This window comes from Rhea americana, unplaced genomic scaffold, assembly GCF_003343005.1.
Source record: "Rhea americana isolate MKP2758 unplaced genomic scaffold, rheAme1 scaffold_53, whole genome shotgun sequence".
Classification (NCBI taxonomy): Eukaryota; Metazoa; Chordata; class Aves; order Rheiformes; family Rheidae; genus Rhea; species Rhea americana.
In genome coordinates this window covers 1,252,723-1,396,901 of record NW_028186679.1, presented here as the reverse complement: position 1 = coordinate 1,396,901, position 144,179 = coordinate 1,252,723, and the positions used below count along the sequence as shown (strand labels likewise).

The 144,179-nt window shown below is 40.5% G+C and overlaps 2 protein-coding genes and 1 long non-coding RNA gene across 4 annotated transcripts in view; 1 reads left to right on the top strand and 2 right to left on the bottom strand.

Moving 5' to 3' along the window:
• The window catches only part of PTCHD3 (patched domain containing 3), a 9,456-nt gene extending 8,076 nt beyond the window's left edge, over window positions 1-1,380 (bottom strand). Inside the window, exons 1-2 of the mRNA XM_085318296.1 lie at window positions 573-1,380; window positions 233-354 (exon numbers count right to left, since the gene is read on the bottom strand). Coding sequence (XP_085174422.1) covers window positions 233-354; window positions 573-1,304 — 854 coding nt within the window. The 5' untranslated portion in view covers window positions 1,305-1,380. The remainder of the gene's footprint in view (window positions 1-232; window positions 355-572) is intronic.
• Window positions 1,381-65,695: 64,315 nt separating this feature from the next.
• On the bottom strand, window positions 65,696-102,706 carry LOC146588235 (uncharacterized). Of its 2 annotated transcripts, none has more exons than XR_014897455.1 (2): window positions 102,622-102,706; window positions 65,696-69,065 (listed from the first exon to the last, which is right to left on the bottom strand). It is a non-coding gene; the product is annotated as an uncharacterized LOC146588235 (long non-coding RNA). The 2 variants fall into 2 exon arrangements; XR_014897456.1 differs by lacking the exon at window positions 102,622-102,706 and adding an exon at window positions 98,714-98,790.
• RAB18 (RAB18, member RAS oncogene family) lies at window positions 102,667-121,392 on the top strand. The gene is made up of 7 exons (XM_085318294.1): window positions 102,667-102,840; window positions 105,524-105,579; window positions 113,369-113,430; window positions 115,436-115,508; window positions 117,588-117,706; window positions 117,787-117,853; window positions 119,502-121,392. The coding sequence occupies exons 1-7, from the start codon at window positions 102,773-102,775 to the stop codon at window positions 119,675-119,677; spliced, it is 621 nt and encodes a 206-aa protein (XP_085174420.1). The 5' UTR covers window positions 102,667-102,772; the 3' UTR covers window positions 119,678-121,392.
• The last annotated feature ends 22,787 nt before the right edge of the window (window positions 121,393-144,179 follow it).

The following is a 144,179-nucleotide window of genomic DNA, read 5'->3' as shown; positions in this document are numbered from 1 at the left end:
CTTTAGTGACAGAGTAGCAGAAAAAAGATGCCCCATTTAAGCAGATAGGGAACATACACAAGTAGAAGGTAAGTAGCAAAAGAAYACCTTTTGCCTATTATTAAATTTTGTGTGAAGCCTGCAGCTTCAAGARATGATCTCACTTGACAAGAAAAGAAACTAATTTAAAGATTTAAGGTAAAGAAGTTTGGAGGTTGTTATTCAAAGGTCCATAGCTTAGAAGAAATTTTACCTTAGGCAAGAGACAATTGAAAAGGTTATTGTCAAAAAATATGTTATGGAAAACAGCGGGATCACGCTCTTGGAGTTTCCTTCAAACTCCTCCTGTCTGGACAGTGAGGTAAAGTAAGTCACCTGCCATGAAAATAGAAAAAAAGTTTTTTTTTTCTTTCCCCTCGCCCCAGAGGCGCACACGCGCGGCGCTCACCGTTATTTGGGCGCGCACGCCCCTCGGCCAGGCCCCCGCCCGGGCCGCCCTCACCCCCCGCGGCGGCGGCAGCTTCCCGAGAGCGGCCCGGCGGCACCGCCGGCCGAGCCGCCGCCGCTCGCCCCCGCCACGACGGGTTCGCTACCTCGATGGCGGTGAAGTTGTAGGCGCGCAGGACGTCGGGGAAGAGCCTGACGAAGCCCTGCAGCCAGCGGCGGCCGGGCGCCGCGGCGGGGCCGTCCTCCCGCAGGTGGTACACCAGCCTCACGGCCCGCGCCGCCAGCAGCCGCCCGCCGCCGCCCGTCCGCACGCCGCCCAGCGCGGCCCCCAGGAAGGTGCCGTTGCTGAGCGGGAAGCTGAGGCTGCTCGCGGCGGCGCCGCCGCCCAGCAGCGGCAGCAGCGGGTTGGCGGCGGCGCAGGCGGCGCCGCGGCGGGCGCAGAGCTCCTCGTAGCCGTCCAGGGCGCGCACGGCCGCGTCCAGCCGCCGCACCTCGCCCAGCGCCGCGTCGCTGAGCACCGAGCCCCCCGCCGTCGCCACGGCGATGAGGGCGGCGTAGGCGCCCTCCGTGGGCAGCCGCGGCGCGGAGAAGCGCGCCGAGTCGTTGGTGGGGAAGTGGCGCCGCACGAAGTCCCGCTCGGCCTTGGCGGGGCCCTGCGTCGGCGTGAACTGCTCCTCGATGTCGTTCGCCTGCAGCTGCCGCAGGCGGAGGAAGCCGGAGCCCAGCCCGGCCGACAGCAGCAGCGGCACCAGCAGGAAGGGCCAGGGGCAGGCGGCCACCAGCCGCCCCAGCCCCTGGAAAAGCCGCGTCAGCGGCCCCTCCACACAGTTCGTGTTGCAGCAGGAGCAGCCGCCCGCGGGGCGCTGCGGCGTCTCCATGTGTCCGCCACCTCCGTTCACGCTCAACCCGGCACGGCGGCGGGGAGCGAGCGCGCCTCCATTAGACGGCGGAGCCGGGGCCGCCCCGCCCCGCCGGGCCGCGCGGGCCGCCCGCCGCGCCCACCCGCCGTCACTCACGGCGCCGCCGGGCTCACAACGGCGCCCCGCGGCCGCTCTCTGCGGGGGCTCCGCCCCCCGGCGCTTCCCGCGCGGGGCGAGGCCGCGGCCTGTGGGATGCCACCGCCGGCGCCGCCCGCTAGCGGCGCGCTGAGGGGAGGCGCGCGGCTCCGGCCGCGGGGCGGTCAGCCTCGGCGCGGAGCGGCAGCGGCGGGGCGCGCTCGCCTTGGGCCCGTTATCCAGTCCGGGATCCCTTATCTTTCCAGGTCTTGAATTGAGTATTGGGCTCCATAACCGAAGGGATTTTGTTAGACACGTTTGAGGTCTCGAATGAGGAATAATAGCGAAAAGATCTGTGGACCAGAGAGAGGGCGAGTCAGAGTAAATTTTTAAGAACCATTTCACCTTAGAATGTATCGCTCTGTAACCTTTTCTACCTAAGGGTCGTCTTAAAGGAAAAGTGAAGCTTCATGAAAAATCSATTAGCTTAATTGAAAATCTCACTATTGACAGGAAGTAAAGGAAAGACGAGCTTTTAGGTATATTGCAAGTTAGAATGAATTTATATTCTTGGCTGAGTGGGTCCTTATCTATTCCTGAATGAGAGGAACAAAACCCCAAGCAAGTTTTGAGATTGTCGTTCTGTGTATGTACAACAGCAAGTAATAATCACACCTCTGTTGAAGGTATATAGCAACTATGACTACCATTCTTTGGCATTGCTACACAGCTGCCTGCTTTAAATTCATTATTAAAAATCAGCTTGAAAGCAAATGTAACAATAAATACTTTTTATTTTATTAAAGAGTTTGCCTAAATTCTCACTTGCCTGCAGTTTCGGCACTGTGTGGTGGGAGCAGCTTTGCAAGGCTTAAAACAGTAACCACTGTTAAGAAGCCTGACTCAACTCCTGGAAACGCTCATTTGCCCATGGGGACTAACTGGGAATTCAATCCCTGCTGACAGAGAGGTTTGTACTGCCCTTATTCGCTGTTMCGTTTTCCAGCTGCCAAATACAAACAAGCTGCATAGTCCTCTGTCTTTCATGCAAAGTCTAATCAGTGAACTTGCCTGATGTCACCAGTCCTAAAGCAAAGAGCTAGTCCAGGCTGCACAGAGGGGACTGTATCTGCCCTGGGAAGGACATGTAGGCTTCCCCCACTAAGCTAAAGTGCATCGGTGGGCACTCTTATGGTTACATTCCTGAATGTCCCTTTGTTTATTCCTGCTGCTTCCCCTGCTGAATAAGACAAACGTCCTGTCGGTACAACATTATTTCCTTGCAAGGGAAAACTCAGATTTCTGTGGATGCCAGTGCATCAGCAGCTGACCTGTGACAAGCTTATGGTTCCCTGTTGCCCTGTTGCTTTCCCCAGTTGTTTATCCACTTGTGTGATAAGCACTGTTTACTCACCGTATAGATGAGTAAAATGTGATATAATTGCAGTAGATTTTATCTCTATAAGCCATAAAATGGTACCATGAATTCTACTGAATAGTTCATGAAGAAAGTTTTGTAACACACAAATATTTGACCTTGTTGCCTTTGCAAGATACAGTCTAATTCTTTTCCTTAACTGTTGTATTGAGACAAGTTCAACACTTCTGTAAAGTCTGGGAATGAAAGCGTCTCCAGGACTGATGTAGAATCTCTACATATGTAACTTGACATTTTAAATAGAAACTAAAATTACAGATTTACTTTCCAGCCTCCAGATCAAGATGATGGTAGTCACAATGTGGTAGGCCTAAAAGCCATAAAATCTACAAGAACAATGGTAGTGTTGCTTAGCTTATTAACTTTAAGCTTATTTTAGCTTAATGTTTAGCTTATAGAACTGTTTACTCATAACACTAGCCTGAGTGATCATAACAATGCTTTCTCTTTAGTGTGATTAAGGAAGCTTCAGTATAGATACTAATATTTACAGAGAGTTGTAAAGTTTTGACAGTAACAGGCAGAAATCATATTTTGAAAGTTGTTTCCTGCTACAACACCGTCTCCATGTCTGCTCAATTGTCAGTGGATCATTCATGAAGTAGTCCTGTGCCAGTTTATCCTAGCAATCTTCTTGGAGTCTGGGTATGGAGATACATGAACCTCTAAAGTTTATATGCAGATACAGATCTATTTTTCTCTGGACTTACCTACACATTAGAAAGATTATCCTTTCCAGCTGAATAACTTTTTGACAATAATTTACAGTGTGCTTACAAGGCATCGTATGACTTACCCCTTTTCCTGAAGACAGATTCTGTCAGTGTGAAGATCCTTTATTCTAACATGATACATCAGTTTAAGGAAACTGAGAACAGAAGGTTGAAAAAGTTATCAGTTTGGGTCTGGATTCCTTAAAAGACCAAAATTTCTACAAGTTAGGAGCTACAGCAAATAGGTTTTTAATGCCTGTCTTCCAGAAAGAAATTCAGAACTCAATTAGCTGCTTCAAGCCACCTGTAAATGGAAAAAGGAATCACCAGGATCAAAAGAGCAAAATGCTCTATGTTGTGGGAGATCTATAATGCTACTCAGAGCTGGGATGGCTATTTTATGTCTGTAGTTGGAAACCCTTTCTCCTTAGGATAACGGAGAAGACATGATCTACAACTTTTCTGTGCAAGTACTAGTAGAAAAGGAGATAGTTACTTCTTCTGAAAAATGGCAAGAAGAGGTGCCTTTCACATATTAGCTAATTGGCTAATGTTTATTCAGGAAATGGCCCGTCTATGTTTAATTTTCTCACCAGCCAGAGGGCATTCAGATCACTGTCACTTAACAACATGAAGAATACCAGGCTGCAGGATATTTTTTTGAGTTTAACACTGGGACTTTTGTTGCTTGCCCATTTTGATGTCTAAACCTTGTTTTGAAGTCTTCTGAATTTTTTCCTTCAGCTCATAATTCCCTGTTTTGTAAATTTATATTGAGAGAGCAAATATAGTAAGAAGTACATAATCAGTTTATATGCTTTGCTGCCAGGCAGAATAGTAGTTAGTGCTGGAGTAGTAAATACAGCATATAAATACAGCAGATGTAGGGAAAACAGTTGAGAAGGATGAAATCTAGTGTTCTCTGATCCTTGCTCCCATGTCTTCTTGTACGTCCTCCATTTTGTTATTTGATTAAAAAAAAAGTGCAGTAAATTTACAGTTTTCTGGCTTTTTGAGGTCTGTTTTCTACTTTCTTTACCACATCAGAGTAGTTAATACCTTTCTATTGAGGGCATGCTCATGGAAAGCAGAAGATGGAAATCTGAAGATCCTTTAGTAAAAAAGATTGAACGCGAGTCTCCCAGTTCCCAGTGTGTGCTCTCTCTGCTACTGTATGAAAAGAGGATTGTAGCCATCAGTGCAGGCAGGTATGTTTAAAAGGAGAAAGAAGGCAACTCTCTGATACTCCTGTAAGAAGCTGATGCTTTCTCTCTGTGTTAGGCTTGCTCCAAGCTCTCTCTTTGCTGGCTTACGTTCTGGGGCTGAGGGAAGAAAGTGGTGCTAGATCCTGAGAAAGGAGCAGGTTTGCTCTGTGGTGAATCTGGGGAGCAGATATTTCAGGCTACAGAGGAGCTGCACAGGGGCATAGGCTCTCTCAGAGTGAGGTAACCACTGCGCTTTCTAAAGATGGATAATTCATTTTTAACCTATATGCCTGAATATGTCTGTTGTCCTGTTGCTAAGAAAAACATAGTGACATACGTCCTTGATGCAAATTTGCCTACTACCAAGGTAAATACTTCCTTGAAACTCTGACATGAGATGTTGGAGTTGAGAGGGCTTCTGGGATCACTGACTGATCTCATGCAACTGTAGAGAAGAAATTAATATAATTCTTTTCTTAATGAAAACTACTTTAAAACTGGCTATATTTGTTTCTCCCTTTYCCCATCGCTGCAGAACTTTGCTGTTCTTGTGATATCCATAAGAACACTTATCCTCCACTTATCTGCCCTAAGCTACTAACTGTGACAACATTATTCTTTAGACAAGATTTTTTCCTCATCCAGCATCTTCAGCAGTCAGCTCTCCTTGGACCTTCACTAAGATGAGCAAGCTCTTTTTTTCTCCTTTGCAAACAAAAGTTAAAGAAGTCGAGAGAAAAAGCATTGGSAGCCAAGACTGCATGAGGAAACTAACTCCTTTGCCTGCCATGAACTCTGGGGCCCTGCTCAGTTCRTCTCTTTAGGGGTGGACTCAGTCTCTCACATAAAAGCTAGTGCTTTTATGATACTTCTTTTTGAGGGAAGAGCTCYACTCAGTAGCAATGAGTAAGCATAGCAGGGTCTTTATTGCCAGACCTAGACCTACATTTTTTATGTGGCTTTAAGCTCTTAAAAGAAGTACCTTTGTAGTTTAAATTTGTGCATAATTGTACGTTAGAGAGTGACCAAAGCTGACAAACTCTGAAACCATCTTTGAATTTGTTTTCAAGCTCACGAGTTAAAATTCTCAACATGTCTGAGACCAAGAACTTCCTCATATTCCTGTATGTCTTGCACATTAAGGCAGTGACATATGTTATTATTATAGACTRACTTTACAGACTATGATACAGTATTTGTACTCTGACCTTTCAGAATATTTGACACTATTTATAGCTTGTCATTTTATTTGTTTCCGTTGTTTCCATTACATTTAGGAAAAAAAAWGTGAATATCATCTTTCACATTCAACCTCTCTGTGAAGTTATAAATGCAATAGGGAAGATTSCAGGAAGTGTTTGTTTTTACACAATTTCTGATTAAATTCATAGTCATTCATCTAATTTTGGAAAAAGTTTGGGGAATATTAGCTACATAGCAGTATATACAGCAAAAACAGATGAATTAATTCTTCCCCAAGTTACCACTCTCAGCCCCTTTGTTTTCTCTTTGCCTTTAAAATGTCTTGAAATGATGTACCTTTACTCAGCAGTGTAAGGAATTCTAGTCTCAAAGCATTGAAGCAGATGTAACCTACAACAGTTGTGGATTTGTAGATTTTATGTTCGAGGCTGTCTCAACCTCTCCGCTAGCTCAGAGTCTGCACTGTGCAAAAAGCCTCCTATACACCCTGGCTCCTTTRTGGACTGTGTTTTGTAATGTGTCGTGCAGAGTTAATGGCCAGCTCTGACTCTCTGATATTGCCTTCCACAGTCATCTCTTGGGAAAATGTTATTCCCTGCTTCTGCTGCTAAGGAGAATTGAGCTCAAGTCTTTCAGTGCTGAGCAGACAGGGGTGCAACTCGTTCTACTCTGATCAAACATGCTTTGGCTGAGGAGAAGGGCTAACAGGGCTTGAACAGCCCTGCTATTATCTTGTTTCCGATCCCTTGTCATGGCTTTAAGAGTTCATGAATTCCCAGAGAAGTGCTGAATTTTGTTTCTGCCTTCTCAGGAGTTGGAGACAACCTCTGATAAAGATCAGGAGGCAGGAAACAATCTGATTACATGTCCAACCCACTCAGGGTACCCAGTATGTTGGACATGGGTAGGTGTCTATAATGTCACCCTTTCTGAGGCTCAAGGGCCTGACTTGTCACTGTGGCTAGATGCCTTCATCAACTCTCAATTCAGAGCAGACTTCAAACAGAAGCTTTGAAGACACTCCTCTGTATAGGAGGATCTGGGTTCTTGTCCTTATTTCCTGGATAATTCATGCATTTTACATTAACTTCTAATAGGATAAAATCTGAAATATTCATTGAGGCAAGACAAGAAACTGAACTTCAGRATTTTCTGCTCTTGGCACATCGTGCCTTTTTTATCTTTGTGGGTGAAGGGAAACCTCTCTCCTGATGGTCATGTTGCATTTGCTAGATCTAACACCACTTGAACTGAAGAGGAACTGAAGAGGAAACTGAGCACAGATCTCCCCTCAAATAGGCAAATGTTCTTTCTGTTAAGCTAGTATATAAAAAACCAGTTACATTGCCAGCTCTTGCTGCCAGGCTTTGCAAAGAAAGCAACTATTGTTTTCTTCTTTTCTTGATACAGATTGTCTGTGTTGGGTGTGCACTATGATTAATACTGATGAATAGCTTTGCACACCTCCTGTTTACCAGTGGGGCTTGGAGGAGATTTGCAAGCCGGATGTGAAGTCAGTTCTGTGTATCTGCAGAACTGTGATATTTGGATCTAGAGATTTTAAAGATGAACAGATAGGAAATAAAGGAATTTTGACTTCCCAGTTAGGTCCCTGCCTTTGAACTTCATTGTTTAAACTCATTCAAGTTTTATGTTGGATATCTGAGATCTTTTTTGATTTGACTCTTTACCTTCTGTATTAACAGTAGAAAACATAAGCAAAAGTGTTTTTTCTGTGAATACTGCCTTTTGTATGAGGTTTAAAGGCCCTTCCCCATAAAACTAGAAAACATACCTTGAGATGTTTATCTCCCATCTAACCAGTTTTGAGGAGGATCCTTTAGACTATCCCTTTTCATTGCTTAAAAGAGGTATGGTATGTCTCAAATTTGGGTCCTAGATGTAATTCTGCTGTTTTTATCTTTTAGTTTGGTTTCAAATTAGCTTTTGTATTTGAAAGCTCTTTTTATGTTTGTCTTTTCACCTTCAATTTTCCTTTACTTACGATAGGATCCACCTTCTGCTGTATCTATGCCTACCTATCTTTTTTTRCTCAGAGTCTCAGTGTAGAATAATTATTTTCTTTGAAGGATAGGCTGTGCTTAATAATGCAAAAGCAAAAGTGTTCTGATCTTTCTCTGAATTAGTGCATTTTTGTGTATTCTGAACATTTAATAAGAATAGACCTGAGTCATACAACTTAACAGAATCACAGAATAATTTTGGTTGGGAAGGACCTCTGCCAGCCATYTCATCAAACCCCTGCTCAAACAAAAGCTACCTTTGACATTAGATCATGTTGCTCAGGACTCTGTCCAGTCGAGTTTTGAGTATCTCCAAGGACGCAGATTCCAGAGCCTCAGTGTAACTGGTTCCAGTGTCTGACTACCTTTGTTCTGATTTTTTTTTTCCTGTGTATCTTGTTGGATGCAGCTGGCAACTATTGGCCCTTGTCCTGTTCTGTACACCTCTGAGAAATGTTTGGCTTTGTCTTCCCTACACCCTCACATTAATATAGCTGAGGACAGCAAGGAGATTCYCCCTCAGCCTTTTTCTCTCCAGGCTGGAACCAGCTCTTTCAGCTGCTCGTGGTATTTTGTGTGCTCCAGGCCTTAACCGCCATGGTGGCCCTTTGCTCATCTCACTTCAGTATGTTGATTTTCTGCCCCATACTGTGGACCTCAACTTTGGACACTGTACTGCTGATGAAATCTCATATGTGTTGAGCGAAGAAGAGAGACCTGGACAAGCTGGAGAGTTGGGCAGAAAGGAATTTCATGAGGTTTGACAAGGGCAAGTGAAGAGAAATAACCCCATGCACCAGTACAAGCTGGGGGCTGACCTGCTGGAAAGCAGCTCTGCAGAGAAGGACCTGGGAGTGCTGGTGGATGTCAAGTTGACCACGAGCCAGCAATGTGCCCTTGTGGCCAGGAAGGCCAATGGTCTCCTGGGGTGCACTGGGAAGAGTGTTGCCAGCAGGTGGAGGGAGGTGATCCTGCCCCTCTACTCAGCCCTGCTGAGGCCTCGTCTTGATTACTGTGTCCAGTTCTGGGCTCCCCAGTACAAGGGAGACGTGGAGCTACTGGAGAGAGTCCAGCGTAGGGCTACAAAGATGATCAGAGGGCTGGAGCACCTGCCCTATGAGGAACGGCTGCGAGAGCTGGTCCTCTTCAGCCTGGGGAAGAGAAGCCTGAGGGGGGATCTTATCAATGTGTAGAAGTACCTTAAGGGAGGGTGTCAAGGGGACGGGGACAAACTCTTTTCAGTTGTCCTGTGTGACAGGACAAGAGGCAATGGGCAGAAATTGAAGCACAGGAAGTTCCGCCTGAACGTGAGGGGGAATTTCTTCACTGTGAGAGTGACGAGCACTGGCACAGGTTGCCCAGAGAGGTGGTGGAGTCTCCTTCTCTGGAGATAGTCAAGGCCYGCCTGGATGCAACCCTGTCTAACATGCTCTAGGTGACCTGGCTTGAGCAGGGGGTTTGGACTAGATGATCTCCAGAGGTCCCTTCCAACCTTACCGATTCTGTGATTGTGTGATTGTGTAATTCTGTGAATAGTCACTTCCTTCTGTCATGCTGGCCACACTGTTGCTAATATGGCCCACTGTGTGGTTGGCCTTCTCTGCTACCAGGTCATGCTGCTGATTCATGTTCAAACTCAGCTGACTCATACTCRATTGTCTGGGTAACCAGCACAGATATAAAACAAAATTAACATGTATATTCTTGTGAAATAAGGTGTTAGAGATGTCAGCAAACTCAGTGCTCTTTCTTCTCAGCTCTGTTTCCAAGCCTGCACTAATGAATATCCTTACCTATTCTGTTTCACCGGCAGAAGATATCTCTGTGATTTCTGTCCTTTCATAAAATCCCATAGCCTGAAGTAATTCCTATATACGATTACAAAGATCTTCTAGAATAAAGCCCTTTGAAACAGAGTGCCATGAGACAGCATTTCATATGAGTTTTCCACTTTCTTGAAAACACTGCAGGAAAAGTTCWATTTTTTCATTTTTTTCCCATTCCATTGTTTGGAACAGAATCACACAATGGTCGAGGTTGGAAGGGACCTCTGGAGATGATCTAGTCCAACCCTCCCCCCACCCCCTGCTGTTCAAGCAGGATCACCTAGAGCACATTTCCAAGGATGGTGTCCAGGCGGCTTTAGAATATCTCCAAGGAAGGAGACTCTACAATGTCTCCGGGCAACCTGTTCCAGTGCTCTGTGACTCTCACAGTAAAGAAGTTTTTCCTCATGTTCAGACAGAACGTTTTGTGTTTCAACTTSTGAGAAATGATAGTATATCTTTGCTTTATTTATGTTAGTATCATTCTTTACCTACCTTTATTCCTAACTGTCTGCTTTCATAAAGGCTTAGGGAAACTTTATTTTGTAAAGTAAAATTGTTCCAATAAATTTGATTTTTTTAACTATAGTAGTAGTCTAGAAAAGGTGTGAAGTCTTATGAGCAATCCAGTATTGCCTGAATTGCCTACTGAAGCTCAGGACTGAATTTCCTGTATTTGTCTATTGCAATAAAGTCCTTGAGCTCAGTAGCTGACCGCTGCTCGGTGGTGTTAGAGTTAGAAGTGAATAACATGGTTGCTACACAGCTGAGTATCAGGGTGTGCTGTGGTTTTTAATTTAAAACTGTAGAGCTTTGTGCTCACACTAGGGATAGATATTTGCACTTTCAAATTCKCAGTAAGGGCAGAGAAGGCTCATTTTTGCCCCCTCTTTGAAAGTGCAGGATAGGGGGGATATTTCTTTATCAAGTCTGCCCACGAGAAGAGCTCTGAAAATTGTGGCAGTTGCTGTGGACCCTGGCATAGAAAGAAAAAGGGGCCTCAAGAAGACAGTGGTCTTGTTCCTTCTGCCACAAAGTAGAGTGAGGTGCTATGTCATTTCTGAAAGAGGTATGACTGCCTTGTTCTTCAAAGTGTTCACCACAGTACTCCACAGTGGCAAGAAATTTGCCTTCTATCCTATCCTTTCSTCTCCACTTGGGTGCAACAGGACTGCCCAGCTACTGCTTATTGCGTGCGTGAATGGGTAAAGCACTTTGCCTCCTGTGCCAGGTGGTGACAGTCCAGGAGCGTGAGGGATGCTCCTAGCTCATCTGGGGGCAGTTACAAGCAGTCTGCATTCTGAAGGAAGGTCTTCAAGACTTTGAAATAGGGCCTGCCTGGGCACCAGGACCTTGAGAAAACAAAGCCTCCTCTCACTGCTGCAGAGGTGTTGTTGCAGACTGGAATTAACTCCTTCTTACCTGAGCTATAGGATCTCTCCTTGGGAGYGTCACTGCAAAAGTAAAGCAGTCATTTGCCGTTACTCAGACTCCTTTCTTCAGTGCTACTCAGGGCAGCTGACCTGCCGTTGGGGGTGTTCGGCCACCCTCCCCCCCAATCCCATGACTGTGGGTGCGATCGTCATAACAACGATGGAGAGAGTTGGACCCCATGGCAGCCAAGAGCTGGGGACTGTGAYTGCATGAAGAGAACTGCAACTGGTCTCACAACTCCACCTCCACCTTTCCCTGAAGGGTATAGATAGGTTGGCCCTGGAGGCTATCTTGCACTCTTCGCAGGTACAGTGGGTCTGCAACCTGCAGAGCCCCTCGGGACGGGAATGCCCTCCCACAGTGACTTCCTTGGGATTGAGTGTACGTTGGCTGCTGAGGCAACAGTGGGTAAGATCAATCAGAATTGGTTTGCCTAGTTCATTCACTTGGGTAGTTACAGTTAGTGTAAATTAGCTAGCTTTGTCTGTCTACCAGGTGTTTACCACTACCATAACTTTTAGTGTAATTAGAAAAGAAGTGTTCTAGTTGAGCTCAGTTTCTGTTAATCAGAATTGTTGCTTTGTACTGTTGTAACTTGTGTATTACATTTTGATCTTTAAAACAAGCTGTGGAGTCATGCAGTACATCTCCTTCTCCCCGTCCTCGCTCCCTCATGCTCCTTAAGGGCCCCTGATTTGTGATTTTTTTCTTGCATACTGGTTAGCACAGGCACAGAGGGCATGCATCTCCCAGCAGATAGCCTCTGGTTCAACAATTAAGGTGCTCACTGGGGATATATGAAGTGCTGGATTTTCCCTATCGCTTGCAGCTGTATAACCACAGGCCCCTTGCTGCGGGATGATCAACTGTCCTTACAGTCCTGCACCACGTGGGTTTCATGTAGCATGAGGGGCCCTTAAGGAGAATACAGACACAGCAATGATAGGAGGTGACCAGGAGGTGAGGACAGGCAGATGGGAGATAAGTTCCTGGTTTCTTCTAAGGCAATTTATCTTTCTATACTATATCATGTAGGAAAAAAAAAAAAAACTTAAATTTTTTCTGGCAACAGGGCCCAGGACGAACAGATGTGTATTTGTATTGAAGGTCTGCTGTGCCTGGCTTTGGAGTGTGCAGCAACTCTGCAATCAGCATTCCCAGAGCAGTGGTGCAATGGACGGCCTGTACCTCTCTGCTTGATGGTGAGTTTGGTGCTTGCTGTGAATAGAGTAACCTGAGGCAGGACTTGAGAGGAGGCAATGCCAACACACAGGCAGCCATAGTTTATAGAAAAGCTGTGATTGCCTTATGTGATGTCTCAAAATTGTCAGTATGTGATAGACACATTCTGAGGCAATGTATGTATAAGGCTCTTTAGGAATTTTTACATTTATTTGAGTTTTCTTTTTTACATTTAGAAAGAATGAAATTGTATAAACTGCTTCACTGACTAGGTGAGCTGATTTTTTTGCTGTACATTATAATGAACATTTCAGCTTGTTAATACATGATACTAAAAGGCAAGGTGAGCAGATAGATTTCATTGCTTAAGCTCCATGAATATTTCTTCTCAAGTTTACATGAACAAAAATGTGATTATCCTGTGATTTTGGAATCATGAGGCTTTCATGTACAGCTGCTTTAAATTATACTTTTAAAACTCTGAAGTGATATGAGTACCGTGTAACATGAAGATACTGAAGAAGCAATCTACTTTTGCACTTATTCATTATTAAAGGGCCATAAAATGGAATTTCACTTAACACATTGAACTTATTTCAAAACTTACTTGAGAACTTTAATCAGAACTTATTAATTAGGAGAATGTTATCTCTATAGGCTGCTGTTTTATTAAATGTTTATAAGCTTCCTTTTAAAATGCTTACTTAGGTCTTTGACTTCAAACACCAAATACCAAATTCATGGTGTTTATGGAGTAAAATTTTGCAGAATAAAACCTAAGTGCTTCTCTTTTACCCTTGTTTTGGTCAGTCAATGTCTGTTTTGGCTTTGTCACTTTTTTAGTTTTTGGAAACAATAACTTTTATTATGAACATATTTGCATATGTGAGAATATGGATCTGGAGACAACCTTGAATTCTGTAGAGCTCAAATACACAGTGAAGATACTTCAAGGAATAACTTGAGYGCTTACTATGTTTATCCATGCAGATAGCATCTCTGTAGAATTTTATTTGTAATGTTATCAGATATATTATCTGTAGATAATATTCTACAGAATGTAGAGAGACCTTTCATGCCTCTCCCTGTTCTGTCTAAGGGAAGGTTATATTTTACATCCTTATGATGGAGAATTTCTGCTAACCACGCCAGGTGTAATCATTGCCATTCTTCCTGTGCCAACAGGGCATTTGAGAAGTAGTCACCTTCTGCTCAGGTCCATGCAGGCTCTCCTGACTTCTTTAATTGTGAGTGTGCCTGTCAGAGCAGTGTGTTCTATTGCTGATACACACACGTGTTCATGAAGTGTGTCTGCTCAGATCTGTCTAGGTCTGTATGCATTTATCCGTATGTGGATCTGAATTTCCTGGGGGAGCCAGGTGGTCTGCAGGAATGACAGTTCTCAGGTACCCTGCTTTCCCTGCAGTGCAATAGAGACCTGGTGAAAATCCAGCTTCCTGTAAGCTTGGAGAGCACTTTTGAGAGTCCTTACAAGTCAAACCTCTCTTTGAACTCATCCTCTGGACTATTGCTTTTTAAATTTAGGTGAAGGAAAATCCCTAGGCTGTTGGTTACTCTCTATGGGTGATGTGTTTGCATGCATGTAGGATCTTCAGCTCAAGGGGATGGTACCTCAGCAGGTAGGATGAGTACATCAAGTACAAACCTAGTTTACAAATTTCAGCGTTTGACCTTTTGTTTTTCTCATGTTAGCTGTTTTCTCCCCATATTGTCTGCCTTGCATCTCCTAAAAGCCTCTGCTAATTAAGTAGTTACAGGTATTTGGGTGTTTTAGGTCAAGGATCCCTATTTGATGTTCTGTGCATTTTCTCTCTAAGAGAGGAGGTAGGATTTCTAGATATATTTCACTATTAACTTTGTTCGGTGTTTAGGAAAGCAGTGGTACATTGAGAATGAAGAGGTTTAGCAATGTTTCTGCTTGTCAAATAACTGTCTCACTGGAGCACTCTAAGAACTGGACAGTTTATATTTTTAAATTAGCTAAAGTTTCAGTTGTAAGGTAAAGTTCCTGTGCAATTTTTTCCTGATTGGTGGTGATGGAGAGAGGGAAGGGCTGAAGCTAAGCTGACCTCTAGAGTGTCCCATCCCTGTCCCTGTCCCCACAACAGACACTGCCGTGGGGAGGCCCTGGCAGCCCGGCGTGGCGTGCACCATGGCACCATAGGAATGCACAGGAGAACTCCTAAACGTGCCCTACTGGTGAATAGTGGAAGGGTTGCACGATGCCTCCTCCCCCCCCATCCTCAGATGAGAAGTAAAAATAAGAATTTACTAAACACCAAACTATTTTCATATGTAGAACGGGTTAGACCAAAATTTAGTTCCGTATTTTCTTCCGTTACCACATGCTTTGCAATGTGGCTTTAACTAGTGAATTCCCAGCAGCCTGCCTGGAAGGCTTTTACCGGTGTCACCCTGCTGGAGAAAACAAACTTGACAAAGCACATAGCAAGCAAAATACCCATACTTCTGTTTTAAAATTTCTTGTAATTCTTTTTTTTTCTTTAATTTTTTAAAGACCTATCCTTACCTGATGGCCAGTTGAAAACTTTCAAAAARACACTTTCTATGGAAGAGAAATGCATTTCCCAGTCAGCTCAATTCCTGAGCATTTTCTCCAGTTCCCATACTGAATTTTTTCTGGCATTAGCCACGTCACTTTGGTTTGCCCCTCCAGAAAGAAAGGGAAAGATTTCACCTCTGGAGGAGCATTAGTAGTGTTTGTGATTTACTAATGGCTGAAAAATATGAGACCAAAGGCTAGTATTATGGCCATGGTGTCTTGGCTGGCACAGCCAAGCTGAACCTTTTCTGAAAGCTGAACTACCACGAAGCTAGTGCCAGCACTGAAACCTGCTCAGAGTGCCAGAAGAGAGCAAGCAGCAGCCTCCTATTGCAAGGCAAGCCCTCAGTCGGCTTCGTGTCTTGGAAAGGTGATGCTCTATCTTCTTATCTTACTTTAGTGTCGCTCTGTCTGCTTCCTTATAGACAGACTACTGAGGAGTTCTCTGCAAGCATATCTGCATTTCCAAACTCATGCCTTGTTGTTCTGGAAATAGGATGGCCTTCCCTGGGAGCTGCAGCACACTGGTTCCCAGCTGCTGGTTTTGTTAGTGGTGTTGACTGTTTTTTAACAGGGTTGAGAGCTCAACATGTGCTGCAGGTGTTGGCATTTTCTGCCTCTTTTATTGTCTGTCAAAACAGCTATGAAGCTCACAGAATTTTTAATGGATGTTAAAAAGCGTGAACAAATCAACAAACCAGAAAAGGAATGGGAAAATTTTTCCCAGGGGGTGCTTGGGAAGGAGCCCAGTTCCTAGTTCCTGTGGTTCATATGGTACCAGGGTGGCTAATAACCTATTACAGAATTCAGTTGTTTTATGCAGATAAAGCTAATACCTTGCCTAACATGTATTAAGCAAAAAYTTTCCCTTTCTTTTCCTAACTGCAGAGCATAGCAGAGATACCAAATGACAAAATTGTTTTGTGGATTATTAGAGAGATTGTGACTCATGATACTGGTATTTAGCTGGCTTTTCAGAATTCACAGCTGTTTCGTTTGCTTATGTAATGTGAAAAAAACAGACGAAAAAATAAAGTAATTGTTTCTGCTGACTGGCTGAATTTCTCGTAAAAAGTGCTACAGTCTGAATTCAGAAACATGGAGCAACGTTGCACGACATGGTTTCTGCAGTAACCACTGTTGTGTATTGAGAAACTTCATTTCTAGGGAAAATTGAAGGGAAATTCCACATTTCAGAAATGTGAAGTTTGCTGTTTTAGATAAAAATAGCGCTTGACTCAGTACATCAGACCTAAAAAAAGTGAGATCTAGTTTTCATTTTGATTTGAAAGTTGCTCTACGTCATTTAGTTCATCACTTTTAGAAGACTTTATGATTACTAAATTTAATATTTGCTTATTTAATATGCATCTTAAGGTAGTCTTTGCTTCTCATTCAGTTCAGAGGGCAGATTCATGATCTCTGCATTGATTCATTTTTCCTTTTTCTGGGGTAAGATTTTCCTGGCTTGGAGCTGAAGAAATATGAGTTATAGGTAGCTTCTTATGAAACAAGGTGTTGGTGGTGTCAGCAAATGCAGCTCTTTCTATTTTCTTAGCTCCATGACTATTGAAATGTTGTACTACAGAAAATGTCTATGGATTGTGTGTTTCATAGGCAGAAGATACTTTTGTGGTTTCTGTTCGTTTGACGTCAGCTCCAAAAAGTAGCCATAGTTTTGTTTTAAGTTCTGAAATCTTTTAGAAATCTACCTTGTTGGTAAGCTCTCTTGCATTTTCTTTCCAAATCTGGTCCTCTCCATCCCTGCACAAACTTTCTGGACTCTCCAGCACTGGTCTCATCCCCACACAATTACTCCTCTGACATATTTGCTTCTTTTAGCCAATGCTTCCCGTGTATTATCTCCTGAGCATTAAAATTCGGGTAATGCCCCACAGCTCCTGGAGTCTTTGCTTGAGGCCAAGTCTAGAAGATACTATAGAGGGAAAACAGTGATTTTTGTGAAATTTTATTGCTGGGTCTGAACTTCAGAGCGGAGACTCATACCAACCTACTAATACAGGTGCTGAAATACCTTCCTAGATGGATTTCTTTTAAATGATAAGCTTTTAAATGCTGTTGCAGCTGATGCCTTTGGCATTTTGCACAGCTGACATGACAAGTTATGAATATTTCGCTACTTGGAGATTACATTTAAAAAGTGATAGCATTTCTATTTAGGAGGGCATTTTGTCTCATGGTGGAATTCACTGTCAGCTGTTAGATTTCATTAGGATTTGGGAACATCTTAACTTCATGGATTTTTATAGACTAAAATCAGGCACAGTAATATGTAGTTTGATGTGCATATGTTAATAAACATTACTTGAAACAGTGTATATGGTAGCTTTTGTTGTGCTGGTCTCATTTATGAAAACTTCAGTATCTTTTAAGAAGAGCTTTAAGTAAGCTTTTAAGGAGAATCTTCTTAGATACTGTAGCCTTTTTTTTTCTATTGATACATGATGAGATTCTTATGGCTTGCTATCATGGACAACAAGGTCTTCCTAATGGAAAGCCTGGCATTTTTCGTCTAGCCAGCAGAGCTAGCTGTCTAGTACACTAGATCCTTGTGTTCAGTTGCAGTCATGGTCTAGGATGGAGTGCTTTGTCTGRGTGGAGAGTAGAATCTGTATGGAATTGTTCCTATCTTGAGGCAGCTGTTGCCATGTAATCCTCTGGTATTATTTTATTCCATTGCAAATGAGATTTTCTGTATGTCCTCAGTAATGGTCTAATACTGCTGTACTCAAGTGCATGTTGAGGTTCCTGCTGCACATGAGAATCGTTCACCTAAGTCTGAAAGCACTGGAGGCTAAGTCTGAAAGCTGTGGCCTCGGTGTTTTTGTCATTCTAAAATTGTGCCCTAAAGTATACTTCTACAACAATAAAATCTCTAAAACTTAGAAATGGGAGTGAAATGATTCCTTGGAGGCTAGATCCATTCATAGCCTTTGGTTAGTCTCCTGTAAGCTGCTCTCTGATGGCAATACACCCCAGGATGTCCTACAACCCACACTCTTTTCTTGTGAGATTACAGATTTCCTGATATTCTCAGCACTGGCCTAGCTCTGCTGAGTCAGAATGAACAATGAAGTTTCTTCTCTCTCCCATAGAAACAGTAAGCCCGCCACTGAGACATTCTGGCACCTCAGCCTTCTGTTCTCATGGAGAAATCTGCCAATTTTAACATCACATAATGGAAACTGTCTGCAAAGCTGTAGGAAATTACAGAACAAGGGATGAACCTTCAGGTTAGATGCGGTTCACTTGAATTGCAGGTCCTCAGTGGCTAGATTAGAAGGCAGATCTGAGTGCTAGGCAACTAGTCTCTACTCAGAATAGTCACAGGCCTGAAAACAGCAAGCAAAAAACACACAGTAAGAGGGCTGTATGTAGAATTAGTTCTGAGGAAATCTAAATTTTTGACCTATCAATAATTGTGGGGTTTCAGACTTTGGGCTATGGCTTGGCACATTCAACCATCTACAATCCTTGCCTAGAAGCACAAGTACCTCCAGTGACTCTGGAGAAGAGTGGATGAAGTCCTGCCTTTGGAAGTAAGTGAAGGAAGATAAGTTGATCTGTTCCGCTATAGATCTGTGGAAGGGCACTTCCTGTGACTAGTATGAAATTCCTTTAATAGCTAAGATTCAAGTGTACATGTCCTATGAAAACCTGAACATCACATTATGGGCTAGCTGTTAGGCTCTTCCATGTTCACTTGTAAAGATGGGCTAGTGGGCAAGGATGAAAGATTCATGAAGTCAAGAGAGAACAAACAGAAAACTTTTGTGGCCTACTAAGTAGGGTGTGCAGATAAGAGCAGCAATTCCTGGGTTTCTCACTCAGATCTACTTATGCTTTTACATTGAACTATGTGAATAAAACCCAGAAAGTCTTTTTGGCCAAGGAGGGAAGCCACAGATTTGCTTTTTCTAGCTGAGAGTTGTTCTTCCTTGCTTCATTGAGAAGGTGTCTTCACTCCCAATAACCCTCTGCAGCACAGTTAGGCAGCTCTTGTGGGAGATGGAGGAGTGATTCCTCTGGCTGAAGATGGAACTTAGAGAATCGGACATCTGGACTAAGTCTCCTCTAAACACTGCACTGTTTTACTAAAGGTAGGCTGACTGACAAACAGGAAAATCACGTTCCTAGGAGAAAMCAGTTCCAGTTGCCTTTTAGTATGGGCTGCAGCTGTTTGACTGTGTTAGGTGTATTCTGAGGCTATTTACAGCTCACACACACCAACATTGGTAAGTGTATACTTTGTCCAGCACTGAAAGGAGCCGAGGATTTTTTTGTCGAGGTCCTCTGTCAGGTTTTACCATTTGCAAGCTTAGGTGACTGCTCAGTATGAGTTTGGGAGTCAATGTTCTCCATTTTGTTGCCTAGCAGCCTCTTTGCTTTTGTTTTAGGCACTTATTTTGGATCTGAATGTTTGTTATCATCTTGATAGTTCCAGGAAACAGAGTAGCTATTTAACTATGAATATTTACAGTGTAACAATATTGATCTACACATGCAGCAATATTTCAGGGGAACTCAGATACAGATCATGAATTGTCCTACAGGTTGTTACCACTCTTTCTACCCTAATGATCACATCAGCAGTTACCTTTCAGAGGTTAAATATTATCTGCAAACTAATTAAGTTGTTTATCTTCCGATTCTGGGGAACCTCTCTCAGGAAGTTAGTTGTGGCCTCACCACAACCGTTATCATTTGCTTACGCAAATTTTAAATCAGAAAACTAGCGTTCGTGCTTTCGAGCCAAGTGTTTGTACTTCTGTTACCTTTGTCTCTCACTATGGAAGTGTCTGTCTAGTAATATAATGCAATCTTTCTGTTGTTAGTTATGAACACGTTAAATGAATGTGCTTAGATCTGTCTGCTTCTGATTATTTATATATAGATACAAACCCTGATAGAACCATCATGTATCCAAAAATTACAGCCAGTTGGTAACTTGTTTTACTTATAGTGCAACAGAAACACAAAGAGAGTATCACACTCTGGCTGCAGATGCCCACTTTATCTTCTRTGTTTTTGAATTGAATTCAAAATGAATAGGCAGGGAAAATGGGGCAAGAAATTCTCATTAGGTATAAGGAAAACCTTTTTCATCAAGAAGGTTGTCATGTACTGCAGCAGATTGCCTAGAGAAGTGATGGAATCTCCATCCTTGAAGATATTCAAGACTCGACAGAACAAGGCCCTGAGCAACCTAGTCTAGCTTGCCCTTCTTTGATAGATGGGGTTGGGCTAGCTAATCACAAGAGATCCCTTCTAATCTAATTTCTCCAGCAATTTTCTCATACTTTCGGCTTATTTCAYGGTCTACATGACAAATCATAACCAGTTTGCTACCCTGTGTATTTYTCCACTTAGGCAATGTAGAATTACTCATTCATGGGTGATGGACTTTGATTTAAAAACAAGTCTATTTAGTTCCTTATAGCCCCAAATCAATTTATTTTTCTTTCTTCAAGAAAAGGCAGGTTACATTGCATCCACTCATTTGAATTGACCAGAACACTTGCTGATATGTCTTTGTGCAAACATGAACAGATTCTCAGGTTTGTAAATTCTAGTAAAATAGGCTGTTAAAGGAGTCAGTTTAGTGGATGAACTCTGAAAGAACTGTTTGTGCTGACTTGAATGAGTATTTCTGCCTATTTTCTAATTGTAGAGACTGAAGTTTCTGTGTCTCTTACAAATAGAAGTAACCTTTGGATAACACAGATTATACTGTTCCTGTAATTTGGACCTTTTCTGGCACTTTTATGTCTGATTAAGATTCGGATGTGTTTCTCTGTTCAGCTGTGAACTTGGCCACTCCCCAAATCTAGATACCTACAATGATTCTTCAAGAGAATGGGCTCTATCTATCCCACTGTCAACCTTTGGAAAAGCGGCCAGAGGGACAGGTGCTAATTTTTGTATTAATTTAGAGAGTAGTGCATGTCTCATACCTATATGATTACAATTGCATTCCCTTCGTGAGCAGCCAGAATTGCATCTCCCAGGAGTCTGCCCTCTCAGRTGAGGGGGTTGCTTGCTGGTGAGTGGGCATCCTCCAAGCCTGCTGTTAAACATAGGCAAGTCTGCAAAAAGAKCAAAACATTCACAGGGTCAGAAAGAACCTGGAAAAAGTAATTTGAACTTTTGACCTCTTGAGGGCACTTCAGCAGAAAGGGTATCCCTGGGTTCCGGTCCTTAGTTCCAGAACTGCCTATCCTTTTATGTTAAACTGACTTTAGATAGAAAACAGAAGTTAAACCTCCCCTGCTAAATACCYTTCTTCTGAGAACAGGTGTAAGTGGTAAAGCTGAACTGTATGCCTAAGAATAGGTCACTGATGTGATACCTAGGGAGTAGCTGTTGAGTGATGACAGTCACACCAGTATTTGCCTTTCTTTAATAGCTCAAGTTTTGTTTAAAAATAGAACTTTTCTCTCCTCTCTCCTTTTCCAGGCAACCTTTGTATTTCATTCTAGAGTAAAACAATTCTTTTGATCAGAAATTTTTCTCTACTGGCTGAAATTTAATTCTGGAAAATATTTGTATGTCCTGTTTTCTGATAACAATGTCATTCATTATCTCAGCAATTTCTCTCTCTGTTTCCCCAGCCCAGCTCCTTACACTCCACTGCCTCCGATGAGAGGATTGCTCACTTCTCACTTCTGTGGTTCCCTGTATTTCTGACTAAGGTAGGGGAAAATTTTTGTGTTGAYAAATGGGTAACATTCAGCAATGCTAAAGCAAGCTTGTATGAATTACTTATGAGGATGAGTTTTAGATCAAAGTTAGTTTTGTTTGTTTTTTTTYGGAGAATCGAATTGTATTAACGCTTTTATGGAGTAAACTGCTGTCCAACATAAACAGGATACCACCTTGTTAAATTCCTATGAAATAAAGCATTGGAAGGTCTGAGCTGACCGAGTCCATTATCTCAGCTCCATAAGGATTTGTTTTTAGTAGACATGAATGAAAAGCCTGCTTTCTCTTTTCTCAGAAACTTAAGACTTTTCCTTGGGATTTCTGTAAGATCTGGTTCCTTTTGAACTAATATTCCACAAGATCACACGCCATGAAATACCATTTCACATGGCACTTTCAATTCACAAAAGAAACACAAAGCATTCCCCTTTATTTTTCCACTGTGTTGGAAATTATCCATCTTCTCTATAAGGAGTTACTTTGTTTTCTGTTTCTGATCTTTTTGCCATCCAACCCAGCCTTCACCCTAGGATGTCTGTATGTTGTTCCATGGCTAGGTGGGATGGATGCACCTCAGGAGAGGGATGCTTCACTGTGTACAGAAGCAGTCCAGTGAGAGTCCTCCTCAGAAGACCTTATGTGGGCAATTTCCAGCAGGCAATTTCCAGCTGATTGCAAAGTGGGGAGTTTCACCAGCCAGGCACATGTGTTTTCTTAGCTTCAAAGTGCTATGCAGAAAATTCCACATTAGGAACTGCATTTGCATTTGCAGTTCCTAACGTTCCCTGCTATCTCTTCAGCTAGGAGCTAATTCATTCCTGGAACCACTGTAATGTTTAAGCCATGACAAAGCCCTGCATGCCTCTGAGAGTCTTGCTGGGCTATGCATCAGGAGTTCTGGGCTGAAATCTCTATCCTTTCTCCTCACTTCTAGCAAGGTACAGATGCCTCAGTGCTGGTTGGTGGGCCACTATGGAGAACATAAGCTTCTTTCACCTTTATTTGAGAGTGGATTTCAACCTACATCACCTGTTCTCTGGGAAAATGCTGTGACCACGGGTCTTGTGTTRCAGGAAGGCATCTCAGCCACCTGAATGAGTCCTCCTTTTCTGTTTGTTTGCTTGTTTCTTAATGCTGTTCTGGCTGCCTTATGTGGACCTGAAGTTGGTGATATATGTATGCTAGGCACATTCTGACACCATATACASATGAGGCCGTTCAGGATATTAGAACTGAACAAATGTTATTTCTTGATGCACACAGATTATACTGAGAGGCAGTAACAAGCTGTTCAGCTTGGGAGCACTGGGTATCCCTCTGTCTTCTGTTTTAGGCACATTTACTTGTCATCATTTTATAAATATTAAGAAACACAAAGAAATCTGTTTTTGTGAATATTTACACATGTAGCAATCTTTCAGAATGCTAATTCGCTGGAAATTCTGTTTGGAATGCAGAAATGTCCGTGGGCATTTCTTGTCCCTGGGCAACAATGCTTTGCACGAAAGCTTCCTGTAAGCTTGGAGAGCACTTTTGAGAGTCCTTATGAGTCAAACGTCTCTTTGAACTCATCCTCTGGACTATTGCTTTTTAAATTTAGGTGAAGGAAAATCCCTAGGCTGTATGTGATTTCAACACCTGAGGTCTTCCTGCATCTTTTGTGCCCACTGCTCCTTTGTGGCCTCAATTTATATGCATATGTGACTGTCTAGGAGCTGAAGTCTCCTTCCGGATTCATTTCTTATAAAAAATTAGCCTGTGAATGTTGTTTCAACTGATGCTTTCAAAAGGAAAGAATATACATATTTTGTTATCTTGTTCAGCATTTTGAGATTGTATCTGAAAAGTGCTAGCATTTTCATTTAAGAAAACATTTTCTAGAAAAACTTCACTGATTGTTGTTTGATATCATKAAGACTTGTGGGAATTTTCCTGCTTTTGTAGGTATAGAATTTGTGAATGTAAAAATCCTTTATCATTCATTCAAGCTAAATTCTTTGCTTTTTATGCATTTCATATTAAAATATAATTAATTAAAATCCACATATGAACACTGGTGCCGCAACTGAAACCTAGAGCTTTCCGTTCCAGGCTGAGATAGTGCCTACCATGCAGTCTGTAGGTTTATGGTATGACAGTTAATATACTGGGAGTGACACCTAGTTGGTTGAGGAGTCCATTTTCGAAAAAATAAAAGCATTTTAACTGCTCTGTTACTACATAAGAAATACATAGCAAACTTATAAACAGTCATATTTTTAAAGAAGGTAGCTCAGATTAACCGAGAGGGGCAGAGTGGTTGGCATTCTGGATGGGCCCCACAAAATCTTACTCTTTTTATTCCTGGAACTTGCAGGGTTCAGAAGCCAGAGCTAATACAAGRGAGCAGTCCCAGACTGCACAGAACTGCAATCACAGGTGAGCAGGAGTTTTAGTTTTGAAAAAGAACTTCTCCCCTCCCCCCCACTACCCTTAAACTGTTAGGGATAGTTTCGTTCTGAGCAATGAATGGCTTTTTTTCAGTTGAAATTTTGAAATTTAAGGTCAACATCTAGATACCTGTAACATCTGAAAGATGTCTGAAAGAGTGAGTCAGTCTGTATTCCTTTTCGAAGTCAATGGAGACTGAGCAGATATTGTCAGTGGTGTCTAGTGTGCAGTTTGTCTCACCCTAAAGGAGACATTCAGAAATACATATTTCTGTCCATTTACTAGCCTGTATTCAGTTTAAGTACATGCTTATATTGTTGGTATCTAGGATAGGATACAATTTAGGTAAAGATACTTCAATTTGCATGTGCTATGTTCAGATATTTAAACCTGGAGCTGACTCCCACCCTTATGGTCCATGTGCTTGGCCACCAGTTCCATAAGGTCAGTTTAAAAGAGTAATTTCTTATTAAGGGCTAGCCTGAGAGTTAAGCAGAAGTTAGGCTGTCCAGATTCTTCTAGCTCATTATAYGATTATGAGATTATAGAAACAAACTTTTAGGAAGAATCAAATTGCCAGGAAACACTGCAAATCACTTTGAGATTTTATAAGCATTTTTGTGAGTAGACTGAATTAAAAAACAAGAACAACAAAACAGTTCATTCTGTTTTAGTAGGAGAACTGTATATTGCTCTGGAAAWGATCCTCAGCAAGCTGGTGAAGGAACAGTTAGTCTTAGCACAGCAGCCTCTTATTGTTCCCCTCCTAAAGCCTCCTTGAGCATCTATAATCATCTTCCTTTATCAGCTTTGTGATTGCCTTCTCAGAGGGTTTCCGCATGCAAGATAGCCTATCCTGGTGGGGAATGCCCTGCTGGAGGGGTAAGTAAGGTAACTGTCCCTTAGAGGAATACCAGGGCATGTGCTTACCATCTTCCTTGTKCTTTCACTTGGAATAACCTTATGATATCTGTCTCTGAACGGAATGACATCTATGACATGAAGTGATGAGGAATGCCATTTCACTTGGCACTTTGAACTTATTCTATAACTTTCAGGAGAAAATCATAAATTGTTTGCATCTTGATCAATACTTCAGTATAACTGGAAAAAATAATTAACTACCTTTACAGGAAACTGTTCTATTTTATGTGATTTCAGTATCAGGTCTGCAATTAAGGTCATGGGCAGTTGTAAGTTCATGGCATTTTACACATAAAACTAACTCAATACTGAATGTAATAAATATCATGGAAAAGTATGCCACATAAAATTGTAAACAAAAATATGCTATGACTTTGTTTTATCTGTAAGGATAAACTTYTACTTAGAGCAGATGCAGGTCTTCAAAGGGGCATAATGTAATTTCTGACTGTTTTCTGAAAGCAGTAGGCAGAGTCATTGTCCTCAGTCCAGCTTCTGTCACAGCCAGTACTGTACCTTAATCCAGCAAACAACCTCAGCAGACAGAGAGAGAAAATTGCCAGTGAATGTTTGGCAATGTGGGAAACCCTAGACTCTCTTCTTTTGCAGAGTATCCTATGGTAAGTGGATCTGTGGAAAAACACTGGTATTGGCTGAGATGTGAGCCTTAAGAAGATTCATGGTTACAGGCAGCATCTGAGGTAGAACTTGCAGAACTGCTGCATCTTTTGCTGGAGACCCTTTGACCACTCACTTGCTGGGCTGCATATAGAAATGCCGAGGGCCCTATACTATGTATGCAAGGTTGCATGCAGTGTTTTGCTCACCCATCTTTCTTCTGTCCAAAAGTCTTTATGTTCTGTGGCAGACCCCTGTGCTGCACTGGTGCACTCCACATACAGTGTCAGGCTGTACTGAGTTAAAATCCAAAATAACAGCCTGGCTGTGCTCTTGCAGCAGRAATTGAGCTTTGTAGTTTCAAATTATGAGGGCAGAGATTAGCCACTTCTGCTSTGCTGCCTGCTCTGGAATTCTAGCACAGAGATATTTCTTGATCATGGTCCACTCCTGCAAAATGTGGAGTTTCTTTTCAGAGGCACAGAGACCTCTGTCATATATTCATAGCATCAGAAGGGACTTGGAGAGATCAGTATCTGTTCCTCCATCACAGAGTGGGATGAACTGTGCCCATATCCTTTCTGAAAAAAGTTCTACAGGCATTTTTTTTTTAATTTCTGTGGGGCAGATGGGTACTTCTCTTTCAGCTTCTTTCTGGGGTATACCAGAAATTCTTGGAGGAATTACTCCATAACTATACTTGCTCAGCGTCTTCTGTCCATTCCCCCAATAGGAAGAGGGGACAGGTTCCTCAGAAGACTGAACAACGAATGCAGAGATTAAGGGAAGGGAGGAGGTTGCACCTACTAGTAAACAAGAGGAAATGACAACTGTGTGTGGCACCTGTAATCTCACACCATGCCCGCCTAACTTCAGAGTGCACGTGGATACTTTTTTCTGCTTAGGATCAAAAAGAAGTGAACAGCAACCAGATGAAGAGGTGCCCACTTCCTCAGTAAAATCCTACCAGATAAAGCCCCTATCCAGGGATAGTAGAGCATGGGTTTGAGTCCAGGTAAGTTGGGTGTCTGTGTGAGAAAAACGAAGAGGGCAAGCACAAAGGAGCTTCACTCTGCAGCCTAGAGGACAGGGCACTCAGCTGGGAGGTGGAAATGATTCATTCTGGTTCCTAGTCAAGACCATGGGCTTTATCTGAAGTAGTTACTGCATAAAATATAAATACAATTTAGTAAAGAAGGTACAAAACCTCCCCAGTGGTGACTAGAAAAGCATTGCAGCCTCATCAGGCTGAACAAGTTATTAACTCAGGCTAATGACTGAAAATGGGTAGTACCATCTTTAGCAACAACAAGAACATAGCTAAATGTATGTCATTAGAGCTGTGTTTTGAAATGGCCTATACCTCTTGTTTAGGGTAGGTATATTTTGCATCTGATAACTAGACAGACCTCAGGAGGCCACAGATTCTGGTGTGCCCTGTCTGGTATCTCATAGGCTTGTCTAGAATGTATTGCTTGCTTTTTCAGCCTGCAGCACTTTCAGGTGTGCACCAGACAGCAACAACAGGAGCTCAGGAATCTTTTATGCTGAAGACAGAGGCACCCACTTGGTTCACTTCCTGGAATCAACGGTAGGTGAACAAGTTTTTTTTTTTTCTTTTTAATTCGGTTTCTCTTTTTAGTGCTTAACATCCATTGAAATCTTGGTGTAGGTACTGAAATCTTTATCTGGGTCTGTTCCATGTTGTCTTCTGGTTGATAATGGCAGATAAATACAGGGTTTGTAAGATGTTTTTGATCTGAAAACAAAAATAGTCTTTGTTGGAGCTTCAGCGTGAGGTATAGAAGATAAAAGGGTTACTGAATGCAGGCAACTATAGCATGTAAAGCCATTTCAAAGATGAAAGATTCATCCTACTCCCATTAGTATGTGTTCTGGAGTCTCATTTCAATTTTTCTTTTCTTTTCTTTTTGTAGAGTTCTGCTGACTTTATGCATACTTTTGTCTTTTTTCTTTTTGTTTTCCTTTTCTTTTTTTAAATTAATTAAGCTCTCCATGCTTTCCAGTATCATCTTTTTCCTTTGTGGACACTGGCACAGTTGCCACATTCCCTAGTCTTCTGAAATTTCTGTGATTTTTCCAAAGTTTATTAAAAATGAACAATAAGTATCTAGAGATTCCTCCGCTAATCCTTTTAGGGAGGAGTAAGTGGGAATTGTTAAAGGCGTACGGAGATAAAATGTTTGCAGCTAGTAGATGTTGTTTAACAATCTCCATTAGCTTTCCTAATGGAGTGGAAAGTCTTTCATTATCTTCAGATCATACAAGCACGTTTTTTCTGCTTCTTTACAAGTGCAATCAACAAATATTTCACTTTTTAAAAAACTTTTCTCATTATAATAGATATACTCCACCTAATAACAGGCCAGTGACACTCATAGGTTTGCTTATGTATTTTAAAAACCTCTTCTTATAATTTTAAACTAGCCAGCTGTGGATTTTTCCTCACTATCTTGATTTTCCTTGCATTTCATAGTTACTAGTTTATTTTGCTGCCTACTTGCTTCATATCTTCAATTATTAATTAACTATTTTGTTTAATTGTTTGAAATTCCTACCTAAAGCTTGCTGTGAAGCAGAAAGGGTTTTGGCTTTTTGGCTTATATTTCACTGCGCTATTTTCCTTCAGTGACAAATTTGAGAAAGATCATATATTACAAAGTTAAAGCAGAACTGTAGTGTAATTTATCTTCCGGTTCTCCTCCAGCTTCAAGGACAGAGTTATTAGTGATGCTTACCTCCTACACATATCACATAAGCTTCAGCGTCCTGTGATGAAGGCCGATGAGCTCGTTGCTGGACATGGTCACTGGATATGAGTGTTAGGKAGCCTTGCTGCCTCCTTAGCCTGGTATCCCACTTACTTCCCTCATCTCACAGATTTGGAGGGTGCTTGCAATTTTTCTTATGTCTTTGCAAATGAATTTTTGTTTGGAGATCAAGAATCTGACACATGATAGTTGACCAGCCTTAGGTTGTCCATACGGGGTTAGTTGCGTTCATCCATTTGGTTAAAAAAATGCTGCTGGAATAGTCCAGAAACTTCTTTTCCATGTGGATATGTTTTCTCCTCACTCTTTCTCTCCTATGTTTTTGGTTACCATGTGAAAATAAGGAATAAGGGATACTACCAGGTTGAGTTTGAATGAGCTGAGACTCTCATAAAACTTGCATGTCCTGCAGCTTTTGTTGACCTACCGCTTGGTTATGTTTCTGGGAAAGTTAGAAACTGCAGACAAGCCACAGGTGAGCAGAATCACCATCAGTGGTCATTCACCTGGGCTATTTTTCATCTGTTTGTTCCTTCTGTTGGACATCGTGTAGTTAAGAATTCTAAAGAAATGCTGGAAGTGTACTTTTGGACTACAAAAGTATGAGATACGCCTTGCTTAGTTTACTTTGCTGGGAGCTAAAGTAATTATAACATCTTGGGAAATCTTTTATCAGCCAGAAGCTCTGTCTCTCTCTTGGTGTCCCTGTACCTTAGTCTCAGAGCTATCTCTACAGGAGAGTGTCTGTCTTCATGTGTAGCTATGTATTCACTGAATACTTCTTGAAATGGTAAATATAAATGTGTGTTGATAGTGTATATGAGTTCCTTCAAGTGGCTTCTTATGTAATTTCTTGAAAAGTTTATGTCTCTCTGTTGCCTAATAGTAGTCATCTGCGTGTCATGAGCTGGTGGATATTTTGGGAGTGTGTGTGTGTGTGTACAGGCATGTCTGTGTGAATGTAAGTGAAGTTTCCTAAACTACTGAAATATTATAGAGATTGATAAAGCAACCTGTATATTTGTCCAGTTAGAAACTCTGTATTATAGCTAATATGTATATTTTAACAAAATGAAATGATTGTCTCACTGCATGCATAAGACCTTTACGAATTGACAGAACACAGCAATTGCTGTGAGAGCTTGCTCGGTGGCTGTAACCCTGTAACAGCTTTCCAGGCTGAAAAGGCTGATACACGCTTTTGAGATGAGGGTTGCTAACAGGTGTATAGGAACCGGGAAGGAAAAAGCTTTTCCTGAAGAAACCTGTTTGAGCTGTTAGTTCAGACATGATTCGTTAACTGTCAAATAGAAAGCTTCTGCTCTGCTTTCACTATGAATGTTTTAGTTTACAAAGTACAGGCTAGATTTGAATGTACGTGATTTATTTTTTGCATTAAAAACTTGAATTATACAATGATTTAACACTGGGAAAAATGTATAAACTACATGGTGTTGTGTATTAAGGAAAATGCCTGTTTGCATTTACCACAAAGGCTGTCCATGGCTCTTACCAACAGTTCAAGGCTAGCCTTACTTAAATTTCTCTTAAAAATTTAACTATGTATGTAGTAGCAAAACTACTTTCTAATTCTTTAAAATTAACTATTTAAAAATGTCTATGCAAGCCTCGATACCAGACGCTATTACTCAATAGGAGAATTTCAGGAATATATCTTAATATAGCTATATGCAAAGTTGTGAGTCAGAAATAGGAAAGGTTGTGGATTTTGACAGGATGTGGTAATTCGTTCTGAGGAACTGTAATTCTGAATAGGAACCTGTTTGTCTTGTTAGATAATCAGCTCTTTGGTGATCTCAGAACAATTCTATGGTACAAAGAACTAATAGCATCCATGCACATACAGATAAGAATGTGTAGGGAAATTATTGTACTACTATATTAAATGAAAGTGGATTAGTCTGACCTCATTTTAATCATATAAATTGGTCTGAATGTCCCTCTGCATGCTTTTAGTCTCTTTTCTTAGAAGTGAAGCCTAGATAGCCTACATGTGTAGCATTTAGATTGCTCAAGTTAAATGAAATGGATCCTATTCCTTTTGACAGTCTTGGAATAACATCTTCAGTTTCAGTATCCTTAGTTCAGGGAGGATGTTGAGCTATTCTTTCAAGATCTGGGAAACAGTAGATGTATAAGACATAAGGCAAAGATTCTTTCTTAATTTTTTTTCTGCTGCTTAGTTTGTAGTGCTTCATATTCCCATTCCCTATGATTCCCTGTGTGCTGTCATATTGTACTGTTATTAGATATATTGATTTCATATGGTTGGGGAAGCTACATAATGGAACTGCTTCTGTGACCTGAAGCAACAGAGGTCTTTGATGAACAAAACCTGTGCAATCTGAAGGACCGTTTTTACTCTAATATGGCTATTTCTATTAATGCAGCTCTGTGACCTTCTGATTTCAGTTTATTTATTGCATATAGCTGAAGGGAATCAGTAGGAGGAGCTGTAACCAGCCCAAGAAAAGAACTTTTTCCTTTTTGTTTTCTGGAAGCATTAACCGTTGTAGGACTACTATATTTCTGCATTTCTCTGTGTGTGTCTTCTTTTTATGTGTGTAAGTGGCAGATTTTCTCTGCCCTCAAATGTATATGATGCTTTCTGAATGTGCTAGACACATTGTGCTCAACACATTCTGCACACTATGTCCAGCAGGTCTCAGAAGGAAAATACTGCATCCTCAATCCATTCAAAGCTTTTCTTTTCTATAATGAAAAGCTGGAGAATGCAAAAGTTGATGGGATATTCTCTAGGACAGTCTCTCATTTTTTTTAGGTCAGATTTTGCCTTGAGGGAATGAATACAAAGCCTCTTGTGATCCTGCTTGTCCTTACTATCCACATTTTAGGATAATGCTGGCAAATGTCTATGTACTATGATCTTGTGTCTTCTCCTGTTGATCATAAGGAAAATAGTTGCTTTTGTTGGCATTTAAGCTATCAGCAATGGCACCTGAGTTCTCACAATTAGAGCAAAAGGGGCAGATGGTATCTAAGAACTCAGGTTCTAAAGACCCTCTTGTTTCAGGCTCTCAGCAAATTTAGGCAGAGGGCTTTGCATCATTTGCTATCATGTGGAAGGATTTCTTTTGCAAGGCATGTAGTCTATGCTGGCCACCTAGGCTTCATCTTCTAAGAAAATAAACTAAAAGCATGCAGAGGGAAATTCAAATGAGTTTATATGACTAAAACGAGGTCAGATTCCTCTTTTGTATAGAGTTATATTAAAAAGAACATCAAGACCCACACCAGGTAATCTAGAAGCCAGGGGCTGCTTTTCCTCTTCCTTCTACTCCTGATTAGCCCCATAGAGCACAGCACTGGAAACTAATAAAAGGAGGAACTAGGGGTGCCATACAGATTACTGTTTGTGGTGAGGAGCTTCTTCTCATTACAGATTAGTATAGCTCCTGGCATAGCAGGTCCCTGCTGTATGCCTGCGGTCACTACCATCTATAACAACAGCAGTGAAAATAATAATGTCTTGGAAAACTCTAGATGTAGCATGAGAAAGGTCTACCCCTCCCTCCCATTCACTGACACATCTTTCAAAATATTTTGTAATGATCAATATATAATCAATTAATTTGGGGAATGTGATTTATTAAAAAAAAAGGTTTATCCAAGAGCTATTTGACTTTCTCAGTGCCTTTTCTTACTAGACTTTCATGATAATGCAGAATGAGATATTTATGTCCCCAGCTCCTAGCTGGTCAGAGCAGTGCTTCAACGGAGCAACAAGCTCCAGTGATTTGTACAGTGAATCCTTGTTGTGTCTGGATAGAAGCGGAGAGTCTGCAGGTATTGCTGTCCTAATGTCTACTTAGAACTTAAAAAAAAGACTACCTTTTTTGCTTGTTCTTACAGTTTTATTAGCTCCCCCAGCCCATTCTTGCATTGTCCCTGAAGTAAACCCAGCCCCCCAGGCACTTCACACATGCATGCTCCTCCACTGGAAGACAGGAAGATGGCTGAAAATCATCATGATTAGGCAAGTGAATAACTATACCCGAATATGAGTCTTGATAGGATGGTTCCCCAGCTTTGTTTGTAAACCTGCTGGGAAAAGACTTAAATATTTTATTTGTCCCTTTGGATTTATCAGACAGATTTGGTTATAATAAGAGCTGTTCAGAGGTGGGTACTATAATTACATGGGAGATAAGTTAAATGTGGTACTCCCGACATGGCAGAACTTAATTGTTGCAATTCTGAACTTCCAGGTAAAATGTCTAATAAGCTTGATGAATTCCTAAATCAATTCTAATTTCTGATGATTCAGTTGTAAATAGGCATCCTATGTCAGTAATAACAGACACAATCCTTTGTTGCTATTTATGCTTACATACTTAGCTTTTATTTCTGTTACTGGCATTGCTCAGAAGGATTGAGCAATTATTGCGTTAGTTGTGTTTAAAAATATACTTCAACTGTGATGAGACTAGTGCAAGTCATCAACACCCATGTAACACACTGATAACTGCACAAATCAGTATTAGGCTTTGAACCATGACACTAACAGCACTTTCTTAGTTACTATTGCACTAGTGTTCATATTTTCTGTATTATGTTCAGGTCACTAGTGTTCGGATAGGTTAAACGTGCCTTGAAATGAATGGCCATGGTAGTGCAAGATTCATTTCATTATTCCTTCCAACACCTAACACTGGAAATAGGGCTTAGTGTTTGTTGCTTTCAACTGGTAATTGTGAAAATTTAATAGAAATTCTGAAGTGCATTAGCAGATAAGCCGATAAATCCACCTTCTGCTCTGCCGGGGATGTTAATGCCACTATCATTGACAGGATTGCTCTTTATATACATGTAAGATACTGGAATACTCAAGTTAGCTTCAGATTTGGCAGTTTGTGTATCAGCCTAGTAATGACATAGTGGAAGCAGTGTAGATCCTTAGTAAATTTTAATTTAATTTAATTTTTAAATTAATTAAAGAAATCAATAAAAAAGTCACAATAACTTCAAAATTCGGAAAAGTGATTGAAAGAGCTATGAAATGGAGAGCAGAATTTGAGCTAGCAGATTTCAAAGCTATTCAGTGACAGTATAAATTATTTCTTTGCAGGACAGTGTTATTTTTTTCTCTTTTTAGTAATATTTGGATCAACATTACATACTAGAGTCAACATTAACAATATATGAACTCTCCTGGCTACATCCAAAATTATATTTCCATTACAAAGTAAGAAGAGGCTGAAGATGAGTTTGGTAGTTGGGGTGAATAAAGATAAGGAAGAGTTAAAAGGAGAGGAGTGGAATTGGTCTCTTCCAAATTTACTTTGGGATATTCAAATGTTTGTTTTTTCTTTTAGGATTGCAGTTTAAAGAAAGGATGAACAGTATTGCTTTTGATTTCATGGTGGACTCATAAGTATTCTCAGACTATTTTTCTTTTACAAGGCTTTTGTACTTGCATATTTAAACAAACAATTCTGCAGTGTAAAGAACTGAGGCTGTATAATGAAATCTGATACAAAGTTTAAGTTAATACACAGTTTGTGCTTAAGTGTCATAAATCATGCCTACAGCAAATACATGGGGCTTTAAATGTTATTTTAGATTTGTAAATATAGAAAAAAATGAGTTTGATTTGTTACTTTAGAAAGAAAATTCTTTTAAATTAGATTCCTAAGATCCTAAGATTCTTACGGGCTATTTCATGACAAGCATAGTATCTCCAATTTATTATTTGCCTATCTATAAGAAGTTAGATAAGACAGGGATTTTACTCTTGTCCTTGTGTAAAGCTTGATTTCATCAAGAATTTACCACTTCAGGGAAGTAGTTTTGACCTTTAGTCAAGGCCACTGACGAGTTAAATGACTCATTTGCATTTTCTTCTTTAAAAGGCGTTAACATTTTCCCCCTATTTTAGCATGAGTATTTAAATAAGAAATCTCATAGAACACTATAAAAAGGACTTCCTCAGCATACTAGTACACCCTACTGGGGATGATATAAGGTAAGAGTTACTTATCTCACTTGATAGTTCTGTAGATGCTGTAGACATATTTGATGTTAAAATTGGAATACTCTTATTTTTCTATTATATGCTATTTAAGAGGTAACTTAAGAACAATGTTTAAAAGCACCTTTGTGACAGAGTATCTTCTATCTTGGTCTTTGCAACGTTGGGTTAGCAATGAAATTAAATTCTGAAACAGAAATTAAAATAGAAATGAGTAGAAATAAAAATTAAAATCTGAGTACATTTCCTGAGGAATAAAATGCCAGGACGCAAACACATCTACAGACTTTTAAAATGTTTTTCTTTCTGACTCCTTCAAATGGATTTTCAGTCTTCAAATTGGAGACAATTTTGAAAGAGACAAAGAAAAAAAATGACAGCGTTATTTATTATTATTATTATTATTAGTGAAAACAGAACTTACTTTTAGAAAGCCAGATTCTGGTCTCCTTATTTGTGCCAGATGGCCCATTAACTTTCTCTGTATTAGTTAATGGAATTGTGAAGTAAAATTTTCAGAGTATGAATCTGGTGTTTTTTCATTTCATATTTCAGAAATAACCCGCTGGAAATCATAACCGCGTATGATCTCTGGGGTTATGAAATAGCCTTATCTCTCCAATCACTGTGGTCAGSGAGTGACTCAGGAGGGCTCTTTGGGACTTCCTGTGGTATCACTTAGATGAGCATCTGCCACCATTGCCAAGCGTCCCAGAGAATCCCTTCCAGCATGAGTCTCCTCTGCTTTGTGGGCTGGTGAAAGTCCAGGAGGACTGAGTGGCTCTGAAGTGGGCCTCCCAGAGAATTCCCATTAATTGAATTGAACTGATTTTTATCTTACAACTTCCCTTTATGTAATTAAAAAAAAAAAAAAAAAACACAAGTTTTAAAATCTCTGAATCTATGCTGAGATATTTCACTTGATCCAAAACAAATTTTTCTTTGCTCTTTCATTTGCAGAGAAATTTCACACATTTTCATTTTGAGTTGCTTCAAAACTTAAAGCTTTCCTCTTCGAAACTGCAAGTGAGCTAAAAGGTCAGTTATTCATATGGCTGTTTTGGCACTATTGGGAGGCTGCGCACTGTCCAGAGGACAGGCACCTTCTTCATTTCTCATCATAACCAATAAATCATTCAAGATAATCAAACTTTGTACAAGCATGTGTGTTTGGAAGTTCACTTTTTAAACTAATGTTTATCTAATGATAAATGCGTAATTGTTTCAGCTGGCTGATAGTTATACCTGTATTGTGCCTCTCAAGAAAAACATTAAAATGGACATTGAGACTGGAGATGAAATTGCTATTGTGGGAATAGGATGCAACTTCCCTGGAGGTAAGTTTTGGGTAAATGCGAAGCAGAATACTGAGTGAATACTGAAAAGCACAGTTACTCATTAATTTTGATATGGAGTAAAAAAACCACCTTTCTCCCTTGCTATTGTAGAAATCCTTGCTTTCCTACTTGTAGAATATTCATAAAAAGGTCACCCTATGGTGGTTGAAATTTGTCAGCTGATATACAGCTCTTTTGTGCTGATTGTGCACAGAGCGTTGAACTGCACACAGGCAGCTCACGCGAATGAACCAGATGTGTGGGATGATAGGAGCTCGCTGCGCGTGCACTGGCCAGCTGACCATTGCTAGCTGCAGGACCATGCATCCACAGAGACAGGGCACACAGGGGGCCTGTCAATATCACCAGATCTACCTCTAATATAAATAGGTTGGCTTTTACTAGCAGAAAGCTTCCTGATTTATTATAGTAGTCCCCTTAAAAGGTCCTGGAAAAGAGCAGAACTAGGTAAGTACAGCTGTCTCTGTGGATTARAGTCAGATTCCACCCTTTATAAATATACACCTAAATACTGCCTTTTATACAAGAAGGGAAGCTGATCTCAGAAAAGAACTGATACTGTATATTGTTAAAAAAGGCAACAATCCCTATTGCAGTAATTTCATATTTATGATCTTAGTTATAATTAGGCCCTCTAAAAAGTGACAGTAGACTTTATCTTTTGAGATTAAATGGATAGAGGTATTTAGCTAAATGGAGAGAGTTCTAGATTCTGGCTTCGGCTCTCAAACCTTCAGTACGCTTTACATGAGATGGACATTGGTTTAAAAAAAAATCCAGAAATAATCCAGCCAGTAGAATACAGTTCTACCCCTGTGAGTCAATGTTGAGCCCTAAAGGCCGCAGTGCTAGTCTCTCTCTTCTTTATTTTCTTCCTGCCCCCGCCACATTTCAGCTCCTAGCTTCACTTTGTCCCAGATTCAGTATTTTGTTTTATGTACGAGGGTAGACATACATCAGTGCCTGCATCTCAAATGGTGAGGATAGGCTTCCTTACAATCCAGGACTGAGCTGGGCTTTGTCAGTGTTGAGTATCCACATACTTTTACMTTTGAGTTGAGATCCCCTTCTAGTGCTGAGCTGTGTTAGGGACAAAGGATAATGTCTCTGGCATTTTGCTGGTATTTGCAAGATCAGTCTCTTTTCAAAGAGCTAATGTCCAGAGATACCCCTTTGCAGCCAGTGSAGCTTCCTGAGGGGTGGTGGTATGCAGATACAGAGAGACCTGATCATACCATACAGTGACGTGGTAGGGAAATGGGGACAGCACAGTATGCCCTTTGCTGTAGTCAGCTATTGGAAGGGTGACAAGGAGGGGTGACTAATCTTTTACATTTGTTAGGACTGCAAATGTGAATGCCTTTGATGGCCAACATGCTAAAGTTGTTTTATTTGTTCRGAAAATCATATTAAAACTTCTCAAGAGTTTACAAAGGTTTGAGATTTTGTGGGATTTCTTTTGCTTTTAAGCATGCAGTGAAAGGAGCACTCATTCATTTCCATTTCCCTCTCACCGAAGAATTATCTTTTCTTTATTTCTGGTGATTCTACTTAGCAAACTAAGTAGAGTTTTTATGTGAAAGTTGCTTGTAAATGAATGTGCATTTCTGAATATGCATGAGAGGGAGCACATAATTTAATCTTTAAAATATTCATGCAACAGGTGAAGGAATTGACAACTTCTGGAAGGTCCTGGAAGAAGGCAAAAACTGTGTAGTAGAAATACCACCRGAGAGATTTAATACCAAAGAGTGGTATGATCCAGATGATAACAAGCCAGGAAAAATATGTACGACACGAGCTGCTCTTCTCAATGAGTAAGTGTGTACAGTGCTGTGCCATAGATTTTTTTTTTKKTTTTTTTTTACAGTAAYGTGTCCAGCCTTTCACAGAGACCAAGACAAATGGGGACCTTATAACTGAACCTTGTAACAGGGTTTTTTTTAATCTCACGTGACTAAAAACACATCAAATTGCAGAAATTCCTATTACATGATATCTATGAGCACATTCAGTTGCCAGCCATGTTAGGCATGTACATATATGGCTAGAAACATATCTGATCGTGATTACATAATCCAGTATGAATATACATACTCGGGTGTTGAGATGCTCACCTGCCACATGATGGGGATATTTGCATCTGGGGTGTGCATAGGTGCATGTGTTATGTATGGGGCTATAAGACAGACTGAAGYGGGCTACAGCCTGCCAAACAGTTCACACTGCCCACTTAGGGACAGCAGAAGAGGGTGGCAGAGTACAGACTTGGAGCCGTAAGAACTGCCCTGTAAGCCTCCTCCAGTTTCATCTCGAAGGTTGGCCTGCTTTGTTGGATCTCAGGACTTAATCCTGTGCTTGTGGGGTTGAATAGCTGTGATTAAAATGAGGCTGTGACAATTTAGAGACAAAGTAAGAAAGTCTATCTATGCTAGCTGGTCAAGAAGGGGATCTTATCCTTTTTTTGAGTACTATGCTTGCCTGTAAGCCTGAACTAGTAATAATACACTGATAATCCTGCTTTGCTCTGGGCTCATACTGTCATTTATTAAAAACTAACTTCTCCCTTATTCTTGCTTTTTATTTGAGTATTTCTTTATAATAATGAGGAATTATGTATGTGTAAACATTAGATAATGATACTAGTGTAAAGGGAAACTGTGGAGAAGCAAAATATGTTTTCCTTCACCTGCATTCTGGTATGACATGTCAAATTAGCTGAGAGATATGGTTATAGTTGTACAAGGGCTATAACTAATACTAAGAGCAGCAAATCAGCACTGTTTGTAGTGGAGTACACTATTTGTTGCAGAGTAGTAGAATCAACACAAGTGTCTTCGATTTTAAATCCACATTTATTTTAAATCCTCATGCTGTAAGCCTTCATTCAAGTGAAAAGTTAACATGCACAAAAGTAATCTTATTGCTTCATAAGAATAACAGTTTACAGTAGGACTCAGAATTACTTAAGTAATTAATCCCATGTCAGGTATTTGGTTTCCCACTAAAACCAAGACATGACACAAGGCCATACAAATCTGAGCTTAGAATATGTGATTAAATCTGGGCTTGATCATTTCTAAGTGTAGGCCTATTTTAGATATATTTTAAAGGTAAATGTATACACTCACATACACGTATTTTAAATTTATTATTCTTATGGAAGCACCTGAGTTGATCCCCTACTTACTGATTTTTATATTGCAAAGGCATTGGTCAGTATTGCCTTAAAATTATTTAGAAGACAATATTTGTTTAAAACGTGTTGACTAAAACCRCATTATAGTAGACGGAGTCTCATTGTGCAAATTTTTATAATGACAGAAGTCTTGTTGAAATTAATGGGCTAATCATGTTAATAAAAATTTCTAGGATTGGGCTTAATAACTCTCCAATACCAAACAATTAGTAAAAATGCATATCCTGTGGGGGAAATAAAACATCCTTGGCCTATAAATATTTGCTTCTGGACTCCAGAAATGGGAACTGCAGTGTAGATACCAGCTATTACTTTGCTTGTCATGAAATTGCAAAAGAYGTGTACTTTGAGTCTAGAAGTAAGTGCATATTGTGTATTTACTGAATTTTCTGGTTTGTATATTTTAGATTCAATTCATTTGACAACTACCTCTTTGGAATTAATGATCTGGAAGCTGAGCGCATGGATCCACAACAAAAGTTGCTGATAGAATGCACGTACAAAGCACTGGAGGATTCAGGAGTCCCTGTAGAAGCCATCAGTGGCACCAAAACAGGTGTTTTTATTGGTAAGATAACAATTTAGTGGTGAAAAATGTCCATTTTAACCTCACAAAGAATGTAATACTCTTCACAAACTTCACACCTATCTAGCATCAGAGAACTTAGGGCTACTGTGCTATGATAGTGTTGTTTTTTTTTTTTAGGTAAAGATTACTAGGTTATTGTAGAAATTCCTTGTGCTATTAATCTGTCCACTCTTAGTTGTTTGTTTTAGTGTCTTCGAACACTGAAACTGAAGCACAAAACAGCTAAACTGTCTACCCAGCCCTGTCCAGAAATGATACTCTCAAGCCAGGTCTACACTTAGATATTTCTCAGTGTAATAGTATTGGTTCAGTTAGCATGGGCTTTTAAGTCCCTTTTAAACCAGCAGAAATCCTCATGTAGATATTAATATACTACCTAAATGCATTTGTTTAACTTATTTTGTTAAGGAGATAGAAAAACAACACATTTTGCTAGTACAATATGTGTTTGCTTTAAGAGGAGTTTACTGGGTTAGTTTGATAATGGCAAACTGTTTAGATTACCTCTTTGTCTGAGACGTGCTATCCTTACACAAAGGAGATTATTCCTTGCTCTCCGAATGGATATGCTGCATTTTCCACACATGCCTGTGCTATCAAGGATCTGCTGTATTCCAAGCACATGTTCTCATGGAGAGGGKGCAACTCTTCTGACAGGCCCAGCTCTTCTCTTCTATTTCTGTCTTGCTCACTGGATCACAGCAAGCAAAGCAAAGCTAATAAAAAGTATATGATGCAGCCTACACTGTGACATTCAGCTTGGAACATCTGAGGGGCTAGAGCTTGTTCTGTGCATTTATGTCTCAGCCATTCTCATTGTTACTTCTTAATATGTATTCCCTTAGCTAAACGCAATCAACTCTTAAACCGAGATAAAACTGTCTAAATAGTCTATGCATAGCTTAACTACATCACATAGCTACTAAGCCAGCAGATAAGACTTGTCATTTACTGACCAAGGACAAACTTCAAGTGTTGGGAATGTCTGTGTAAGTTGGGTCTTGTGAAAACTGCTGGGAGTTTCATCTTTGACTTGAGAAGAAACAAAGTTTCACCACAGGAGCACTAATGATATGTAATTTAATATTAAAACAGAAAAACAGAGCACGCTATCGGTTTGAGAGCTGTAAATCCCTTTTGTTCTCTCTGGTTAATGTGACATGTTTGATATTTTTTACAGGTCTAATGAATCGAGATTATGAAATCATAACAAGCAGAGCAGTGAGTGAAATAAATCATTATGATGGTACTGGAACAGCAATGAGCATAGCTGCTAACAGGGTCTCRTACACATTTAATCTGACTGGACCATCAATGGCTGTTGACACTGCATGTTCGTCATTCTTTTTTGCTTTGCACTATGCCTTGAGAGCAATTAAAGCAGGTAATGGGACTGAAGAGATGCTAGGCAAAAAAATAGGATTGATCCTGTAAGAGAGAGCTGGGATATTAAGATTTCAGTGTTTTTCATATCACAGCTAGCAAGAACTATCCTTAAACTTTATACTTTAGWATTACTGAAGTGAATTAAATAAAGCTTTTTGTATCCTCAACTTCACCAGTAGGGAACTAATAAGTTCCAATGTCTCAGAAATACCCACCATATCTATTGGAGAAAGAAACCTTTCATTATAAGGAATAATGTTACTCCCTCAACCACATCCTGATATAGTTCTAGAGAGCTGTGTTGGGTGCTCTTTCAAAGACCTGTCTCAGTAATTGGTTCCAATCTTGAAAGTATGAACATTTCRAATAATTTTCAATGTCATTAATACAATCTCTCTGAAATACCTGCCTTTTCAATCGTTTTATATAACTAAAATATTTCTGTCTATAATGTCGTGGACACCTCAATATGAGTATGTTTCTATTTTAATGCAGGAGATTGTGAGGCAGCCATCTGTGGTGGCGTGAACTGCATAATAGATCCCCGTACCTTTGTGTCTCTCAGTAAAGCAAAAATGATCTCTCCAGAGGGAGTAAGCAAACCCTTTTCCAAAAGGGCAGATGGCTATGGAAGAGGAGAAGGCTGTGGTGTTGTTTTCCTGAAACCACTCGAAAAGGTAATCCTGTTTTTGAAGTAGCTTAAAATAAGACTACTTATTTATCTAGGTTTTGTCTCCCCAATTCTAGTATATTCCTTTAGAATAAAACTCTTCTAACTATTCTAATTCAAGCCAAATATTAATAAGGCATTTGTATACTTCTCCTAATAAAGGAATCATTCATTTAAAAGCTAATATTATACTCTGTCTGTTCTTGATTTTTTTTTTCCTTATAGAGAAAAAGCACAAGTTTATTAAAGATACTGATTTCTTTTTATGAAACAGGCAAAGGAAGACTACAACAAAATCTGGGGTGTTATAAGAAGTAGTGCAGTAGGTCAGAATGGTAGATCCATAACTCCGATCACAAGACCATCTCAAATAGAGCAAGAGAAGTTGCTACGCAGCATTTATCAAACTCACGTTGATCCATCAGTTGTGCAGTACATTGAAGCACATGGTACAGGAACTGCTGCTGGAGATCCCACGGAAGCTGAAAGCCTAGGCAGCGCCATTTGTAAAAACAGGTCTTCACAAGTTCCTATTCTGAAAATTGGTTCAGTGAAAGGAAATATTGGTCATACTGAATCAGCTGCTGGGGCAGCAGGGTTAATCAAAGTGCTTCTGATGATGCATCATGGAAAGATTGTTCCATCTTTGCACTACTCAAAGGAGATGAGTAGCATTGATGCAGAGAAGTTAAACCTTGCAATTCCCACAACTGTAGAACCTTGGGAAGAGCTGGGTGAGTGTGGAAGAGTAGCTGGTATCAACTGCTTTGGATTTGGGGGAACCAATGCCCATGTTGTCGTCAGGCAAGTTAAGCAATCAGAGCCCGTTCCTGCCTTTAAGAGGCCCATTGAATTAGTTCTGCTGGCTGCAGCATCATGGAAGTCCCTTCAGATGACAATGGCAGATACAGCCGAGCAGCTGAGCACAAGCAATTCTGTGACCCTCCCAAGCCTAGCCTATACATCTGCCTGCAGAAGAAGTAATGCCAACTACAGATATCGAAAAGCATTTGTCACAAACTCTCTCCAGCATTTGCAGCAAGAGATTATGTCAGCAGTGAGCACTGAACATGCCCTATCAAAGGTGCCACCAGAGCTGGTGTTTGTATTCTGTGGCAATGGTGTAATGCTGAAGGAATTCTGCCAGATACTGCTGAGCTCAGAGCCAGTGTTCAGAGAGAAGTGTAAGGAAATAGAGATGCTCTTTCAGAGACATGCTCCCATCAGTCTCCTGCCAGCAGAAGACTACAACCCAAAAGACTTCTCCAGTCCAGAGCTTACCCAGCCCTTGCTTTTTACCCTGCAGGTTGCCTTAGCTTCTCTTCTGAAATACTGGGGCGTTAAACCAGTCACTGTTGTTGGCCACTCAGTAGGGGAAGTTGCTGCTGCCCACTTTGCTGGGTACCTTTCCCTGGCAGATGCAGTCAAAGTGATTTATCACCGGAGCAAGCTTCAGGCAAAGGTCGTTGGGGGCAGAATGTTGGTGGTTGGAAACATCCCAGTTAAAGAGATTGCTGAATGTCTGCATCTGTACTCAGGAAAGGTGTGCATTGCTGCTCTCAACAGCCCTGTTTCCTGCACCTTGTCTGGGGAGTCAGAATCTGTGGATGCTATCCACAAAGATTTAGCTCAAGCTTTCAGCAGCAGAAACATCTTTCTTCATGTTTTAAAGGTCCCAGCTGCGTACCACAGCCCCAGCATGGATGCGATACTCACGGAATTTGAAGAGAACATACAGCATTTAGAAAAACAGAAAGGGGAAATTGAATTAATTTCAACACTAACTGGGATGGCTGCTTCTGAAAATGACTTAACTCAGGGCAAATTCTGGGCCCGGCATATTCGTGAGCCTGTTGTTTTCACTCAAGCTATAGAAACAGCAGCTAGAAACAAGGAAAATGTGGTATTTGTGGAAATAGGTCCTCACCGGGCATTGCGAAGAAACATAATAGAAACTCTAGGAAAGGGCACAAAGGTGTTCTCATCTTTACAAAYTGGTGCAGAGTATCAGACACTCCTTACCCTGTTAGGAAATTTGTTTGAATTGGGATATAATCCCAACTGGCAACACTTTTATAATGGGTATCAAAGTGTTCCAGCAGCTATTCCACGGTATCAATTTGATCGCAAAAAATTGATGGCCTTTCTGGACATTCATCAACAAGCAAACCAAAGGGCTGTCAGCTCCAGCCATCCTTTGGTTTACAGTATGAACAGTTCCAACATGGAGTTTGGCTGCTTGGTGTCTCAGGGCACAACACCCTACTTATACGAGCACAAGAACARTGGTCTGGCTTTAGTCCCTGGTGCTTTTTATGTGGAGCTTGGTCTGGCCTCTGTGATGAGCAGTTCAATGCCTAAAGTTCCTCTGGGCACTTGCCAGATGAGTATCAGTTTTTCTATGCCATGTGTTCTCAGCCAGAGTTCCCAAGTTTTGCATATCAAGCTGAGTCCACAAAAAGCAACGACAGCCTTTGAAATACTCTCTCCCTCCAATGCAGTTTTTGCTGCAGGCCAAGTTGTAAAGGTGCCTGAAGCTGTAGTGGAAGAAAGCACCATCTCCTTCCAAGACATCTATCAAAGGTGCAGATCAGTGGTTAACAGAGAGGAAATTTATGAAACATTGTCTCAGATTGGCTTTCAGTATGGCTCCATRTTCAGGCAGCTCAGTGATGTTCATTACTGCCAGGAACTAAAGGAAGCTATAACAAGCATAAAAGTAAACAAGCAGACTGTTGGAGAGATGTATAGCTACTATATCCATCCAGTGCTGCTAGACTGTTTTCTGCAGATGACAGCTGTCATGACCTCAAAAACCTTTCAGTCCACAGCAGGCTTTCCGTCAGGGATAGGCAGCCTGGTGGTGCTCCGACCACTGGAGGAAGAAATGATGATCTATATGAGAACAAGCAAATCCATTGGGAACTGCTTAGAGGTCTGTGGATGCTTTATGGACAAACGTGGCTCTATTTTGGCTGAACTCAAGCGTGTTGCCATCACTTTCATGAAGCAAGCATCTTCCAGAGAAAATGAGTTCATGTTTGAGAACAAGTGGAAAGAAATCTCTCCTTCACAGACAATTGGACACCTGGGGGAAATGCCCAGAGTCCTAGTGTTTGCTGACAAATTTGGTATAGCTGAGCAGCTCAGAAAATATTTGCATCATGAGTCCAGGTATGTTATGTACGAAGACTGGGAGACCTTCTTGGAAATCCACAGAGAGAATAAAATGAAAACAGAGGTTGAGGATTATAATGAAATTCTGTTCATGTGGGGAATTCAAAAGTTAAATGAAGAGTTCCCAAGCAAAGTGGTGGACCAGTTGGCAAAGTGTTGTGAGGCTTATCGCCAAGTTATTGTGGCATTAAGAGAGAAAACATCCCACTGTTCTATCAGAGTGATCACCTACAGAACAACAGGAAGAAATGTAGACCACATTAACAGTGGTTTTACTTTGTGTGGCATGACCAGAACTTGTGTCCTTGAAGTTCCTGAAGTCACATTTCAGCTGATTGACCTTAGCTCTTCCAGTTCCCTGGACATCTCAGCATTAGCAGATGTTCTTGTCAAATACAAAGGTATGGACTATCCAGAGGTTTGGATCAGCCAGGGAAGAATTTTTATGTCTGAAATCAGGCGCACACCTTTTATAGATGCGGGTTCTAGCCAACCCATAAGATCTCTCCAGAAATCAGAAACATTCACTTTGTACACTTCTGATCCATACATAGCAAAAGACTTATCTGCTGAAGTATCCACCAGAGCTGCTACTGTGCTTGAAAAACAGAGCATTGAAATTCAAGTGGATAAAATATGTCTCCACTCAGAAGATTATTTTCCTATTAGTGTTTCTAGTCGTAGCTTTGGTAATGCACTGTACTGGAATTCACAATCAGTAGACAAATATGGACTTTTAGCCCTTGATTTCAGTGGTACAGTAATAGCAACAGGTACTGATGTAAAGAAAGTTAAAGTGGGAGACCACGTGGTTTCCTGTTATCCAGCTGCTGCATCATCCAAAATTCAGATTCCATGGAGAGTTTGTTTCAATGTAAAGAAATTTCCGTGCTTTCAAAATGTCCCTTGTATGTCATACTTTATCATTGCATGGGAAATACTAAATCAGAGGTTACCCAAGAGGAAAAACGGAAGAACATTAGGTATTATTTCTACAGAGCCATCATCAGTTTTGTGTCATGTTCTCTCTGTGGCAGCAGAAGAGATGGGTTGGAGAACAGTACTTGCAAGGCCCACTCCTGATAAGTTTCAATACATAAACTTATGCAATGCCCTTGTTGTTCTTCCTCCAGTACATAGACTGTCTCAGGAAGATCTGTCCCACATGTACTTCCTTAAAGATGTGGTGATAGTAGGTGGCAATCAGTCTGAATGTATCCAAAATGCCACTGAAATYGATCATGAAAATATCTGCTTTCATTTCCTTGCCCTCAGCAGCATTTTCCAGAAAGCATCTCTAAAGGAATTGCAAAAGACTGTGCATGCATGGATCAGTTCAATGGATATGAAACAGTTTAAAAATCTATCAGGTTTTGTTTTTCAGCAAACTGAGAACTTAGAAAGGATGAACTCTGAGATGTCCTATTTTACCTGCAAATCTGTCCCACTTGCTGTACTGAGAAGGCAGAGAAGGGACATCACCATGATTTCAGAAATACCATTGTATGAACCCCAGAAGAAAATGTTAAAACAGAATGCTGTTTACATAGTAGTAGGGGGRCTTACTGGACTTGGCTTTGAAACTGTGAAATTCATAGCCCAGAATGGAGGTGGGTGTATTGCGATACTCTCCAGGAAAATTCCAAGCAATGAGAAACAAGAAGAGCTCAAGGCTTTGCAGCAGCAGTATAAAGGCAGCAGAGTGGTGTTTGTGCAGTGTGATGTTACTTCAACCAAGGAAGTCGAGAAAGCTTTCCAGTCTGTAGCRCAAATCTTTTTAGGGAGTCCAATCAAAGGTGTATTTCAAAGTGCTGTGGCTTTACACGATGGCCGTCTTGAAGTTCTGAACTTGGCTGACTTTCGGAAAGTGCTAAGCCCGAAAGTGGCAGGGGTCATAAATCTTCATTGGGCTACTAGAGGCCTGGAGCTTGACTACTTTGTGTGCTACTCGTCTGTTACTTCCTTTCTGGGAAATTCCACACAGGCAAACTATGCAGCTGCAAACTCTTTCTTAGATGTCTTCTGCCACTACAGGAGAAACTGTGGGCTTTCAGGCCAATCCATTAACTGGGGTGCTTTGAACCTTGGCATACTGCTCAATCAAAACAAGATTCAGAACATTCTGGGATCCAGGGGCATAGATATTCTGCAAGTGCATGAAATTCATGACTATCTCAGAAAGAGCTTACTTATGAATAACCCTCAGCAAGCTGTCATCAAATTAAATTTTCAAACTTTACTTCATCATGTTCTTTCTCGGATTACATCACTCAAAAGTCGCTTCATATCACTYATGTCAGAAGAATTCAGTATCAAGCTTGAAGTACCTGAGGAATCTCAAGTCCAGGATGCTGCTTTAATCAAACCTGAGAAGTATATCACCTCACTGGTGAGTGACCTCACCAGATCGAACCCAAGCGAACTAACCATGAATACAACACTTCTATCATTGGGTATAGACTCTATGTTAGCTATGACAATTCAGAACCGCATCTTTCATGAAAGAAAGGTGGACATACCTCTTTTGAAACTGCTTGATCCTCTGACAACTCTGTCAAGTTTAGTAGTAGTTTTAGAAGAAACAGCCAATGCAAATGGAATAGCTGAGAAAGGAAATTATGCAATTGAAAGTGCAGAACATGAGAGCTGGTTATAGCAGTCTTCCTCATTCAGGAATTATGTAACTCTTTAAGATAACTGGACCTTTTCTAGTATCCCAGAATATCTCATTGCAAAGTCTGGGTAGAACATCTGCCCCAGAAAAGCCCATACCGAGTTCTTCTGCTATTGCACCAGGTTTGTTACTTTCAGTGAATTGTTTGACATGTTACTTTCATTATTTTTTTACTTTCATTTTGCAGTATTTTTTAACTCAAAATAGATAGATTAATACATTATATTTTAATTTTGTATATTTGTATCTTAAATGTACGTTTTTTTACCATTTAAAAGTTTTGATGAAAATGATGTGACTGCAGTTCTGTATGAYGAATGTATGTATAAAGTAGCATACTATAACAAATTTTTATTGTCATGTTCTTAATATATTATTTTTGACTATTACGTGTATAAATATAGACATCTTTTGAAAGAATTTTTCATATGCTGTGAATTTAAGTTTTTTTCTCAAAAAACTTAATTTTTCCATATGCTATGTCTGCAAAAATGTTAAAAATTGCTCAGTAGAAAAACAGTAAAACAACTKTGTGCTGTTTAATTATCCTTCTTTTACTAAAGACCAAATAAACAAGAAATTTCAAAAATAAAACCTAAACCCTTTATCTTAATTTTTTGTAYCTCCTCCATTCTCCAAGTTTAAATTTTCCTGATGTTAACAATTGCCCTTATTTTACTCCAGGAAGAAAATACAGACTTTTTTTCAAAGAAACTGAAGGAAACTGTCTATTAAAATGCAAACAGGGCCCTTGTAGTGTTGCTCCATTTTATACCTAATTACACCATTCACCCCCAGATAYCTGTTGCAGCTCTGCTGTATTCTCCAGTTCATGGACTGTCCAGTCCTACACTAATACAGGAYGACACAGAACTTGGCTGGAGGGGAAGGTACCAGTTAATGAAACAAGACAAGTCTTCAGTCATGAGGACAACATATCAGGATCAAATGGGTGGGAAAGATGGGCATTATTCATAGAATCAGAGAATAGTTCAGGYTGGAAAAGACCTCAAGAGGTCAAGTCCAACTTCTTGCTGAAAGCAGGATCAGTATCAAATTTAGAGCAGTTGGCTGATGGCTTTATCCAGTCAGGTCTTGAAAACCTCTGAGASTTACTTAAGTTTATCAATGTCTTTCTTATATTTGGGGAAGAGAGAGGCAAAACTGGATTTAGTGTTCCAGATGTAACGTAATGAATGCCAGAATGACCAGAAAATTTGGCTGGAAAATCCATGCAGATGACACACGTGATCAGAGATATGTTTGATCTCCTGAAACAAGCAACCCTGACTATAAGGGGTTGGGGAACCTGTGATTGTTTGAATAAAGAGCCATTTCCTCCTGGAAAAAAAATGTTCTGCTCAAAATCTTAATTGTAGTTAGATACATTACTCATAAAAAATAATCTTTATCTATATTTAACAGAAGGCTTTTAATGACAACTTTGTTTAGTCTCTGCGATTAATCTCCCATGGAATTAAGCACCCRGAGTGTACTTTTTAAAGATTTTGTGCTCTCAGTCTCTGAGCTCTTAATCCCATTTTCAGAGGAAGGATCCCATTAGCAGGCTGCATATTCAGTAATAACATAATCATGACTCTGGCACAGTACTCAAAAAAATATTAGTTTTTCCAATTAGAGCCTGAAATGATATAATATTTATCCAAACATTGAAGATGTGTACCTTGTCTTATCTGAGTACACCCATAAATCCAATTAGCCAGATATGTTCCATATAAAAGTGACACAAAGATACAATTACTGGAAAGGACCCTAACATGTCTTTGAAAAATGTGCTCATGGACACACATTTTGCTTTCTGCCCCAGATAATTCATCAAAACACCTCCCTTGTGGAAAGCCTGGAGCTTTCAGGCTGAACTARGACCTTCGTTTTCACTCAAGTTAATGAATGCTTGTTTCTTGTTTTGCCTGGATCATATAATACCTGATAACATTCACTCTTTCATTTGATATATATGTGACTGGTGCACCATCTACCCCTGATCACAAGGAAACTGTATTAAAAACTCTAGGTTGCAGGCTAGAATTCCCTCTAGGAAGGAAGTGTGGCATTTTACAAACATGACTATTTCAAGAATTTTTTAAAGATCTCAAAATCATGAAGGAATCATAAAAATGCTGCAAAGTAGGACATATTATTAAGTGATGAAAGCTCTATCAATAAAGGAGMAAAACCAGACAACATCAAAAAATAAAGCTGGCAAAGGACAAGAAAAATTGCCRCTAGGTAAAGTATAGGTCTGTTGTTAGTTAAAGAGAAAGTAAGCAAGTAAATCACACCAGCCGACAAGTATTACCTGAAGAGAGCTTTCGTTATGTTGGTTAAGTGTAGGTATTTTTAACTACTGTAGCTCTTGAGCAAACAGTTGCATTTAATAAATCCACAAAAGATCTAAAATCAAAGAAACCTCRTTGGAACTGATTACGTAAGAGACAAGGCAGGGAGCGCACCGCACCGCCTTGGTCGGCCCCTGGGCTGCTTCAGCGTGCGCCCTCAGACAACCGCACAGCGGTGATGCTACCGAGCACCACCGTCTGCAGGGAGCAGCTCTTCAAAATACACCTTAGCGTAACAAAAGATGAAGTAGGTGATCGTTGTACGTCACACACTATCTCAGAGAGGGGATATTTGTTATTCAGACCCACAGACAGGGAGATGCAGAGCTGCGCAGACCTGGCCGGGCTTTTTCCTAGCCTGGCTTTGCCCTGGCTTTGCATGGGCTGCAGCGAGTGCCAGTACAGAGGAGCAGGCACCCTGTGGGTGCTCAGTCCCATGGTGTGCATGATGCTGGATCTTTCAGCTRTCTTTTGCTGGAAGTCTCCAACTGTTGACCTCGCTCTTGTGATCACTTCAGTTGAGCAGGGCTTGTGCCTCTCATCAGATATATGCTAAGAGAACCTTGTACTTCTGCTTATTCCAGTCTGTCCAATTCTTCCAGGAGCCMCATGAAAACCTCCTGCATGAAAACCATGGGGTAGCCTTCTGAAGACAACAGGCAAAGAGCTTGCTCCTTTGTAGACTCACCTTAAAGTCTTCAAAGCTCAGTACTTCTGTGAGAGCATCAGGMATTTTTGGTCAGCACCTGTGATGCCACACAGATACAATACTCAGCTCCAGGTTGGGGAATTTTGTAGGCTGTGGCTGATGCTCATAAGCAGCTGAGTCTCACCCCTTTAATCCTTCATTTTCCCCTAAAAGGCTTTTTTGAATAACATCAAAGACATCTCCCTACTGRTGTGCATATATACATTCATCTAAGGGACCCTTGGCCCTTTTCCTGGAGCCTTATATCTTCTCCAGAAGGTGGGACACCACCTTCTTGTGATATGGTGCAAGGCAAAACCTACAGATCCTATGCTGTCTTTGTGTTGGCCCTCATGGGACATCTGCATAGCCTGATTACATGTTGTACCTTGAGTAGGAGGGCAACAGCAGAAGGGGCCATGCAGTTCCATTYTGGGGATTTTGGAGGTCACCTCCCAGGAAAGGCAGAGCACAAGCTTCACAGGCAGCAGCAGGACAGGGGAGTGCCAGGTTCGAATCAGGACTGGGAGCRGAACAAGGCACCATGGCCTTAGGTGCAGGGTGTGGGGGGAGTGTGTGGATGATTGCTATGTGACTATCCACAGGCTGCAAATCCAGGGTAGTTACTGATCATGCCTTCCTCCTGAGACTGAAGCTCATGAAGGAGATCGACCCCAAGATTATGAGGTGATACATCACACTATACCCCTAAACATTCCAGGGACAGTTTTGGGAGGGAAACTCCAGCAGAAACCAGCTTCTTCTGATGGAAGTTTTTTYCCCAGATGCCACAGCTGTAAGTGGGGAAGTGAGAGGTGAGTGCCCCATCTCTGCAGCAGAGGACAGCAGGTGCCTGCTGGAAGAGGGACACCTATGCACCTTCATGKCTGCTCTGCTCGCAGGTGGGGCTGGAGCAGGCAATGGAGCAGCAGGGGGCTGTGACAGCCATGAAGGGCCTGGGAAGGGCTACATATGGTTAGCTTYGGTGGGCTCCATGCCAAGTGCTGAGCTGACTGGGGCACTTGTTCAAAGTATAACTATACCATGCGACTCAAGGACAGATCTTGGCCCCCAAAAGCAGGTATGAGCCAGCACTGGTAGCCAGGGGTGACTTTAAGAAAAAAAAATATGGTTCAGGGAGGAAATTAGATTAACTGTAAAACCATGGCAGATGACAACTGTGTGTTAGGATGCTTCACACACTGATGGCTACCTGGGTCTGCAGGTCAGTGTTTGTGGGGACTCCTGGTGGGGGAGGGCTGGGCCTTCCCACCAGTGCCTGTTCCACCACCCCAAGGGACAGTGGCAGGCGGGGGCAGCTGGGCAGCCCCAGCCCTGGGCATCAGGCAAGTTCACGGTGACGAAACAGACCTAAGGGTGGGCTAGGAGGTCCATCCACGTGTCAGGTCCAGACCTGGATCAGTGGGCCATGGCCAGGTGCAGGTAGCGTTGCAGCACAATGAGGCAGTAGCTCAGACCGGGGCCAAGTGTTATAGTCTGAGCTTAAAAGCAGCTCCCCTTGGCCAGGGGCTGGTCTGAATGTGGCCTCCACACAGTGTGTTAGAGAGCTTCTCCCCATGTTCACCAGCTCAGCCCTGAGCCCCAGCAGCTGGTCCCATGGGAGAGGGAGGATGCACTCAGGACCCAGACACTGGGATAAGACTGGATCCTGCTAAGCTCACTTGCCATTTCTACTTGAGATAATATCTCCAAAGACTGGTCGAGATTTGGCAGATAATGGCAGTGTTGTTAATAAGGACTTTTCTCAGTCATTTACCTTGTTATTGCACAAAATATTGATTACCACTGTAAAATAAAAATGCCATAGCCTAAATGGATCCATGTAAATGTTTTAATCAATGYGCTTAATGGATTAAAACCCAGCTCACTTTCAAGCCTGTTTCTATGATGCTAGAGGAATGCAGTCCTGRCTGCTACTTAGCATTTGCAGCAGTGACCTCAGAGACCATCATCAGACATGACAGTGTTACTACTGCAGCAAGGCATGCTTATGGCACCAACAAGTGCCCCTGGAGGGCTACAGCAAAGTTCTTCAGACCCCTGAGGCTGCTGGGAGAAGAGTCACTTTGACTAGATCAGATCTTGGGGAATGGTTGACATGCAGTGCTGCTAAAGACAGACYGATTTTCCCTTCCACTGCTGCTCTGTGATCCTCCATGTCTTGGTTTCCCAGAAGACTGGTGACAATGCATGTACCAGCCAGTGAAAACAAGACAGGATGCATCCAACTAACTGCACAACTGATTCCCTTTGGGCAAATTCATCTCATAGGAATTCATCACAAGGAAAAGTCACTCTCATACACCCAGAACATCCCATGAGACACGTCCTCTTTCAGACTTGCAAACAACAGCAGTCTSTAAAGAGGAGACACTAAAAGGTAGCACAGCATTTCACTTTATTTTTCTGGACACACTAGGATGTTAGTCAAAAAACTTACAGAGTCTCTAAGGCATGTTGCAACTCACAAGTCTCAGGCTTTCTCCCCATTTTCTATAGCTTTCCAGAGACTTTTCCCCACATGCCTGGTATCCAACCAGMCTACAGCCCAAGCTTTGCAGACTAGTGAGTCCTTAGACTTGGGCTTTCATAAGCCAGAGTAGGATAGAAAACACACAATAATCAAGACTTTCAGATGTTATTTGTGAGTATCCGGGGAAGAAGATCAACTTACTCTGATTCAGCATTATTATTGCACAAGATTTAAAAACAAAAGAGTAAATTTACTTCATCTGGCCAAGGTCAGTGTCAAAGCATGCAGGTTTGCAGTAACAGAAGTGTAACGAATATGCGTAGTCAGGCAGCCTCCGCAGCTCTTTAACTTGCTCTGAGCCTGCCAGTCCTCTCCCTTTCTCTCTGGACATCATCCTCCAAAAGCCTCTAGGAGACCAACTGTGAAATTTGTTGGTCGCTCATCTTTTCCCAGACACGTCCATGCAGGACAGAGGGGACCAAGCGGCACATCTCCACACTGGACACTCTGGCTTCCTGTCAGCTGGGTCTGCCTCCTGACTGCTCTTTGTGGTTTAGGGCTGGAAGGCAGAGGAGCAATATGGGGAAACTGGGCCACGTCCTTCCCCAGGCCTCTTACGCTTTCTTAACTAATCGGGCTGCTTAATGTGCACATTTCTTAGTGCCTGCTTGYCTTCCCTTGTCACAGCCTCCTGGAGATGACATCACGAAACTTTGTTAACTTTATACCTTGGAAAATGATTAGTTTATTGATAGGCTTTTGGAGCTATTTGGCTGGGAGGCACATGCAAATGCTGCCCAAGCCAGGCTCCTCTCTCTAGGGGTCCTTCTCCGGCACCTCATCACACGGACCATGCAACGGACCTCGCTCTGCGGTGCCGTTCCGCCCCGCATAGAGCTGCTTTGGCCATATTATGACAGGGTTTGCTAGGACACTGWCTGCAGGACATGGGCTTATCTGAAAGGAGCCTTTCACGAAGTATTATGAAAATAAAACGGCCTTGTACTACTTTGTTCGCTTTCCTTCAGCAATTGCCCTGCTCTGCTGTATGCAAGTGTGCGTTTTGAATATAAAAAGGAAGTTTAGTTTGCTMAGCTAATACAGACTTTTTGTTTCATGATGTGTTTTTTCCTTAAGCTTCATGTTAACTGAAGCCTCATCAAAAACTTGATCAAATTAGTTCAGAAATCTGTATCTGGCCCTCCTCCTTCCCCTCACTTCCTTCCCTCCTTCTCTTCCTATACTGCAAGATGAATTGAGTATTAAAGTGTCTAAAAATTATATATAAGTTATATAATTCCAGAGAGTCAGCATTAACWTCACTAGGATGTGTATCTGAAAGGAATGAAACAACATAAGAATAATGTACTACGTGAATGGCAAAATATTTGCTTTAATTGGAAAACTCATATTCTTCTATTGGGTGTTTACTAATCACAGAGTGTTAACTTAATAACCGGTTTAAGTGTCTTTCTACATTTCCATTCCCCAAAGCATGGGGAAGTTCTTGAAGGACTTTAATGAGTGTTCTTAGATGCTCATAAAACCCATGACTGCATTCCCCAAAAGCTATATTCTGATTTCAATGCCTGTGGACAGTATMTGTATGGACAGGCAAAAACAATTTTGATGACTGTCCTAAAAAGAGCTTATATCTGCATGTAAGTATGGTTTACTTGCTAAAAACTGGAGRCCCTTCAGGAATTGGCACTCCCTGTATGACCATCTGGATGGACAACGTAGTTGGGATTAAGCCCTTAGCAGAAGCATTTCTGGTTTATGCTCTATTTGGGTGAAAGACAGCAAATACTTGCTGCCATTCRGGCTTTCCATGATAAAGTGAGATAAAATGTTTGCATTTCTCTTCACCTTTTCTGGAGGCATAAAAGGGATTTCCCATGTTCCATTCTGGTTACGAAAGAATCTGATTACAGACAAACCACTTAAATCCGCAGCAGAGACGAGATTYGCTGACGCACCTCACAGAACAGACCAGCTGCTTTTTTCAGCTGCAACTGTTAGTTTTGACAACAGTATGTGACCTTAAGAAATAAACTGGTCTGTTCTTGTATCATTTTCAAGGGCAAATTTATCAGAGTGACATTGTATAYGTATAGTTAACACAAAAAAAGAGTAATCCAAACCCAGAAAAAATATGAAATAAAATTGAAAAGCGATGCTATAAAAAGTCTTTGGAGGCCGTAATGTCCCATCGCATCATTTGTAGCACACATTAGTTGTGTATTTCCCAGACCTGGAATCCCTCAAATTATTCCACCTGATAATAGACTATGGTTTGGCAGGCAGGATTTACAAGACATGGAAAGGATTGTGGATGTCAGCATGCAGCACCCTGTTGCAGATAACCCCAAACCAGCAGTTTCTGGAAAATAAAGCTAATATAGTTAAGAGATTGTTCAAAATGCATGCCAGGTCTGGAAGAGAGCCATACTTCATTGGACTAAACCTGCGAGCAGTATATTTAAAGCTTGGACCATTACCAATTCCAGTTTAATTTAGCAGGATGCTGAGAGCCAAACTTCCTGATTTAGTACAAAYTACAGTGGAAGATACCTGCTGCTTGGAATATATGTAAGTCAGTTCAATAAAGACACCTAAGTTATATCAGTTAAATATGACAGGTGCTGCAAGCTCTGCAGCTGGGACGTTTTTCACGTGCAGAATGACGATTCACAGGCTCAGGGGCTGTAGTTATGTAAACGATCTTGCCTCGCTCACAGGCAGTACAAATCCCAGAAAAACAGACAGTTGGGAGATACAGGAAGGGTCTATTCTTCTGGTAGAGAAGGATTTGGAGGTGGAACATACAGACCCAGTGTCATGTGAAAGGAAATGAGGAATGGAGGATTTTATAGGGCCACTAAAGAGTCAGACACTGGCTGCACCTGAATCTGCAATAAAATGGCTTTTCAGCAATCAAAAAGAATATGTAGAACTCCAGAAAGACTTCCAAGATTTGTAAATTCCATTTATGTGGTGGAATATGCCCTCTATCTGCATGATAAAAGACMTTAGAAGAGAGAGCACATCTACTGACTCTTGTGGCTGTTTTGATAGAGCTAGTGAAGGAGGAAGTAATCTGAGCAAATGCAGATGCTCCAAAGCTGATGTCCCCATCCAAGTTAATCACCCTCGTCTCCCTTTATAGATCATCATGACTGAAAGACACCTTAAGCCATAATTATCTGATTCAGAAGTGAACTTTTGCATTAGGTGTGAAGACTCATTCCCTAAAATACTTGCTTCTCCCAAGACCAGTAAGAGGCACCCAGTGCCATTAGCTCACCTAGTAGCACCTACAATGTCAACAGCTTAAAAGTTAAGCATGATGAGCCCCAGCCTGAAGCTCAGAGAAGATGGTTGAATACCTGGGGTCTAGCTTCAGACTGTTATTCGGTCACAAAGATCTTTCTGCTGCTCAGGTCGCCTCCCATTAGAGCTTCAGCACCACTGGAGCTACTTGTGGTGGTGAAATTCTTGGCGGCAGGAGCTTGGGTGAGGCTTGGGCACGTGGCAYGCCTCCAAGCCTGGCGATCCTGYGYGGTGATGAGGAGCCRCCGCAGGCACGGGAAGGCGGCAGCYKGCCCCGCGGCTCCTTCACCMAGACGCAACCTSAGAGACAGGGCTTGCAAACGCGGCTGGCTTTTGGGGAAGGACCAGCTGGGCGCTGCATTTTTCACTATGGTGTGGCTCACGCCAGGTCTGCATGGAGTCCTCAATGGAAGAGCAGCTTCGTTTGCCTGCGACRTGTGACAACTGGCGAACGCCCCTGAGCCAGGGGGACGGTTTTGAGAAACACTCCTCTATTTCTCAAAATAAAAGTAAAGGAGGGTTTCATCAGGTGTTATGTTTTTTTTTCTTTCTTTCTTTTTTTTWWAATACTCAAACTATGAAGAACACAATCCTGTACAGGGTTGTCATTTCTTGTCACTGATTCAATTTATTGCCAAGCCATTAAAAAAATCTAAGTAATTCAATGTTTCAYTCTGACATACCAGACTTATAAATTATTACCTTTGTCTCAATATGTGAGCTGCAGAGAAAATAATGAGATAATCTATTTTTTTAAAGACTGACAATTTCTGGACAAAATTCATACAATGGAAATATCATTTGAAAGGTTTAATACCAAACTATTACAACCCAGGTAATAACTAGACAGGAAAAAACACACCTGATGAGTAAGTCTGTTATTGYGCTCTAAAACTGCAGATCTGGTTTTATTTTTGGTGCAGGCGTTCGTTCCTCAGGCTCTCAGGAGACAAGTCCCATGCTCTGCCTGGTGGATCTGCTTGGCTTTAAATCCTAGAGGTGCCGTAGGCAGCGGAGGTAATGACAGGCAGATACCTGAGTTGGTGAGACTGGATAACTGATACCGAGCGCGGCGCCTACTCTGAAAGGGAGCATTTCTTTAAAGATTAAAGACGGGTGTTTGTGTGCACACCCGTATGAGCACGTATACAAGGCTACGTACCTCATATACGTGAAATCTCCTCTGCTCTTTCTAAGGGAGATGCCACAATTTGTTATCACTAMGGGCTTGAGTTGCTTTAAGTGTCATTTAGAGAAAATACCTGTTTACAGTTTGCCGATTGACGCTCCGGCAGCGAGCAGAAGCCCTGAGTAGCCGTACTGCAGCTTTCCTGTGCGAGTGACACTTCCCCGGGAGGGCTCCTAAGTATCGGCTCCCAGCGGCCGGCCCGTGATTAGCAACGATGAATCTTTTCTGCAGCCGCAGAACGGTGAAGTAAAATCGCCTGGATCTTGAAACACGCGGCTGTGCTTTTCAGGGAGGGATTTGCAGCTTCGTGGTGAGCAGCGAGCAGCGGGCGTGTGGGCTCTGCAGCACCCCCAGGGCGCTCTCTAACGGCGAGCGCGGACGGCGGAGGTCGCGGAGCTTCCACACGTTTGCCAGCAAGACGTCTGGCGCTTGTGACATGGGACACACAAATCCAATTTTTCTTYTGGTCAGAAAGACGATAGTCTTACAGTGAAAGATGGAAAGATTTTTTTTACCACTTTGGAAAATTATTTTCCCTCTCATCAGATATTTGAAAGCAATTAAAATCTATGGAAACACTAGAATTGTTGAAGGCTGCAGCTAACGCTGGGAACAGCTTTCATAATTCTACTAGACATTTCTGAATGACTTTATTACGAATATATTTTAGGTATGACAATACCAATCATATAAGCCAACACTAGTTTTATTTTTACAGATTTTTCTTTTACAAATTTTACAAATTTGCTTTTACAATTTTGTTCTAATAGTCATGAACATACTAATAACAGCTCTTCTATGGTGATGCGAATATTTTAGGCTAAAGCACAGATAAACTTTGCTTGGCACAAGAAGACACAATGCTTTCTATAATTAACAGAGCATTCTACTCAGCAGTTAGGGACAGTTGGTCCATATTCTGCTTGTAAGCCCAGCTCACCTGCAAACAAGAAAACTTACCATGCTGTATTTATCCATCTAATGCTGCATCAGTTGAGCAGCTTTCATGAGTGCCTGCTCTCAAGGCTGCCATAGTCAAAAATTAACCGTGGTTAATTAAATGGCTTCTAATGATGTACAGTGAAGAGATTGTTCAATATTCACATTTAATGCATTTGCATTAACTCTCTGAGTGGCAGAGTTACAGAGAAGTGAAACCTGTTTTCATCATCTCTACACAAATCAGAAGAATCTGGAGAGCTGGGACAGTAACTGGCACAAATCGTGCAAAGGGGAGACTATGTCTCGGATGGCTTATGCACATACAGGCCATCCCTCCCTTCAGAAAACAACTGGAATAATTTCTCCTACTTTCACTTCAAATTAGTACTTCAAGTTGACAATAGAAAAATAGCTAAGCAGCTAAATGCAAGAAATCAATCACTCTCTCTGGATGTGCCAAATTACTTGCCTATAGAAATGCCAAGTTTGCTAGTGCTTTTCAGAAATAATTAGCTTTACTATTCAGCAGAAGAAACATCTTTCTTCATCTTTTAAATATTCCAGCTCTGTTCCATAGCCTGAATCCAGTACTGAAAACAATCAAAGAAAAATTACTGAATTTTAAAAAACCAGAAGTGTATTCAACACTGACCGGATAGCTGCTGCTGCAGACAAGCTCACCAAGCAATCCATGGGTACAAAGTGCTCAATGGTCTGTCACTTTTGCACAAGTAATAGCACAAAAATAGGAGAAAAACAGAGAGTTTGCAGAAATATGTCCTCATGGGGTGGGTAAGTGATGTGTAACAGAAACTCTAGGAGTTTCTTACCATCTTACCGGTTCTTACCCAGTAATTCCCTACCTAATGTCCACAGGAAGAACATGCTTTATTGGGAAGACAGATCATACAACGGATGTTTTAAAGAATGATTAATCTTGTGAATTCTTTCTTAAGATTGAATCCCTACGTAAGCACCCAGCAAAGTCTTGCAGCTACCATAAAGTTTTCTCTTGTCTCAAGTACATCAGTTTCAGTCCTTCTCCTGTCTTAACCTGACAGCGCCCTTCTGCAGGACCTACTGTGATGCCTCCTAAGAAGACATGTGCCAAGTAAGATGTGTTCCTGGCAAGAATGCGAGACACAGCAGGGCACCTCTCTCTTCTTGGGATCCTCCTAAGGGGCCTGAAGCCGCCGAGGGCTGCTGCTGCCGGACCGGTGCRCCCCGTGCAGGCAGGCAGCATGGTCTCAAGCAGCCGGGCTCTGGCGCTTCCAGTATCGCTCAGCTGTTGTAGTGCCTAGTTGGAGGCATAGGGTTACAACTTGGTAAGCACAGAGAAGTGACAGAAATAGTACTTGCTGTTCTAGAGCTTTTTATTAACAATGCAGAAATCTCAACAAGAGAAATTCCAGTGAAGGAAAAAATGTTTTGCAATAAGGGTGGTCAAATACTGGAACAGGATGCTCAGAGAGGTTGTGAAACCTCCATCCTTGGAGATATTCAGAACTCGACCGGACCAGACCCTGAGCAACCTATTTTAAGCCGGCCATGCTCTGAGCAGGAGGTTGGAGTAGATGGCTGCCAGAGGTCCCTTCCAACCTAAATTAATCTGTGATTCTAGGAATCACTCCTAGACTTTTCAATCACTGCAGATGGTGCTATCCAACCTGTGCCGCTGGCATTCAACAATTACTCATTTTGTTATGTTACCAGTTAATAGAAAGGTGAAACTTTATTACCTGGGGGCTTTATGTTCTTGCAGAGTAAAGGGCTTTTATTTTGTACCAGAGAAGATGGCACACTCCTACCTGCTGTTGAAAAGTACTAACTTGAACTCTCAGACTCTTTCATTAATATTTCTGTATTTTCCAAGGCAGGGGCTGCAGCTGCAAAAATACAAAAGCTAAATAAAAATTGGCTATGTGTTTGACATAACTGCTATTACTACCTTCTTCAAATAAAGAGAAATAGCAGGTGCAGAGCATCTGAGTGTTGCTATAGAACTTGTTGAGCGCTCGAGGCACTTCATGAGACAGAGCTGAAAACCAAAAATAGTGGCTACTGCCAACAATTGTATYATCACTTAACTCTGTCTCCTGAATAATTTCATTTCCTCTGCCATTTTTGCAGTATCTGAAAAATACTTCAGCTACATTTGATGGACACGACGATCCAAAGAAGTACTGAAAGAAGCAAATGTGTATATGTGAATCCCATCGGTTAGCTCTGCATGCCAGGGTCTGCACCATGAAGCTCCAGTGACCGTGTGCTGCTGTGCACGGGACAGGTCACGCTCCGAGTGAAAGTGGGAAGTGGATAAAGTGTCCTTTTCCAGTCAGCAGCATCAGCATGGCCATCATGTTTTCCATTCTCTTCGTTTGCATGTACACTTCTAGTATTTCTGGGAAGAGCAGGAAAAGGAAGTGGGTTGTGCTTTTACCCTAATGGCACTGAGCTTCCTTTTTACTTCAAGCAGTTTCGGGTTCAGGAGCCAGTTCTTAGAAAGGATGTCTCCTGTGTGCAAGAGCTTCCCTTGGGTTGACAAATTCATGTTGCACCACGCACAAGGTGGCCTGCTGGGAGAGGCCCCGTCCTTAACCTGCCCCTTCTCCAGGGCTGGGTAAGGAGAGCAGCGCCCTGTTTGAGCAGACCCCACTGTGGGCCATGCCATGCTGCAGCACTGTGCTCTCTGCAGCCCCCTGGGTTGAGAAGATAGTGGGCCAGGTCAGAGCAGTAGGTAGGCTTTGATTTTCAATGCAGGGAGAGAAAGGGCACTGTCCCCCATTCTGCCAGGCTTGCTGGCTCTGGCCACACCAGATGGCTGCATGACAGTTGCATGCACAGAAATTAGCAAGTGGGTTGGACTAGATGATCTCCAGAGGTCCCTTCCAGCCTTAGCGATTCTGTGATTCTATGATTCTACGGAATTAGGAGCTCTGTGTCCCGAGTCAGGCTGCTGTGTTTTTTCAGGACAATACAGCTTCTTCGACACTGTGCAATACCCACCTCATGTCCACAGCAGACAATCACAATGTGCCTTTGGCCAGCAAGGAGGCAGACCCTGGAAGTGTCTCACCTGAAAGGTGAGAAGAGTGCTGATGTCCCAGATGTCATGGGTGTCATCATGGTCTGCTTAACCTCCACAACTTCAAGAACACAGAGGGGAATTTTTCAAGGACAGGGAGTTCCACACTACCTCCATGCAGCTTGATGAAGCCTGTAGAAAGGCAGCCTATGAGGTAAAAGGTATTTTTTGTTCAGGAGACAGATACTTTCTACACAGAAGAGAAAAAGAAAACTTGGCCTGTATGTTCACACACACTTTCTGTGTGTGTATCCTCTTCCTCATTCAGTCCCCCCTCCTTACCATCTACCCCTGTTAATCAACCTTTTTCCATGTTTCCTTCATCCCTCAGTCTCCATTTCTGCCTCAGGAGTGCCTCTAAGCCTTGCTCCCCTCTCTACAGGGCAGCTAAGCAAAGGCTTGCAGGAGGCCAAGACAAACTCCTCAARCAAAACATATTTATTTATGCAGTTGCAATGAAAAGAGGGTCATTCTCAACTTAATATGTTAAGCTATAAAGAAACACAAAGCCTCCAGGGTTTTTATGGGCCAGCATGGRAAAGGCATTAGTCCATGATGGGCTAATCTAGCCCAAGATGTGTTCAGGGCCAGCAGCTCCGCGGTGCTTCTTGCTTTACATATTTCTGGGCTGAAGGCTGTGTGCCCTCTCCTCTTCTCTTTCTCTTTTGCCTTCTTGCTCCCCTGTGGCCATGTACAGTATCTCCATTGGATCTTTCCTTATAAGCCGTGTTAGAGAACTGAATGAAGCCAGGATGTCCCTCAAGGAAGTTTTGAGAGACAGGCTTCCCAAGCTTGTCTTCTGGTTTTTCTGCAAGTCAAACAGGTGCTGTGTCCTTCCCTTGCGACCCCCGCAAAAGATTGGCTGAGGTCTTTTATTTTCTGGTACACCTTTTCATTTTTTTCATACATGCTSTTCCTAGGTCCTGGAACGTGCATTTGGCTTAGACGTGTTTATCATAAGCAATGTTTTTAGGCAGAAGGTTCTGCCTTCAAATTTTCATGGAAGTATTCTGTTCTTTTCGGAGAGGGGAGTGCCTTCAGGTACGAAACAGGCTTTTGGGAGAGCTATTCGTGGTGTAAGGAGAACACTGGTGCTGTAGGAAGGTGAGAATGGGCGGGATTTGGGACACAGTGCAGGGCTTGGGCAAGTCAGCCAAAACCAGGCTCAGCTCAGGCTAACRCTAGCAGGGACAGACGGTGAGAAACAGGCAGCTCCTAGAGGCAGCACCCGGGCCCTTGTGCCCTCCAGGTAACCCGCAGGCGCACACCGAAGCTGAGCCTGTGCGTGTGCTAGGAAGTCAGGGAGTGAGCGCTCAGGTGTAAACCTGAGACAGTAACATCATAGGGAGGACCAAACTGCTCAAATAGTGGACTTGAATCTGTATCTCACCCATGATTAAGTGTTGGTTGGGCCTGCTGAGGTTTATTTGACTAAGAACATGCATGATTATGTCTGAACCAGGTTTCCAAATTCTCTTTGTGTCAGTGGAGGGATAGGAACGTCTGTGATGATTCATTGCAAATAAAATACACATCTAGAAATAGCCAGGTGACTTGAATCCTGAAAGTCTTGTTTTTCTCTACTGAATAGARATAGCTCAAGCATGTATCCCATCTGTGATGTTCCCCTCTTGCCTGTGGGAGATGCTATATGATTTTTCTTTTTTTTTCTTTTTTTTGGCTTTTGCTGCATACTAGCTCCCCTATGTCTTTGAAGTAGCCAGCAGTGAAGGTGACATGGCCCTTCATGGCCATGTGAGTGGTGAACTACTTTCTGCTGAGCTGTCCTCAGTCAAAATGCCCAGAAATCTCAGGAAAAATTAGTTTAGGAGCCCTGGAATTCAAATTCCCTGTGGCACTGCAAGATTTTAATTCCTATGTGATTTTGGACTGTCTTGCAYGGAAAGGCAAATCCTTAGAGCTTGCTTTGCATTTGATGTGTTTATTGTTTATCTGACCAAAATGATAGTCAGATGAATTTTAGCTAACTTTTGGCTGAAAGAGAAGAAAAAAAAAACAGAATGAAATGTTCAAAATGCAATAAAAGGCTAGGTTTGAGAGAGCGGGAGGAGAGAGGGAGATGAATAGACCAGCTTGTATTTTGTGCCATGTTAAACAAAGTTAAAACCATCCCCAACTTCCAGCTCTCTTGCCTGGAAAGATTTGCAGCTGGATGTCTCAGCTGCATGGCCATGATTCTTTGTCTTCCTTCTGCTCTCGGTGTTATCTTTCACTTTTTTTTTTTTTTTTTTTTTTTTTCCCAAGCCATCTCTCTGTCTCCACACTTTTCCTCCTCTTTTTCTTTTTTTCTTTTTGGCTTCATTAATGGAGAAAAAGTTACCATCCATGATGAAACAATCAAAAGATGTGAAAGAAAATGGTTTTAGTCCTCCTCACAATTAATTAGGGAAGTATGAAGAGAAAATGCTCAGGCTGAACTTTGGGAGGGGTTGGCACGTCACGTTTGATGTGATGGAAGTGCTGAGGGGCTACTTTAGCTTCATCACTTTGCCAGGAAAAACTTAAAGCTTTTGAAGGGAAAATGCTGCTTTATCTGCTCTGAGGAGCCCACGTAAGTCAGGGAGACCCTGTGCGCAGGGAGGGCTCCYGGGGCCGCACAGCCGCCGCGGCCCCGGGCATGGCTAGCACCTGCTGGAGCTTGCAGCCACAGCCGGGAGCCGGGGCTGGGTGGGGGCTTTCGCCGCCGAGCGCAGTTGCTGACACAGCCTTACCCTGCTCTAAACCGTGGCAGAGGGCCAGGCAAACCCTTTCCACCTCATTTTCCCTCTTGATTTTCCACTACAGTCAGACTCTTTTGCACTTCTTCCTCACACTAGCATTGGGCCAGGGGCCCATGAGCTGGGCGTAAGGATGATGAGATGCTGGCTCGAGGAAACACAGTTCCTGAAAACATTTTAGCTTTCATTAGCTTGGTTGTTTTCCTTTTTTCTTTTTTTCCCCATAACACTCTTTTTCTGTATTTAATTCAGTCTAATGTTTATTTGTAACTGAGGCCTTGGCAACACTTTATCTGATGGCATAAGTTTGGGAAAATTGTCATGAGCAGACAAGCCAGATGAAAAGTAAATACTAAAAATGCTGGCTAGAATCAGATGTGTAAAAAACAGTGAAAAAAAAAAAAAAAAAAAAAAAAAAAAAAAAGAAAGGAGGCTAACAGGAGAAGTGGCTAGAAAACCTCTAAGTAAAAGCACAGTAAGCTATGGACAGTGTGTGGGAAGGTAGGGGGAATTGCTCCAGGATTTTTTCTTCTGTTTACTAAATTGAAGAAAATCAAAGAAGAGACCTTAAGAGATAATCCAAAGCAGGGTAGACTCCCCTGACACTATTCTTGGCAGATACTTGTCTATGCCATCCTTGAAAAATTCCAATGATGGGGATCCTGCAGCACGCTTAGGTAACCCGTTTCAGCACTTAACTATGCTTAGCTGAGACAGATTTTTCCCTAATGCATTGTATTGCTTCTTGACACCTCCCTCTTTGCTATAATTCTGGCTGCTTTCATGAAACACTTTTGTTCTTTATTTATGTGGCTCTTCTGAAGCTTTGAAGCTCTACATTTTGTTTCTTAAAACACTCAGGCAACTTGTTGTGCTTCATACTTATCACTTCCTCATGACTCGGTTCCAAAGTCCCCTAAAAATATTTCACTGAAGTACATTCATTATGAAATTATTTGGGTTACATATTTTTAAAACAGCTCATTGGTATGAATATACTGCTATGAATCAGAGACAACTGCCTGTGAACCACATTGATAAAATTAATACAGTAAAAATTATCCTTGAAGAATTGACATTGGCTGTTACACAGTTCGCAGTTGCTTACATTTTCCCCCAGTGATTTTCCTGATATTAGTTATAAATTCAGGGCCAGGTAAATGGTTTGGCAAAACATTCAAAGCCTCTTGACTTGGCAGACCGGTGAGCACCAAAACCAGATGTTCATCCTGACATTCAAAGAAGCAGCAAATACATTCATTGCACAATGAGCAAAAGCAATAGAAAGCAAATTCTTCATATTATTCTGGGGATACAAAAAATAAAATACAAGGTTGGAGGGGACATGTCTTTTTTTCCCAATTGGCAAGATGAAATTTTTAGGATTTCATATTTTTCTAAAAAGCAGAGCAACAACACTCCTTCTGGCATTACATGAGAAAGAAGAAAGAACACTGTTTCTACTCCCCGTGCCCAGCTGAACACAGTGAAACAAAAGGTACACATGGAAAGGGTCTGAATATTCTGCTTGTTGAAGGACATGGAAATAACTGGAGTTTGCTCAGGAAGAAGACTGCATCGTGACCTTAGATGTACAGTAAATTGCTTTGATGTTTTTGCTTCAAAGGAGAGGAGCTAAACCACTGCCAACTTAAATAGCAATCAGAGTACTTTCCGCATCAGTTTGAGCGGGGAATGAATATGCCACTATCATGACTGGGGGATGCTGATGGAGGGATGCCAGGTTTTACACAGGCTGCTGCTGCTCGCATAGAGGATATGTGGATTTTGTCTCACTCTCTAGGCTTTGCAATGATTCTGTAACCAATGAAAACATTTGCTACTTAAAATTTTTCTGCAGCAGTAAGCCTCTGGGCTAGGCACTTTTTCTGCCTCTTATTACTGTAAGTAGTAATACTGCCATATTGTTAGGGGAGTCCATTACAGCTAAGGGCTCCACTACATTAAGCACTGTGCCAAYAGAGATCAAAAATTTCACAACCCTCAGCATTCCAAATGCCCCAGTAACTCGTGGAGTCGTGTTTTCAAACRTGCCAAGGTGACTTAGACTCTTAAGTCAGGAGTGACTTAGAGATGAAAATTTGTGTTGATAAAAGCATTTACGCCTTGCTTCATTCAGCCTCACTCGGTGCCTCTCTGCACCTTTAAAAGCCAAAGGACGAGATGTAAGGCAACAGGCAGGCCAGACTTTCAGTTCATCTTTCTGTTGCTGCTATTCAGTTACCTTGCATGCATGGTGGTAGGAAAGTTTCCAGAGTAATGTTAAAAGTACACACACATCCATGTCTCCCACACAGAAACATTTAATTCTTTGTGAGATTTATAGGGAGAGGAGAGAATGTTTTGGGACAACTACTGCTGGCTTTCTCCTTTCCTTACTCCTGATGCAAAGTTATTTATTTACAGAGTAAATCTCCCAGAGCTGGCAGATTCTGATCACACTAAGCTGAGGAAATATCTGCACTCTTCTGCCAACTAAGGGGAAAGTTCTCAGAGATAATCCAGCAGACTGACAGGACAGCATCTCTCTAGAAATGCTTCCCRAAGGCATCCTAGCTGATCTGGTGCAGGAGCTTGCAGAGGTTGTGCTGCAGCTGGTGGCCGAGATGGGGCAAATGTGCTCCAGGGCCACCACAACGCGAGTCGCTGGTCCTGCAGAAGCCACATCTGTGGACACCACTGGTGGTCTTCAGGCCAAGCTTCAGCTGGGCAGACAGGGGGAGTGCTGAAGCYAACCTGGTTCCCAGCAGCTGGCGAAGGGCTCAGCTCCACTGTTTTTGGACATCTCTTTCTAGGCCATGCCACAGGGCGTGGAGTCCCACCAACATGCTCCTCTGCTGGGGCAGCGAGGTTCACGGGGGCTTTCTGCAGTCGTACAAGTGGACTTCTGACACCATCCTGAACTATTTTCTAAAGGTAATTGAGTCTGCTTTCCTTCACAGCTGCACGTATGTCGCAGCAAGGTTATGTGCAAACATTCACTTAGGAGCAAGAATTTCCTATCTTGACTTAATTCAAGTCAGTCAAAAAGAAAGCCTCCTTAAATTAATTTGAAATACTGTCCATGTATAGATTTGCACCAGACTTGCTAGAAGYGGGAATTAGAACAGATGTAGACAGTTCAGTTCCAAAGTGTGTGTTGAGGAAATGCTCCTGTGAACTCATCATCTGAGGATTTTGCAATATATTCCTTGTCAGCAGTCGCAATGAAGCACTTCAAGGACTAAGCCGCAGCAGGACGGTTGGACGACAGAACCCATAAACAGCTTGCCATGGCCTACGATTAAAATCAAAAATGGCTGATTTAACTTAAAGCACAAATCCCATCACAGAATTTGGCCCAAATCCACACAAGTGCTTTACGAGTTCAGAGAGAATTCACAGTTTGAGGAGAGGTCACGGCAATTCCTGGCTTCTTGCCATAATAGTTCATCAGAAAATAATTATAAAAGTCAAGTTAGTCACGCTTACGAAGTGCCTGGAAGTACTGGGAAGAATGCACATGTAAGRTATTGTTGTTTTCTCTGCTAGCTGCTTCTGCATGTGGAGGGCTGCCTTTTCTCAGCCATTTGACTGCTCATCCTTCTACACAGAAGCAAAGAAAATTCAACTCTCAGTCAAAGAGCATAACATCCCACACATATTCTTTCCACAAAAGCAAAAATCCTGGCAAAATGCAACAAATAGTATTTGTTAAACTACCAGGAAAAATGCTGTCTTCTGGGCTCCAAAGAAAAAGAGAAAGCTGAGGTGCTAGCTTCCTCAGACTAAAATTTAAAAATCATCATACATATCACATATGTCCATGCATACATTTATGTAAACAAATATTCCTGCGTTTGCTTCAGGAACATCAGGTGAGAGGATATGCTATTTGTGTCGACAAATTCAGCATAGAAATAACCATCCTGAGTGCACACAGAAATGCAAGCCATTTTGAAATGTCTGCTCATTAGAGTGTCTGGTGGTAAAGAAGCAAGGAAATAAGCTGAATATTCATCTCTGATGGAGGAATCGCTCTCAAGTATATGTACTGATAAAAGTAATTAGYAGTGGTATACAATGAAGGCTTAGGGAAGACAAGAAAATGGAAACGTAGCCCTTTAATCCCCTGGCGAAAATATAAATGACTTTCTGGTCTGTCATTTTCTTTGATGGATGGCTTCAACTGTAGAGTTATAATACTTTCAGAAAAACACATGCCAACTTATAAATGTCCTGTAACTTAGCAAAGCACCAGTACTTGGAAGCAGAGAACTGTTCCTTCCCAMGTCGTCTTCCTGTATCCTCACTCCTCTGCTGTTTGTGAATTTTCAAATTAAACGATCCGACCTGCTTGAGGGAAAAGTCACCTTGGCAGTTATCTTAAAGAAACCTCTCAGAACCAAACAGCAATGTCCCCGGGCCAAGCAGAACGGACAGGAGGCTGAATGGTGCTGGTGTTGCCGGTCGCTGTCGCTCTCTGCCCCTCCAGGCCGGTCCTGCTGGGAGAAGTGTGGACGCGATCTCCTTCCATTCGGCTGGCAAATCTGCTGCTCCTTGCCCTAGCTCCCCTGACCGTATGGTAAATCCTCATCACCTCCACTTGCCTTCCAAAAAAGCCCAGAGTTATTCCAAGGGGAAGGAAGCAATCTAGTTTGCAAGGAGAGAAAGAGGAAGAGAGGATGTTTCGAGACAAGCAATGGAAAAAGGAAAAAACTTCCTGAATTTTGGAATACTGTTGTTTAGGGTTAGGAAAAAGGGGAGAATTCAAATGGGCAATGTCCCTATCTAAACGCTTGTCATTTGGGAGGACATAAGGCAAGAGCACTTAAAGCTGTTTAGTGCCGTTCACACGGCCAGAGTGCTTGGAGAGCAGCCCCACAGGTAAGGGGTGTCCTGGGAGGCCACACTGGGAGCCTGAAGCAGGAACTGGTAGGCTTCAGGCTATGGCCAACATAGCCCATAAACTTTGCAGAAATGGGCACCATTCAAGGCTTAATTTTGTGAGTTTGCTGGGTTTTCTTCTTTTTTTTTTGTCAAAAGAGTTTCTGGATTTTGTTAGTGTCTGAGACAATTTGGGAATTTCTAAGCCTGAGACTGGATCCTTGCATCTTTTTAAGGCTTCTTGTTCTTCGTGTGAGCACTTGTGGGTAGGACTGCCACCAGCTATCATGTTTATTTGTAAAACCGTATTTCTGCTGTCTGCAGAAACAACAAACTGCTTCTGCACCAAATCTAAAACCCTCTGTCAAGTCCCCTTAAGAGGCATTTAAATCCTCTCTCAGTAATATTTACCTGACTATATATATTTTTTTCTCATTTACATAAATATGCCAATCTTGGCCTTTAGATACCCGTACAGGAGCTGCAACAAAGCTCACATATAAAGTATCCTTTGAATTAATGACCATTAACAGTACTATGGAGTATAATAAAATGACTAAGCATTAAGAAATTATCAATGGCAAATTTTGTGGACTTCCTCTTAGTTTACTGAAGAAAAGTTATTCCAGTCCTCTTACAGAAGAAGATGATTGTCTGTTGTTAGGCAGCAGTTACTTAGAGAGGAATCCTAGTTGAAAATAATGTGTTTATTTTCATTTTAAACTTGTCTTTGTGGAAGATGACATTAGATTGTAGTTTTCTTCTCCAATTATGCACGCCCTCTCCCTGCTGTAACCATTCTTCCTCTGCTCCTCTTCTTGTCACCCCCTGGGTCTCCCTGCTGATTCCTGCCTCCTCTCAAACTCTTTATCATCTTCCTCCACCATCCCACTCCAGTTAGCTAACTTGTATAGTACCTCCTGGGATTAAAGTAATCGGCAAAATACATGAAGCTAGAATGCCTAAGGTGCTTATTCTTTGTAACTTTGTGGGAAAGATTTCCCTTTTCTTTTTCACAGTGGAGGAAAATCATTCTTCCTCCAGACTCTGATCAGACGCTCTTCCTACATGCCTTCACCTACTCACCACTTGGCCAGTTTCCCTTGCTTTCTGTAAGTACCTTGGTCAACTCTCCAAGACCCTGCTGTACTTTCTGAGTGGCCATTAATGATATTATTGGCAGAATTACTACGGAAAGCTTGGTAAAAAAAAAAAATGGGGTGAAATAGGGTGGAGCAGAATCTGTTGTCTCTCTCTCTGGCATTGGAAAGGAAGGAGTGGCGATGGGCAGGTGTCTTTAACAGGAAGTTTCAGAAGCATATCATATGTTTTGTTGATATTTAATTCTAAAAACGGAAGCCAGTTGGAGGACATGGAAGGAAAGATCATGAGGTGGATAATCTTTTCCAGACCTTTGTACGTGAGGAAAAAAAAGTTATTTAAAATATGTTCTCACTAAGAGTATGGTACAACTTTCCAAACTTGATACTGCTTTTGAACTTGCAAATTATGTTCCTCAATACCTATAAGGCACATGCAGTAATTACCATTAGTTTTGAACTCTGTGTAGTCATTTCTCATGCTTTTATTGCAAATATCATGTCATTTGATTTGTTTTTCTTAAGGGTCTGTAATGAATATGTGAGGATCTTAATTTTCATTTTTATGTGACAAAGGTTTCAAGCACTTCTTAGTGGAAACTTTAAAATCTGAAACATAAAGACATGACTGCCAGAAAGCAAAATTTTCAATTTTTACATCTCACGGCTGGTGATGCTGGGGCATAAAATGGGAAGCTAGGTTTCAAATCAGGCCTTTAAATGCTCTTCTACTATGAAAAGTCTATTGGCTCGCTCAGTGTTTATCTTGTATATAGTGTTCTTTACAGGTGAAATTTATTCATTCAAAAGATGGAAGAGTATTTCTAGTAATAATCACCTGAAACTCTACCTGACTGCGAATAAAAGTCGCACCGCTACTTCCCATTACCAGGCACTTTCTGGAGTATATCTGTATTTATCTAGGAGAGCTGCAACATCAAAAAAGCACAGGAGGTGGCACCAACCTCCTAGCAGTAATATGGGAAGGCAGAGCGCGAGGTTCAGAGCAGCTCTGGAGAAGATTCGTTTCCTCTGAATTTATAACTTCATTTTCTCCAGATTATCCAGATTATTTATCCAGATTAGCCAAGAAGTGGTGGAGAGAAGTGCGAGCAAAGAGGAGGATGTTCACTGTGCTGAATGCAGATGAGGCTGATGTAAATAATCGATGCTGATGGCATCAGGCCCACCTTTCTCTGCATTTTGGGAGATCTGCTGCACTGAAAGCTGAAGTGTCCATTTCAAGTGCTGTATCACGGGCACCTGTGATATTGAGGGTGGTTATGGAAAATGACTGGACTCTGGGGAATTCCTTACTACGAATGGTTAAAGGTCGGCATTTTTTCACTTGCCTAAAGTGCTATAAAACTTTGTGCAGATCCTGTTGTGAAGCTCTTGTCTAGGTAATGTGTAAAGTGGTTGGTTATTTTAAAACTCACATTTACAGTGCCTTTTAAAAGCATATTGTAATTTAATTGTTAACAGTCTGGTTAGTGATGGTATGAGTGAATGGATAATAGCACATAAATCTTAGGAAGAACAGTATAGAAGCTGTGGAGGAATTCTGAAGATCGTGGGTTCTTACAGCATAAACATTTAGTTTGGGAGAAGGGGTATTTCTTCTTTTTTCACAGAAAGTGCAGAATTCAAGATGGAAAATCTAAGCCTACAAGTGAGAGGTGAAAAAGTAACAGTCTTCATAGTAATACTATTTCAGATGGCAACCAACTATACTTTCCATTCCTGTTTTTCTTTTTAATGTTTCTTTATGGTGCTGCTGCAGACCTTGCCCTCTTGAGTGCTTTSCTTTCTGATATAAGAAGCACTGCAAGCTCATCTTTGTTGAAAGAGGCTATTTATCCACTGAAGGTTGTGTCAGACCACCTACATAACTTTAAAAACAATTCTCACTGCTTTACTTTTGCTGCTTCTTTTGTGAGAAGCATCTGGATTCTTGAACTGAGCAGATATTATGTAAAAACAATACACTGTATTGCTGTATCAATATCAATTGCTGCAGTTGCATCACCAATGCCTTAAAATATCAGAAAGGAAATATTTCTGAGGATAGGATATATAAGATTTGTGCAGTACAGTATTTAGAAAAAACTGCAATGTGCCACTGTTAGGCAGCAGTGTTTCAAAGATAAAGGGGAGCTACATGAAGTGCCACAGCAGCAAACATGACTCTCTCTCTTCTTGAATTTTTGCTCACTGTGATCATCACTATCCCTGAGTAGTAAGAAAAGCAAAATGTACTTGATGATCAGGCATAAGCAAGCTGACGACTGACAAAGAAAAGCAATGTTACTCCAAGGCACAGACAGAAAGCACAAACTGTCCTGAATTTGTCTGTTCTTCCTTTAGAAGATGATAAGTATTTAGTGTTATAAGTCCTCGGAGTATCAATGCTGAACCATGAATGTTAGTTAAATATAACATTTCAAAGCAATCATACTGTTAGCACAATCACAAGTACACTTTATTAGACCATCTCACACTATGAAAAGAAGGTACAAACAATAGCTTCATGACCATTTTTTTTTCTTGGCATAGACCTGTTTGGAAGGGTTCAAGGAGGTTTATTTACTCACATAATCTCGCAGAGAGCTCAAATGATGCACAAACTGTATTGTTGAGTAGGTGAGTAAATTATACCTGGTTGCTAAATTATTTTTGCCTTTTTTTGGTTTTGTTTTCATAGATACTAAGCAGTGGAGTTCATGTTATTTGTACAAAACAACAGGGAAATTTTGTAGTATAAAAAACATGAAGCTACTCAAACATGCAGTCATACGCCCAGACCACTCTATCTTCTTACCACTAAGAATGATGGCACCCAGCTCAGTCAAATAAGCCATGCATGGCCCACTGCTAGTAAAAATAATCCTTCTCCATTAATAGATCTTGACAGAGGGACAAGAAGAGCATCAGCCCACAGTCTAATGTCTTGAGCTTGACACTGACAAAACATTTTACCTAAATATTTTCAGGCACTTGATGAGGATCCAGTATTAGATGGATTGTGAAAGGAATAGAAATGACAGGAAGATTGTGAAGATTTTTGGGAGAGACCTGAAAAATGAAAATGTCTTTTCCAGATCTTTCCAACATTCCCGAAGTTGGCCAAAGACGAAGGCATTTTGCATCTAAAGAGTGTTTTGGTAGAGAGTTCAGAAAGTGCTACTGGGGGGAAAAAGTTACCTTTGAAAACCTCTTGGCTATCAAAGGAAAAAATTAAACTGTCACTGTGACTGTTAGATTATTTGAAATGTGAAGGATACTATTGAAAGAGGTACTGGAATGATGGATTATACCTATTTGCTACACACTGGCAAAATAGATGCATAGTATTGCGGTTTCTAGTGTGCCTCTTTTTCATTTCTAATGATTCATTGGCAGAAGGCCTGTAAAAATAATGGAAATTCAAACAAAACAACCAGTTAGTTCAAAAATGATAGCATTAATACTCTTAATCTGTTTGAAAGTCTTATTTCTATTTTAAATAATATTAGTCACTTTTGAAATGGGGTATTGTACACTTTGAGGTCAGAGCAGGTACATGTTGTTTGCATAACTTACAGTGCACGTAGTTCTCTCTGCTATTTCTGAATGCTAAAAACACTATTGTAGTTACAGACCAAAACTGCACATTTAAAATGCACGTTTTGTTCTTGAAGCTCATGCATATCCCCAATTAGAATTCATACAAATTGCTTGAATGCCTCTGTGGTGTTTAAAGTCATGTGTCAAGTGTTCAAAGTCTCGTGTCAAAGTCAGGTCTTTCTAAACGAGTGATTTACAGCAAATGAAAAATAAACTAAGCCTTTTTGTCTTAGGAACTCTCTGCCCTCTCACGAGAAGAAAAGGATCTGAGCAGAAGATTGCAAACCTGCTCTTATGAAAACTAGTGGAAAATGTGTAAGAGGAAAAAAATACATCAACTGCTAATATTGGCAATCTAAATCTTTTGGATGCTTTAATACAGAGAGTTATGAGAATGTATGTTCTGCTGATGAGATATCTCCACTGAAGGAGAAGGAGCAGTCTGAAAATGTATTAAAATTTAGGGGGTACATTCTAAAAATTATTTACTAGAAAAAACAAGCCTTGAAAAGCCCCATTTCCAAAATCTGTTTTTACAATGGATAACTAAATTACTCATCAATTGCTTAACCATGATCCTCTACAGTTTCTTGGCTTCTTGCTAATATGAGTCTTACCCTCTAGACTGATTTAGTTGGCTCCGCTCTTCCCTTGATGGCCTAAATGATTTACTATCCATCCCTTTGAAAACAGGTTCCAGGAACACTTCTTCCAATCCTTAGGATATGCCTGCTCTAAAGAAGATTTCTTCCTTTTTTTTTTTATTTTTTTTTTATCCTATGGATCAAACTACTGACAAAAACGTACACATAGGTTGTAAGATAGTTGCTGCATGTGCTGTTGGATCCAGTTAAAATATTACAAGCATGCTAAGGTTCTCTGAGCACTGAATATCCTGTTGCACCTTGCAATGAGACTGAGTAAGTTCACAGCTGGGCTGTGACAGCCGGCTAGGGACAGCATGAATTTAGTAGGTACATATGATGTTTCATGAGGAAAGTAAGTGCAGTGGGCATAAGACTACAGCAACTCCAGTGTCTTCTTGGTCTTCTCAGTCTGCCTTCGGTAAATGTGTTTCAGATTTCGGAGTTCAAGAGACTGGACCTAGTTTCACCCAGTCTGTAGGGTTAAAGCTGAAGTGTGAGGCATCTCTTAGCTTCTCTTCTGATGTTGACACATTGTTTTAYATTAACAATAGCAGCAAAGCAAAACCTAAGACAAAAGGATTTTAAGTAGCAGAGGTTTATACGGTGTATATGCGTACCTGCAACCCTTTATCTCAAGCAGACTTCACTTTTCTAAAGACTGCAGGCTGCCACCCTCTTCTGAGCTGCTCCACTTTTATGGCTTCGTGTCTCTGCCTTGCTTTTAACCGTCTCTCACCTGACTGGGATGTAAAGCCATTCGGTCTCCTCAGGATATCTTCCTCCTGTGTTCACATGAAAACCTATTCTACTGCGTTCAGCAGCAGGTTAAGGGTAAGACAGCTATCAGTGGCACCAGTACATTTGCAGTCTTCATGTCCTGCTTACTTTTCTAGTGTGCTATTAAACTCATCCAATAAATTTATACAGAAATAAATACATCGGTAGCAAGCACACAATCACACTCTACTCAGAAAATAACAGAGAACAGCTGTGATTATAGGAAGAGTCAGTAATACTGCCTTTGAAATTGCCAGATCATGCTCTTTGTCATCCTCTAACTTGAGAAATGCAATGACACTAAGACACTTTTGGGCTGATTTGATAGCTTTTACATTTAAGACTTTCATGTTAAATTGGATTTTTCTCCTAGGACTCCAATCTAAACTCATTTGATTTTATTAGACAGATGAACTAATTGAATGTTGAAATACAATGAACACATAAAACAACTGAAACCTGTCCTGGATCAATAAGTGCAGTGCTGTATTTTGTATGCCAGACTGTCTTCCTTAGCAATATGTGATGCATATAATTATAGAAATAACCCTTTATTCCATGCAATTTGAACACATCTTGTATTATGCCTGCTTTCTCTCTCCTTTTTTCATGTATTAGTGGTTCTCAGTAATCACAGTTAAAAAACCTGACCTTTTCCACATATTGTGTGTATGACATAGGAGCTCTAACAGTTGTAATAGTTGTTCATTTGCAAACACGAATGTTTGCAAAGTATGGCCATAGTGTTTTTCTTGATCACTATATCTTGCACGCACATTTTTTGATACCGGCAAGGGAATGTGCTTCATTTGTATCCAAGGGACCCTAAATACAGTCTTTAAGTAGCTATTCCAATAGGCAGAATTAATCTGAACTTGTATTTGACTGCAAGGCCTTTAGGAATCGTGCTTAGCAAATAGCACAGATGACACAATAGATTGCACCTGAGCATCAGATAGACTGAGTGGGCATCTCAGCGCTACACCAAGAAGTAAAGTTCCGAGGGAGGCACTGTATGTTAGATAAGGCATTAAATTGAGACCCTCACTGCCTGTGATCATTAGAAAGTCTAAATTACTTTTGTAAGAGCTGTGGCATGAACATCAATACTGTGACCAAGAGAGATGTTCATGTCACTACTTTCCACCTACCCAGATCCCCCAGCTGTTTCAGTGGTATACGATACCCCTCTTTACTTCCAGCTCTAAGCTTGTGTGAAGCATAACCATTCATTGTTAAACAGCTACTACATTCCCTCTTACTATGGTAGTGTCAAACCCTTGGGACTATTGTATAACTTATTCAATACTTCCACATCCTCTAAAGGAAGGAAATATAGAAGGACAAAAGGGGTGTATGAATGTATGTGTATTCTAAAGCTTGCTCCGTAATTCCACGGCCAAATGCCTCCCATAGCTAGCAGAAGTTTAAATCAGGAGCAGAAATTCGTAGCAGTCTCTCAATTGTAATAATTGCTGTAAATTTCTGAAATTTCTGTAAATTTCTGTAAAAATTCTGAAACCCAGCTGCTTTTCCTTCCCTCCCTTCAGAAGGTAAAATAGGTCAGATCTAGGTATGAGTGCACATTTTGTGGTTTGGTCTCTTTATATGGGGATATAGTGAATAATCAAAGAAGGTGCTTCCTAGGTCATAGAATCCAGTCCCATGGTGTCACAGGCAACTATATCGTACAATCTTTATTATAAATTGATTTTCAAAATCATTTTGGACTCTTTTTCTCTACACCATTATTGCAAAGTCCCTCCTAACTTTAGTCTGGGTTTCCACTGTTTTGAGAGTTTATTCTTCCAAAGTCACCATCACCACCATGGAAATGAAGAGAAAAGGGTGGGACAGGAAGCTGGTAGCTGGTTCTTTTTCTCTTGCTGTATGTTAGAGCACTGAAAGCAACATGCTAATTCTGTGGTCTTTGGTAGATTGTGCTGGCTCTCTTTGCCTTTCTTAAACCATTGCAACTTTCTGGATATTTCAAGAAGTAATGGTTGGACCCCAGGGGGTATATTCCTGAATTTGTGCGTTGAGTTTTGTGAATTTCAACCATATCTTACTGAACTTTTGGACATTGTATCTTCCATGAGAACATAACTTCACAGGAAATTCTTCCAAGCACACAGTAATTAGTGAAGCTTTAGTTAGTAGTAACTGGTATTCAGGGAAATACCTGGAAGGCAGGGGAAACGCTGCAAGTAGATGGCCTGCTGTTTATTTCTCATTCCCCTTGTACCTCCTGGGGCTTTTTTGCCCTTTCCAGGTATTTTTTGTTTCAGATGGAAATAAGTACAGAGTAACTTTCTTTGCAAGGCATCTTAGCAGAAATTACTTGGTTGGAAACTTAGATGGCTACTTAGGAAGCTTGCTTAAGTGGAATCCATGGTGGAAGACATCCAGGAAAATCTATTGGCTGCTCATAGTGTACTGAGTAGTGTTATAAGATTTAAGTCTCTCCAGAGATGCTTAAATCTCAACTCGATTCAGTAACAGCAGCATCTGCTGTGGCTCTTGTTAAAAAATAAAATAAAGTAAAAATACCCTGAAATACTAATAAACTATGCTAAACTGAAATATCAATATTCTGATATGACAGGTGGAACCTGCAGCATGGAATCTAGAGAGGAACAGGAGATGTAACTGAAACTGTATCAGAAACTGATTCCACTAATGTCTGTCACTAAGCAAAGATTTTCAAACAGCAGGTCCCTGTACAGGTGCATGAAGTACTGGCAACAGAACAAGAAAAGTTCAGCTGTGACTCAGTTTCACTGCAAAAGAGAGTTATTGTTATAATGAATTCAATTAAAACAGTTATGTTTCAGGATTGTCATCTACATTTTTGTGCATCTGGAACATATTTTCTTTGGAGCACAGTTAGAGGTAAATCCTGATTTGAAGCCCAAAGAAGTCAACAGAAGTCTTTAAATTGACTTCAGTGGGTTTTTGACCAAACCTTTGACTGGCACATCATACAAGAAGTCTTAAATAAGAATCAGACAAATTYCTGGGGCTTGCATGGTGCTGGATACCTTTCTCAACATGTTGGATGGTGAAGGAGCAAACTTTAATGAAAAGATTTTGCTTTGTCAAAATATATGAGAGGCCAATGGATTAAATACTCAGTGATGAGGATGACAATGCCAGGGTCTTACAGAAAGCAAGAACTAATAGAGCCCAGGAGAGATGTGACTTCAGGAGAGCTAATCCACCTATTTAATTTAAACCTGGATCATTTGCTGATCAGGAGCCTGAGTGTTCAACGCCAGGCAACAGAAAAACCTCAGTGCCCACTCATCAGGAGGGTGCACAGGGACTTACAATACAAACTTTAGGAGTTCAGAGGTTTCATGGTATTATCCACTATAATTTTACCTCATCCAGCAGTGCTTAAGTTTCTTTTGGGTTTTCCATGAGCAGGCACTGACCCAGTATTTGGCCCTTAATGAAGAACAGAAGCATTAAATGCTCTAAAGTTTTCCAATAAAGAGGCAAGCCATTACTGAAATTCACTCATTTTATCCTAATAACATTGCATTTCCTGCCAATAGCTTAAAATATGCCGTTATTCTCCCTGAAAAGAAAAAGGTCTTAACTCTAAAATAAGACTCTGGAAATGATATAATATAAACATGTGCTGACATTAATTACTATAATATTTATCTATAAAACAGATGGTAGTATTTTCAGAAATGTGTGAGCAATGATCAGAATGAATTCATTAGGCATTTATACTGCTGTCATGTACTTGCATAGGTGTTGCCTTGGACCCTGCTACATGCTAAGGGCTCTTTCTTTTTAAGTGAAGTTTTACCAAACAGATGGAAAACATTATTAACTACTGTTTTCCTTTCTTGTCAAAGATGTTTTGTCTAATCATCGCTATAATTACACATCCACATTGTAGTAAATCATGCTGTATAAACATTTAGAACAGAGTGGATTATTAGGGTGAAATGCAAAGTATTCCAGACATTAAAACAAAACAAATATGGACTGGACTCTGCTGAATAATAACAATTTTCAACATCAAGGACAGACAAAACATAATTTAATAGCTTTGGCTTTTCTTTCTTCCATTTACATCCCATTATGATATGTAAAGTGTATCCTGGGCGCTTTCAAGTGCCTCCTTCCCGTTCCTTTGTGCGAGTATTTTAGTGAGGAGACATTTTCCTTTATACTGCACCTCCCTTCAACATCTTGATGTAGTGCTTTCTTCTTTCACTTTAAAGTATGATCACAAAAACATTCAGGAACAAGATGGACAACAATGGAATGTAATGTGGATCCTTTGTTTCCAGAGACGGACATAAAATTTCCATCCCAGTTAAAGAAGACTGCAACTGAGACGGTAAAAAACTGTAATTAGCAAACGCGTTTGATCAGGATAACTAGCAGTTTTGGGCTTGGATCCACTATACTCAACTTTTCCACCTGCAGCTCCACATCTGTCATATTTGTGATCACAAAATATCAGCATGAACTACTCCATTTCCATCAGGCTTGTGATCCCACTTTAAGCCCTCTGTAGCCCCATTTTGGGTTGCAACTTCAGTTTAGGAATTGCTGGCAGAGGTTTTTGTTCCATGTGGTCCATGCCAGCCAGCTGTGCTTTGTGTGTGTGGGAGAGAGGGCTGAAAGCTCTCTGCATTGTCCTGTGCAGCAGGGTCAGATGCCTCTGGTGGCTTAGCAGTCGGAGCAGCACCATTGCAGAGCCCCAGCAGCAGCACAGGCCTTCCCTGTCATGCTGCCCAAGTGTACAGATGTGTCCTCAACAGTACCGCTTCTTTAGGAATAATCCCTTGGTCTTCTGAACACCAGGCAAGTGTTCAGTGGAAGTGTTGTCTAGTTTTCTTTATTCATCTCTAATTTCTGACTAAATTCAGACTGTGCTTCTCATTGTCAAAGTAGCCTTTAAAAGAGTATCTAAGCTGGTTTCTCACCATAAATTCAGAGAATTCCAGTGTGGACAAAGCCGGAGATATTATCTTTCAGGTCATATAAGAATGCCTTTTTTCCTCTGTATCTGCCAAGCCACGTACCCTCTTGTGTCTGATGCTCAAGCTTATTCAAAAAGTACTGCTGAAGGCATAATGATTTCCCTACCAAAAGTTCAAAGGGACACATCTGATATAACATCTGCAGTATAGATGCTTACATCTCAGCACATCTCATCCGTTAAAGTCAGTGGCAGAAATTAGGTGATTGTTACTTTGTACTGACTGGGTGAATTTGGCTCTGTATGCTCAGCTTTTTGTCCTTCTAGGCACTCTGAACTTCTGAGATTTGGAAGGTGCTGCTTAAAACTAATTTCTTCTTATTATCCCAAAGAGTTCTGAATATTTTCTTAAAACATCAGAAAAATGAGTTATGCTCCTACTGCAGTTATCAAGAAAGAAAATTTGTTTGCAAGAACATTTGTTTTATCTCACATATGGTTCACACTCAGAAAACAAGTACCTTAATACTATGTGCAATTTAAAGACAACTTTCAAGCCTTCTCTTTAAAGAGCCAGGTTGCATTCACATGTTCCCCTTCAAACTTAGCTAATAGTTGTGGTACTAGCTGTTTCTTGCAAGATGATCAAAAGTTTATGAAACCTATAGGACCTAGAGTCAGACACTGAAATACAAAAAGGTTCAGTTGGGTTCAGACCTTTTCTGCAGCTTTTGCACCCAAAATAGAATTCTGCAGTGTCCTGCTGTTCCTGAAAGACACTTGGCTAGCTGCAGAACTAGGAGAGTATCGAAGAAACTGAACAAATAGAGCTGGTTGATGGGGAGCTAAAACACTGGCAGGGCAAGAGGTGTTTAATGTTGCTCTTTCAAAGTAAGCCACTGTAGGTTCCCTGGTGCAGGAGATGCATTTCCAGCTGCTACTTTACCCAGCCAGTACTGCACAAGGACCGGCCCATGTATTCACCCTTAGCGCCCACTGCTGCTCTGAGGTCGCATTGACCAGATGTCAGCTCCCTATTAAATGCGGGCACATGATTAGGATCAGACTGTTTGCAGTTGTGTGCCCCTAAGGCACACAGACCACACTCTAACTTTGCACTACTCACTGTTAAGAACTGGCATGCCACCTACCTCTGCTTACAGCAATGCAAAGGTCTGGCACACCGTGCCTTCTGAAGAAAAGCGGATATTCAGCATGTCTTCACGAAGAACCACTGAAGTCATGAAGTCTTGAAAGGAAAAGCCAAGGAAGGTCACATCTGGTACATATATCCATACTATACTATAGGGAAAAAGCAGAAACTAGCTTATGAGAAAGCCAAAGAGAAAAACAGACCTCTGGCAGTTTTGAAGCCAACTGTTTGTACCATAACAGGTTGGACAACTGTTGTGTCACCCTCGAGCCACATTTTAATGTTAACATCTCTGAAAGAGTAAAGCTATCTATGGCACTGAAACTGAATATGATAGCAAGAGCTCATTTGTAAACCAGAATGTCTTTGCCACAAAGAAGACTAAAGCAGGATAAAAAGAAATCAGTAGTAACCGCTGGCAGGTCACGTCAATAGGTTAACCTCATCAGGTAAGCACCGTTCCTGTATCACAGTGGAACAGATAGGCTGTAGACCCTTCTGGATAACACATCTGTTACTAGTTTTCCTGTAATTGTGGTAGAAGGGTTTCTATGAAGCCGCTGGACTTTTCCATTCATAAGCTCCTAAGAGGTGTTAAATATGGTAATATATGACTGGTATGACTGGTATTTCGTTTTTTTGGGTGCTAGCTGGATGTGGCTGTATCGGACAGATGTGAACCTCTAACTAGCCTTTTCAGTGTTGAAAGAGTAAAAGGGAGGTATCACTTTGAAAACAGCACTGTGAAAATGTTATATCTGGCTTTTCCCTGCCAGAGACCTCTCCTCATTTCTTTCTGTCAACTGTCAGCCATAACAAACCCTTAACACCAACACATGCCTGCGGAGGTGAATCAGGAGTGGTGGAGGGGGAAGGAGCTGTAAGAACACCGCTGCTGTAAGAAGGCAAAAGCTCACAGACCATCCAGTCACGTCTCTGCCTCTCCATTTCCGTTTCTGCCTTCGATCACCACTGTGACAACCCCCCTCCCCGTCTGACGTGCTCCCAGTGGCACATACGTTCCTCCTCTTATCCTCTTCAGTGCACCAACTTCAAATAGTATTACCTTATGTTGAAAATGTATTGGAGCATTGTGATAATGAGACATCATTTAAGTTAGCTTGTTTCATAGTTGGATCAGTGCCCTGCTGGAGGTTAAGGTTAGTACGTGCAAAAGGACAGCTCACCATGTTGTTTGAAATAGACACATACCACAGCAATATATTTCATAAATATAGCATCTCTTTAGGCTTTTTCTAGACTGGAGGAGGAAAGAATAGGGAAAGAGTGGCAAAAAGCACAGTATTTCAGCAGTACTTAAACTCTCTTTAGGCTATAAAGAAAAATACATAGTTTGGACCCTGACTTTCCTGTACCTGTCAAAATTGAACAAATGGCAGACTAAGGCACAATAAGATAACTCATAGAGACTTAAGATCAATGATCCTTCCAGGTCGGCACTCTGTCTCCTTCAGTGGCCACAGGAGATGTTATTTAAGGAAGGCCCACAAGCTTGGCCAAGATTTGCAGTCTATGCCCTCTCTTCTTCTCCAGCAACCACCATATGGGGGGGGGGGAGGACATATTCCCTTCTCATGAGTGACAAGTTGTGCGAGTTCTTCTCCGCTGGAAAGGACAGGGAACAGCACCTCACCCCGATCTCACAGCTGGCCAGCAAAGACTTTCTGTGGCCCAAGATGAACGTAGGAAATCAAAGGGAGATACGTTCTTGAAATCACGAGGAGACAAACAGCTTTGCTGGAAAACACGCTCTGACAACGTCTTTCTCCATTCACGACACTTGCTTTACAGCCTGTACCAAGCATATATGCTGTGAGCACTCTCCCTTTCAGGCTGTGGCATGAAGTTTGGAGAACAGAGATTTCTGGGAGCAAAGGAAATTGTGAGTTTGACCTATCATTTCCATTGATTCTGGATGGTTTCTGCTAGTAACTTCATAATTTATCATGAATTTCCATAAGGCAGAGGGTCTAGCACATGGATAAAGGACTTGTGGAATTTTTGCCCATAGTACTGAATATTTACTATAAAGACAAATGTTGATCTGTGGAAACATAGGCTGATATTGCAGTAGGGGACAACTAGCGATCTGAACTCAGCTGTAAGAGGTTGTGGGGTAAGCCACAGCGTAGCACAGGTAACTGTAACCTTCACGCTCCCCGAGTCTGAGCAGAGAGGCCGGTGGCTCAGCGGAGCTGATTCTGCTGTCACTCCGTTTCACCCTGATCACACTCTGTAGCTTCTGTAAAATGACTTTGAGCTTTTGCCAGTGTAAAATCAGGCCCAGTCCTGCGAGGTGAGTTCAGAGGTTATTTGTTATTAACACTACTGGTTGCTGAGTCTGCAGTAGTCTAGCTCGATTTACAGGCAGAGAAAGGGACAGAAGATGGGCTAAATTATACAGTCTCACATAGCTACGTCTCTGTATTCGCACCAGTGTGTTGTGCTGCACAGCAGAGCCATTGATCTCTCCAGGATGCCAGTCACTGGAGCCCTGCAGGGCCAGGACACGAACCCTAGGAGAAGAAAGGCCTCCTATTCCCCCCCCAGCAGCCTCCTTCACTYTTCTGTGCTCAGAACAAAGTAGTGAGCAAAAGGAGAAAAACTCTCTGTTGTTTCTCAGCTGGAAGGACACTTGTCAGAAGATGGGGCTCATGGCAGGGCTGCGGAGGAAGCGAACAGGAAAGAAATTTTCAGACAGCAATTGTAAAACAATCCCAATGGGCAGTCTTCAAACAGATCAGTCCAGTGCATAGGAAACAATTTATGAACCTATAATAYTCTGTTTTTAAGTAGACTGAATGCTGAAGACACAGACAGTACATGGTCAGGTTACTTCACCCACTCACATATACTATTTGCTGTGATGAAAGGTGATGTGCCAAGCAGCAGGATTTCAGAAATGCAAAGATATGAGGCAGAGARAAAAAGTTTAAAGATGATATTGTTTATACAGTGAAAGGTTTACTGAGAGCTAGGATTAGGAACTGAGACTTTTATAATACAGGGTAGAAAAAAACACATTATGAAACTTTTGATAAGYCACCAACACTAAAAGGAAAAAGTAAATATTTTACAGAATTAGAAGGAAAAAATCCCATATTTTTAATGAAATATTTTGTGTTGTATTTCAGCTGCAGTGAAACTATAGGAACTATAGGAAAAGTCCATCCAGTCACTGATTGCTTATTTAGAATTACTGCAGAATTTAGATACAGATTTACATCACATCTCAGGAAATGATCCTTCATTCAGACATGCACTATGATAATCTATCCAGTCTGATCAAAGGTACATTCTGTGGTAGGATCAATATGCACGTTGGGCCTGCTTTGCAAAGAAAGTGTAAAGTCCAAAAGCTGTAGCAACAATAAATATAACATTACAGTACCAAGATATGATAATTTTTATTTTGCTTGTTATTCAGTCCTCATCTCATCCCTTAAGAGTTCAAAAATACAAGCAAACTCTATTTAAATTCTTTTTTGGAGATCTGCTGACACATCAAATAATCAGTGGGTTTTTTTAGGGGAGCTTATTTGCTTGAACTTTTTGAATTTTGGATCACTGCTAAACTTGAAATGTTTAAATAGCTGATACAAAATTCTTCTGACATCTATGAATAAAGTAATAGTTAATCAGCTAGTACATAGTGTGAGGAATATCTGTGTTCTTAGAAAGTGGTTAGATTTTAACAGTCTTTGAACAATTTCATTTAAAACTTTTCTTTCTTCAGTTAAATAATCCTGTTTTCACTTGTATCAGTCTCCACATCATCACTCCAGAAGAATTAAATAAGACAAAAGCTTGGAGTGGTATATACACTTGAATTTAAGAACAATCAAAGATTGTATCACCAATGGAAATACAATCTGCTTGCTGTGAACTCCCATGACACTGCAATGATCCCAGTAGTGCATGTGATGTCTAGAAAAGATGTCGTCTGCTGCTCAAAGCTGCTGGTTACTGTTTCATTTACCCAAGAGTATGATTAAGCAATACAATTCTGATGATGCAATGTTTGCAATTCTATATCCTGTTTCTACAGCTTTCGTGGGTGGAATTTTTAGCTGAAATTACCTTTGTATGATTGAATTAATCTCTCCCATTACATAAGGCTGTTATTATCACTTGTCTGCAGAATCTCAAATAGTGGTGCTCCAAGCAGATGGATATACTCTTTGTTACAAGACACAGATTCTGAGTTACGGATTCTATTTACGAATCAAGATAGAGGCTGGTGGAATTTATCTGATCATATTAATATTTGCACAAATTTTCCCAGAATAAAGCTAAAATAAAAAATGGAAGAAAATTAGTGGAGGTGGCCCTTTTTTATCTGTCTCTTTGAGATAATTAAGACAGAGAAGCCCAAGCTATTCAACCAGTAGACTGCTGCGGAAATAAAGGTATAGACATAAAGAATACCAATTTCCTGTTGTCTGCATAACCTGTGATCATTTAAATCACACATGCAGTGTGGACTGTATGAATGGCTTAAGGYGACCTAACGCTGTGGTCCCACTAAAACTGGGAGTCCCCCTTCTTTGGTGTGCGCTTCCATGACTGAACTTGTCCCAGTTCTACTCATAGTGCAGCCATGGAGGACTCAAATCAAGCTGTTGGTCTGACAGAAACTTTCTTTTTGCAAGGATAGTTGTCAATCAGCAACTAGAGCTTGCCCACCTCACAGGCTCAGGAGGCAGTGGAGCATGARATGCAGGGTAAGGGCCCTGCATTTGGCAGCAGTATGGTCTCAGCAGAGCTTCTGCTGCTTGTGAAGTGCTCCCTGAATGCCTGTGCTGTGCACGATAGAGACATTCAGAATATTTGGGCAGCTAATAAAGCCACCCCTTAGCTCCCCTTAGTCAAAACAAGATTTTAGAAGCTGCACAAACTCTTCTTCATTTCATAGTGGCTGAATCATGTAACCCATTTGTTGTATTAGCAAGTACATTTTTCTACTGGAACAGGGCTATTTGGGAGTAAAGTGTTAGTGAAGAGGCTCTCATTTTGGGAGGTGAGAGAGGGAATGATAACATGATATGCTTCTTAAAATATAGACAGTCACAGTCACAACTGTTTTCTAGACCTATTCAATCTCTTTATATACGCAAGTTAGTAATTAAATCACACTTTAGCTTTTTACTTAAGAYTCTATAACCCTTTAATGCCTGTAGTTCCCTGTAACATATAAATTTTATCTGTTCCTTTCATGGAAAATATGAAAAAWTGAATTGTACAAGGGGATGAAGCTTGTTCTGTCAATCCAAACAAATTGGATTGATAGGACATTTTTACTAGTAGCCACAAATCTTAACTTTGTACATTTTCATGGCAGGAAGTAAAAATCCTCTGATTTTATTCCTTGAAGGGATAAATCCTGGGATCTGCAYACAGACTGATTACTCAGACTGGTAGAAGGGCTTTTCCATGGGAACCGTGGAGGAAAGAATGTTGCTACTGCAGTCCAAGGCTCTATYAGCTCATGCATCTGTCGCAACTCTGCTGGGTTGGTAAGGGAACGACTGGCAAATTTGGCCTTTACTGTCCTCCCTAAAAGAAATAAAGTCAGCTAGAGTGACATGCCCCTGCGCTGTCTGCTTCCACAGCACGGAGATAACATAGAGATAATATAAAACCGTCTGCTGTTCTTCAGTGGCTGCTGGCAGCACAGCAGAACCTTGTCTTCAGCTTATACCGAGGAATAGGGACGAACTGATGGAGTTTGACAARAATATGATCTTAGCACAAAAGGCAATTTCAGATTAAAAGGAAGTTATGAAGAATTAGCTGGTATTACATATATATGTAATATGGGAAAAGCCTTCCTTTAGTTGTCAGCTGGCAGCCATCTCCCATTATATCCCACAAAGAGAAAATTTAGGGTGTCTAAACACCTGAAGGAAGTTGCCTAATATCAACTTTCATTCTTTTTGTAGTTTTTGTAAGATATAATCCAGCTATATCAAGTTGAAGTCTCAAACTATCACTACCTTAAGGAATGGGTCTACAACAATGTCTCTCATTTTCATGATGCTTTCTGTCACTGAAAATAYTCTATAAAGGAGCTTGTCTTCTTGTGCCCAATTTACAGATGAAGAAAAGAAGAACGTAATAAACTAATAATGTTACTTCTATAGGTCATCCAGCAAGCTTTACCAAAATTGAACTCAGGCCACCAGATTCCTGTGGTGCGATCTAGTYGCTGGTAACAGGGCATTTCTTGTGTATACTTAGCTTAGCCAGAGCAGTACAACTATTGTTTATACGAGACTTTGTATCTCATGAAACATCCTGTAACCAAATGCATGAAGAGAGGATTTATTTTAAACTGATAAACAGAAAGAGTAATATATTAAGAGCCTCTCAGCAATTTTAAGAATTGTTGACCTGTACATTTATCTAATAAAATTTACAATTTTATAACCYGTGCTTGCTTATTCAAGTAGAAATTAGGTCATTGCCCAGATTTCCAGGCACAGGGATTTTCTGACCCATTCAGACCTATATATCTGGTATAAAAGCCTCTYCTGGTTTCTTGATTTAGCTTCCTCTGTATTATCTCCTATCCACAAATTATTCTCCACAGTTACCCTTGCATCCTGACTTCAGGCCACAGCTTSCACTGTTTCCCAGATCCCTTCAACTAGGTGAGCTCTGCCAAGACTTCTCGGAGAAGACCTCTACCACAATTCTTTCCCACATCTCTACATCAGTATTCCTTTCTATTAAGAAGCCAACATTTTCTGTAATTGCCACCTCCCTCTTAGAAGCAGTATAGGGAAATACTGCAGTGTCCTAAAATAGCCCTAAACAGTAACTGTTGGTTACCAGTAATAAAATAGTTGCTATTTTTGAAAATAAAGAGAAGCTAAAGGCCAATTCTGCCTGTACAAGTCCATGAGTACRTCCTAAATAGAAAAATATAGTAAATATGTGAAGACACTTCTCTGTGTTTAGCATTGCACATCCTTCATTCAGACACTGAATCAGATTAAATAAAAAGCTTACTAAAAGTATGTATGTTTGTAATTGCTTGTTGACTGGGTCTTAAAACTAAGCAACATAAGGTGATGCACCAAGGAACCGCATTTGAAAATAAATGAAAAAAGTAAAGAGACAGAAACAAAAGAACACAGTGTAAAACACAGAAAGTATTTCAGAAATGATCTGAAAAATTAAAAATTTTTGCAAAAACCTTGTCTTGCTGGCATTTCAGTCAAGAAGAAATTAATTTCAAAACTGGATAAATTTCAAAATGTGAAGTGATCACAATTTTTATATTAACAAAGATGAAGAAGCACCACTATATTAACAATTTGCAAATAACTGAATAACACGTGACCTGAAATTCATTAAAAATCCTCTAAGTAAACCAACTCAAAAGCCCACATAAGCCTGAATTCTTGAATGCCCATAGAAATGCCAGATAATGCATTTGCTGGAATGCAACAGCAGTAGATATTCAACATTGTTAAATATTAGTCAAGATCCAGTGTAGGCATAGTGTCTTAAAAAAAATATTTTGTCTGAGAAAGGTGCACAGGTTATTAAAAGGTCAAAGAAAACAGGAAATGATGCATATCAGTACTTTGGAATCTATAGTCTCTAACAGAGGTGAACATACTGTGCCTCAACAGCTCAAATTATAGTGGAGATGATTTAAACCTGGATTATCTTGTTAAAACAATTATGAATGCAGAAGTTACATAAGATCAAAGGATCAAATATATGCAAGAAGATCTGCAAAAGTGCTTCCAAAGTTCAGTGTGTCTTTAGGAYTTGAAGTGGAAAGCTCAGATGAAAGCTCAAATGACAAATGGAAACCAAAGACTTTAAAGTCCYTAGCAAATACTAAATATCAATATGTAATTGAAACACTTCTGGGAAAAAATACATTGACACAGTGGATGGCACATGATGGAACAAAAGATCTTAAAGACAGAATACAAGACCTTAGGGACTCTAGTGAAGTATATCCAAAGACTAAATGATAAATTTATAAACTGTAACTTCATTCAGGTCACCGGATGCACTATAAACAGAGAGTCGAGCAGACGAAACCAGAGAATCCAGGGGAAATATTACAGTGATGCAGGAAACCCAGTGGAAAAGTAATCTGTTCAAACCCATGGGAAACAAAAAAACTATGTGTAACTATATATATTGTATAACAGAGGAGGATTAGGTCAAAGACAAGGAATAATCCTCTCATGCCAGGAAAATTCAGTCATCTAATTCAAACTCCTGATCCAGAAGAAAATATTTTGGTTTGTTTGCAAGTGGTTTGGCTTACCTGTTGTCATGAGAAGACGATAGTAGATTATGCTTGATGTTGCCATACAGGACATAAAGTTCTGATCACTATTTGGAGAAAGATATCATCATGAAAAACTCAATCTATTATGGGGGGAAATTTTGCCTGTATAAATAGGACTAATTTTCACTTTCAACTAGTTCATAAGTCCTGTGATTTTGTAGAMCTGAATATAGCTGGACTCAGTTCTAATGAAGGTCTCTAGGTATTTGTGCAGTGGAAATATAGTAATAATGGGAAATCAGTACCTCAGCTTGGTATTAAAGAGGCTTGCTCATTTACTGGCACCGTTGTATCAAATGAACATTAGGAATGTTCCAATTTTTGCAACAGTATGAAAGTATTATTAGCATCAGTACCCTCTGACTGTGTCTATCTACATTTTGGCTTTGGTTTCAAATGGAGATGGCATTTTTCTTTGATTTCTCTTCTGAATTGTTCTGAAGGTTTCATAGTTCTGAGTTCTACCTCAACTAGCTGCACAGTTGTTCAACAGCTTCAACAGTTGTTCAACAGCTTCCAGTGAAGTTTACTGGTCGCTTTCAGAAGAAAGTGATTATATAAATATATTATAACATCATTGTAATTATTTATGAGAGACTTGCTAGTGAGAAATGCTGACTATCTAGACATTAAAACGGAGCTGCAACAGCTCATCAGTATTCCTCAASTGAAAGTTTCTTAATAATACCATACTCTAAATACAAGAGAAAAGTGATGAAAGAGCAASAGTTACTCAACCGTACTGCTGCAAAACTTTCTAAGATCCTAATGTACTGCAATTTTTACAAGAAAAGATCTAATGATGCACAATGTTTGTTATTATGCTGCCATGGCCACCTAGCGAGGAAAGTGCTTCAGAGAAAGTTGAATAAAGGCAGCACAGTTACGCCAGTCTTGGCATAAGGCCTCTGCTGGACACAGAAACAAGGGACCTTTGCTGAGTAYGTTGGTGGATAAAATCAGCTATGCTCCTGAAGGAAAGACACATCTTTCTGAGCTATATTTYTTTCATAACATCCATGCACTCCCAAGGATGCCAAAACCTTGGGGATGCTGCAGTCATGTACTCAGCCTGCTGGATGTATTGCCACAGACAGATGGCCCAGCCAGTGCCAAATGTCCCTTTTCAATGCCTCCATTGGTCACATTCATGTTCCAGTAAAGAAACCGTTACATGGATTCTCTCAGTAGGTTTGTTAGTTCCTCACTTATCAGCTGGCTTGTGCTTTGGGRCAACCTTTGAGCCATATGTTTATTATGACTACAATACAGAGGGTTTATTGAGTTGAAACTGATTACTTAACATAAAAACAATGAAAATGCAAAATTKGGATTGTGTAACTGACTGCCTGAGCAAGGTGATCACAGCGACAGTGCCGTGATGAGCCGGTCAGTCATGGTGAGTTTCCTGTCTCCTGACAGGAGACAGGATGTCTCCCGTCCTCTCAGCCTCACTGAGAGGCTGAGAGGACAGGAAACCTGGACAAYAATGCAAAACTTCAGATACCTACAAAGTAGGTTACACAAAACATCATGTCCAGGCATGGCRCTAGGAATGAAGGTTTGGATGTCATGAATAACTCCACTGAACAGCTAATTCAGCACAAAAGTTAAAAACAACTCTTGATTCTGTCCAGAGTGACAGAGAGAGTCTGGTTCAAAATATAACTATGAAAGAGCCTTAATGTAACAATTTTATTCAACAACCTTGCAGAAGTAACAAAAGCAAGAAAATTTGGTGCCAAAAAGAAAAAAAAAAGAGTAAAACTTAAAAATGAAGACTAAGAGTCATTAAAAGGGTAAAATGTAGGAAAAATGCAGAGTATTTGAAGACATCATACTTACGGTTCKGTGTAAACCACCTATTAGTAGGTTTGGAAAGATCCAAAAGACCAATATGCATAAACAACAAGAAAGAGGAGTTTTTAGAATTAAGAAGGCATCCTTAAAAAATATTCTGACTCATTAAAATGAGGAAAACAGAAAAAGAATATAAACTATAGCAAGTATTGCAAAAGTATAATAATGCAGAGCATGGAAAAATTAAGGAATAATTAACAGAAAACATAAAAGCTAACAAAAAATCCATTTTCAAACATACCAGGAGAAAGAAACCTATCAAAGAATCCATAGGGTCAGTCAAGAAGCTCAGGAAAGGTATAGTATTGCACTCTACACCCCCCCCCCAAAAAAAAAAAAAAAAAGAATTTTTTACTCTGACTCATTCTATAGAAGCTGAGTCATGTTCTCATGCTGGAACACTTCTTTTAGGATTAAAACAGAGGCTCAGAATGAAATGTTAGTAGAAAAGGTTGTGAAGCAAGTCAACAAAGTAACATCTCTTCAGTASTATATAGCATTCACACAAGCATTCCAAACTAATCCCATATGAAAGACTTAATGAGTACAAGTGAGCAATCAGCTGTAGTATATAACATCTCATTTAAAATGCCATCATACCATATGATGCCAGGTTTTGGCAGACTCTAAGAGAGGATCTGGGGAACTACCAATAAATAAATTTGATATTCATAGCGGGCAAACTGGTTTTATAGCTGCTAGCAAACAGGAACTATGACACACGGATAAATATGGCTTGTGTAAAGTTGATTCTTCACAAACAAATCAGAGCTCTTTGAGAAGCCAATGACACATCCAGCTTATGTATTCTATTTTGAATTCAACAGAAATTCAACAAGAGATATCACCAAAAACTGTAAAGAAGCTAAGCTGTCATGGAAAAAGAGGGAAGATCTTACACACGGGTAGTCAGTTAAAAGATAGAAAGCAAAGGACAAAAGTAGAAGTGGAATGGTGGAGAGTCATGAGCAGCATCTGAAAGGAAGCTGTGTGCCGAGGCCTCTGATGTACCATGTACTTTTATGAACAATGAGGAAACCAGGAGGTAAAAAAAATTGCTGCTGATACAGAATTATTCAGAACAGTGAAGATGAGGACTGAGAAGAGTTACAGAAGGAGGTTGTAGTACTGAGACACTGAGAGATAAAATGGAAGATAAAATTCAGTGTATATAATTGTAAAGTAATTCATATGAGTGAAAAAGTGCCACATAAGGAGAGGCTGATTGAGYTAGGATTGCTTAGCATAGAGAATAGAAGGCTCTGGGATCTTATTAATGTGTATAAATACCTGATGGGAAGGAGTAAAGAAGGCCATACTCTTCTCAGTGGTGTGCAGCGAAAGGCCAAGAGGAAAKAGGCACAAATTCAATAGGAAATACCATTTAAACAAAAGTAAATTCTTTTTTACTGTAAGGGTTATTGAGCATTGGAACAGGTTGCCCAAAGTGGCTGTGAAGTCTCCACCCTTGGAGATAGTCAAAACCCAACCAGACAAAATCCTGGGCAGCTTGCTGTAGTTGACTCTGTTTTGAGCAGGACAGGATTGGATTAGATGATCTCCAAAGGTGCCCTYCAACCTCAATCATTCTGTGATTCTGTGGAAAAAAACTCCTAAAAGTACATTCACAGTGAAGAGCTCTGAACTGGCTATTACCACTCCCGAATGAACAAGGGGGTAGGGATTCAAATGTATAAATACTAGTTAAAACATGGGAATCAAAAGACAAGAATAAATAGGTAATKAAAGGAAGTAGATACAGACATAATAGCTAGTTTTTTAAAAATATTAGCTCATGGCTAAGTGGTGGTCAATAGAACAAATAGAATGTTAGAAAATATTAGAGAACAATCATAAAATAAAACAGAAAACACCACTGTAAGCCCTGGGGGCACTCATATTTTGTGTACTTTGTAAAATTCTAGTCTTCTTGTCTGARAAWGGATACTATAGGAGAGAGACTSTACAGTGAAGGGAAACTAGGGTGATTAAAATTGTAATGTCTTCCATATGAGGAATGATTAAATAATCAGGATTCCTCTGTCTCAGAAAAAGATAACTACGAGAGGATATGATGGAGATCTATAGAATCATGTGTAGAGAATGCAAATAGACAATTGCTCACTGTTTCTTCTAATCTGAGAAGAGAAATCAAATTAAGTAGCAGGTGGACAGTAAAAACCTAGAAGAGGAATGTGTATATAATTAYGCTGTGGAAGTCTTTGCCACAAGAGATGGTATAGATGATATATCTGGATGGTATACGTTATTATGGGTTCAAAGTGTATAAAAACAAAACTCTCTTCCATGAATGAAGACAATATAGTTATTACAAAGACACCACCAACATGAGCTCARAAAATTCCAGGTCAAGAATTTCTGAGGGCTGTAATAACATTCTGGGAAAGTATCATGCTTGTCCTGTTCTTAAATTCTTGCCTAGGCAAATACTACTGTCAGTGGTGACAAATTGTCTTCAACCTGACCTAGTACAACTTGGTCTGCACCCATTTGAATTCACATTCCTCAGTGCGTTTGTTACAATGACTGTTACAGACACTGTTGTTTGGCTTATTTGGCAACCACTAGCTTAATACTATGTCTCAGTCCTTTGCCCACCAGCTTCTCTGATTTATCGAGATTGCTTCACACATTGTTGTGCAAAGGGGCAGATGCTGATGACAGTGGTTATTTAATCTACTCAGTCCATTCTAACAGCTAATCCTACAGGCACATGCAACCAAAGGCTAGATGAGGTATGTTATCCCTTCAGACGGGATTATGGAGAAGACGGTCCCAAAGTAGGGAAAGAGTTATCCCTTCCGCTCCCTTCCCCCCTTAACATTATCTATGGTAAGTACTGAAAGTAACTAGTATGGGCTAAATAATGTTCTTTCTTAAATATAAAGTAGCTCCTTTCCTAACTTTCTTCCCTTGAAATGATCATTTCATGAACACTCTACTTAAAAAAAAAAAAACTTCTTTCAGAACAACTGCTTTCTGAGAAGGAATCTGATTTGCCTTGCTTGTGGGAAATACAGATTTTGCTAAAGCAGAAAAGCACTGCAGACAGACGCATGCCTACTTTTTCTCCTTTAGTAAGTTTACTGTATTCATAAAAAGCACCTTTAGCTCTCCCACCAACACTGGTTTTCTTGTGGACATCCTAAAGTAGCATTTGAAAAATGAGTGAAACAGTGTGGAAATAAGAGAAGTGTGGGAACAGTAAAGTTTAAAAATACATGACTACTTTTTATTTCTTTAAAACCAAGGGAAAATACTGCATATGAACCTGATCTGTCCAGTATTTTTTATTTTTTCACTGCTTTCTGATCTTAGGGGCAAATATTTTAAACATTTTGCTGCACTGGATACAAATATACTTGCCATTAACAAAGAACAACTCACAGCACCAATTCTTTCAATATGTTCACAAAGCACATGTCCCTGCCCTTTTATCAACATGTTTAGCAACTGTGGGAAAACTCCAACGTCCAAGCTTTGTTGGTTTTTCTTTGCCCTTTAAAAACTGTTGTCTCACTCTTTCCATTGTTGATGTACAGTAGTTGCACTTAAAATCTCAAAGATGTATTCTTATTTAAAATGTAATGAATGTCTTGTAAAACATCTGCTAATCAAAAATAGAAGTGTACCTCCCTATCATTCTTACTTACGTGACATTATTATTTGTATTAGTAATTAAATTGTGTTGTTTATGCTATTATTTATTTAGTAGTTGCTTTAGAGACATTTAAAAAATATTTAGTTCAAGCTGTCCTCGATTTAAAGGTTTCTGACACAATACTGAAAGACAAGCTATCATTTTTAAGAGTACTGCAAAGTGTGATGTGTGATTTTTAGTAAGATAACATTTGAAAGCATGCCATTAAGTCTTAACTTATCTTCAGCAATCAAAATCCTTGCAGCACAACATCTGGAATCTACTCATGATCATTATGCTAGGCTCATTTAATGATCTTCAAAATAGATCTTCTTTTTCTCTGAAAAATACTCAGTTATACTCAAATATGACCTAAGCATTTTGAGTGGCTGAAAAACAGTTTTTCTTGTTCTTCCCCAAAGAGCTGACTCCTGCATGTTATAACCCCAGCACTATATGCAATCCAGTTTTTGAAACTATGTTGACTATAAACAGTGTATTTTAATTGCTCAGAGCTAATGGGCTTATATTCTTAAATCCCCTTTACTGTTCGCAGAAACTCACTGAGCAGGCATTGAGAAGAACAGCAGATGGGAGTGCCCAACTCAGGCTGCTGTAGGAGTGGTGAGAGAAATGCTGTTACGCAGTCGCTTCATAAAAATAGGCCAGATTCTTCAGGAAAGGAGTGGCCAGCCACAGCAGGATCATTTACGTTACAGCGTGGTCTCCAGAGAAGTCCTGCCTAGAATTCGGGGACTTTTGTAGCATTTTCATTCCTTGCTATTATTTGCTGAGCATGAAATCATACACATGTGCTCACTGTACTTAAGGACGCCACACAGAAAAGGAACTTCCTTCAATCTGACGCACATGACGACTATCACTCTTACAAACTTTGCAAATATTATTACTGCATGAAGAAGAGAAAAAGGATGAGTGTGTGAGTGTGTGTGTGTGTGTGTGTGTGTGTGTGTGTGTGTGTGTGTCACTTCTGCTAGTAGGGACTAATAACCTTAGTGATCATTCTTGTTTCTCTGTGAATCATAACTCCTGACTCACTGCCAGGAAAACATATGGGTCAGCCTCACAGTCTAGAAACGGAGCTGCAAGATTATTCTTTGCAACAAAAGACCTTTAGACCAGCCTCCTCTTGAAGTGTCTGAGCTTATTCTCTGCTTTTGGATTCTGTGCTAAACTGGCAGAACTGAGGAAAACTTTGCAAGTACCAATGAATTAGGGACTTTCACACCTGGACACTTAAGTCCTCTAGAGACTTTTGCATGTAACCTAAACAGAAACTATAAATTACAAGGCCTGGCTTCACTTGCAATGGCACCTGGTGATGGAAGAGATGAGGAAAGACATGCAGTTACATAGCCATTCTACTGCCAAGAGATGTCTAGCTCATGCCAAACTAGCCAGTGCTGCCAGGGAAAATACAAAGCTTTAACTCCCTTGGCAAATCCACCCTTGCTGTTTTAGCAATTGTCCATAGTAAACATTAAAATTACCCTGTTTAAGTTTTCCCCATGTGGAAGATGGCTTGAGTGAACTGACCAAGGGATTGGAAGAGTCTTTTAAACACAGAATTAGACTGAKGGAGCCCTTTGTTGTTAATCTCAGTAATCTCACATTACTGCTACTGACTTGCTCATCTTTGTTGCTAAGGTTACACTTCAGCTAGTTCAGCAGCAGCCAATTGGTTTGAGAGACTTTCTAGTGGTTACTGTGCTCTCAGTGGCAGCCTAGTGTATAGTACAGCACTGTACTGTGCAACTGGTATAGGTCCCCTGAGGACACATGAACTCCAATGACCCTTTCATTACAGATCTCAGGTCTAGGGGAGGGACGGTGAACAGTTCCCAATTTTTTGAGAAAGCCAATCACAGTTACTCMGTCTCAATGATATGTTTTCATCTTCAAAGATATCACTGAAAATAAAAAGGCTACAATCTTTCTCTTCATTAAATTGAGAATTAAACAAATKGAGATTAAGGTGTTTCAGTGAGTTCCACTGATTTTTATCAGCTGGTTCTGATCTGTCATTTCAATGTTCAGAAAAACTTTGAAATCTCTAGGAGGGAGAAATATCTTCGGACACTTCTGAACTAATAGGACATAATCTAACAAGGCACTTTCTTTTTATTGTATTTTTACTCTAAGAATGGTTCAGCTATGTTATCATTATCAGTACACTTAGCTAGGTGAGTCTTTTGGTCTGACCCAGTACACCGATTTTTATATTACATTTTTGTGTACCTCCTCAAAGACCATTTAGAGAAAATGCATCCAGAGATGCTCTTCCTGAGGAAGGCCCTTCAGAAATCACAGCCTTGTCAAGTTCTGTTTTGGCCCTTTGTCAGGTTATTTGTCAGGTTATTGTAAGACCCTTAAGAGCACGTAGTGAATAAAGAGGGTTTTTGTATCACCAGCATGAGTCTCTAGTAAACCAAGGGCCAGTAGCCTTTTCCACCCAGTAATTCTCAGGCCACAATTGAGACTAGAAGTCATTCTTATATGCTCTCATTAAAAATTGTCTATTACCAATCTGTAGCAATATGCAAACAGGGTGCTCCTCCCATAAATGATAAAAAGGGCAAGAAAAACAAGACCCGTAGAGCTCTCAGTCTTTCCCAAGAGCCACAGTGTGCCTCCCAGCCTCAGTGCATCTCTTATCAACTCCTCTTCCCTGCCCTTGATCCACCACTTAGCAGTCAACTTGAGTAATAGAGCCCACTGCTGGTGTTAAGGATTTGAAGGTGCACCTTCTGGGTCTGTCTACACAGATGCAGTCACCTGACTGGACCCTCTTTTTAAGGGTCACAGAAGCCCACAGATTTGATCTGTCCTATATAGCTATCCTCTAGAGTTGCACAGCTGAATTTATAGGCCATGTAGGGTAGCCACAAAGATCTCTGTACTCCTGGCTGTTACATCCAGTATCTTGCTCTGCCAGTTACTGTTCACACCAGTTCTTTTCTTCCAAAAACTCCTGCTCTTTGCAGCTGTCATAGAGTCACTATGGTTGGGTGAGGCAGAYTTCTGCCTGCCCATCCTGCTTCTAGGCAAGAAAATTCTTTCTTTCTGGTGGAAAGCTCTGCTGGAACCAAGAAATTTTGGATGTGACACTTCTTCTGTAGAATAATCCCTCCCTTACGAGGGCTCATTGACAGTACACTTCCACACTGCTATTATGAGTCTCACTAATGGTGGATGTCCTGAGGTGTTATTGTGCTGAATGTTTTGCTGAAATCTCCCCTGTAATTATCCAGAGAGGTGGAAGCCTGGATGTCTTCTGATTCTGTTTTCTCTTACTGGCTGATGAAGTCTTCTCCTCAAGGATGTAGTTGTTCAGGACTGTACACCGCACAACAGTCTTCCTGCTCGGGGGGTCCTGAAATTGTTTGAAATTTAAGCATAATCATTTCTCCTGTCTGGAACACTATTTGTCACCACTGATCTGCTGCAAATCTCCTTCACTCTTTTGGCTACTTTCTCGCCCATATGCACCCCTTTGGGACAAACAAGCACTATGTGCTCATATAAATACTAGTTTGGGAGGCCTTGCTAATGCTGTCATGTTGCAAATACTTTGCTTTTATAATTTAAAGGATGTAAATCTCTTCACAGTTGATGATCGAATCTGCTGACCTGATGATAAGAATATCATGTTATTACAAATGAGAGTCTGTGCTTTTTCTGAGAGATACTGCATTTAGAATTGCCAAGCTATACCATAAGGGTTAGATTGTCTGGGCATGCAAGGTGACTTTGTGGGAAACATGTCAGCAAATTCAGGGTACACCAGGAAAAMATGTGTTAATGCATAGCATATTATAACTTCATCTATAGCAGCTTTGATAGGTACAGTAAAATCTGGATGCTCCAAGACTCAGAGGAGCATAATTGTGACAGAGATTGGACAAGTTCCTAACAGTACAGACAAGGAGTTTTGTTGCTGAAACCATACTTAGAGGAGCTATCACAGTTGAGATGCAACACCCAAAATAATGAAAACCTCAGGAAAACTGATCTCATATATTTGCTCCAGCTCAGATGGAACACTTTCTACCTCTCTCAGTCTGGATCTAGCCAGGAACTAAAAGGCCTTCATGCAAGGCTATATGCATGAAAGGAAACTCTGAAATGCTAATTTCATCTCTTTATCCTTACTTACAGAGGRATAAAGAGCATACAGAGGAGGAGCTGACTTGGAATCAGTTATGCTAGTTTTCTACCATCTGACTGTTTCCCTTAGCAGTAGCACTGACTCCTGGAATAGGGGTGATATATGCAGAACACTGCTGGCTCRGGCATTAAAATACATAACATGGACAGCAAACAGGTATAGTGCAGCAGACAGATGCAGTTGACRGATGAGTGAGAAGACCACATAGTTTCATCTGGAGGAGGTAAACACAAAGAAAAACCTATTCTCCAAAGGATGTGCTCAGGAGGGTCTAAGGCACCATATCCATAAGCATGAGATATGGAACTGCTCATGTAAGGTAGATTTTTACTTTCTTTTGCCTGTTGATCATTAAGGTAAAGGATCTGGATGCCATCATGACTACTCCTTTATTCTGAGTGAGATAAAAAATTATAATCTGAGTCAGGATCAATATCCATATTCAACAGATGGATTCTATGGTTATAATGGAAAAAATCATATCCCAGAATACAAATACCCTCTGACTTCAAAGGATTCAATATCCTTAGAATACTTTCTTTGCTGTTTTGGTCCATATTCCAAATTCAAATTCAAATTCTCCCTGTTTTATGCTAAAATCCCACAGTTCCTATCTACTTCAGTATAATCTACAGAATATAGACACTCTTGTCTGTTTGTATGACCGGAAAACATAATTCATCCCATGAGAACTCTATCACACCTTCAACAAATCTCAGACTTCTACTAATAAACAGGCACAGTCCYGGTATAAACATAGCCAGCTATTTGCACGTTTAACTTTAATGTTTAATCTGCATAATCTAATAGGATAATTATTGTTATTGAACACATCTGGGAGCTGGCTTCTCAGGTAAATGAGGCAGGACAGCAGATCCTGAAGGTGGAGAAAGGCACTAGAACTGTTTACTACACAAATCACTAATCTACTAGGAAAACTGAACCTTCTGTAGCCAGCATACTTACAGAAACAACTGTACAGTCTCACAAATACACCTGCCTTTTGTAGAAGGTGTATTAGCCTGGGGAAGACTTAGGGGGGATCTTATCAATGTGTACAAGTACCTGAAGGGAGGGTGTCAAGGGGAYGGGGACAAACTCTTTCCAGTTGCCCCGTGTGACAGGACAAGAGGCAATGGGCAGAAAATGAACCACAGGAACTTCTGCCTGACCATGAGGGGGAATTTCTTCMCTGTGAGAGTGACAGAGCACTGGGACAGGTTGCCCAGAGAGGCTGTGGAGTCTCCTTCTCCGGAGATCTTCAAGGCCCGCCTGGATGCAACCCTGTCTAACATGCTCTAGGTGCTGCGCAGGGGGCTTGGACTGGATGATCTCCAGAGGTCCCTTCCAACCTTACTGATTCTATGATCCTATGAAAATGCTGACATGGCTTGATTTGTCTTATTTGGTGTGAYCTTGGAAGAGCCCAAGGCATTTTATGTATGCTGCAGAGTTAGTGTTCAGAGATGAAAACAGACAGCCTAGCTGGGCCAAGAACTCCAGCAAAGACCAAGTACATCAAATGCGCATTTGCTTAATTCTAAAACAGCTGCTTGCTTATACCTGGTCTTAGGTAGTGTTTTCAGCCTATAACAGGAGATTAGTCAACTTGGTTATATAGAGGCTTTCTCACTGGAATGAGTTTTAGAACAGTATTTAGGATTTTTAAACAGAGAACAGAGGATTCTGCTGTATACATTTTTCTGCAAGTTATTTACAGTCTATCTTTCTAAAATTTCCCTCAGCAATACTGTCATAGTTTGAGATGTACTAGTCATGTTTCACTTACTAACACTTTTGAGAAATACATACATATCTTGCGAGTATGTTTACCGAGCAACTGCCTTCTACAGATTAGATTTTTCTACTCTCATTTCATTATTTTTGTAATGAAAGGTGTCCAGAAAGAGGATTCACATTTACCTAGAAAGAAAATATTATCCTCAAAGCATACTACATGTGCAAAATAGGAAATAAAAGGGGAATTAGACACTAGCAGCAAATCAATGTTCTCAGTGATATCCCAAGAGGTGCTATGTTGTTAAAAAGGATACCGCATCATGTGTCATCCAGTCCACGCTGCTGGACATAGGTTGGTTAGTGATCAAATGTTTCAGATTTTTGSTTTCGAGCTCTTGGCCAGCTGCTCTGCAACTCAAGTGGTGGCTTTCTTCCCTACTTAAATGCAGGTAGCTGGCTAGTCATCATCGTATGGCTGAGTCTTTCACAGAGCCACAGAGTAGTTGAGATTGGAAGGGACCTCTGGAGACCATCTCAACCAAATCCTGCTCAGGCAGTCAGCTAGAGCAGGTTGTCCAGAGAAAGAAAAAGGAAAAACAGGTTGCTTTCTCCTTCCTCCCTGCAATTTTATCTGGGTTCTTCTTTTCTCCACTGATCTTGACCTGCGATGGTAACAGAAACTGAAAACGCAGAGACAATCCCCTCACACAACCTCCCTCACGAAGGGCACTGCGCAGAAGTGGGGTCCCCACTGTCATTACTGATTGTGCTATAACCTAGCGAAGTAACTTATCCCCAGTTTAGAGGGTGAGCCATTGGCATCTCCCCTTGCTCTGAAGGGCTGGTGAGCCACTCGGGCTGGCTGGACCTGTGAGGAGATCAGCAGCGATGTGGCTACGCAGGCGCCCGGGGCTCCTGGCGCACCTGCTGCTCGGTGCGCACGGCAGACCCCCATCAACCACCGACCCTCCCGCACAGTGCCCCGCTTCTCCCTTCAGCTCCCCAGAGGCGTAATTAACAGGCTCTGGCGGGTCACCGGAGATTATCAGGATGGAAGAATAACACGGAAACGGATGAAGAGACCAGACCACCGCCCACACCCTGCAGCAAACCCGCGCGCCCTAGCCCCGGCCCGCCGCGCGCATGCGCGCACTGGCCCCGCCCCGCCGCGCTGGCCGCCCCTTTCTCCACCTGCGGTAAACAAACAGCCGGCGCCTGGCTCCGCGGCCCGTGCGCATGCGCCACCCGCGGGGCGGGGGGTGTTTTTCTCCGTCCCCCCCGGGCGCTGGCATACCTGAGGCGGCCGCCGCGCATGCGCGGGGCGGGCGGCCAGGGGGCGCGTGTAAAGGGTCGGCTGGGCGCGCAGGCGCAGGCGGTGCCGCCGCAGCCTGCGCAGGGAGAGTCGGTCGGGGCTGGGGCCGGGCAGGGCCGGGCGCGCTGACAGCATGGACGAGGACGTGCTCACCACGCTGAAGATCCTCATCATCGGCGAGAGCGGCGTCGGCAAGTCCAGGTGAGGGGGCGCCCGCCTTCCCCGGCCTCTCCTGCCGCGGCGCGGGGCGCAGGCCGCGGGCCGGGCCCGGCCTGGTCGCACCCGGCGCCGCGTCGGACACCCGCGGGCCGCCCCCGCCGGGAGCGGCCCGCCCTGCGGAGGGCTCGGCCCCGCCGGGGGGACACACGCCCTCGCCTCCTCCCGGGCAGCCCTGCTGCAGGCGAGGGGCTGCCCCTCCTCGGGGCCGCCGGCCGCCGCCCTCCCCCGCGGGCGGCGGAGCTGCTCTGACCCAGTTGGAAGCTGAGACGCGGCGGAGCTCTAGGCCGGCCTGGCCAGGGCGATCTGGGCCCCCCCTGCCTCAAAGCCCTGCGACCCGTATAGGCGGCTGCATAACTTCGGGGCGTGTCTGGTTCTCACACAGACGCATACATAGAGTGCATATATATATGTGTGTGTGTGTGTGTATGTGGCACACATGTCCGAGCAGTGGGTGGAAGGGGGTAGGGGAATGTAGTGTAGGTAAGGCCTAAAGTAGTTCTACCACTGACTTTTTCTGTTGACTAATTACACCATTTCCCAAGTGCTTCGAAGTTGACTCTTTCCACCTTTCTCATAGCTTGTGTCTAATCTGCCTTTTTTTCTCTTTTGTTATTACTTTTTTTCTTTTCCTTGATAGTGCCATAGTTGTTAGTAAAGGAAGTAGAACATAAATACAGGAGGGTACCTGTGAATATACTGTACAAGTCATGTTAGATTTAGTGTTTTATGTCAGTAATCTTGAGTCTTCTACCATGTTCCTAAATAATGTAGAAGTTGCTAATTAGAAAACACTTTATTTATTAAACATCTGCCAGTCATTTTTCTTCTGTTAGCTACTGAATTGACAATCTGTTGTCATAGTCTTCTTGGTGTCAGACGTGACTTAAGCAAATTTCTTCTAGATGAGCCAATCTCTTGTACGTGTGGCAGAGTATATGATAGATTTTTTTTTTGCCTTAGGTYATATGCACAAAGTTTTTTCTGTATCTGGTTATATACTTATTCTTTTAAAACAGAAACGTTTTTGAAATAAACTTTGCCTCCATGTAGAAGGAATAAAACTGCTATGAGAGAATGATGCTATAGCTGTTCAGGTAGAGGAGCTTCATCTTAATATGAAACGATTCTCGGTTTTGGATCGCTTACTTGTTCCTTGACTAGTCAGGGTCAGATGTTAAATTTGTGTTAGCCTGGCCTAGTACTTGGTTGAGTCCTGACTTCTGATCCAAATGCGGTCTTACAGCTAGTCCTAAGGAATATGCTCTGCAATGTAGATGATATCTGCATATGAAAGAAAAGTGGGGAGATAAGAGTTTGGTTGGGATTAGCACTCAAGGTGCTTTTGAACAGGTGTCTTTATTCTAATGGCAGTATGAGGGCTCTGTGTTTTGCCTAATTTGAGAGAGATTAGTTCTGTTTTTAAGTAAAAATAGTTGTGCTTAAACCTCTGGATACAGACAGCAAGAAGGCTTTACTCATCTTCAGAGGAGTGTGTAATTTTTTGATTTGATTTTTTTGATTCTTACCTTTTTTTTAAACTATTCACTAAATAAGTTACCATTTGTATTTTGGCTGTTACTCTGAGTGGATTCTTGAATGAGAAAAGAACTTGATTTGTGGTTAACTTTGAAGTTATGGTCCAGCCTTATTGAAACAAATAATGTTCAATAGTCACTTTTCTGGAGGTGCAGTACTGTGTCTAAATGCTAAAAATACTTGGTTATTAAATGCATGTGCAAAAAAAGGTGTGGGGGAGGGGAAAAAATACAAAGACCCCACAAAGAGGTGTCTTTTTGTTTCTCTAGCTTGAAAAGGAGCAGAAGCTGTCAGTAGTAATAGCAAACAGCTGTCTCCCACAGGGTGATGTACATTTGTCCCTGATACATAAGACTTTTTTTTTTTTTTAAGCATACTGAGAACTTTTGTTGTCTCTTGCCAAAATATATCTATTTAGCAGAAATACAGTGGTTCTATTGGGCAGTTTTTAGAAYGATCTTACCACTATAATGTGATATGCTGGTAGTATTTAATTGTATCTGTTCTTATACTGATGGCAAACATATTTGAATCTTTGTGGTGGAGGGGGATGTTGTGCACGTGGAAGCTTTTTGTTACAGAAAGGGTACAAACTTCTAGAACATTGTCAGACTATTTCTGCCATTAAACTTCTGTGACTTTCTGATGTGTGTAGTCCTTAGTGCTCTGTGCGTTCAGATCAAGGAGCTGCTCAGAGAAATACTACGTGAGCTTACAGAGATGCTGTGTGAGGCAATATGAGGCCATAAAATTTCTTAMTTCTGTACTAAATTCTGGAAGAGTAAAAATAGAATTTGATAGAAACAAAACACTTTGAGAAGTACAACATGTGACTGTTCTGGGCAGCTGATTTGACAACTTGAGTGGTGTTTTCTTCAGAAAGGCATAGTAGATAATAGAGGAAAAGGCCCAGGTTCTTCTAACTGAGCGTGGCTACTGTAATAACTGCATTTCCTTCTTTGTTTTATGGGAGAAAAATGGTGACAAACTGAGACCTGTTTTTAATTAGCTGTCTGATCTTCTGTTACTTTCAGACTTGTAGTATACAGGCTTCTGGCAAGCTATGGATAAGTTACAATAACAAGATGTCTGGTGTCCTAATACTGTATTTTATTTTTCTCTCCATCAGCCTTTTGCTACGGTTTACTGATGATACATTTGACCCGGAACTTGCAGCAACAATTGGTAAGTATGTGCTGATACTACTCAAGAAATATTTATACCCAGTTCATTGCAAAATTGTAGCTTGTTCACACTTGCTGAACTGGTAATGATGTTCAGACATATCTGCTCTTCTGTAAGAAAAGAATGACGTGGGCTCAGTTTTAATATACAACATCAATTGGTATAGAGTATTGACTGCACCAGGTTGCAACTGTCGCCTTAGTTGTCCCCTTTATGCAAAACTCTATCCTTGGCTGGGAAAACAGATATAAATGTCACCCTTCACCATGAACCTGAAAGCCGTGAGTGAACAGAGTATTCTAGTAAAACAACTTGTGGTTCAGTATTAGCATTTTGGGCTAAAAATGGAAGAGTAAGAGCTACTATTAGGTTCCTGCTGATTTGTCTGTGACTGATAGTTATGAAGTTGTTTTGAATAGCAGTATTGCTGTTCAAAGCTCRTATCATATGATACCTATGTAGCTATCTTAAGAGGGCTTAAGACCCTTTAGGATGGATGTTAGCTCTTGTAACCCCCCAAAATACTGCTGAGCTGCTCTGTGTGGTGTCTGATTTTCTTATATAGGGAAGAAATTAATGTGGCTTTTCCTTTCCTACTTAGTAATCATTTCCTTGGCAGCTAGACTCTGAGAAAAATGGAAGAGAGCCAAGAATCTAGAGCCCTACTGAAAAAAGACTGATACGTCATTGCTATCTTGGTATAATACCTATCAAAGGTGAAATCAGTTGTGCTGAAAGGGAGTGACCCAGAATGCAGGATATAGTATGTACCAGGTTGTGAAAGGAAGCAAAATGAAACTTCTAAGAATATCATGCAGCTATCTGTGCCAAATGAATTATTAAAATAATGGAAAAGAGAGAAATACTTGGACACAATGCATCTTAATTCTGAGACCTCTTCCTCTGTAGGAAGAGTTCTGGCTAAGGACTTGCATCATGTTTATTTTTGTTTACCAGCATCTGAACTTAAGGGGAAAAAAAAACAATCAGCTCTGCCGATCTRCTTAAGAGAAGTGAATAAATTGATCTTATTTTCACTAGTGTTAATAAGATATTACAGGGGTACTGTTTCATRTAGGGCATTGAGAAGCTTTGTTCCTAAGAGACTTCTAATACTGTCTGTTCAGCCTTCTTTCACTTTGCCTCTCCTTTAAATAGCTTCTGTTGGCTATGACTACTACCTGAGAATCACTGCGAATGATCATTCTCCAACCTTAATATGCTTATACCAAAGACAGTAAACAGACACATGCTATTAAATACTTCTAAGACTTTGCTGGTAGTGTTGTATAATGTCCTGAGTAGGTGTGGAGGTTATTTATTTTAATAATAAAAAATCCAACTGATGTTACTGATGTAGTGATACCCAGTGGCCCAGTTGAAATCAGGTTGCCATTATGTGCAGCTCTCTGTAGCAACCCAAAGACCATGTTTTTATTTTGAAGAAAAGAACTTCAGGAAAGACTGAAATCTGCTTATGGATGGAGTTAGATTATGGTTATTCAAGAACTAACTTCATGGGCCTACCTAACAGGGCAGTGGCAAAATTTCAGAGCTCTGTTTTTGAGCTTGTAAATAGCAGCTTTCAAGTGCTGTCAAGCCTAAACTTAGTCCTTTTGCTGATGAAGCACTATTTTAGTGTTTTCCCTGAAAGGACAGAGCACTCATTCAGGTTGTTACTGCTTTCCTTTAGCTTGTGTAGGCCATGAGGAAATAATTACTGTTTTGTGCATTGAGGATACAATTTGTGATGCAAGATAATTTAAAATAAACAAACATACATCTTTAGGTAGCCCTGTGTCACACTGTATTGTGTGCAAGACTATTATCTCTACTCAGTGTTGACCTACAGTTACTGAAATTAAGCTTCCTCGTTTGTGTGAGACTTAATAGCAGTACTTAAGCTGTATTGTAATTCAAAGATCTAAAGTTGGTTCCCTAGGTACCTACTCCAACTGTGCACAAGATGGCCGGAGAGCATGTCCTTTGGCCTCTAAATTAAGTTGATTAAAGAATACTTGCAAGAGGAATATATTGCTTATGAATAAGGAAAACTTGCTTCTGTAAGTAATATGAATGCAAGTCAATTAACCTATAGACAGCACAAAAAAAGTCAGTTATCTTTTTGTTTAATATCTTAGATACATCTGTTAATATCTCTGTGCTTTTAATACATTCTAGATCTTACATTTGAGACTTACTAGTCTCAAACTTAATGTCTACTCTACGAATCTGCCTTCATCCATAAACATACAGTGATAAATACAAACAAGGTGCTGTTTTTTCGTGTGGATATTTTCATTTGTTGAATGTCTGCATAACAAACCTATCTTAGCTTTTGGTTGGAACATTGTGAGGAGGATGGGGCTACAGTTAAGTCTGTAAGTGAGGAGAGGAATGCATAGCATCAAGGTATCAATCATAGCAGCAAGCATCAATGCATAGCTGACAACTTCCTCAAGGGAAAGGCCAAATTTTGACTCATATTTTGGTTGATTAAGTTCTTAAACTTGCTAATTTTAGAGGAAGGTTTACTGTCTAAGAATTAGGGATAACATAATTTAGTGTCTTTCATTATACCAACATCAAAACCTAATCTGAAGACTACTGAAGCATTTTCATCAGTGCTATTACACTGGTAAAAGTGTTGTTGATAATGCTTTGCTATTTGGCCTGATTACATTATACCATCATAAATCGTAAAAGCTCCTTTTTGACTTTAGAATAATGTCCATCAAACAGTAGCCATAATAATGTAGTCTTGTATGTGTTTGGTGTGTTACTTCAAAATGAGACACAAATTTCCATGAACAAATGAAACAATATTACATCTTACAAGAAGAGCTAGTCAGGATGCAAGTTTGAGCCAAAAGGAAGAAATAAAAGATTATGCACTGTCCTTCAGTAGACTGGATGATAGAATCATAATAAATTTGTAGGTTGAGTAGGTTGGTCCCATGGCTACAGTATGGCTTGGGTCATATATCTTCCTTAGTTTATTTTCATCCCTCTTAAAAGAACTTATGTTTTATGATATTTTTCCAGACTGGGAGTGTACAGGGAGATTTTCTTCAAATTGTGAATTATCATACAGATTTATTTTTCCCTACTTCCCAGTTGATTCAGCTCCCAGGGACAGATCTCAGCAAGATTAATCACTAAAATGAGAACTCAGTCATAATTAATACTTGGTCCTTTATCATGCCCATCCTCTAGAATAAGGAAACCTCTTCTCTTCTGGACTCTGAGATAAAATTAATGCTCTCTGTGCATGGCGTGTCTGCTGTTGCATCTCTGGCAGTGTTCACCCAATAGAGCTTCTGTCTCTTCTGAGCTGAGGAAAGGAGCATGGCCTGTTTTTGTTCCTTCTGTTTTTTTTAACAAAGTACCTGAGGATTCCTGAGAAAGGAGAGGGTAGAAGGAGGCAGGGCTGGAGGAGACTATGTGGTAAAGATGGCAACCTTGTATCCTCATCTAGTTTTGGCACTGAATATACTTAAAATCACATCACTGTTTTAGTACGTCACCTGTGTGGCTCAGGCAGTCAGTGTGGAATAGCTATATTAGCTTTGGTATTTCAGATGCCAATAGGCTAGCTCAGTCTTAATTTATGCATCTTTATAAATGGGTTGTTCTTATTCTGCTGCTCTTACCTAGCCTTTTTACCAGCCTCAGAAGCAGACATCGCCAAACTAAGTAAGAAACTAAGTAATTATTTCCTGAAGTAATTCTGTCTCTTCAGGGTTTGTAAAAATACACAACAGCATTTGTGGTAGCTAATTATTGGTAATTAAATAGCAATGCCTCAAGTTTTCGTACTGGCAGTGTGTCTTACATGGAGAAGGTGAAAGAGTATTCAGTATGAGCATTAGTTGAACAATTTGGAGTTTGAATTCTGAAGCAGATACACTAACCTGGAATGTACATGATCCTTTGGCAGAAAAAAGTTCCAGAGACTGAGCAAATGCTGTCCTGGATCACTATAGCTGTTAGACACCTCTAGTTGATGTTTGTAGGAGTATCATATAGTAGCGCTAGGAGGACTCTAACTGTGAAAGTCCTAGAGCATGGCATGTTGAGCATTTATATCAGAAAGTAGAGAGTGTGTGTGTGTGTGTGGTTTGTTGTATGTGTGTTGTTTTTTTTTTCCTCCCCGTTTTAACTAGAAGGAGAACAGAACCTGAATTTTGTTTTTTCTTTTTTTTAAACTATTGAGACAAAGATGCTTTATCTTTGTAGCTTGTGCAAACCTACAGGTAGTGGGTCTAGTTTAACATTAAAACCTAATCTATCAGTTTGTGTGGGTTTTGTCAGAATTTTCTTACAATCCTGTGATATTTTCAGGACCAGGAACAGCTTTGAGCTGTACTTTGACTCCTGGTAGCCTCAATTGGACTAAATGTGTCTTGCACTTTCCTTCTGCCTGATCACCTGTCACCTTTTTCATTCTCTTGAGGCAGATTAGTTCACAGTGCTTCATTACAAGAATCTTATCAGACTATACTCCATTATTTTGTCTATTGTCCTTATTGCTTGTGCTTACTTGCTTGTTCTTTGTATGAGAGCTTCTAGATAAATTTTCAGTGCAATCTTTATTTCATAAATTAAGCAGTGTATTGCATGCATATTTATATTTGTGTCTGATATCTCTTAGCTTTTTGGCCTTCCTTGCACTTAACTGCCTGACTTGCCAGTTACCTACAACACAAATTATACACTCTGGCTGACGTTGCACTTGCAATGAACTCAATGTGGCATACTGGCCTAAATGCCAGAGCGGCATGACAGGGTGGTTTCTTCCATACTGTAGGTCTGCAATATGTTAGTGTGCAGTGCTGAGACTGTTTGGTAAAGGCAGTAGGTGTCAGCGCACAGCTTTCTTGTTTCTGGCTGCCTTCCAAGGCACAATGGAAAAGCACTGTCAGCTTTCTGTTATTAAGGCTATAACCATCACTCTTCTTRTAAGTTGGAAACTAACATGTGTCACACAAGCAAATCTGTGCATTTCACTAAAGTATTGAAGAGAACATAACTACCTGTTCAATTTAGTGAGATTTTTCTTGAGCTCTGCAGTTCTACACTTGTCGTCTTGATGCAAACAGATTACCAGAGATGTAGTTGTTTAAACAACTACTTTTTCTTTGACTTGTTTTTGCATGTGTTGACATCCTTGCTATGCTGGTATTATATTTGCCACTTTTTGATCACTTTTCAAAGGATATAATTTTAGTATGCTTTTAGCTAACTTCTCTTATTTTTCAGTAACCAATCTATAATGTATGGGATTTATTCGCTATACCGATATTGCTCATGCAGAATTTTAAGTGGTCTTTGTTAGTGTTGCTGTCAGCTTTGAATTAAAAGTGTGTGTGCATGTTGTATTCAATGAAAATTGCATAACTATCTAGACACAAAGTGTTGTGCCCATCCACTAAATGGGAGCAGAATACCCTTGCTTCAAAATATGGCTAATAAAAGGTTTGCTTTTTTAAAAAAAGTTTGATTCTTGAAGCTCCTACGAGCTATTTCTGATTTATTATTACATAGCTGATAGGTTTGGAATATCAGTAGTTGTAGTTTTTGATGTCAGATAATAGATAAARAGAATGCACTGAGAGCTGCAGCTGCGAGTTGAAAGTCCTGGCTGAGCAGTGCTGATTTTTACAGTTTAGAAACAGAATTATGCGATTACTGTTAAAGAGGAGATTCTGTTCACCTAAGTTACTGCTGAATTCAGCAGTATCAACAGGACAGGATGTTCCTTAGGATCARTTTGAGACAACCAATATGAATCCTCTTTGAACTAGGTAAAGCTCCGGGAATTGATGTTTAAAGGATAAAAGTTAATAGTGACTGATCTTTGCTGTGAACATAACTCTGGAATAATACACCATTTTTAGGCATAGCACAAAGCATTGTATTACTGCTTAGTCATGGATTAGCAATCTGTCTCTGAAAAGTTAGTTCTGTTCAGTTACTGCAAAAGTTAACAAGCACTGCCAAAATTGTGCTTGAAACCAGAGTATTGGCTTTTTCCAGTGTAAACTACATACCTGAAAATCGTAATTCATTAGGTTTTTACCTGCTCTTAACGCTTCAGGGAAACTAGGTAGCTGTGGTACAATGGATTAAAAATTGTGTGGATTTTTAACTTCTCTTAAATCACAGTTGTAGTGACTTCGTGAGTGTGCTTGCAGCGTGTGTCCTGAATACCCCYGTGGCTACATAAGCTGAGCATCTTTTGACAGGCATTTGCGTTGTTCATAATTGCATAGTGTTGGGAACCTTGGTGTGACACAGTTATGAGGCATTGCTTAAGTGTTCTGTGTTAGAATAGTAAAACAATAATTCTTGTTTTTACTGCAGCAAATATGATGGCTTTCATATTAAATCAAAATGTATAAACTTTGTCTGCTGTTACCTTGAAAATTGTCCACATATAAWGCGTATCAACTTTCCATGCTACTTTTGACATAATTTTAGGGCTATTGCATGGTGGGGCATTTGAGTCACTCCAAAATAATGTAAACCTACTTCCAGTTATTTGCTATTAGTAATCTAAAGATTAAACTGCAGCAAAATGGAACAGAACATAACTATACCCAGTCTGAARCTGGTATGTGGTGCTGTATCCTTTAACTTTGCACAATCGTTAATATCTTCTTGTCCTCCTTGAGTTTTGTGCAGCTTGTTCTAGGGCAAGTAGTAATCTATTTTTTTTTCTTCACTGAAGCTACTTGTCATATGTTGAGGTAGGTAGCTGTTATCAACAAAGTGCCACACTGCGTTTGTGCTTCTCATTCACTGAGGATATATGGCAATAGTTAGTATCTGATGCTGCTGGAATCCCTGTAAGATATATGCTTGTGTACAAGTACCTGAAGGGAGGGTGTCAAGGGGACAGGGACAAACTCTTTTCAGTTGTCCCATGTGACAGGACAAGAGGCAATGGGCAGAAAATGAACCACAGGAACTTCTGCCTGACCATGAGGGGAATTTCTTCACTGTGAGAGTGACGGAGCACTGGCACAGGTTGCCCAGAGAAGCTGTGGAGTCTCCTTCTCTGGAGATAGTCAAGGCCCGCCTGGATGCAACCCTGTCTAACATGCTCTAGGTGACCCTGCTGAGCAGGGGGTTTGGACTGGATGATTTCCAGAGGTCCCTTCCAACCTTACTGATTCTATGATTCTAACCCAAAGCTTATTTAGCAGATCTTTGCTAGAAGGGCTACTGCTATTCTACAGGAGGTAATGTRCAATAGAGGTCATGTGTTAGATGAGCCTCTGTTCATACCGGTTTACCTCAGGCTAACAGCCTTGATGGGATTTAGTAAGCTGTTCCAAACAATCTGACTGCTTGCTCTGTTTCCATGACTGAATGCTGCTTCCTCCTTTATTTTGAAAGTATGTTGTTCTTAAAGACCACTGACTTGCCCAAGGAGATAATTCATGTGTGAGTAACGAACAGAAAGTTAACCCATTTGAATGGTAACCTTGAATGTTTGTCTATGAGTACAGTGCTTTAGTACAGGAAGTGTAGTACTTGCTTCACTTCTGTAAAATATTTGCTGAGTCAGTGGTCTAAAAGGTCCTTGGGCTTTTGCAAAAGCCTTTCATCTGCAAAATCTTGAGCTTTGAGAAAAAGGTTTAGAAGTAACTGACAAAACTTGCTTATCTCGCTCCTGTCAAAGCACAGCCTGTCTTCCRAGTTTTTTTTTTTCTTTTTACTTTCTGTTCTAAAAATGGTTGTAGTACATGCCTGAGCATCCAAGATATTTTTCTTCTTCTAGGTGTGGACTTCAAGGTGAAAACTATTTCAGTTGATGGAAATAAAGCTAAACTGGCAATATGGGTAAGTTTTCCCCCAAAGTTCTTAATGTGTTGCTTTGTTTTAGGAATAGTTATGGCTTGTATAGTGTAGTTCTACTTGTATAGAACCTCCACCTGTCTTATTAAATATGAAGGCAGTTTAGAGAAGTGGGAGGTTAATACTGGACCATTCAGAAGGTGGAATGAACTGTGGGATGGTTGATGGAGCAGTTCTGTTGCCTGTCAAATTCCACAGTGTTATTTCTGGATCTGGTTTGGATGGGAGAGATAAGGGTACTAAGTTGATTYCATTTTACAGATAAAAGTGATCATTCCTAGACTTTTTAATGTGCATTCACTGCTCCACCTCAGAGGACCTACCTGCCTGATATTGCATCTTTAACAGAACATTTGAAGAGTGTGGGAATTGCCATTACTAATCTAAGACTTTGCAGCATACCTTATTCTTCTTGACAATTTTTAAAGGATGCACTTTTTAACCTGCATTTTAAGCAAAACTCTAGTAGTCTACTAATAGATTGAGAAATATTGTGTTGTGTACTCTATTTATGTTCAGAAACTTCACCTYTCCAAACAATTTTTAGCCAAAAAATTTAATACCTCTCATTAAAGAGAGGCTTGTATATGCTTGAGTTYGGTTTTACAGCTGAAAGAGGTAGAGGTAGTATTTGTGATGTTAGCGTTAGAATGCTCTGCATCTATTCTAGTTAAAAGTAGTACTTGTGGTGAGGATGAAAAAGTACTTCCAAGCTTGCTTCTGTTTTTTATTTATTTTATTTTAATATTCTTCAGTCTTCCAACTGGCTTTGTGTAACTTAAAACATGTTTTGAGCATTTTAACACAAGTGCGACTTCTTGTAGCAAGCTGGAATAAAACCTTGTTCCTCGTTATCAGGATATCTGAGCTTTCCTGCTTAGAAAGAAGTAGTAGAACATGAAATTCATATTGCAATTCTTCCTTTGCTTTGAGGATGCTTAAAATCTCAAGTAACAAACGAGTTCTGTCTTAGTAAGACAACAGTAATCACAGAGATGAATGGGTTTGACAGGAAGATGCAGCAACTTCAGAGATACCTAAACATGTGCAAGGAGAAAGATTGATAGAATGATCAGCAATCATGTGGCAGAAATTGTTACATAGGAATCTCTTAAGGTTTATCATCTTCCCTGTTGGTGAATAATTTCACTCCTCCTGAAGAAATAATTCTATGAGGTCAAATGGAAAAGAAAAACCTGTGAAGGTGTACTGTGACAGAAAATCAGTTTGGGATTGTGAGGCTGAGCTGTAGAAAGTTGCAAATGTCTAGTCCAGATACGTAGGCACTTTGTCAGGAAAATATCTTGAACCCATAATGTGTTGCAAAGGTTATGGGATTGTTTGTTCCCTTCACATTTGAGTTCATGAGGGTGACCTCAGTTGACAAAAATGGGAAAATTAACAGTAGCAAGCTTCTAACAAAGGGAAGCTATTGAAGTCTCTGATGCTGAAGTCTACTGCACGTATAGTGCCGAGATAGCTTGCCCTATAGCTAAGTCTTGAAGAGGACGTTGGCATTCTTATACTTGTTTTTGTAGAACTCTTGACACTGTAATGTATTTGAGAATGTAAATCCAATTTTAGAGTTTTGCTATTTTTTAAGTAATCTTCTGTGTTGTGGCATGTTAAATGCAATTACTCTGGCTTTGAATCAAACTTAAAGATGATGCTGTTAAAAGTCAGGGAACTGGTTTTGTTGTYGCATGTTCTGATGCTTGTTACAAAATCTTAAACCTAGTGCTGCAGCTGTACTTGTTTATGTAGTTCTACAAGCTACAGAGCAACTGCTTCAGCAGAAATAACTACCTTATTGATATGCAGTCTTGTTACTCATGTGCAGTAAAATGGTGGGGGAGGTCATAATCTGTTAGTTGTATKTTCTAAATGACTTTGAATCTTATTGTATGTATTTGTTAGCAAAATACCTGTGAGAGSTAAGTTAGATTCTGCTCAAATTTTGAATAATGGAACTTTTTGAATGGCTTTTTAGGACACTGCAGGTCAGGAGCGATTCAGAACATTAACACCCAGTTACTACAGAGGTGCGCAGGGTGTTATTCTAGGTAAGTATAACTTTGCTGTTTTGAATAATACTTAGTGGTTTTCTACTGCATTTGAATTATATGAACTCTGTGTAATCTTTCTGTAATATCTAATTGATATAAAAAATTACTGGTGTCTAAATCGGTATGTTCAACAGTTGATACTAAAGCATTTAGAGTTTATATTGCACCTTTCTCGTGCACCTTTCTCGTGATGTTGCACCTTTCTCGTGCACCTTTCTCGTGCACCTTTCTCATGCAGTCTATCTCATGAGTCTTGAACTACTGGAACATTGTTGCCCAGAGAGGAGGTGGAGTCTCCTCTGGAGATCTTCAAGGCYCACCTGGATGCAACCCTGTCTAACATGCTTTAGGTGGCCCTGCTGAGTGGGGAAGTTGAACTAGATGATCTCCAGAGGTCCCTTCTAACCTTACTGATTCTATGATTCTGTGATACTGATTTAGTATGAGAGAGTGCTAACTGTTTTTCAGTGGACAATTTGGAGCTTTTCTGGTACTACTAAGACTTTGCACTTTACTTACTACTGCTGCTTTTTGCCTGTGCTTGGTAAGCCTAGAGTCAGATTTTTGTTCTGTCCTCAGAGTATTCTTTCTCTTTGGGTATTTATGCAGCCTTCCCTTCTGCACTCCTGCCCCCCTGGTCCTTTTTTTCTAATGAAATTACCATAATCTGGAATCTTTTTTTTTTTTTTTTTTGCCTTCTTGTACTGAAGGGGGTATTATATTGTCAAAATCACTTAAAGATTAGTTGGGAGTATAAAATGCACCAGTCAGTTAAAGACCCAGGCCAAATCCCATAATTGCAACTTTCTAATGAAATATCTTCCTGTTCTTCTCTGTATGAACACTAGTAACTATAAAGCACCGAGCTCTGAAGTTCTGCTTCTCTGCTGTGAGAATTGAGGGGTTAAACTGTAGAAATTAAGGACAGAGAAGGTTGGAAGTTTTTTGAGTTTGTTTATTTTTAAGTTATCTCTGACTTCAGAGGGTTCTTGATAAGACTGGCTGTACAATTACTGTGTCYGGTTAAGCTTTTAACTTGAAATAACTTGTGATACGGAACTGTTCCTGGTAGGTTTTGTTTTTGTGTGCGCTGTTTCCCAACTTTGAGGGGCATTTTCTTCCAAGTACAGTGAGAGGTGACGTCAAGACATGYGGAAGCAAGTGACTTGACAAGACTTGTTGGTACTTAACTTGCTACTAACTGCTGAGAGCCCTAAAAGTAAGGAAGCACAGTTTGGGAGCCAGAAAGTTCTGCTGTTGAGATTATTCAAAGAAAAAATTAGAGAACAATATTTTCTTCCGGATAATGCCTGCATTAAACAACTTCCTAAAGATGAGATTATCTGTTAAAGCCAAGCCGTAGGTTTGGTTAAAACCAACTTTTTATGCAAGTCTGGCCATGGGAAATGAGAATATGAAGGAAAAAATAGTTCTGTAGCTTGCAGTGGTGTCTATGCTAGCTGTAAATTTAGGTAGTCATCTGGGTGGTAGTTTTTAAGGTTAACAAGATCTGCTTTTTATCTGCAGTTTTTGTTCTTAGGTTGTCTTATTGCTTATCTTGCACAAACGCAAATAGTTTGAAGCACTAAAATGTTGAGAACCCTCTAGTAGTGTTCAGAAATTCACTGGGATTTTTTTGAGGATCAGAGGTTACCAAGAAAAAGCAGTTTATTTCCTTACCTAAATGTGCAACACAACCGCRGTGTTACACAAGTCTTAATTATTACAGGTGAGAGAGAACAACTCAGCACAGAGAACTGTCATGCTTTTGGCATATCTCTTGTGTAATGAACGTTGTTGTTAGTAAGTATGCTGCACCAGAGGTCTACAAGTGTATAATTCTTCAGAGAATAGTAGTCTCCAGCCAGAAAACTAGGTTGTCTAAACATAAATTAGTCTAATATTTGGTAATCTGTTGTTCTCAGAGTTGCTCAGCATTAGTATCATCAGTGGTTGTTGGAATCCTTGGAACTCCTCCTTGTGTTTCTATTCAGAAAGATATCATTTTTGCTCATTTAGTAATGAAAGCTGTTTCTTGGAAAAAAAGTGTGCAATAATATTGCTGATATCTTCCAGTTTACGATGTCACAAGAAGAGACACCTTCGTGAAGCTGGATAACTGGCTAAATGAACTGGAAACGTACTGCACAAGGAATGACATAGTTAAAATGCTAGTTGGAAACAAGATTGATAAGGTAAACTGAATTTAACTGTGGTGAATAGTCTGTTACTGTGTATTGGTCATACTACATTTTAATACCATGTCTTATTACAGGAAAACCGGGAAGTTGACAGAAACGAAGGTCTCAAATTTGCAAGAAAACATTCCATGTTGTTCATAGGTATGTTGCAGATATATGCAAAGATCTTGATTTTTTTTCTTTCCCGTTACATAATGAAAATGACCACTCCTACAGGACCTAGTCTTTATACATACAGTCTAATTAATGATACTTCTCATTTGCAGTAACTGCAAGGGTAATGAGTATTCTAATCTTTAAGATTGTCTCTAAACATGTCCAGATTTTGAGTTGAATTGTAGATGAGTGCTCTGAGATGTGTAAGGATTAAGGGTGGAATACTGGCCCTATTGTGGTCTGACATACCTGTTTTAGCATTTTTTGAAGCTTTGGTAATTTGTCTGATGTTCCAGAACTATTTGCTGTATTAATAACAGTAGCAAAATGAAAGATGGAAAACTGGTGCTAATGGCTAGCTTTCAGTATAGCAAAGGGGCTGGTACTGCCAGAATTCCGCATTAAAACCGGGATGTAGTGTTGTTAACTTCCGCAAATGGTGGGTGGAATGGGATAGTGACTTAGATGTGACTGGACAAAAGATATTGGTGTCGTCTTGCTGCAGAATGAAGTGGATCTTGTATTTAAAGCCTTGTGATGATAAATCACTCTTCATGTACAAGTTTACCTGTTTCATTTAAGGATCAGCAAGGATTACTTTAAAGGATGACTTTAGTGGCAAAGCAGTTTGAGAGTTCCTGTACTTCAGATTTGTGTTTCTGCTCTCAGATTAATGATATGCTTGTCTAGTACCTTGCTGTGTGTGTTTCTGGCTTTGGTGTCRGAGGTAGAAACAGAGGGAGCTTGAAGTTGGGATACAAGCAGTTATGTGCATGGAAGATGAAAAGAAATGAGGCTTAAAATATATGTAAAAAATGAGCTAGATATCTACAGAGCTGTATAGAAGAGTAGGGCAATGTTACATTAAACAGTTACAGATGTTAGCTCTTTGCTTTCATAATATACCCAGTGAACAAAAGTTTCTTGCATTTAACTGAAGTAAGGATCCTGAATGAGATTACCTAGAATTCTGCTAATTGTAAAACAAATGAGATCCTTTATTACTGGATGAACTGTATCATGGAGACTGATGCAGAATCACATGCTACAGAGTTCCTTGCTGCTTATGATCTGATAGTGCTGTGGTTCTGATTGTGTGGAGAACTGAAATGTGGAATGGTGACCAGATTCATCAGACATTTTGAGGTGGTAGAGCCTGCCTTTCTACTGAAATAGTTTTGAGCGTTTAACAAGCAGATGAAAATAAAGCTGGGCTGTAATTGTCTCCATGTAGTCCAGTGATGTTCATCTTTGGAAACCATTTTTTATAGGAGTGTATTTGGAGTTACTGTCTTATCTGGCAATACGAGTTTGCATATCTGCTAATTTTGGTATAGTTCCATTACTGTAGAATGTGTTACAGAAGTACAGTGTTCTGTTGCATACTGGATCTTCTTTTCAACAGTTGAACTTGCTAAAAATTCTTGCTAAAAACTAATGATGAAGATATCTGAACTTATGATTGTGTACGGTTTGGTAATAAGTCAGAAATTCCAGATATGTATGTATGTTTGATTCTAGAAGTTGTGAGTAAGTTGAAGTTGTAGATTAACCCTTAACTGAAAGAAGAACTGCTGAGCAAGTTATTGGTGGAAGCTGTGCTAACATCTGATTTCTTGCATCCCTTCTCCAGAGGCAAGTGCAAAAACATGTGATGGTGTACAGTGTGCCTTTGAAGAACTTGTTGAAAAAATCATTCAGACTCCTGGACTGTGGGAGAGTGAGAGCCAAAACAGAGGTGTAAAGTTATCAAACAAGGAAGAAGGTTATGGAGGAGGAGCATGTGGTGGATACTGCTCTATGTTATAAACTTTGGGAAGCTTATTCTTTGCATATTTAAACAGATAGTGACATCTTTCTGTAAATAAATTCATTAAATGCTATTTTTAGGGACCTTGCAGTTTGCACATATTTGTTTTGTATCATGGCAGTGAACGCTTGTAGGAAAAATGTTCTGCAGCTTTCCCAGTTTGAAAACATTATGATAAGCATGCCCAATTTGCAGTCTTCAGGTTTTTATAAGTAGCATAAATAATGTGCAAGAAAAAATGCACTCAATTTTATGCCCATATACATTCATCATGTAACTACTCTAAACAAATCCATCTAACACATAGACATTACTGCATTGTCTGCTTTTTGTCTCATTTTTTAAATACTCTTGAAATTATAGAACTATATAGTATGCACAGAACCTGAAAATGGTGCAAATTAAATACTACATTTCATCTCTTCTAGTAAATGCTTTTTTTTATGGTATTAAAAACAGCACGATTATGCAGTTCTTAGACAAAGCTGCTAAATTTTTGTCTTTCAGCAGAGCTGTCTAAAATATGAACTGGCACAGGCCATAGTTAGTTTCGGCACCTTTTTGAAGAGATGCTTTGAAAACTTCAGTTGCAAAGCTGGGGGATGCCCTTTTTTCTTTTTAATCGTTGCTTCAGTTGACTGCTTAACTGGAGTTTTAATCCTGTGATATTTATATACTAAATTCATGGTACTCTTGCACTCTAGGTTTTTATGATGCAGTCTACTCTAGACCTGCCACAGAAAGTCTTCATTTTGGCAAAGGGTTTGAATGATACCGTTTTTTCTTTCATTGTGAATCAGTTTGCCACACTTCAGTACAGACACCTAATTTTCCTAAATGTTTGTAATGTAACTTAATCTCAAACTGTAATTCACTATAGCTGTGAAGATCTGTATCAAGTCTGCTTTGTGTGGCTACTTGTTCAGAAATAGAACTTCCTGTCCAAGATACTAAATGGGAAGTTATACGGCTTTTGGATCTCTGTATGGAAAATGCTATTGCAATGAGTATTCACTTGAATTTACTGTAATGAAGCCAATGGTTTGTTTCAGAAGACTTGTATAGACTAATAAATTTTTTTTCCACAGTATTCAACTTTTCTAACCTCTTCCTATTGTAGAGTTGTATATTTTCTAGTACATATAGTTTGAAAAAGGTCACTTTTTAAAGAGGGATTATTTCTGATCTCTGAAGGAAAAGACAAGGATGCCATATTAACTTTTAAAAATGATCACTATAGTGCAATGGGAAGCTGCACTACTGGGCAGTTTCTTGTAAATATAGTGATTTACAGTACCTTTTATTACTGCAAGGTTTTGTGTACATGTCAGCATACATGATTTGTATTTTGCAGCACATTTGGCTGCCTGTGTTAAAATACACTTTATTCTTCACATGGAAACTTTTTCTATTCTGTTTTACACTTGCTAGAAAACAATACCAAAATTTGAAGACTTAACCATGCTAGTTGTTTTTACCAAATATTGTATCTATAGTATTGTTAATGTAGTAGAATAATTTAAATATGTAAATGTAATTAATATTGAATACACATACATATTGTATTAAAGTGTTAGATTTGTATTACTGTTTCATGATACAGCATATGTGGGCTGAACAAGTCTTGTTAGTATTGAGGTTACAGTGGATTTGTCTTGTGTAGGCCAGCAGCTAGAGAAAACTTGTAGAAGCATTAAAACTCTGAACAAGCGGCTGTTACTTTAGTATTATTTCAGTAATACTGGGCAAAATATCATAATGCTGGCAGATGCCTGTAATGTGTTTCCATACTTGTTCCTCCTCCCTACCCCCCCCCCCCCCAGTGTGGGTGCATCCTTATATCAGGAAGAAACTTAATTTTCCAGTTTCTCATGAAAAGTCCTTTTATCACAGGACCTGGATTCATCATTCATTCTGCCTTTGCCAGTTCTGACAGCTTCCTTTCCCAAAGGAAGGGACTGCAGGATGCTCTGAATAGTGGGTATTGTTCTGCAGAGAATCAAGTCACTTGCTCATTCGCTCTTTCCTTGCAAATTTTTTTAGGGGAGCAAGGGAGAGGAACATCTTGAAACAGCATATTTAGCTAGACTAAAAACACTTAGTGTCATCTTTTCATTTTTACTTTTGTAAGCAAACATTTTCTAATTGACTTGTAAGTAACTTTTCTGTCGTTTTCCTCTCTTAAGCACCTGAGGAATGGCTTCTCCTAGAGTCTTGCCTCACTCCTCTATTGCTCTTTCAAGCTGTGCACTGGGAGTTGATGCCCTGTGCTTCTAATACTTGTTAGAGCAAATATTGTATCAATTACTTTGTTACTCTGATATTTCTATTAATGCTTGCTGAAACTCATTTTTTTAGGGGGCTGCCATCTTTCACATGACTTTTCCTCTACTTTCAAAACTGTTTTTCTTCATCACAAGTAACCGTTTTATTACCATTTTCTCCAAGTATGCTTCCAGTGTTTTAACTGTAATATAAGCATCTATTAAAACTAGTGCTAGCTGTATCATAACCTCTACTTAATACTGCAATAAGGATTATTTCTTTGCTGTAAAATATTGGATGTTGCTGTCAGAAAAGTGTGCAGGGTAGAGATTCTGTGTCCAGTCTACCTCAGCAGGTAGCTGAGCAATAATGGGGATTGCTGCTGTTTGTTTTTTCATCAAGTAATGCAAATGTGTCCACTTCTGTGGCCGCAGTTTTATAAGAAAATACTAAAACAGAATAAGACGTAACTGAGAAATTTCATATAATCACAAAAGTTAAAAGCTAATTTATTTCCAGTTAACTTATTGCGCCTCCTCAATATTAAAAATTTTGAGAAACAATTAAGTTCTGGTGGTTGTCCATAGACTTTATGCTAGGCTGGAAGAATTTGTGTATACTAGGCTAGAAGATGAGACAGTTGCCTCTTCTCAAAGTTTACATTTGAATACTACTGAATGTTGGTATGATTTTTGTCTTGGATTTCTCCTTTTTTTTAAAAAAAAAAAAAGGAAGAAAAAGAGTCTTCTGATGGAGATCGAGATGCACTTATTTCACAGTTTTGCTGGTGAGGCTTTTATACAAAGGACAGCATCACTTTCCCACTCTCCTACTGCAATAATGAGATTAACAGCTGGCTGAAAGTAAGTCTTAACAAAATGAAAATGAGTTCAGCAAGTACCCAAACAATACCAGCAACTGTCTCCTCAAACTTGGCAGAACTTCAGGAAGTGGTCGTGTTCTTGCTGGCACTATGTACCATAGTGACAACTGCACTGTAGGCTTTGTTAGTCTCTTTGTCTGCTCGTAGTCTAAAGGGTATATAGTGAACTACAATAATCCCTATAGTGCTGCCCTGCAGCTTTGTGCAGTATAATAATTGGATATTTTGAGCCTGAACTGTGTTTTTCTTCTTTTTTAAGCACTTCAGATGAAACTTGACCAACCTCTGTGATCAGCACAAGTTACTACTATACTGCTATTTGGCTAATGAGGAACTGATTTGAGTGTTCAAGGCACTGCATCCAATCTATCTTGTTCAAAGCTTCTGTGCKGTTTTCTATTATCTCAGTCTGTGATGAAGGTGTCAGAAATTAATGTTAACATGAGTAGAGGTTCCTTATGTTTCCAGATAAGTCATTACACGGTTCGTAGAGCTCATTGGACCTTCAAGGGCAAAATATAACATGTTTTTCCTGGTCACTTTCCAACAGCCTTGGTATTTGGGAAGAGAGCTGTACATTAAAACTGTCTCAATTTAGTAAAGTTTTTCTATGCTTTCTTTTGAGTACCTGAGGCACCTTAATTATTAGTTGTTGAAGGGTTATACAGGCAAAGAACCATAAGAGTGTTTCCAAACATACGGTTTGCTTACCATCTATGACTGATCTAAATGCAAGAGTAGGAAGTTTTGTCCTTGTTCTCGTGCCAGAGTTAAGATCTGGTTCTCCTTTTAAGCTAAAATGGTCATGGTGCTTAACCATGGCGGTTAAGATTTTTCTGTTGTTACTAGTTTCTATGCAAATTTAGAATGATAAGATTTCCTAGTGAAAGTCTGGAACCTCTGGGCTGGGTTGATCAATTCTGGATATATATCAGGTAGTATATCTGTGTGAGACTGTCAAAAATTCACTCAATCAGTCTTAGGATTTTAGTCAAGTTTTTAATAATGATCTTTCAAATACTTTGTGATGTAATGTGTTGGAAGGCAAAACATTATTCCAGCCTTGGCAATAATGCTTGAATTAAAAAGATGTGGTGGCTTTCAAGACTCTGCAAGCACTATTAATATAGGCTGTCCTGTAACTTTACTGTGTTTGGGGCAAAGCTTGTAGGGACAGAGAAGACTTCGTAAAGCAGCAGATCTAGTTGGAAAAGAGAGACAAGCATTTAGGCACAGAAGTTCTTCTTCAGGTCTTTGAAATTACTGCAATAATGCTGTTGCGCATATTGCCTTGTTTCTAGGTGTATTAAATCAGAATGTGCACTTTTCAAGATGAGAGTAGCAGTCTTCCAAATGTACTGAAAATTACTGTGTATTTCATAGTAGTAGTAGTCAGAAGCAATAAAAACTTTGAAATGCTTTTTCTCTGCCCTGTCACAGGGCATACAGATTGGAACATTTTATGATGCTTGCTGAAAGTCTAAACTCATCCCTTGTTTGCAGCCTTGGTCTGAGAAAACAGCTGGGAAGGACTTTAAGACATCATCTTTCTGCCTTAAGAAAGGATCAAGTACACTTGAACCGTGTGTGTGTGTGTGCTAAAAAGGAAACCCAATGATGAAGAWTTTATTGCCTCTAGTGACAACCTCTTCCACTGTTTTTGTGGCCTTAATAGAAAGCTTTTACTAATATGTAACTATCTCTACTGCATTRAGTGCATACCCACTTCAGCTCCACAGAAATTGGTGTGTGTGGATGACTGCTTGATGGAACAAAGCTTAAGGTTCTTTCATTTATGACACATAAAATGAGGAATTGAATTTCCTTTTGGACATGGAAGCTAGTTATTGTAAAGTATTGCCTTTCAATTTTTTTGTGCTGTTCRGTTAATACAGCGCAGAGCTAGTAATGTAATCTCTCTCTAAGCCTGCTTTTTATATCTGTCTATMTRTATGTATGTATCAGTCTCTGGAAATGAACCATACCAAAGAGCTTAAATCTAGTAATAGACTCRGTTCTTGGTGTGACTCTGGGGAAAGCAGCTTAACTGCTTTGTATCTCTGTGGCCCTATTTTATATACAGGAAAGCATCTTGAAGGATTTTTTTTTCCTCTCATTAAAAGTTTGTTTCTTAATGAATGTAGGTAGCCAGAATATTACAGAATACCTATTGTAGAGTTTTACCTTCTAGCTGAGTCTTGAAAAACTATGATATTGTTGCTAGTTGCTTTGAGCTTAGGCAAATTCTTGGGCATCATCAGTGCTAGCTGTGCCCTGCTGAAAGGGTATTAAGGGAAAACAAATGCAGAGGAGCTCCTCGTTTCTCTGGCAGACGAAGATTTTTCTATTTAAGTATATCATACAATTGAGAATTGTTACGCTTCAGTTAATTAAATGCATGCTTTTTTTTATTTACTCTGTGCTTATGCTTCTATCTTGTCCCAGGCCTGCACATTAAGGCACTTGATGGCTCTGGGCACTCCCTGCGGACTTGGGGCACTTTCCTGCAGCGTTTAGCCCTGTCAGCGCTGTATGGTTGAAATCCTTTTGAAATGGCTGCTATTAATATGTTAGCAGCCACATGTGAGTGATTAACATTAGTGTGGTTTCCTTATACTTAGTGGAAAATTCTAGGTCTAATGTTAATTTAGTAATAAAAGGATATTAGATTTGAAATATTTTAGGGATGTTCAATCTTACAGGCATGGCTGAAGTTGAGAAAGGAAGACACTGCATAGCGCTGAGACAGCAGTGTAGTTTAATGAAAGTTTATTCGAAAGCATACTGTGGCATTTGGTAATTACTTGCAAGCCCTCAGTGTCTGCATTGGAAGGGGGATTACTTTGATGTATTTAATAGCAACAGCTGTGTTTAAATAGTTTCACTATCCATTAGGCATAGGCAAGGAGTTATGTACCTTCTGAAGATTTACACTGCTGAAATAACGCTCTAGAAACATATGCCTTGTTGAAGCACAGTGCTCTGAAATCCGTCCTGCGCTGGTCAGAACGATCAATAATGATGATAATAGAGGGGCTGCAAGAGACGTGCTCGGTGGCTTGACCTACAGCTGCAGTGCGGACAAAGTCTCCTGTGTCTGTCCTTRTAAGTAGCATGCTCTCCTTTCCCCTTCATCCCTAGACGTGTTTACAGATATGGGGAAGTGAAGTAGAAAATTAGGAACGGAAAAGGGTGAAAAAAGTAGCCCTGTGAATGTGCAAGATAGTCTACTCTTCTCTCCCTTCCCCAGTGCCAAACAGCAAGACAGATTAGCATAAAGGTCCATTTTTTGGGACTTCATTGCTCTAGTGCATGTGCATTGAATGAAAAATGATACCTAATCATGTGTAAAATAACTTTAAGATGTGAGAGTGCGTGTGTGTTCTCGTGCTGCATAGCCTCTGCCGCCTTTGCAGACTTTCCTGTAGACTTAGCAAGGGTTACAGGAGTTTGCCACCAAGCACAAATCTCTTTCCTCTGGAGCTTTTATCTTTAAACTGACCTATTGAGAAATTTCCCCTTTGCCTGTGTGTAGTGACTTTTATGAAGTCCTGTCAAATCTCCTAATTCTGTTTGGTCTTGTGGTGCAGTTTTCTTTTATCTTCAAATCAGCTCTCCAAACTTGCCAAAGAAAACACCGAGCACTATAGAAAGACTATTTTAAATGAGGCTGTGTATATGAGCCTTTTAGGAAAGAAAAAAGTTAAAATGACAATGTGTTTTTTCATATCTTTTATTTTAAAAAAAATCTTTTTAATGCTCTGACTAGAGAATAAGAGGAAAGAGATTGTGGTTTCAAGGGTCCATACTGAAATTTTACATTGCTCAGTTAATATGGGGTAATGAAAACGCTGTATCTTTATTTAAAAGCTAACATGAATATTGACTATTGTAATAAAATATTTGCAGGAATAAGTAAAAAATGTTGCAAAATAAGACTTTCTAAACTGATAGATGAGAGAAGGAAGATAAATATTTTTGTCTTTGGCACCTACAGTTATCCATTACCATAGTATATAAGCTTTCCACAATCAGTAGCTCTCAGCAATGCTTTGAGATAGGCTTGCAAAATCATTGAGAGGTATTAATTTCTGTAGCATTTAGATGCCAAACTCCCTCTGAGTATCTAGGCACAAACTATTTGTGTGAAATCTCACAAGAAGACAGACAAACCTGGAACAGACCTGGTGTGTCCGAATTCCCACCTACCATTTTTGCTGCCACCTGATTCGTTTCCTGTAATGTGATAATATGCTGAACTTTAAAGAGGAACCTTGCTGCGTAAAAGCTGCACTTAGTAGGGGCTCTGGATGTAGAGGGAAATAGGGATTATGGCCTGATCCAGAAGCTTGCATACCCAGGTTCGACTGTGCAGTGTTCTTAGTGCTATGACTTTGTCGTTTTTTGGGGCTAAGAGAGCATGCAGTTAYGTTTCCTCTGGATTAGAGCAGGTCTGAGTCTATGGCTGAGACTCAGTTCAGTCCTTGGGTTGTTACAGCCTGGCTCTTGGAAAGATAATTTGGTTGGTGCATAGCTAATGTGGTTGAATCTTACAATGAGGTCATCTTACCAAATGATCCCGATGTCTCTGCGGAGTTTCTCTGGCTTTTTGCTCAGCATTCTGTACGAGTTTGTATTTATTGCTGTGAATGTTACTAGCAGTGACTTAGAATTTTTACAAACCCTTGATGCAAATGGCATAGTGTCATGCCTGCACTGCTCTCTGAGATACCTGCTTGACACTTACCTTGTCAGTAATGTCAGCTTAATCTATTGGAAATGGGTTTTACTGATACCATATAGCATGTGTGGGGTTTTTAGAATGTCTGATACATCAAACTATAGAAAAACAGTCTTTCCAACCACATGCCACTTTGTCTCAAAGAAGGAATTTGCCTCAAAGAAGGAATATAGATTTGCTTGGTAAGACTTACTGTCAACAACTGTTTAAAATGTTTTAGTGACTAATTCTGTACTGCTATTTATCCCAGCTTCTGGCCAATCCCATTTAAAGATTTCTGCTCCTGACACGTCTCATGTTGCWGCATGTCCGTCTCGCAGCTAATTTTGAGGTTACATGCAGTTCTGAAAGATACAAAAGCCCTTAGCAATCTTGGCCGGATGTCTGTAGATAATTTCAGTCTCTGGCATCCTTCTGATCTCCTGTGCCTCCTAACAGCACAGAGATTAAAGTATGCTTCTGTTTTTTATTATTTGAATATGGTATCATCTTCCTACTGCATTGTCTGGAATTAGTGTTTGTGTAGCTGGCCTGTAGCTAGATCTTGCTGCTTACCTTTTTCAGTAGTGATACAGCGCTGTAACTTCTCTATTTTTGTGAAATACCAGTGGAATTTAGGATTTATTAGGTAGTTATCAAATGACCAGGCATCTCCCCAGCTAGCTGTTGTAGGATATAAATTATCTAAATCTAGATAATCTTACTTAGGAATCTAGGTACTAAGARCTGTTTGTTCTCAGTAGAAATTCCTTCACGTTCTCCCCAGTTATAATGGATTGGAAACTCTTTCGTGGCGAGGAGAAGGAAGGGTTCAGGCTGAGTTAGGCGGAAGGAAGTAAGCCTGACAACTGGATATACTCTGCCTCTCTGTGCTAGCCCTGGGAAGGCTCGTGAGCCTGCTGCTAGTGCCCCAGCTGTAGCTGCTACAGCAGGTGGGAATAGGAGAATGTTCTGCTTCTTGCACGTTTATCTTGTTTGTCCTACTAATCACATTCCTCTCAAAATCTTTTTTTAAATGTTCAAACTGGAAATAGAGTTCTAGGGCACAACAAAGGTTGTAAACTTCTGGGAGTCTTGCATTCACACAACTACAGTCTTTTAGCCTGTTGATGATTTCTCCTCTCTTAGTCCTTGTCTGAAATGTTGCTTTTCTTTTGGGCAGTAATACAGAGGCTTGGGGAGGGGTTTCCCCTTCAGATCAGAGGCAAAATCTCTCAGCAGAATTCCCTGAAGGCTGCAAATGCAGCTATTTCTGCTTTGCGGATGGAGAAACTGAAGCCTTGCATGCATGCTGACTTCAAGCGTAAGCTGGCGTATTTTCTTTTATCTTAGCATCCCACCTTCGGTTCAAGTTGGCTGTGTGGAGAAGGCCAGAGAGAGAGAGCACAAAGAGGGACTTCCATAAGGCTGGACAAAAATGATGATTTTTATCCTGAGAGCTGAATGGCTCCAGATGGCTTTTGTTGTATAGTATAAACCCTCGCTTTGTCTGAGCCTGTGTCAGAATTAGCAGCCTGGCTGGTCTGTTCGTGTTCTCAGCACGCTGCTCCGTGTGAATTCCTGGTCGCTCTGCAGATTACTGTGAAATTGTAGATGAGAAGGCAACTTCCACAAAGAGTAACCACAGCAAGCAGATGTTTAATCACAGAGTAAACTGCATGAGATAAAAGCAGCAAAGGGGGAAGAGCAGAACTGCTTTTAAACTAAATGCTTTGCAAAGTCTCTTCCATAAGATGGCAGCAGCTTGTTTCATGAGCCGGGCTGGGAGACTGATGTGAAAGACTGGAAGCCCTGTCAAGCAGGCACTCGCTCTTCATAGGTTTTACCTCCATTTGCTTGATACGTGTCCCTTATACTTGTCCTGCTGTAGGTTAGTCAGGACAGTTACTTTATGTGATAAAAGATTTACTTTTTTTTTTTTTATTTTTGCTGGCAGGAGTGTTTTAATGCAGGCACAAATGCTAAGAGGCAAACTGCATGGGAGATTTGTTAGTATTGAATTACATTTCTGCATGCACAGTGGTTTACTGCACAGTACGTGGAGCAATGCGACGGCACACGGCCTCTTTTGGATCTTTAAGTTATTTACTTTGTGCAGTTATTTCATTAAAAACTGCTCAAAGCAGCTTTGTTGTGAGCAAAAGAAGTAGGAAAATAGCTGGGACTTTTCTTTATGAGTGAAATGGAGATCTGTTTCATGCCACAGCCTAACCAAGCACTTACTTTCTTTTTAGGAGGAGATAGTTGAGGTGGGGGGGGGGAGGATTTTTGTTCTTGTCCAATAAAAGGCAGTACAAGAAAAACACTTCAGAAAAACTATTTTCTGAAACCTTTCTACAGGAAGAACTTTCATGTGTTTTCATTTTTTAAAGGTTTTCTGTATTTCCAGTGACACGTGGTTATATGTGCAGTGCATATTCATGCAGCTTGACTATTTCCTAGCCTCCTGGTACAATTTCTCTGCAGATAGGCCTCAAACACTTTTACAGCTAGTACCAAATATTTAGTAGTCAGAAAATGCTCAGATACTCTCAAATAGTCTAAGTGCAAATTATGAATTATTTTCTGTGTGTGTKTTGCTTATTCTGAGTGGCTGGAAAACATGGGAGGAGCTGAAAACAACCTATTTTTGACTTTCTCTGGTGCTTATGTTTACTGGCTAATGTTAGTCATCTGTTTTTGTTTCCTGTGGCCCATTAGAATCCAATCCATCAAGCACACAGGAACCGGCTACAAAGTTGTAAACTTGAGGAGTGGGAGGAATGAAACTCTGGTATTCATCTTCCATTCTCTTTTAAATAAAACTGTTCCAGTTCTGCAGTTCCAATTTTTGYGTGTTGATGGAGTAAGGCCACTGGAGTATACTCCCAGCGGGGTCAGTCTCAAGCAAGCTCCAGCAGTGCTCTTGTGTCCTCCTTCCCAATTCCAGCTTTGGGGCGGTGGTAGCCCCAGCGCTCAGCGAATGAGCCAAAGTCAGCAAATGTGAATGACTTCTGTAGGCATTCTGCACGTCAGCCCAGATTACTGGCAACTGCAGCCTGATAGTCTAATCCCAGAGGTGGAGTTAGGGACATACTGGACCTGCTTTTCCACCGTCTGCGATGGGTCACTTAGCTGCTTTTGCTTTCTCTGAATTTTGCCCCAGTCCTGACCAGATAAAGAAGGACTTTCAGTTTGCAGACTTTGGCCACTGGCAAAGTTTAAAGTCTTTGAAGAAGTTATGCTTGGCAAAAAATGCAGTATCTTAAGGGATCATTTCATTGTTACTGGTCTGCATGCAGTGTGTGCTGCCTAATTTACACCAAGGAGACTCCTGGAATGTGTCCTGGTGACTTCTTTCTTTCCAATTCTCTTGAAGGAAATAAAAAGAGAGATGAAAGGTTGTTAGAATAACATTTAAAATGTTTTATTTGTTCTAGAAATGTTCAAATTCTTTCCAAGAGTCCATTCTGAAAAGTGTTCTTCACTTTTCAGCAGAGCCTTGTTCACCCCAAATTATTCTGATGATAGCATCCAGAGCCTCTGATCAGGAGGGCTCCAGAGGGCTTGGGGAAACAAGTGGAGTGAAATGAAATGGAAAAGTAAATCAGTGCAGCTCGGGGTGTAGGGAGAACAGTGGGTGTGCAAAGTCGGCTTTTGGCGCTGAGTGCAGGAACAGGTCGACACAGAGCTGCAGCCAGTATCTGGAGGACTGAGTTCAAAGGGTCCAGTTTACTCAGCTTAGGTGGAGTGGATGTGATTGAAAGGAGATGGCCCAACATTTAGCTGTATATTAGCCTGCATAGGGCTTTTAATAGCCACACAATGCTTTATTTTTCTCTTTCGTTTTGCAAAGCTTTGTTATGGAGCAAGTTAATGACAATAATTTTGGTAGTAACTAATTCTTTAGAATAAATAGCTTTAAATCATGTTTCAAACATGATTTAAAACACCAAACTTTGTTTTGGTGTTTAGCCACAAATAACTCATGACAATATTTTTGTATTATAATACACCATAATTTACTTCTAGCAAGCATGTAATTCCTAAGAGACAGAGTGATATTCAGCATATATGTTCTTTGGTCCGCTTTTACATTGAATCCAACACAATGGGTACAGTTGAATGATTTAATGTCATCCTGAAAGAATTCACACAGGCTGCTGAAAAAGAAAACAGGCCATGGAAATAATTTGTAACTAAATGTGTCCATAAATACAGGGCTACAATGCACATAGAGGTTGTATAACACTGTCCCCTGCTGAACTTTTCAACAGTCGTGGAACTCTACCCTCCTGTGGGATAAGAAAGTATCCTGTTGGGTAAATTTGACTAAATAGTGAATTCTGTGAAATGCTCCTTTCATGTAGGACAGGTGGAAGTTTAAGGTTCCAGGACAGCTCAGGAGAAAGATTAGWTTCATACCAAGCATTAAGGTATTCTGTTTATTGACACAATGCTGGTTTGAAGTAAGAGTGGAGAAATCCAAGAAATCTACTAAAACGTCCCTGCTATAAACATGGGTAACGAGGGGAGTTTTCAGTTCTGTCGTGCATCAGAACAAACGGCGTGCTAGCTCCCAGGGTGTCCAAGGGAAAAATTATTCATTGGGTTGAGTGATAGCTCTGGTGGAGGTTGGCCTGCGGGGTGTACGCGCAGCTGGAGTCAGCTCTTGGAGCGAACGTGTGTTCCTGTGACGGGATCCTGACGCGACACGGGCAGTAGGCACTGACTTGCGTTGCAGCAGAACTGATAGAAATTCGATGTTCTCCTTGATCAGCCCAGTCAGCTGAGCCGCGTAGTGGCATGACGCTTGTTTCATGAGAATTAAAACAAAACAAAAACCTTATGCAGTCACTCCTGAYTTGCACGGCTTTAACCACACTGGCTTTGTTTTGATTTTGGAAGGTTATATTTCCAAGCTGTCAATTTTCAACTTGGAGACTGTTCTCCTTGTATTTACTGGAGAAATTGTGCATTTTTGTGTGCATTAGGATGTTCATTAATTCTGCTTTGTTTTAACTATGTCAGAAACCTATTAAAAAGGATTTATAAAACTTCCATGCCAGATTTCAATATGCTTTAGACCATTTATTTTATTCTACTTTCAGCTTATTTTATTTAGAATTATACTTGAATGCTTTCCTGAACATAGGCCTAAATAAATCATTTTAAAAACAATGAAAGCAACTTCAACCAATACTCAGAAAGATATTGCTGAGCAAGTGTACTGCTTGTTATCTAGCTTCATCTGCTATTCTGGAAATAGTACCTATGGCAACCCTAAATCAGTGGGTTTCTTAATTATTTTTTAAATAAGTAAAATTGGCCGTGGTGCTGCAGCAGGATCTGCTGGTTAAAAAGCTTATGAGCACCATGACTCCCACTGAAGTTGGGGGACTTTGTGTGGGGTTAAGGGTCTGAGCTGGGTGCTTTTTGGTGTGGAGTCCAGCCTGCAGTGAGGAAAAGAGTTCAGAATAGTGCCAGTCCTCTTGCAGCATGCCCTATAGAGGGGGAAGAAACAGGTTTGACTCTGAGGGTTTAAGCAACTTGCTATTTACTACTTTTCTAATATCTTAAGGTAATAAAAAAACTAAAGGGGCAAAATAGGAATAGGAGTTTTCCTTACCCAGTGCATTGGCACAGGCTGATAACCTTTACCTTAAAGGTGTCAATTCTTTGTGAAATCAATACTAATAAAATACGTACCAAGAAAAAGCCAATTTATGTACCAGAAATGACTACATATGTTACATAATTAGAATACCTGCCCTGACTTCTGAAATCTATCGCCGACGGGCCCTGCTTTTAATCTAGTGTCGTCTCTTCAGCTTAGGAAATGAAATGTAGCCCAGGAGCGCGTTATGAGAACCAGATGGAGGGCCTGGCTCGAGGGCGCCTTGCCTCCGAGACAGCACCTTGGCCCGCTCGCCGCGCAGCCTACGCTATACCTTCGAATGGTACCTTAATCCGTGATAAAGACAGCTCACTTTTCCAAAAATCAAAACCATATTCGTCAATGGTAACCCYTTTCCAAAAAAGCACAGGCTACTTGCTCAGATATGTGCAGTTTGGAACARCTTGTTATGAATAGCCCTAGATGACTACACGTGGATAAGATAAAATCATTCAACTACCTAATAAATAAATCTGAAAGATATTCCGAGATGATACAAATTCAAATATGAACTTAATTTATTATCCCAGGGAGATGTTTGTTCCACCTTGCAGTCGCTGGATCCTGATTTATAGTACAAATTTTTAGGCTTAATTTTTTAAGGGAGAACACCTTTAAAATATAGCTGGTTGACCCAGCTCTGTCTGCCCAGTTAGCTTCATGCTGCTTAAATTAATATAGCTTGTTCAAAAATGTAGTCAAATGGATGGGGTTTTAAGTCAGCAAGGATCCAGTTTTGGTAACTAAATGTTATTCCTACACGGTAAAATACCAGTGGAAGTAAAGTCAATAAACTCTAAAGGCAAATATATTAAATAATTCTTATGCATCATGATTTTCCTCTTGCCATCGAGGGAAAAGATTGTATTTTATACAGGAACTGAGATGTTTCCCTTTCTGTAGTCTTGTGTGGATTTAACTAAAGCAGCAACTAAGAGAAACAAGACGTTTCATAAAGAAAGCCTTGTTGATAATTATAGAGTGGTTGTAAGCGTATGTTCGTAGCCTTTATTTTTCTTGTTCAGAACTTTATTATGAATCTTTAAGTTTCAAATGGCTCTTGATACTTTGCATGTGTGAGAGATTTTAGGTAAATAAACATGACTTATTATTTTGGGACAATACTTCAAATAKGTTTTAAAGGGTGAGTTCTTTGTCTGACCACATATAATTCTTAGAAATATATAAGCTAACTCTTCTAAACCAGATTATCAGGTTGTAAATAGTACAGGACAGAGCAGGAAGGAGAAATAAATGCTGTTTCTAGTTAAAGGTTTTAGCAAGTTACCCTTGCAATAAGCAGGGATAACTTAGTTATTCTAAGTGTTTCAAAGTTAAGCACAAAACCAAGAAAATGCGGCGTTCATCTGTCATATCACAAGCCACTTTTGCGGAAAAGTAAGAGTCCTTGACAGCCATCTTTTGAACAACGTGTTGTGCTTTTCATCTTCCAGGTATTAGATCAGGAATAGAAATTAGTAGAGGAAGATGTGAAACTGAATTTAACAGTCTCTGTCTTTACAAAAATAAAGTATCTTTTTGGCTAGAATTCTGCCAGTTGATTACAGCCTTGTTGCTTTTTCAATGCCTCTCCAATGGTGTCATTCTTGTAATATAGCACTGCAGATGTGAACAATTTGGTAGTAGTAGCAACCTTCAAAACATAAGGCATTCATTGATCTAAAAGAAAAACTCTAAGCTGTGCAACCTCTTTTCTTTCCAGGTAGGGGCCTCTTTCATAAACAGTTTATTTTAAACCCACGCTCTTCTGAATACCAAGTGATATGACTGATGCCAGCCCATATGCTGTGTTATATGTCATAGTGGTTTGAAGCACTTTGTGCGCTGCGGAGTTATTTCACAAACCGTTGATTCAAGARACTGTGGACTTCAGAATAGCACGTTTTGAAACTTTGCAAGACTTAACAAAAGACCTTTAATCCGACAGGAGGGTGTGATCTTATGCAGTTTACAGTGCTACTGTTTACAGCAGTAACACATTTGATATATGGAGCTTACCTCTGKATATACAAGTTCTTTGCTGCCTTCTATTACCTCCACCTTTTGCCAGAACTGCTAGCAAAATTATCCATACCAGTCCTTTAACTTTCATATTCAGAAGTCTAAAATTTCAGAGAGCCCCTTAAGCTGTATTCCCTCTGTTTTGAACTAGTACTATTTTAGTCAAGGAAGGAAGAAAATAAAAATGCCAAGTATTTTTTAAATTTTAACAAATAACATTATTGATTTCTTAGATGCTGAGAAGCTGAGCACCTGTGGTCTGACCTATTCAGGCTGGTTCTATCTAAAGGTGTCATGCTGCTCCTTATGTATATTTTATTTGGGATTCCAACTACTTGAAGAAGGTTAGCCTACTAAGCATATACAGTGTATTTATTTTATTACACATCATTACATCGTTGTTTGATGCCCCATAGAGTTTTCAAGGTGGCTAAGAGTACAAGCAAAAGAGCAAATATTGACCATTAACAGCTGCCACTTAAACCAGGCCTAATACAGTAAAGGGAAAAACTGTTATCATGAGATACTTTGGTGCCAGCAGTGAAACTTGCCCATGAGTGGTAAGACGAGTGGAAAGGGCTGATACAGTTTTGTTGTGATTTGACTCCATGTTGTAGGTCTTGAAAAGCAGATGGTCTTCTGGAAATACTGCAGTGAGAGGAAGGTGCTGGCAGAGCATCTCTGTAAGGGTGACTTGGACCCAAAAAAAGTGATGGACAAGAGGGAGGGATGATGCCCGTGTGACAGGAGATCTACTGCTAGGGAAAAGCAGAGTTTTGGTAACCGGTTAAATTTAAACCTGAAGCACTGTAAAATGGGAGCTGTGAATGAAATCAGATGTGGAGACTGATAGGGCTATGGATAAGGCCAGGCTAATTTAACATTTGCAGCTGCACCATCTCTGCCTTGAAGGGATGTTTTGCGTGGCTTAAAGCAATGATGAAAGCAGGAGATGGCGAGGACAGGGGTGAGTTAACATTTTCCTCTGAGTCAATGTTCTCTGCCTTTCATTTGCTTCCTCTACAATACATATATATCACTGTGAAGAACCCAGCTAGACTGAATTGTTCCATAAAGAAAAAAGCTAAGCTTTTCACCACCAGATCAGTATTACCTTAAATTTTGCCAATGTCTGCTGAATGTAAGCATGATCTTGCTATTGGAAATCATGTCATTTCTCACCCTAAACCATCCATGCTGCTATGTCTTCTCTCCATTGTGAGTGACATTTAGAAGTGGAGTATTAGCAGCTGGGACAGAGTCCATATGCTTGACAGAGCACATACTTGGGTGCTGTGCAGATAGCCTCTGAGTTGTGATGATAATTTGGGGGAAACTTGGAATGCCTCAGTACATGTGCCAGATTCCTGGATTCTGACCAGGAGGATATTATTTATAATAAACATCAGTATCAYTGCCCTCCACTGCAGCTAACTACCATCTTGGATGCAGATTAGTTTGTGCACTTGTATTGCATGCAGACATATACAAAGTCTAGATTTCTCCTCAAAAAGCTTGATATTTTGGTAACTAACTAAATGCATAAACATATAATATTTCAGGAGCTGGCAGAACTACATCTAGTTCTTGTTACTCTCTCTGTTTCTCTGCACCTTTTGGCTCTCACCATAATTGAAGACAACTGCTCTGGCCACTCAGCTCACCATCTGCAGGATGAAGTTATACATCTCTGAATTAAGGTTTACATAGATGGAACCCAGCTGCCAGCACGTTTCTCACCCTCTGACCTCAGAGTGGCCTCTGCTTTGGCCCGAAAGTTGTATACCTGTCTCTGAGACTACTGGGGATGCTCTTTCAGCYGTATTGGATAGCACTGGATTCCTGTGTTGCTCTCTATAATTTTATGGAAAGGGAAATGAATGGGGGATATTGTGAGAATCAATCTTACGGAGCTAATAGGAAGCTTATTTTACTTGCAATCATGTCCAGAGCAATTAGGTTATTCCCAGAACTTATGCCCAGCATTTTTCTGTGGCATAGATGCAAGCTGAAGAGCACTTTCTGCCATTGTGCCATGGTTCAGAATACCTGTGTATTTCCATAACAATAGTGGTTGGTTTGCTATTTCATTTTATTTTTAGTGAAATGGAATTATCAGAAAATTGTTAATATTTTCATGGACAAGGTTAATTCTCTCAAGTGGCTTCATACCATTAGGTAGGAATGTAACCACTCCAGTGTAGCAGTTTGTTCACAGAGAGAAAAATAACCCTTCAAAAYCCTGGCACTAGTTCCATGTTAGAGCTAAATTACTGTAGCAGATTGAAATTAGAGATTTGCATTTTAAAACATGCATGTAAATGAGGCATGTGCACAGATTGGCATACGACAGGAATCCTAATTTGCAAGTAGGCCTTGGGATTTGCACACCCACAAAAATGCAATTAAAAAGTAATGAGGCAGAGCAAATATAACGCAAGACTGAAGAGATGAGTTCAGTGCTCTTACACCAGTGGTGTGTAAGAAGATCTGGGCAGACTTTAAATATTCAGTGTTTTCTTTAATAGGTACCAGGACAGCTGAGGACAACTCTTCACAAATGACCAAGAAAACCTGTTTTGTGTTCTCTGGGCTTAGCAGCTGAGGGGCCCTTACCTCACATGCAATTTGCAGCTTCCCAGGCACAGTGCAACAGCCTGGGCAGCCTGTATTTACCGGGCAGGTGCCCTCCTGTCCCAGCAGCTGAAACACGGGATGTCGTTTTGTCCTGTACCTTGGCAGAGCAATACATAATTTGATTTATGTATATGTATACTYGATTTATGATAATTTATCTTAGAGCGCTGCGTGTGCAGTTAAGGGTCGTACGGTCGAAGAGGGCGGCTGAGCCCGGCAGCGGCGCCGTGTTAAAGACCCGTCTCTGCCAGCGCGGCCAGCTTCGCTGCTGGTGGGTGCCGCAGCTGCTTGGGCAGCAAAGTGCGGCCAGCCCTACTGCAGCCTCAGGACTAGTCACTCCAGTACCTTGGGGCTTGTTTCAGAATACAGCATCTTGTTTCACGTAATTTATTTATATTCTTGAAATTTTGATGATTGGCCGAGTTGAAAACTCTAAGGTAAAATCTGTGTATCTCTCAGTAAAGGTTGTGTTTTACAGTACTGGTGCTTACTAGTTCACTAACATCAGGCTATCTGCCGGCATCACATTTTACTGTCCTAGCAGGTGACTTTCAAATGTGATGGTACTGCAAAAAAAAAAAAAAAAAAAAAAAAAAAAAAAAAAAAAAAAAAAAAAGGCACATATGTGATTTAGTAGCAACATACAAACACTGGATTGGATCTTCATTGATATAAGCACAGACGAAGTGGCTGACCCTGACCCAGAGGCCTTTCAGTCAAGCAGGTTCGAGAGCTGTGCTTTGTCACTGCTTAGACCCAGCTTATGTATCATATTTTTTGCTTTTTTCTGCTGTCTTGGAGAAAGCTGCACAGAAAATTTGTGCTGTCGTTTATGCTCTCAGTGCACGTGTATGTATTCTTTTCCAGCCCGATTGCTGGCAGTGTTACAATGCACTAAATAATCACTTTTTTAAAGTTGATTTTCAAGATGATTAAAAAAAAACATAAAAAGAGTCATGGGGAGGCTTTTCCAATAACATCTTGAACTTGTAATTCTGCAATGTTGTTTTTGAGCCATTAATGAAATCCATATTGCAGGGATGGCCTTGAAGTAGTGGAGGAAGGAAAAAACAGCTGTATTTGCTATCCTTTGCTATCCTATCTGTGTTTTTCATTATGTTCTCTTTTATATTTGTTTTGGGGTATCCTTTCTGGAGCAAACAACCTGCCCAGGGCTAGTACGTTGCAGGGAACAGGTTAAAAGCTTGGTCCAGGTTCTCTGAAGCGTCAGTTGTGACCTTGCTCCCTGTTAAGCCAAGCACATAAGTGCCTCAGGAGGGAGCAGCATTTCTACAAGTGAAAGTTCTGGCATAAATATTTGACTGAATTATTGTGAATATATTACCCTCCCCTCCAAAAAAATAACTCCAAAACCCAGCCAGCAAGATACTACCAGAATTAGCCTCATGATCCAGGCATTTTCCACAGCTGATGACCAAGACAGTTTTATTCTCTCTCGAAGTGACACTTTGGAATAATACCAGCTGAATGTCTGTAGCCTGGTTGGAGTGTCTCCTTCCGGACACATAACTGTACCGCCACCACTCGTGCTCTATGGTATGCGAGGCTGATGCCTGCGAATTTTGCCCATATGCTTTTTAAGAGCACTGAAGGCAGTCGGCCTTGAATTCTGAACAGATAGTGATGACTCAATTAATGATGGACTGAAAAGCACAAAATTCAAGCATGCGCTAGAGTGCATGCATTGGCTGGATATTTTTTCAACAAGCTGTTAGCCAGTCAATGTAAAAAAGTAGATACGCTACCATCATAGAGACAAAGAGATTCTTAGATAACTGAAGTACAATTTGCAGAAGCAGATTTGCAGAAGTAGATTTACTGTGCTTTTTCCAATKTCATCCAACCTCTGACTGTTTATAGTCATTGTGGAGTGGAGGGTTGGGACTCGGATGGAAGAAGAGAGCTGCAGAGAAGGGCTTAATCCAAGTCAGCTCTCTATAGTATTCAGACAAATCTTCCACCTAATGAAAGACTACAAAACTGAAACAAAATTTATTAGACACTGGCTACATTTAAAAAAGATCAAAATAAAATAGGCACAYCTCTGCTTGATATTTGGCTTCTTTGGTAACTAATTTCTCCCAAACTGAATCTGCACACTTGTAATGCAAAATGTTGTACTTCACATTAAAGTAAGAGTGTTTATTTATGCAGTTTCATTTCCAATAAAAGCTATGCTTTACAGTGCGTTATACAGAATGACAGCGGCGCACTGAATTACAAGGTCATGCTATAGATCATACTCACCCTGCCAAACACCCAGTAAGGAATTTTGAAGTAAGCTGTAGTAAGGGGCTGAGTGGTGAGCAGAGCCAGAAACAATACAGGTTAGAAAAATGTTTGTCTTATTTAGTGAAAGAAGAAAGAGTTTGACTTATTAGAGAGGCTTTTCTTACTATATTCATTCTAGGTCCAGGTCCTGGAAAGAACGTTTRGGATGGGACTTCCTGTAGTTGACACTGATCTGTCCTCAGAGCCTCATGTGTCTTGCTCTGAACTGTGGAATACTTAGTGTGTTTGAAGATCCAACTAGCAATTTATGCTTTGCACTGTTAAACTATCAGATTCTTGYCTTATTCCATGATGTGTGAGGCTACATGTTTTGTGAAAGGTGTCATCCTGTGCATATGATGTGCTACCATGTATCTGAAAGTGGTGGTGCCTTATTCCAGATGTCTGCAGCAGTAATTAACACTTGAGAGGGAAAATCTACCCAAGGGTAACAGAGAGGGTGCCAGAGGTAACCCTGCACACCGCATGGGTTTGGAAAGGGCACTGTGTGCTTGCTGTTCATGGAAAACCAATTTGTACATTAACTTACAGGATGTGTAGAAGGCCAAGGAGTGCCAAACCCAATGTGGCAAATAACTTCTGCTTAGGAAGAGTGCAGTTCAAAAATGGTGGTACCATTTTAGAAATCTCTCTTTTGACCCAGGCTTTACTAGGTTATTTCCCTCAGAAGCGCAATGGAGTCTGATGAAGTGAGGAGCCTCTTTTGTGCATTTTTTTTCTTTGATGCAGAAAAAGCACAGGAAACTCTTTCAGGRATTAGCAGGAGAAGACATCTTCAAGTCTCTTGCTAGTTGTGACTTTGTCAGAACTGCCTGCTCACTCAGATCTATTTTTTAGGGCCCTAGTAGCAGTGATTATCTGACTGTGGGTTTAATTTGCTGTTGCCTCTCTCTTTTTGCCAGGCAACCACATCCCTCCATCTGGTTTTGATTGGTAGATTTTGTTATAACATGAGACTGATTCTTGCAGTGTCCTGATGACCTCGTCCAGCTGTTCTCAGCACAGATCACTTTTCTGGAATCTTTTAGTAGCTTCRTCTGTGGAGCTGAGTGTCTGCTGTAAATGTGGTAGAAATTGAAGTGTTCTTGCTGCATTTTCCTGAACAAAATCACATAGTTATCATCATCTTCAAACGAATCAAGATCGATCAAGGGTGAAGGGTGGAAAACTGAGGTAGGGACAACAGAGTATTAAAGAGTTGGCAATTGAACTCCAAAACAGCGAAGTGACAGTGGGCTGTTACTTTACAAGGGTCTACAAAGGAGCTAAATGGCATCTGTAGTTGATCCAGAGGAAAGGTGGCTATTACACCCAGAACTCTGAACAAGAACAGCGCTGATATCAATGGCCTAAGGTGAGGAGCTTTCATAAAAAAGTATGTTCTCCCTCACCTCTCCTTTTTATTGTAGCTTTTCACACAGGCTACATGCTACCTCTATACACCTCTGAACAGGGAGCTAGCGCTCCTCTTGCAGCTACAGCGGTCACTTTTGGCCAAAGTCTTTCAGTATCACCATGCAGGAGGGCAGTGATTTCACTCAGCTTTAAGGGACTCTTTGCTCCCTATGGGGAGCATCACTGCCAAGAGTCTGGTTCATACTTTGTCGATAGCTTTTCGTTGAGTCTGTAAAGCTAGTTGCTCTCTTCATTCCAGGCTGTTAGGTGACTCAGGGCCATGGTGTCAGGTCAGCTAATCATGTCTTTGCTGTTTTAGTCCAGTTATGCTCTGGCAGATCATCTTGCTGCCCAGCAAGATATTTACACAAAATAGCGTTTACAGCTCAACACACTGGAAACATAACCCATGCTGTCTGGAAACACGAGAAGCTATTAAGAAAGGGCAACTACCATGCAGAGCTGGAGTCTTCCCTTCTGCAAAAGTAGCTGCATTCATCTCCTGGGCCAGATGATCAGATTATGACATGACCCTCAGGCAGCGTCCGGCTACAGTTAGCACCACAGCTCTGAGCTGGCCATTAACATGTGGCATGTACAGACAGTGACCAGTGTTTTGAGCAGCTAGATCCTACTCTGATTCCAAAAGCAGCTGAAATGTTATTGTGGATGGGCTGCTCAGTGTGTACTAGGCAGTGGCTGAAGTTACTGCTTCATTGAAAACTGTGTTCTTGCATAGCATGTAAAGCCAAGGCAGGCAGTAAATGTCACCACCTTAGGGGACACCAATCTGTGTGCTAGTTAGAGATGGATGGCTTTTGCTAGAAAGTACTAGAGTAAATTTTGAGGAAATCTTTCTCTGGAAAAATTCATATTTGTGTCACAGTGGTTAGTGCTGGAATTTCACTGACTCCTCAGTAAGTGAAGAAAAAGCAGATCTGACTGGAGCAGAATAGATTGTATTTATTGAATTCTTCTTTAATTAAAATTCTTACTGGCTTCATGCTGTTTTGGTGTCATAGTTTTAAATTTTTACACCGAATGACAGGAGAAGGGAGGGGAAGAGGAAATGTTTATTTAATTCATGCTATAGAATGTAATGACAAGAGATTGTTTCCATACGTACTGTTTTTGTTGACCTTTTAACATTTGGAAATGTCAGGAAATACCATTACTGTAGGTCTATCCAGCTTTAATGCTACAATAACTTTATAGCTATTCACAAGGGAAATTATTATACATTGCTTGAAACAGTGAAGGTGTATGCATGCATACACACAGATCTCTTTCTCCCTCCCTCCCTCCTTCCCCACAATGTAGACGTCTGTGGCTACATGCAGTTTCTGTTAAAAATACAACTTCTGTGTCCCTGCAATTTTGACTTTGCTTTCAAACCAGCCAGATTTACTGAGACAGAAAAGAGGAATGTTTCTGGGAAGTTTGAAGGAACTTCCAATATTGTAAAATGTATATTTAATGTACTTTGATTAGACAATGGCCAAAATTTCTTAGGTGCTACAAACATTAAAATTAACCTTGTTCTCTTTTGAGGAGGCCTGTTAAGATTCAGAGAGGTTCAGATGGAGGCACTTTGATCCATGCATGGTGTGTTGCCTTTAAAACTGAGAAAGAGGTTCCAGTCGTGACTTTGATACTTACATTGTAAAAACATTGGAGGGTTTTGCTGTGTACGTAATGCACTTTGCTACTCGTAACTATGCAGCAAACATCTGTCTTGTCATCAAGTTGTCTTCACTGAGGCAGAGCTCCATAAGGACCGTTGTTACCTTGGACAGCACCACTCAATCCTCTAATTTGTTCATCTAGGGACATACCCCATCTCATTGCTTACAATTATAAAAAACAAACAAACAAAACCCAAGAGAAAGTGCTTAACAACAAACAGCCTGTGAGATTCTAGTCTAGCAGAAGTCAAAACTTTCAGTGATTTCAGAAGGACAAAGATTTCATCCTTTGGCTAGAAATAACCCAATAGATGATGGAAAAAAGTCTCTCCCCCCAAAATGTCATCTGAGAACTTCAAAACAAGGAAAATTGAAACCAGAGACCACATGTATGCACATTTTAGAGTATTCTAAAGGATTAAAATTAGTATCATAGACACACAGACACAATCATAGACACAACTGCTGCATGGTTTATCAAACACAGCCGCTTAAATAAGGGAATAACTCATAAGGTTATTGTTAACTTTACGCTGTCCACCCAACAGATATCCCGAGCCATACCTTTGGCTAATGGAAAAAGCTTTTTTGTCTTTAGGAGAATCACAGACAGTTGTGGATCTAGTCCATTTTACTTGTCATGCGTACAATCAAAAAAAAGGCACAAAGCTCCTCAAGTGCAAACCTKCTGGCCATTGCTCTCCTTGCTTCCCCTGCCCTCCACACCCCCAAATATTATCATCTAAAAAAACAGAGGGGCACAATTGTTATCACTCACAACCTCAATTGGATTTTGAAACAAAATAATTTTGAAATATAGCAAATGAATCCTAATTGTCAGGTGGTAATTTATTACTTTGCAGAAATTTGGAAATTGGAACTATGAAAACTGGCTGCCTTTGAG

What these genes read in the sequence shown, in the direction of transcription:
- RAB18 (XM_085318294.1), top strand. Translation starts at nt 102,773, where the DNA reads ATGGACGAGGACGTGCTCACCACGCTGAAGATCCTCATCATCGGCGAG. An exon ending in AGCGGCGTCGGCAAGTCCAG is followed by an intron (nt 102,841 to 105,523) that starts GTGAGGGGGCGC and finishes TCTCTCCATCAG; the next exon opens with CCTTTTGCTACGGTTTACTG. An exon ending in ACATTCCATGTTGTTCATAG is followed by an intron (nt 117,854 to 119,501) that starts GTATGTTGCAGA and finishes TCCCTTCTCCAG; the next exon opens with AGGCAAGTGCAAAAACATGT.